The 138,361-nt window shown below is 47.9% G+C and overlaps 10 protein-coding genes and 1 long non-coding RNA gene across 20 annotated transcripts in view; 6 read left to right on the forward strand and 5 right to left on the reverse strand.

The window, feature by feature from the left end:
* Positions 1-553: 553 nt before the first annotated feature.
* LOC116791595 (galactose-3-O-sulfotransferase 2-like) lies at positions 554-3,574 on the forward strand. Its single transcript, XM_032697785.1, is given in 3 exon segments — positions 554-854; positions 857-958; positions 1,612-3,574. Coding segments are annotated over 3 exon segments (1,158 nt in total). The 5' UTR covers positions 554-656; the 3' UTR covers positions 2,470-3,574.
* Positions 3,575-5,015: 1,441 nt separating this feature from the next.
* On the reverse strand, positions 5,016-7,701 carry LOC116791596 (aquaporin-12-like). Its single transcript, XM_032697786.1, is given in 8 exon segments — positions 5,016-5,158; positions 5,161-5,286; positions 6,180-6,296; positions 6,771-6,881; positions 6,884-7,065; positions 7,067-7,192; positions 7,194-7,347; positions 7,350-7,701. Coding segments are annotated over 8 exon segments (1,023 nt in total). The 5' UTR covers positions 7,504-7,701; the 3' UTR covers positions 5,016-5,105.
* A 5,232-nt stretch (positions 7,702-12,933) lies between these two features.
* Positions 12,934-55,925, reverse strand: PAK2 (p21 (RAC1) activated kinase 2). The gene is made up of 15 exons (XM_032697803.1): positions 55,839-55,925; positions 34,669-34,879; positions 29,249-29,349; positions 28,605-28,755; positions 28,016-28,047; positions 27,543-27,650; positions 26,152-26,287; positions 25,614-25,677; positions 25,110-25,158; positions 23,331-23,443; positions 23,046-23,163; positions 21,121-21,220; positions 18,335-18,531; positions 17,503-17,640; positions 12,934-16,519 (listed from the first exon to the last, which is right to left on the reverse strand). The coding sequence occupies exons 2-15, from the start codon at positions 34,853-34,855 to the stop codon at positions 16,433-16,435; spliced, it is 1,581 nt and encodes a 526-aa protein (XP_032553694.1). The 5' UTR covers positions 34,856-34,879; positions 55,839-55,925; the 3' UTR covers positions 12,934-16,432.
* A 4,836-nt stretch (positions 55,926-60,761) lies between these two features.
* Positions 60,762-66,182, reverse strand: PIGX (phosphatidylinositol glycan anchor biosynthesis class X). The gene is made up of 6 exons (XM_032697800.1): positions 66,116-66,182; positions 65,334-65,397; positions 64,769-64,901; positions 63,766-63,979; positions 62,404-62,504; positions 60,762-61,339 (listed from the first exon to the last, which is right to left on the reverse strand). The coding sequence occupies exons 1-6, from the start codon at positions 66,168-66,170 to the stop codon at positions 61,196-61,198; spliced, it is 711 nt and encodes a 236-aa protein (XP_032553691.1). The 5' UTR covers positions 66,171-66,182; the 3' UTR covers positions 60,762-61,195.
* An 86-nt stretch (positions 66,183-66,268) lies between these two features.
* CEP19 (centrosomal protein 19) lies at positions 66,269-69,616 on the forward strand. 2 transcript variants are annotated; one of them, XM_032697802.1, is made up of 4 exons: positions 66,269-66,395; positions 68,372-68,557; positions 68,869-69,237; positions 69,274-69,469. In XM_032697802.1, the coding sequence occupies exons 2-3, from the start codon at positions 68,428-68,430 to the stop codon at positions 69,228-69,230; spliced, it is 492 nt and encodes a 163-aa protein (XP_032553693.1). In that variant the 5' UTR covers positions 66,269-66,395; positions 68,372-68,427; the 3' UTR covers positions 69,231-69,237; positions 69,274-69,469. The 2 variants fall into 2 exon arrangements, with proteins under 2 accessions (XP_032553693.1, XP_032553692.1); XM_032697801.1 differs by having other exon boundaries at positions 68,869-69,616.
* Positions 69,617-73,054: 3,438 nt separating this feature from the next.
* On the reverse strand, positions 73,055-86,129 carry NRROS (negative regulator of reactive oxygen species). 5 transcript variants are annotated; one of them, XM_032697790.1, is made up of 7 exons: positions 86,070-86,129; positions 79,816-79,901; positions 79,584-79,723; positions 78,631-78,828; positions 76,244-76,354; positions 75,659-75,782; positions 73,055-75,424 (listed from the first exon to the last, which is right to left on the reverse strand). In XM_032697790.1, the coding sequence occupies exons 6-7, from the start codon at positions 75,764-75,766 to the stop codon at positions 73,457-73,459; spliced, it is 2,076 nt and encodes a 691-aa protein (XP_032553681.1). In that variant the 5' UTR covers positions 75,767-75,782; positions 76,244-76,354; positions 78,631-78,828; positions 79,584-79,723; positions 79,816-79,901; positions 86,070-86,129; the 3' UTR covers positions 73,055-73,456. The 5 variants fall into 5 exon arrangements, with proteins under 5 accessions (XP_032553681.1, XP_032553682.1, XP_032553683.1 ...); XM_032697791.1 differs by having other exon boundaries at positions 76,244-76,357; XM_032697792.1 differs by lacking the exons at positions 76,244-76,354; positions 79,584-79,723 and having other exon boundaries at positions 78,285-78,828.
* A 64-nt stretch (positions 86,130-86,193) lies between these two features.
* FBXO45 (F-box protein 45) lies at positions 86,194-91,490 on the reverse strand. Its single transcript, XM_032697799.1, has 3 exons — positions 91,124-91,490; positions 90,449-90,805; positions 86,194-88,721 (listed from the first exon to the last, which is right to left on the reverse strand). The coding sequence occupies exons 1-3, from the start codon at positions 91,391-91,393 to the stop codon at positions 88,536-88,538; spliced, it is 813 nt and encodes a 270-aa protein (XP_032553690.1). The 5' UTR covers positions 91,394-91,490; the 3' UTR covers positions 86,194-88,535.
* A 32-nt stretch (positions 91,491-91,522) lies between these two features.
* On the forward strand, positions 91,523-96,738 carry WDR53 (WD repeat domain 53). Of its 3 annotated transcripts, none has more exons than XM_032697795.1 (3): positions 91,523-91,594; positions 92,520-93,011; positions 95,478-96,738. In XM_032697795.1, exons 2-3 carry the CDS (start codon positions 92,535-92,537, stop codon positions 96,063-96,065), a joined length of 1,065 nt encoding a protein of 354 aa, XP_032553686.1. In that variant the 5' UTR covers positions 91,523-91,594; positions 92,520-92,534; the 3' UTR covers positions 96,066-96,738. The 3 variants fall into 3 exon arrangements, with proteins under 3 accessions (XP_032553686.1, XP_032553687.1, XP_032553688.1); XM_032697796.1 differs by having other exon boundaries at positions 91,542-91,588; XM_032697797.1 differs by lacking the exon at positions 91,523-91,594 and adding an exon at positions 91,788-91,810.
* An 862-nt stretch (positions 96,739-97,600) lies between these two features.
* Positions 97,601-99,483, forward strand: LOC116791757. The gene is made up of 2 exons (XR_004358843.1): positions 97,601-97,818; positions 99,276-99,483. It is a non-coding gene; the product is annotated as an uncharacterized LOC116791757 (long non-coding RNA).
* A 2,881-nt stretch (positions 99,484-102,364) lies between these two features.
* On the forward strand, positions 102,365-110,935 carry RNF168 (ring finger protein 168). Of its 3 annotated transcripts, none has more exons than XM_032698054.1 (8): positions 102,365-102,552; positions 102,856-103,127; positions 103,504-103,847; positions 104,930-105,006; positions 106,189-106,365; positions 107,051-107,175; positions 107,469-107,556; positions 108,073-110,935. In XM_032698054.1, the coding sequence occupies exons 3-8, from the start codon at positions 103,547-103,549 to the stop codon at positions 109,138-109,140; spliced, it is 1,836 nt and encodes a 611-aa protein (XP_032553945.1). In that variant the 5' UTR covers positions 102,365-102,552; positions 102,856-103,127; positions 103,504-103,546; the 3' UTR covers positions 109,141-110,935. The 3 variants fall into 3 exon arrangements, with proteins under 3 accessions (XP_032553945.1, XP_032553947.1, XP_032553946.1); XM_032698056.1 differs by having other exon boundaries at positions 102,385-102,552; positions 108,112-110,935; XM_032698055.1 differs by having other exon boundaries at positions 102,385-102,552; positions 102,856-102,920.
* Positions 110,936-113,294: 2,359 nt separating this feature from the next.
* Positions 113,295-138,361, forward strand: part of UBXN7 (UBX domain protein 7) — a 28,208-nt gene continuing 3,141 nt past the window's right edge. Inside the window, exons 1-11 of the mRNA XM_032698070.1 lie at positions 113,295-113,397; positions 116,921-117,068; positions 119,256-119,323; positions 121,669-121,734; positions 123,832-123,944; positions 129,501-129,647; positions 130,067-130,157; positions 131,258-131,385; positions 131,782-132,175; positions 132,832-132,911; positions 136,149-138,361. The exon at positions 136,149-138,361 is cut by the window's right edge and continues 3,141 nt beyond it. Coding sequence (XP_032553961.1) covers positions 113,325-113,397; positions 116,921-117,068; positions 119,256-119,323; positions 121,669-121,734; positions 123,832-123,944; positions 129,501-129,647; positions 130,067-130,157; positions 131,258-131,385; positions 131,782-132,175; positions 132,832-132,911; positions 136,149-136,310 — 1,470 coding nt within the window. The 5' untranslated portion in view covers positions 113,295-113,324 and the 3' untranslated portion in view covers positions 136,311-138,361. The remainder of the gene's footprint in view (positions 113,398-116,920; positions 117,069-119,255; positions 119,324-121,668; positions 121,735-123,831; positions 123,945-129,500; positions 129,648-130,066; positions 130,158-131,257; positions 131,386-131,781; positions 132,176-132,831; positions 132,912-136,148) is intronic.

Genomic DNA, 138,361 nt, shown 5'->3' on the forward strand with positions numbered 1-138,361 from the left:
GCACATTCCTTCCGCTCTCTGCAGCTGAGCATCGTGTCCTTCCCTTTACAGGAACTGCCAGTGTGAGGTGGAGCGTGACCTGCAGCAGAGCACGGGCCAGGAGCTCAACTCTGGCCTCCAGACACCTGACCTGCTCTGGGAGGACAATTCCCTGCAGTGGCAAAGGAAAGCTGTGCCAGACCCCACTTCAACCGAGGATCTCCACGTCAGCTGGGAGACCTCTCTGGAAAGCAGCCCAGGCAGCCAAGAGGAGCATGGGACACGGCAGCCTGTGGAGAGCAGTAAGAGCGTGGAAGCTCATCTATTGCCCACGAGGCTGAAACCCCAACTCCCTGTCCTGAGAAAAGCAGCCAGAGAAAGTCCTTCTCCAAGCCTTCCTGGCAGGATTGCCACAGTTTGGCAGAAGCTGTCACCAGGAAGCTCATTGTCTTTGCAAACAGACTGAGCACTGAGGAGAACGGGCAAACGTCACCAGCCAGAATGACACAGGTGGAGGTACAGAACCAGTCTCAGCCTCAAGCCATGGCTTCCCCCAGCCATCAGAGGAGCAGTTCACTGACAGATCCCGTCCCAAACTCAGCTCAACCCCTGCAGGCAGAGGACTCTAACGAAACACGCCCAGAGACAGGATTTTCCCAAACTGGACAGCAGCCTCTATGGTCGAGGAGGTGACAAATGGAGGAGGTCGGCAGGCCAGAGGAGTCGCCCCTCAAGGGAAGACGTGTGAGCCCCAGACTGACATTGTTTTCCTCAAGGTGCACAAGAGCGCCAGCAGCACCGTCATGAACGTCCTCTTCCGCTTCGGCGAGACACACAACCTCACCTTCGCCTTCCCCCTCGGCGGGGGCTTCCAGCTCTTCTACCCCCCCACTTCATGGCGAGGTTCGTGCAGGGCTTCTCCCCCAAGAGCCCCCGGTTCAACATCCTCTGCCACCACATGAGATTCCTGCAGCCGGAGGTACAGGCAAAGCCACGACCACGGGGAAGGGCGAGCAGGGGAGGGAGATGGGCTCATGGGGCGCAGGGTGGGGCACCTGTAAAGCATGTAAACTCTTCAGGGATGAATCACAGGATTGCCCACGGGTACCTTTTACGTTGTTGGCATCTCCTGAGAGCTTCTGGGAGCAGGTTTGATGAATCACTCTGCTTTGACCCATGACAAGATGGGAGACAGCATCTGTAGCTGTCAGCAGCTATCATCTCCTTCTTGTCTGGTGGCCCTTGGAGACATCCTGTTCTCTGGACAGGCCATCAGGGAACCGCCAGAGGAAACATCTAAAATGCATCATTTCAGGTCAGCCATGCCCAGCATCCACCCCTCTGGATGCCACTTGATGATACACAGGTCTTGGGAAAGGCAAGGAGACGGGGTGTATCTCCATCCCAGAAAGCCCACACAGGTGTGGCAGCACATGGTGGGGAGGTGTGGTCACTGCTCCCCTCATGTGCCTCTTCTGGGGCTCTCCACAGCTCCTTGGATGAGCTGCACCTTGAAACCCTCCCCAGCACCCACCATCTCCCACCCCAGTGAGCACCTCTGCTTGCCAGGATTGCGGGCAAGCAGGTCCCTTGTCCCTGCCCCACCTTTAAACCCTCCTTTTTCCTCCACAGGTGCGGAAAGTGGTGCCCAGCTCTGCCATCTACTTCTCCATCCTGAGGAACCCCGTGCAGCTCATGGAGTCCTCCTTCACGTACTACAAGGGCGCGTCAGCCTTCTCCCGCGTGCGCAGCCTGGAGGAGTTCCTGAGCCAGCCACACCTCTACTACAACCCTGCCATGGGCGACAGCAACTATGCCAAGAACCTCATGACCTTCGATTTTGGCTTCAACCCCAATGCAGAGGTGTCTGCTGAGCGGGTGCAACTCATGGTAAAGGCCATCGAGGCGTCCTTCGACTTTGTCCTCATCTCCGAGTACTTCGACGAGTCCATGGTGCTCCTGAAGGAGATGCTGTGCTGGGACCTGGACAGCGTCGTCTCCTTCCCACTCAACACCAGGGACAGCAGTACCAAGTCCTCCCTCTCGGACAGCATCGTGGAGAAGATAAAGGAGTGGAACAGGCTGGACTGGGAAATCTACACCCACTTCAACAGGACCTTCTGGGAAAGGATCGACCGGGACATCGGCCGGGAGCGCATGGAGCAGGAGGTGAAGGCGCTCCGGGAGCGGCAGGCGGAGCTGGCGAGGACCTGCCTGCAGGGCACGGGCAGCGTGGCCCCGAAGGACATCAAGGACTCTTCCCTGCGGCCACTGCAGCACGGTGGCGCCAGGATCCTGGGCTATAACCTCAAGCAGGGCTTGGATAAGGAGACGGAGCACATGTGCCGGCGCCTCGTGACCCCGGAGCTGCAGTACAGCAGCGCTCTCTACAAGAAGCAGTTCCCCCCAGAGCCCCCTGAGACCCCCCAGCCCACTCCCTCTGGGCAAGGCAGTGCCCCACAGAACCGGCTGGAGGGCACCCAACACTGAGCCTCCCTGCCCCCTCCAGGCATCTTCTCCAGCCGCCTTGGCTGAGGACAGCGAGGCACTCGGATCCTGGGCTTGGGGGCTGCTCCTGCCCTGGAGAGGGTGGGCTGGGGGCTGCTGGCAGCTCCCAGTCACCTCTGTCTGTGCAGGACTGTGCACAAGCTCTGGGTGCTACACACTGCTGTGGAGCAGGACAGGCTGCAACGGGGGGTCCCAGGAGCTTGACATGACTTTTCCAGAGGGAACCCCCCCCTCCAGTCAGCAGCTGAAGCCTCAGCAGCAGGGAGCAGATCCAGGAAGGCAGCCCCAGTCCCCACGCCAGAGACTGCAACAACCAAGCTGTAAATCAGAGCCGTGGAGTTTGATTTACAGCTTGGGAATGAGTCGTCTGTCTGTCTTTCCAGCTGCAGCTCTCCTCCGCTCCGCCTTAACGCTACCGTGCTGGAAAAGTAGCCTCTTAATTAAAAATAACAATATCCACTACCACTCCTTAAATTCCCCTTAATTACATCAGTTTGCCCCAGTAGACAATCTGCCTGGTAGACACTTTCCCCAGCAGCCCAAGAAACAGATCCCAAATATCTGAAAACGTCTTGAAAAGAAAAAAAAAAAAGGAAAAATCCAGCAATTTTTTCCCTGGCTCTGTGGTGACGTGTTGCCTTCGGACGCTGCATTTATAGGATCAGCATCCTACCCTGGAGCTGATGCTCTGGCACCAGGGTGTCAGATGCAAGTTCCATACCCATGGGACTGGGGGACGTCTCATGAGCATCTCTGCAGCCAGAGATCTCAATCCTCCGCTCGGAGTGGCCGTAGGAACATCCTACACTCTGCCTGGGGAAAGGGACCACAAGAATGGGGTGTGGTGGGCGAGTCAGCCTTACTTTTGCACCCTGCACTTATCCACAAATCAAAAGCAGAACCAGCAAATCAGCTGGGATAAATGGAGGCCCCACCTCTGGGTTTTCAGCTGATTGCCAAACCAAAAGAGGTTCAGGAAAAATTGCGTGGGGGGGATCTGAGCATCCCAGGCTCTCCCTGGGGCAGCCACGTCGAGCCTCAAAGATTTAGGTTTACACCCAAAGGTGTCCTGTTTCCTGCTCTGTTTAACCAGGACAAAAGCCAGACTGTGCTCCCAGTGCCTTTTCCGGGGCAGTGTGAAGCATCAGGCCAGGCACGATGTGGGGGCACCATTTTGGGGGTGTTTGCTGCATGGTTTTTGGGGTGTTGTTCGTTCCATAAAGTTTAATCTCTGGGGCACATCCCCACATTGCTGTGTTGGTTCCTTCTCTCTTTCTCCTGTTGGGATGTGGTGTGGGCTCATGGCTTGCAGAGGTCTGGATCCTTTAGGGTTCTTGAGGGGCCTGCAGGTCACCCCAGAGAAAAACAACAGGGATGGACAGCCCAGGGGCAGCACAACACCCTGGGATCATCCCCAAAACCCCTCATGGGACACAGCAGAGTGCAGGAAAGAGCAGGGCTGGGTGCCAGGTACCAAACCTGCATCTGACACCCTCACTCTGGATTTCAGTTGGGTGCCCCTTCCTTATTCCCTGTTTGCACCTCAGGAAATAGGAGGAGACTGTCCCTGCTCGAGCTCCTGCCAAGCTGACCCAGGCAGGGACACAGGCAGGCAGTCGGCATCGTGTCCCCCCTGTGCTCTTCCCTGTGGAGAGAGCCCTGGGATGCAGCATCCATGGAGGGCTGTAGGGTCAGCACAGCCTGGGGGCATCCCCGTTCACCCAGCAGGTGTTTCCCATTTTCAGGGATCAGATGGGCTGATATCCCTCAGCAGAGCTCACAGGAACAACATCACTGACTCAAATGCCAACCACAACATTTATTTATTATTATTATTATTATTCCACAAACCACAATTTTATCTTTAGGAATATTTCGCATAGACAAGAAACGGAGCCCAGGGATGCACTTGCTCAACCACACTGGCTGCCTGGGTCTTTTTTTTCTCACCACAGACCCTTTGTGCACCATTTCTTGATGTTTTACAGCACCAAAACCTGGCCAAGCACACCCCAGAGGAGCAGGGTCTCCCATGGCCAGTGAATTCACTTGCCCTGGAGCATTTTTAATTCCTCTCCAAGACCTGCCAGGTTCAGCCTGTGCAACTCAACATCCTCAGTTCAAGTCTGACTCAAACCCCACCACTTTTTGACCAATGTTCATTAATAACTCGAAAGATCAAAGCCTGCTTCCTCCCCATCCTAAGTTTCTAAGGCAGTTACTAGTTTATACTTTGGTTTTATGGCTGCAAGAGACCCAGTGAGGTTATTTCAGGTGTTGCACAATGCAATAACCCAGGGTTGCTCAAGCCTGCCCATGTAATAGTCTTTCTGTGAGCTTCCTGGCAATACAAGACAATTAGCAATTTATGCAAAAGTGTTAGTTTTTTTCTCACTGAGCTAACAACGAAGGCTTGGAACATTTCGGGCTCTCCAGGGAGTCTTTCAAAGCTATTCCCAAAGGAGCTCAGGGACATCCCGCAAGGATTCCTTTGCGATGCTTTAAAACAGTCTCACCTGGTGGTAGGGACTGAACATGCAGGATGAGCAGCAAAATCTTCCATGCCTGGAAACCCTTTCCCAGGAGAGGGGCTGCCGGGGCCCCCTCTGCCCCACGGCTCAGGCACGAGGCTCGGAGTTGCTCTTCCCCCCCTTCCTCTTCCTCTTCGGTCATCACCCTCCTCGTGCACTGTCACCTTCACCTTGGGTATCTTGTATTTGCTCTTCTGGCTGTAGAGGAGGTTTTTCTGGAAGAGCCGTGGGATGTTGCCCTGGTAGAGCAGGAGGGCAGCAAACATCCCTGGAATGAGAGCACAGACCCTTCCATCCTGCACTGAGCACCTCCACCCTCCCCACGGCTCATTTCCAAACCCACGACCTTCACCGTGACCAAAAGGCAGCTCAGCACCACTGAAGCCCTCACTGAGAGCTGACAGACCTCCGCTGTATGGCTTTAACAAGAATTTAGCCAGTGTTTCCTTAATGTAACAAGCTTGTTTTGACCCAAAAGGGCCACAAACCACCCCAGTAGTCTTTTGCCACAGAATCATTCAGGTTGGCAAAGCCCTCCAAAACCATTGAATCCAACTATTCCCCTCCCACTAACCCATATCCCCAAGTGTCCCATCCACATGGTTTTTAAATCCCTCAAGAGATGGTGACTCCACCACTGCCCTGGGCAGCTGTGCCAGTGCCTGACCATACTTTCAGGAAGAAATTTTCCCTGATACCCAACCTAAACCTCCTCTGGCACAACTTGAGGCCGTTTCCTCTTGTCCTGAAACTTGTTACCTGGGAGAAGAGACCAACCCCCACCCTTCTTCACCCTCCTGTCAGGGAGTTGTCCCTACTTTCTGCACTCAAGGCAGCCCATATCCAGCTCCCTGTGATCATTCTGAAGCTGTGGACGACCCCAAACCACAGCTCAGCCTGTCATTGCTCCAAAACACCTTTGCTTTATCTCCCCCAAACTCAGGCCTCAGGGAGAGTTTTGCCCACGTCCTGTGCAGAAATTAGATTAAAAACTTGGATAGCAAAGAGATGACTCCAGAGACAAGGAAGCTGGAGGAAAATAACACTTGCCACTGCCAAGACCCAAGTTCAGCCCCTTGCAGGAATGATTTGTGTTACACCCGGCATTTCTGCCTCGCCCACTGCCCCCCATCCCAACCACTGCCCCTGGGAAGATCTCACCTGCGAGGGGCCCCAGCCAGTAAACCTGGATGTAGTCCCAGAAGCTGTTCCCTGTGCAGTGGAAGGTGGTGGCTGTGGCCAGGGCAGGGTTGAAGAAGGCCCCTGTGAATGATCCAGCTGTGTGGGAAGAGAAACATGGCCAAGGGTCTCACCTGCATCCTTTGGGACACTGACAAAGAGCTGGGCCCACAGACCGTGACCCCTCCTGCCTGCCCAGAGCATCCCTGCTGCTGCCCAGCTCCAGCACCTGCATCCCTCGGGTGGGGAAAATCCCACCCTCGACATCCTGAGCTTTGCAGGAAGTAGAAAAGCTCAGTTTGGGACGGAGGGGTTGCATTAGGGGACACTGAAGGGAAGTGATGCCAGTCCTGGGCCACTGGCTTCTCAAGTGCCAACATTCACCTGCTGCCCAAATATCCTAAACTGCCATCTTCATCCCAAAGTGATTGTTCCCCAAATTAAGCAGAAAACAAACATCTTGGCAGTTGTTACCTTGTTAATCGTTACCTCTCCAGTCCTAGAAGATGAAAAAGGGGTTGTCCCTCCCCCCAAGTTTGGTATTTTTCCAAATGACTCAGGAGTGCTGCTCACCTGTGTAGGTCAGGAAGGTGACGGTCGCTGCCAGCGCAGGGACCCGGCAGATGGGGTGACTCTGACGTGACTTGAGGAGGACGAGGTGGAACAGGAAAGAGCAGGTGCCTCCACGAGGGCAGCATGGGGCAGGGAGGTGTGGATGGAGGAGCTGCACTCTGATGAGATCAGGCTCTGGATGAAGTGGAACTGTGTCAGCTCCCAGGACCAGAAGAGCTTGGTGACAGCCCAGCCTGTCCCCGTGCCCACACCCTGGGCCAGCAGCTTGGCAGCTGTGGCTGGGAGGCTGGACTCGCAGCAGGAACTCCTGGACAGAGACTGTTGGGTTGGCAGATGCTCCATCAAAAGAGGCACCATGAACAGCGAAGAGAAGGAAGAGCAGAGTCAAGACCATGTCCAGGCCAAAGCCACCCCCCATGGGCCATCTCCATCAGCATCCTCAGCTCCAGGCAGCTCATGCACAGCTGTAACGAGCCAACAAGTTCTCTAGCAAGGCAGCCATATGCTCTGGGAGACAGGAGCCTCTTGGAAAGCCACCTGAGCACCTGGCACATGCCAACAACCAGGAAAAAAAAGCAATGGAGACATTGAGGGTGTCCATAGTGAGGGCTGCGCTGGGGGAGAGTCCGGACCAAACCCTGGGAAGGAGCAGAGGAAGCTCCCGCAGCTCCTCTTTATAAAGCTCCGTGTAAGCAAACGTGGCACAGCCTGACAGGCCTGGGAAATGCCACATGTGTGGCCTCTGCAGGGCAATGCCAGCTGCCTCCAGGAGCTGATGGAATCACAGCAGCTGGAGCAGCCAACACGTGTTTGTCCCAGGAAGGAGGTGCCAGTTTTATCCCCGCTGGGCCCCCAAGCACAGCATTCACACCTGAGAGCCCCCAGCAGTTCTCCAGAGCTGCCAGGTCTCCCAAAAGAAGCAAAAACCTTCATTTGTTTTCTGCTTGGCTCCAATCCCTGTGGCTGCCCCATCCCTGGAAGTTTCCAAGGCCAGGTTGGATGGGACTTGGAGCATCCTGGGCTAGTGGGAGGTGTCCCTGCCTATGGCAGGGGGTTGAATGAGATGAGCTTTAGGGTCCCTTCCAACCCGAACCATTCTGGGGTTCTATGATAAAACACAACCTACCACCCCATTCCCAAAGCTTGAGACATGAGGGGACCCCAACCTATCCAAGGGTTCCCATTTTTCCCAGAGAATAGTCACTCAGCCACAGTAAAGTCCATCTTCAGCCAATTTGAAAACCTGGCTTGCTCACTGCTCCCCACCCTTGTCTTAATACCCTGCTTTGGTGGAGGTGGCACTAATTACATGTGCCATTGGTCTGCAGGTGGCATTTTTGTGACAGCAACATTTCAGCTGCTCCTGCTGGTAACACAAATATTGGGGATGGGATCTTTCCCAGCTCCACCAAAACCCTCCCATGGCATCATCATTACCTGACTTTGTAAACCCATTGAAATATCTGATCTCATTTGGGCTAAACCCAAACAATTCTTCCCTGTGAGGGTGGTGAGGCCTTGGCACAGGTTGCCCAGAGAAGCTGCAGCTGCCCCATCCCTGGAAGGTCACACTGGAGGGGGCTTGGAGCAACCTGGGCTAGAGGAAGGTGTCCCTGCCCTTGGCAGGGGGGTGGAATGAGATGAGAGTTAAGGTCTCTCCCAACCCAAACCATTCTATGATTCTATGATAAACAATTCATGTGTCTCCTGGGTCACTTCCCTGCTCTGCAGCAGCAATAAGAACACCCTGATCCCACATTTTCCATCCCTACAGGCAGAACAGCATCTCCTTCATCCCCAGGGCAGGGGGTGTCCCAAACTCCTCTCAGCTCCCCGTCACACACAAAGAGCCAACGTTTCCATTAATGCCATTTTATTCCCAACCCCCACGATATTTATAAAAAATTGCCAGGAAACACAGGTTTGAAGCACACTTGAGCCAGGGATGAGGCACCTCATACAGTTCAAACTGTATGAGTGACACAGACTAAGCCATGAAAACCAGGAGCAGACGCTCCGAAGGCATTGGAGCTGCTTGGCCTCTCCCCGGACAGCCCTTGGCACATTGAAAAAAAACAGGACCTTTTGGGAGGGCATTTTGGGGCTGTTGGTGAAAGTCTCAGTTCAGCATCTCCCCCTGCAACACTCTCCCTGTCCTCATCTTCCCTCCCCCTCGTTTCTATCCCCAAGTGCCCACCCCACAGTGGTTTGGGGAAGGTCCCCTCGGATCACTGGTCACAGCACTTGCTTTGGAAACCATGGGAAGTCCGAGCAAGGAGAGGACCACGCTGCCAAAAGCCCATCACCCAAGGTCTCCCCTCCTCCCTCCCAAAACCTGCCCTGCTTCTGGTCAGCCAGCCTCACAACTTATCCCAGTGTGACCATTTTTAACCCAGTTCTCCCTCCAGGTGAGAGGCCAAGTGTGCCTCTTTCACCTCAAATGAACAAATGGCTTTGCTCGAATAACAGATGATAAAACACGCTTTAAGAGACTCATAAAATAATCATTTTGTCATGAAAATTGACCTCTGACAGTGTTAAAAGTGCTGGCCAAAGCGGCTCATCCCTGCAGAACCAATACATCACAATCCAGCTCATTTCTTTCCATCTCCTGTAACTTCTGTTTCTCAGAAGTAGAGAAACCTGCAGAGTTTTCTCTTTAGAAACAAAACTCTACAAGGACCCAGCAACACCAGCCCAAATCAAGACCCTGGAAGAGAACTGCCAGCTCACGGGAAGCAGATTGTGATACCCACGGTAAAACTGGGAAAAAAATTCCAACACCTTTTCCTTCCCCCAGGAGCTGATTTTTCCATTCTTTTCAAGTGTTTTAAGAGCTGGGCCTTAGGAAATAAATGTTCTGAGGTGTTTAAAAACTATTTGCCATCCACTATCTGCAATTATGCCCACAGCACATCCTGCAATTGTGGGACACTTAACCCAGGCTGGAGAGGGGAGCTGGAAGCTGCTGATTCCAAGGATAACTGTGGGATTAAATAACACCAGGGGCTTATTCCCTCGCTCATGTCAGTGCTGACAGCAAAATCCACACAGCTTTGCAGGGCTGCTCTTCTAGAAACAAGACTGTAAAAATTCAGATACTCCCACCAAAAAAAAACTTCTCTGTGGGTGGAACATCAGTGTCTTTTCTAAACCCAGCTTGCTTCCAAGGCTGTCAAGAACAAAAACAGCTTAAAATGCAGATATTTAAATAGGGGATTTTAGCCATGGGACAGGGAACCAAGTCGGCACTTCCACAATTAAGAAGAATAAACACCCTCCAAAAACACAGGAACTGAAGAGAGCCACCCTGGCTCCCCCCACCAAGAGGTAACAGCTACAAACCCCCCACAGTTATAAGGTTATTTTAGAGGAGTTTTGGTGGGCAGGGGGTGGATAAGAGCCCTCCAAGAGCAGCCACCTGCTCTCAGCTGCTGTGACGAGGCAGCAGGAACCACAGCAGGTTTCCTCCCAGAGAGAGGCAGGGAAAAGGGCTCCAGGAGAGCCAGGAGTTAATTGTGCTTCGTGAAAAAGGCCAGAATCCTTAGAATAAGCACTCACTGGAGGACAAAATAACAAAGATGTGGCATCCCTGGCTCTAGAAACCTTGAGGAATTCCAGGGAGACATCTGTGCTGAGGAAGGTCACCCCTTACCCAGTGTGGGCAGATGTTCCCCTTCCAGAGCATCCTGTGGAGATTCCCTGAGTCACATCAACATCTCTGCCATTGATCCACAGTTACTCCAAGCTGGATTCATTATTCACCAGCCCTTCAGGAAACACCAGAACCTGGAGTGTATGCATTGAGACATCCATGAATGGAGACATATCCGGGCCTTGGCACAGACTGTCTGCTCTTCCAAGCCCATCCTTCTCTCCACTGACTCAACACATCTCCAAAGCAGAAGTCTGGTGGCCTGTTATGTCCTCAAGAGAATGAGCAACCAGTAACTGCCCAGTGGGAAAATCCCATTAAAAAATAACTATGAAAAAGAAAAAGTCATCAGTCCTTACAGGCTGTTTCAATACTCGGGTCAATGGGTAACTGGGATTTGAAATCAAGGTTGGCTGTTGGACTTGATGAGATGTTAAAGGCCTTTTCCAACCTTAACAAATCTGTGAATGTAAGTTATGATGTGCTGCAAGATATTCCTCCTGCAGACACCAGTCGGAAAAAGCAGTATCACCATTGGGATATGGGAACAACAGCATGAGGAGCTGTATTGCCCCGCTCTGCTCCCTTGTAGGTAGAGAAGTTACAATCAGAAATTCATTGTTCTCAGTTGTTGGTATTTTCCCCTCCCTCCCCTTTTTTCTTTGAGGAAAAAAAATCTTTCCTTAGGCTGAATTCCAAGTAGTGAAAGAATCTCTTGGTAAAACCTGCTTCCTCCACACATCTGGAAAGGAACACCAAAAGTTCAGCTGAGCTCAGCACACTTTCACTTCACTTTCTCACATGACTGAGGACGGCTATTTTTATTAAAGACAATCTTGAGAGCAAAATGCAAGTTATAGAAAAAGGAAAAAATGCAGCTGTACAAACCCCTGGGAGCAGCAACTGCAGACACTGCTGTGCCCCAGGAGCCACAGGAACTGCTCTGCACCCAACCATGTTCTTCAGGCACCACTGGGAAAGTGCCAGTGAAAGGAAGATCCACAGTTTTCAGCCATCCTGTTTTTAACCAGCGTGTGGCTCAGCTTTGCAGTACACTCACTGCAACCAAAGAGCAGCCCCGAAAGGGAGAAACTGCTGACCCCAAACTGACCCTCTTCAAGAACATCGTTTTAAATACTCAACCTTGAATAAACTGATCCCCAAACATGGAGCTACACTTGAGTTTAGTCTCAGGCAGGTACTTGTAAGGGATGACCAAGTTCACACAAGATTGACAAAGATTTATCAGGGACATGCAACTCTGAGCTGCGCAAACCACCAACAGCCCAAACCCATCTCTTCAAGCAGCTCAAACACCAAAATACAGATAATACTGAGTTCCACCAAGCACCTTCTCCCTCCTCCTGTTCACTTCTTCCCCCATAAATTAAATGCCAAATCACTTTAATGCAGTGTTAGAGAAACATCAGTTTAAATGCATAAAGGGTCAACTATATATAAAGACAAAGAAGCTACAAAAACTGATGAACCTGAGGAGAACAACTGTGCAAACCAACTTTCTTGTGTCTGGGTGAAACAGCTGCTGGAGACAAGTGGTTTCTTCATTTCCCTTTGTCAGTGGTATGAGCAAAGCTTGTACAACATGCAAGAAAGGGGAAGAGCCCATTTCCCAATAACACATGGGAAACACAGGACACGGCGAGTTCTTGACATTCACAACTGAGACAGGAAACTTCATCTGGAATCAAATAAACCGGACTCAAACCTGAAGTAAATCATTAGATGTCCTCGGCTTTAGCTGGACTGGCAGGCCTAGACCCAACACCATTTTTGTAGGTTCATTGGAAAGCAAGAGTGACTCCCTGCAGCCACGGAGGCCAAGAGGTACCAAGGATGTCATCCCAAGTCCTCAGAGAGCCGTGGACACTCCACGTCCTCCTTCTGATGGTCAAACGCTGATCAGCAGAGACAGCACAAATCCAGGAGCCACATCTTCCCAGCAGGCACCAGGGCAGCTCAATGCCTGTGCTTCCCATGCTGTAATGTTTATATGCAGGATATGGATGATCTCCAGTAAAGCAGCTCGTTCGGAATTGCCACGACCGCAGTTCACTGGCCCGTCAGTCCCACCCTGGTCATGGCAAAGGGACGGTGGAAAATGTGGCTGTGACAAACCAGGCTGGCCTCTGCCTTGCTCCCTTCACAAGGAAATGAGGGATCTCTCTTCCACAGTGGGTGTAAAGGGTGTTCCAGAGCTGCTGTCCTCCCATAAGTAATCCAGAGCTTTTTGTGGGGGGCACAGCTGTTCCCTAGCACTGCATGGCAGGAGGGAGAGCTTGTGGCGACCCCAAGGCAGGTACAGACACTGATGAGTAACAACATTTTAAAAGAAACAGGCTGGTATAGCATGAAATTATATCCACTACCATTAAAGCCTAATTACAAATACATTCTGTTAATCTCAGTAAGACACATGAACTCTTTCAGCTACTCTTGTCTTCAAAGGTATAAATTCATGACAGGGAAAGGGGGGGGGGAACCCCCGAATGTTTTTTAAAAGTTTATTTCTAGCCCTGAAAGAACAGTTATTAAACAAAGTCAACAAATACAGTAGTTAATATTGCAGTAACAATTAAATAACATAATGGGATTAAATTACACAAAAGGCAACATTAACATCTGAAGACAGTTAAAAAAATAAAAAGAAAGCTTGCACCTACTTCCATTTCCATCGACAGCGTAAGGAACAGAGGGAAAAACAGACCAGAGAGATTTATTGACTCAATTCCAGCTGGAGAGACCCTTAACCGCTTCCTTGTCCCTCCCCAACCCCTCTGACAATGGGACCCATCTGCTTTAGCCAAACCCTCACACCTCCCTGCACGGAGAGCCAGGGGGGAAGCTCCAATTAGTCTCATTAGGGCAAAGTGCACATTCCCATGGTTGTTTTTAAAGACAAATCTGGTTTATTCTATGATCACAAGAAAGTCCCAGGAGTCTCACATTCCCTGCACACTGCATTCTCAGCCAACAGCTGCCCCACTGACCACATGGGACACTTCAGATGGATCATGTGCACATTTGATCCTGACTAAGGATCTCATGTGGGCACCCAGGAGAGAGGCACAGGAATGCCCACGCTGGGATGCATCTGTCCCTTCCCATCACCTCCTCAAGCTCTGGCTGGTCTCCACCTGCCCCAGTGACAAAGCAGAGCTGCCCAGCCCTGCACCAAGCCTTAAGGACTCCAACCTACTCCCACCAGGGAAAAAACCACGGCTTGCAGTTTTAACCTGGCACACACATCCAGGTGACACTGCTGGAAAAGCGATGCCCGACCCACCAAGACACTAAAGCACAGCACAAAAACCTTCTCCTGGCTCTCCTCTCCTGCCAGCTCCACCTCTGATCCCCAAGAGAAACCTCACCACACACCAACCACTGCATGGGGAGAGGGAGATGCTGACACTTCTCAGCCTCAGAGCTAAACACCTTCCCAGGTCACACACACGACTGGGGAACTTCGGGATTGGGCCGAGTTTTGTGTGCTAAAGTGGCTGAAACTTCAGAAATCATCTCCAAAATGGACTAAATTGAACGAATTTTGTAACATATATTTCAAACCATTCTCTTTCATCAATAAAAGTGAACTAATAAGTTAAAATTACTTATGATTTCTTGTTCTCTTTCTATTAAAAAAAAAAAGCTAAATTTATAGATTGTGCCATTAAAAAAAAAAAAAAAGAAAGAGGAAAGAAAAAAGCTCCCAGTTTAACTCTGGCACAAGGAATTTTACCAAGTCCATTGCCAGCAATGGACAAAGAGGGAACCATTGGTACATGTTTTTTTCCTCAGCCAAGCCTCCTCACTGCTCCATTTGACCAGGGAGCCAGATACACTCAACCTGGGGTGATCACAGTGTCCCTGGCTCCTAATAATTTTTTTTTTCCCTGGGAAATGCATCTGGATTTCCTTGGCTGGAATGAGACACCTCTTTGAATTTAAAATTTAAAGCCATATTCTTACACTCACAGTTAGAGGAATTTATCCCTGTGATGGAACAGTTAAGATAATTCACCCAACACAGATTTTAACTACCACACAGGAGCAGGACACAAGCTGAACCTGCCCAGCAAGGCACTCTGCTGGCACCACACAATCCCCAGGAGCTCCTGAGTCCCAGCAGATGCTGTGAGACCCCAGCCTTGCTCCCCTCCATCATCACCCAAACAGCCTCCACTGTCCTGGCTGGCTGCTCTCAGCTGGAAGTTGGTTTTGTCATACCTTGGCTACCAGTCCTCAAAATGTCATTATCTCTATACAGATACTGATATTCTCTGAATATGACTTCTATCCCCTGCCAGCAATGTTTGGAAAAGTGTGCAAAAAGGTTTTTATTCAGGGTCCTCTGTCCATACCCAACCATAACTCTGCCTGTCCCAGGCCCTGCCCCACTGGGAATGCAATAAAATCCCACTAAAGGCATGGTTGTTCTTTCACAGACTTATTTGGCACATTGTTACTACAGTTGGCTCTTCCTCAAACACTCGGGGAGGTTGAAATGCATAGACTGTAGCACTAGAAGGAGCCAGGGGCACAGGCTCTGCTACACTCGCCCCTGGCAGCACCCCAAGAACTCAACCGCTCTGGTTCTCACTGTCCTTCAAAAGGAGGCACTTTTTCTTGCATTGAAGGGTTCACTGCAGCCGTCCTGGCTGGCACAACGTCTTTAGTGAGAAGGATCAATGTGACACGTCCCCTCAGCACCGTCCTCCCCTCAGCTTCCACCTCAGAACAGTGCTTTGGCACCTCCAGGTGTTCATCATCTTCTGTTTGGATCATAGTTTAAAAATCCTGTATCTTCAGTGTCCTCAGATCTGGTTACTTGTTCTTCTGGTTTCGTTAGTACAAATGGAGCACATACAAAACTGGAAAAAATAGCTCTAATACTTAAACTCTGACAACTCCATAGGTTGATGCATTATTTGCTTGGGGGAAAAAATTACAACATATACAAAAATGTATTTGATACAAAAAAGGGAAATGTAAAATAAAAAAGTCAAAGGCACCAGCATAACTTCCAAAGCCCAAGTCAGAGCATAGATACATGTTTTTAAACCACCCACCGCACCAAGCACGTTAACCCTTAAGCTTCTGGCCAGCAAGTCTAACAGGGAAAAAAGAGCACACAAGGAAGACAGCTGGAATTTTTTCTTGCCCTGACTAGAACTGATCATTTGATCATAAATAAAGTATCTGACCCCAACCTACATATCCATAACCCACATCAAAAGACTTGACCGATCATTACGGTTCTACAAAGAGCCCACGTTTTTGATTAAAAAAAAGTCCACAGAGCACAGGCATAAGAAAAAGCTGAACACTTCTCTTCCCCCCCTCCTTATTCATCTTAGAAAGTGAAAAACATCTCCATGCATTACGACTCCCTAAGTAGCCAAGTTGTCAATTCTACAGTGCAGCAACAGCTCGTCCGTGAAAGAAATGAGGGGCAAGATGTACCTTCACATTCGCCACACCTGCCGTGAATCTCGTCATGGGGGAGCTTTACCAGAGGGATTTAGAAGCCAACGGATAGAGGGGAGGAAGAGGAGAGTCAAAGAGATCAGCAGGTAAAATTAGTACTGCTCTCTGAAAGCTTGAACCTGTCATTCAAGTATTGAAAGTACCCCGAGGGTACAACGAACAGGAGCTGTTACAGCGAAGTCGTTAAAAACCCTTAAAGCCCCGGGCACAGTAAGTGGCATTTCTGGGCTGTCTGGGAAAAAAAAAAAAAATCAGAATAAACACAACTAAAGGCCAGTAATTCAGTCCTCAATTCCTTCTGGACCCCAGACCGGGATCACTAGAGTCGCCACAATGTATTTTGGGTGTCTTCTGGATGAGAGTTTCTTCCCTTCTGCAGACATTTCCCACCCTCCCCCCCCACCAAAATCCCATCCCTCCCCACTGAAGTGTAACAATTTCATATATTATAAAGATTTGTAAAATACAAACAAACAAAAAGGAGGAAGGCTGTGGCAGGATGTTAGCGGTTACTCTTCATTGCTTCTTTGGCTGCCAAGATGAGTGGCGTCAAGCTGGACAGAGGTTTGGCCAGTTTCAAGAAGGGATGCTGCCAGGAAGAGAGAAACACTGGAAATCAGTGAAAGACACAGTTTAAAAGGCCAGCAAAGGGTTACTTTTCAGCAGGATTCATGTTTGTGTGGAGCTGGGCAGGAAGGATTCTTCACTTTAACTGCTAACTGTTCCATGCGTTTCTCCTGACGTTTATAGGGAAAAGGTGATCCCAAGCTGGCTGGGATCATACTGCCTCACCCAATGGGGTTTCTCCTGGAATAGCTCACCACTTTTGGAAAAGGTGAGTATTGAAGCTGCACTCACAATGAGCAAAACAGCAAAGATCTGAACAAGGGAATAATCAGAGAAAGACAAGGAGCAGCAGCTGGCTTTACTGGGAAAGCCTCCACATCATCTGGCTTCCAGGCTCAGAGCTACTCCTTGTTCTCCCCAGGAATGGCCATCAGTGATTCTATCACTCCTTCACACAGGAAAAAACCTGAAGGTGTTTAAGTCTGCGAGAAGATCTCATTTTTACAAGCCAGTTTTTCTCCAGGAGGTATTTAAAATCCACACTAAAAGGAGAAATGGTGGCACAATGGCAGGTGCACTGAGCTCCAGCTGCTCAGCTGGTAAGGCAGAACCCTGGGGGGAAAACAGCAGCTTTTCTTTTCAGGGCTTGAACACTGACTTCAGACTAGCAGATAAACAGTTCTTTTAAAGAGCTCTGAGGAGGATATTTGCAAGTGAAGACACGAAAAGCAATGCAAATGCTATCAGTGGCCAGCTCCTGAAGGGAGTTCATAAATTGCTGGATGCTTTGGCAGTGGCAGAGTGAAGGCACAGACTGTGATGGAACGACTTTAGAGTGCATTACAAATCTTTGATGACTGTTGTTCCTACCAACTGCTCTCACTACAGTTCTCAGAAGAAAACACACACACACACAAAAAGGGTGCCAGTCTGCCATGTGGTTTATCACAGGCTGACATTACTCGTGGCTTCTGCACTTCACACTGAGGAGAAGCTGAGTCTCACCTGTAGCAGTTCTTTGGCTGATCCTCTTTTCTCTACATCCATCTCCAAACATCGGTTCAAGAAATCCCGGAATATTGGGGACAGTTTCTCGGGGTTCTGGAGTTCTGGTGTGCCATTAGTTGCTATCAAATATAAAGCCTGTAGAACGAAGAGTAGTGTATAACAAAAACAAATCTTAAAAAGATGCCAAAATGTCCTGTCTAATGGCAAGCCCTTAGTTGAGAAAGGGCTCTGCTGCCTACTTCTCAAACTTATGAGATTTAAGCTGTAAAAATGCCACAATTATAGGCACCCATGACTTATTCTTGCTAGTAGCAAAATATTAAAAATCTTTTGGTAACAGATACTTATTTTAGCAAAGAAAATATCAGATTGTGACAGAGCAACACTTTTCATAACCTGATGGATTTACTTTCCCTAAACTATCACAGAATCCTGAGGTCAAAATCTTCCATTTAGAGGATTTACCTGCCTGTAACTGAAACACTGTATTTTGACCTCAAGATTCTGTGATAGTTTAGGGAACTGGTTTGGGTTGGAAGGACATTAAAGACCATCTGGTTCCACCCTCATGCCATGGGCACACCTTCCACTAGACCAGGTTGGTTCAAGCCCCATCCAGCCTGGCCTTGGACACTTCCAGGGATGGGGAGTCAGGGTAGGGATGGTTGCAAATTCAAGACAAGTGTCTTCCCTTGGAGAACTTTTCTTGCCCTGCTGAAGCTTCTTGGCTTTTTCATTTCTTTTATTGTAGACACAATTAATGACCAGTTACTGAAAATGTTTGATACGGTGAACACCCACAAGCAGTTCCAACCCCGGGGCTTCTTACCCTCAGGGGGTTTTCATTGAGGTACGGGGGTTCTCCTTCCACCATCTCAATAGCCATGATGCCCAGAGACCAGATATCCACTTTGGGGCCATATGCTTTCCGTGTGACCACCTCTGGAGCCATCCAGTACGGAGTTCCCACCATGGTGCTGCGCTTGCTCTGCTCAGGGGTGATCTGAGCACAGAAACCAAAGTCGGCTGCAGGACAACAGAAGGATGAAGAAGGTTAAACTGGTGCACCCCCAGAAATGGGTTTCCTAGAAGACTTCTCTATTGCTACACATATATTTCATTGAGAGGGGTTTAGGGGGGTTTCTTCTGCCCCCCCCCCCCCATTTTCCATATTAAATAAGCCAACGTGCAAGATAAGATACAAAACCTGAAGGTGTTTAAGCAGGGCAGAATTCTGTGGACTGAAGACAAGGTTTTTTGTCCTCTGGAAAGAAGAATTACCCTGCAGAAGAATGGTATTTTGCCCAGTCCTTCCTTCAATAATTCTAGACTGGTAGCAGCCAAAATAAGCAATCAAGCAGAACACAGGAGGCAAGTGTTCTGCACTTGGTGTGTTATACAGCCTGAACCAGAAGAAATGAATCCACAATCCATGGCTTCTGCCCTTCTAAACAGATTGTACTTGTGCAGCTACTGAGTTGAACATTTCACAGCAATCTGGCCATCTAGACAGGTACTACAGCTGACAGGGACACGGAAACAAGGCTTCAGGTAAGTGCAGTGCTACCCCACTCAGCAGGAGGAACCTGGACAAACAAACCTTTCCACAAGGTAACTACCAAAGAGAACAACCACACTCAAGAAAACGAGAAAAGTCACCTATTCCTACAGCCTTCAGGTGCAGCAGCAATGCACGTTCCATCATGTTACTCTATCCAGCTGCAGCACTCCCACTTCCCAGGCATGTAAAGCATCAATAAGAACACAGTTAAGGCAGGAGACAGATATTACCTTATCATTGACACTAAGTTAGAGAAAGAGAGAGAAAGAAGGAGAGGGAGGGAGAGAAAGAGAGAAATTTAAATTTTGAAAGTGTTATGCCAAGCAGTGCTAACAAAAGAGCCACAGTCATGGAAGTGCCAAGTTGTACCAAGAAGACAATTTCACAAAGAACTATCCCCACCCTGATAGCCAAAATGCTGCCTTAAAACCAAACCAAACCAAACAACCCCACAAAACAAAAAACCAAAACCAAACCAACCAAACAAACCCAACAAAAAAAAACCCAAAAAATCAAACCTACAGGAGTCACCAAGTTTCTCCCGCAGTTTTTGGCCTTATCAAGGTGTCACACTGGACTCACAGCACAGCCCATTTCAGTGACCACCCCAGAGAAGCAGCAGCAGTTTGTGTCTCCTGACCTCCCAGTGAGGCCTTGAGCACCACACCACCAGCACAGAGAGAAAACAGGCAGGATCCCAGTTTCCCCCAGCAGTCGTGTGTAGGTGTGTGCAGCTGTGCAGTGGTGACACTTGTCCTGTCACCAGACTCCCTCAGAGACGGGGAAGAGCTTGAAAAGAATGTGCAACTTCTTCCACCCTCCAACCCTTAACAACTGCTAGGAGCTCTATAGTCATACAGCCTCAGAAGAGCTTGTCTCAGCACTGACTACAACACCTCCCCTTCACACAGGGCATTTTTACAGGTGACTCCTGTCTTCTCCTGTGTCTCCTTCCTCCTCATCCTCCCCCAGTCTCGTGGGGTGATGCTTCTTGATTCAGGCTGCCAACCCTGTCCTTTGGCCACTCTGCTCTGCTTTGACACCTCTTTTGTGCAATTTTGATCCTTCTCCGGCTACTTCTTCTCAGCCACATCCTCTGCTGTAAGTGTTCACTTCTCTTCAGCCTCTGAATCCACAGTTTGTGCACAAACACATCACACCCTTAAAACAAATAACCCCCTCTATGCAAGCGAGCAGTGCATCCAAAGATGCTGGTAAGCAAATCATGTTGCTCGTAATCTTCCTTCACTCCATCTCATAAATAAAATGAAATTGAAAACCATCTAGAGTAAGGAATACTGTTAAGACATTTTCATGGCATTTCAAATTCCTGCCCAACTGTAAAAACACTTTTTACTTTACACCTTTTTTTACCTTAACACTTCGGTTGCTATATGTTTTACACATTCCTGCATACCAAAAATTCAAATAATGCACCACTTTCTCAACAGTCCTGACAGCTACAAGTGGTTTCGTGTCATTTTTATTTACACACACCATGTACACAAGTCCATGCATGCACAACAATTACCTGAAAAGCAAGAAGTTTCTTTTGTTGTGATTATATTAATGAAAGTGTGTTACACTTCTGGCCCAAGAAAAGGCACAGGGTAAGACTAGACTGCAATATAAATGATCAATAAAGTACAGTTTTCTCGTTGGTGGTCTTCTAATGAATGGGGCAAAGCACTAAAATCAAGCCATAACATCCTAAAAAAGCTACTGCAGTTTGCTGCAACTCTTCTCTTGCAATCATTCCCATTTTGCCTCACTCTATAGTACCAGTTACTTCATATTCACCAACGTATTCATGTGGCCACAGGTTTGCTCCAACATCCTTCCGGGCTGACACGTTCACAGCCTGAGGGCCCTCAGAATTTCAGTACCTGCTGCCTGTTACACATTTTCTAACACAGAATGAACTTCTATTCCTCACAGTCAATAAAAATCCACCTCAAATTTCCCTGCCAACTCTCCTTCTACTGATTTACACACTGAGTCAGAGATCACTGGAAAGAAGAACCAGAGCATTAAAACAATTGTCAGCTACTCACTTAGTTTAACTGATCCATCCATTCCCAAGAGCACATTGTCACTCTTAATGTCTCTGTGGATGACCTGGTTGGCATGGAGGAACTCAAGTGCTTGCAAGCACTGGATAGGAGAGAAAAAACCCATCATTCAGTACATGGAAACACGCCTGGTATATGTGAACACAAATTCAAGGCAATGTTTACACCCTCAGCCAGCTCTGAGTGCAAAAATGTAACAGGTATTATTGCAAATAACCAGCAGAGGAAGCTCTTGGGCTAAAAAATACTCTCCAGATTTCAGGAAGACAAAAATCATTTAACCACAGATTTTCTCTATCTTAACAAATGCATATATAAAACTCCTCACCACTCAAGATGCTCTCAGAAATCCCAGATGTTAATTCTGGTACATCCCACAGATTCTACAGAGGAACCATAAAGGATTAAGTGAGAGCTTTTTAGGCTGAGGTCTCACCAAGGGGAATTGGTGAGGATTCATTCCCAAGATCCACACAAGTTCTACAGTGAAATCTGTAAAAAAACTTCATTCTGAAATTCACTAATACTGGTTTTGCATTGTTTTCGGATTAAAACCTTTCCCACTAAGTTTCTGCCCAAAACCATAATGAAATTTACTTTTGTTATTTGAGAATAAAAGGCAAAAGAAAAAAGCCAGATTTTTCTTTCAATACAAGCAGAACATTTGCCATTTGCTGCTTGGCACGGATGTCCCCAGTGAGTTTTGTGTATCTCTGCTTGCTTTAGCAAATTGACACCGATTTGCAAAATATAGTGGGCAGCAGAGTTTTGATGAGGTACAATACTTCAATATTTGACTTCTTCCTCAGAAAAGTTCATTACTGTTACAAGAAAGAGTTACACTTTGGGTTCTCTGCTTCCAGCTCTGGTTCCTCAGGAAACCATTACCTGTCCATGCATGTTCCTGCACAAGTTTGCTCTCCCTGCCCTCCCTCTGGGTGAGGCACAAAAGCAGACGTCATGCTGATGGAGTCAGATGGGCTTTTTAAAAGCCTTGGTCTCTCCTGCACAGCAGATAACACAATTCTCCTTCTGCTGTAATAAATCAAGCCTGAGCTGGATGCTGGCACTGACTCAGGGCAGAAACCACTGATAAGGTGTGATATCAGCTGCTTTTAACTCTTTCATTTGAAATCTTCCAGCAGCCTTAAAATTATTCCAACTACAATCTTCTGTAGAATTATTTTCCTGAGAAATCCCTCAAGAAACCTTAACTGGCATAGAACTACAGATTTCACACACTGTGAGAATGACTAAGAGGGAAAATAGATAATCTGCATCCAGTTCATCTTTGTTTTAGTACATGTTTCTTAGAGTACTCCTGTCTCAGCAGATCCACTTTCACACTGGGAGCAAACACAGTTCCCCTTCTTCCTTCTGGAAAACACGTGGAAGCTTTCAGGCTTTTTCCTTCTCCTTTTTTTTTTCTACATTACCCATACATGAATGCTCAAGACTTTTTCTTTTGGTGCCTTTGAATGTTCTTTGTTAGTCAAAGTTTAAAAAGCCAATCCTTGCAGCTGCTAAAACTTCTCCATTGCTCCTCCCTGAACTTCAGTCCACATTATTCACATCTTTCTGTTAACACTGTCAGCAGGATGAGGCAACCCAAGTACCAAACCCAAAGACTTTATTTGCTCCATTCTCTAAGTTTCCCAAACACTCAGATCAAAATCTGCCACAGCTCTTTTGTGTTATTATAACTTGCAACCCCCTCAATTTTCTCAGTTGACCTAATTTTGTTATTTTCTGTAACTTTAGTATTGATTTCTACTCACAGTATCATTCATTCTTAACTCAATGGTTCCAACAGCAATTGTTGCAATTAGTCCTAACCTTAGCATTCCATAAAAGCTATGGGAATAGAGTGCACCTTCATCCCTCTACCCAGCAAGTCCAACACTCACCTCTCTGCAGACAGCAGCAATCTGTGCCTCGTCCATACAAGTCTCTGTGACCACATCTGTTAGGGAGCCCCCAGCCAGATACTCCATCACCACAAACAACTCATCTCCTACGAGGTAACTACAAAGAGAAAACCAAAAGCATGTCCGTGTGCCATCAAGGTGACCAAGCCTCAAGACAGACTCATTTGCTTCCAAGACCCTCAGGGACAGGAAGTCCAGGTCTGTATAAGGTATAACTTCTTGAAACCCTCAGGGGTGAAGGAATCACCAGCTGGATGCATTTACCTGTCTAAGAAGTTGACTATGTTGGGGTTCTTTAGCTCCTTCATTACCAAGATCTCGTTAATAATCAGCTCCTTCTTGGGTTGTTTCTGCAGGTTGATCTGTTTAATAGCCACCTGAACAGGGCAAAATAAAACAGCAATCACTGAAACCATTAGAAGCTTTCTCTCAATATAGTGAAAAGTCAGAAGGAATTCTGTAACAGGATTAAAGCTGTTTAGCACAGCTTGCAGCTGGCAAGTTATTTATTTATTAGCACACAACTTAAAAGAACGCGGCCTGATGAGCACACAACCTGCAGCCGTGGCCAACATCATCCTCTTGCAGCTGAAAGAATCCACAAACAGTAACTGAGGCCTGAACAGATAGAAAAGGGAGCATGCAGGAGATAAAGAGACTCGCCCAATTTCCTATCAACAGGCCTGAAGCAGCAGAGAATCTTGTGGCAACTCAGAGAGAAAGTCTGAGCCTTCCAATGCAAGGCGAGGCAATTTGCTGTTCTATATTCTGACCAGATTGGTGTTTGGGTATAAGGAATGCTGGGAGGCAGAAGAAATTCCTCTCAAAGCAATTAAATCAATGAACTGTCCCAGAAAGAAAAGGAGAGATAAAGGCCTATCTTGCCCAGGAAATAAGCTAACCAGGACAAGTATTCCAGACTTTAAAATGGAGAAGAACTGTCCCAGCTCTGTCAGCTACACTTTGTGGAGGTAGTTTGGAGGTCTACAAAACAACCTACCCATGAGACCAAAACCAAACAGAAGAACCAATGTAATCTTGTAGAAATTATCATTATTATACTGCCAGGGGCATTAAAGGAAGAGATTCTTGTCATTCTGCGGCACAGAATGATAAAATAACTAAGGGTGGAGGTGGAGCAGGTTGCTGAGGGTCTCGTGTGAGTTTGGAACGGAGACCTGAAGGAGCAGATACTCCACAACCCCTCTGGGCTCTAAAACTCACTCTGCAGCCAGTAAGAGGACATGAAGTACTGCAGAAAGTAGAGTGCAAATTGAGACACAAATTAAGAGATGATAGACAGGCTCATGTTTTATCAAGATGTGGTGCTCCACTGCAAGACTGGTAAATGTGATTACTGCTGAAAGGGCAATTACTTACCAGTGACCTAAGGAATGGTATTTAAATGGTATTTAAATACTTATTTAAAGGAAAATTAAGGAAATAATTTAAATAGAAACATTGAAAGAAAAGTAAGGAAATCTAAAGTTAAATAGAAGCAAATAAATCCTAAAATTTGAGTCACAGAAACCAGAGATGGCCACTTGATGACAAACATGCAGAGTATTGCTGATGTCACCAATTTCACTAAGTGGGTCTGGAGAAACCAGGGGGTAAAAGCAAAGAGTAGGATGTGGAGAAGACATTCTAACTACAGCAGGGAATCACAGGGGACAAGCTGTTTCCACAGAGACAGAAACAACCATCACTTTTACTGAGTTGGGACTAGAGAACGTGTGTGCAAAGCCTAAACAAAGATTTACTTCTGAAAGCACAAGACACCAAGGCCTGCAGCTCTTGAAGGATAAACCGTTTTCCAAACTCATTTCTGGAACACCTCACTCCCTCTGCTTTTCACTGGAAAGACAGAACTCTATTTTCAAGCTTTCACCATCGGATTACTATAGAACAAGGCACACACTGTTACAATTGACTATGACAAACACTCTTCTGAGAGCTGATAGCAGATATGGGAGGCACTGGAGGAAATTCTGGCCACCTCCAGAAGAATATTTTGAGAGAAAACGAACGCAGGAATCTTACCTCCTGCCCTGTTGCCACATCAATAGCTGTGAAAACTGTACCTGAAGCCCTGTGAAGAGAAAAAAAAAATGTTACAGCAACTTGCATCTCTTTGTAACAAACACACAAGCGAACAGCCAAATCACAAAATTGTTTCACCTTTCAATTCAAAATTTCCACCACTGTGTAAAGCCTTCACTGTTTATTTACTTTACAGTTTGTTGCCCAGAGAAGCTGTGGCTGTCCCTGGATCCCTGGAAGTGTCCAAGGCCAGGCTGGATGGGGCTTGGAGCAACCTGGGATAGTGGAAGGTGTCCCTGCCCATGGCAGGAGGGTGTAATGAGGGGAGCTTTAAGTTCCTTTTCAACCCAGACTATTCTGGGATTCTGTGATTCATCACTGCTGAATGCAGCCAACATTTCTGCCTGCACAGAAAGAGGTGGGTACACGACAGTATGAGACAGAGAACAGCACAGTGCTGCCAACACTGGCCCACTGGGAATAAAAGTTGGGGGGAACACTTACCCCTGCCCGATTTTTTCATATCTGGTGTATTTTTTCTTGGGATCTCCTATGCTTACAATAGTGCCTAAAAGAAAAAACAACAGAAGAGTCAATCCAATCCCACTGTCCCCCTTCAGCAGGGCTGGCCTGGCCAAGATATGTCCAAGTTCAAGGAGCAAAGCTGATGCACAAACAGCCGAAGCTGCACAGGAACATTATGCTGAAAAATTATCTTCAAGGTGGTCATGGAACAACCCCCAGCAGAAACTACTTTGTGTTATTATGGCTGTAACACACATGCAGATCACATTATCACAACTGAACTCTAAGCAAAAAAAAAAAAACGAAACATAAAAACGTGTTCTATAATATTTTTCTACTCAACAGGGCTCTGAAGATTATAAATCAGCATAACCTCTGAATACGTTTTTCTCAGCTACTGACACAAAACTAGCCAAGCATGGTATCCACACAACTCTCACACAAAAATAAGGACGAGGGCAAAAATTTAATATTCCTCTCCCAGTCCTAAAGCCTTTGTTTATCTGAAATAAATCACCTACGTAGTTTTCCATGATGTCTTCATCTGACATTTTGGTCTTCTTTTTCTGCTTATCCCCCGATTTCGTGGCACTGTCAGCACAGGAGTCACCAGCTGGGGCAGGGATGGGGTCGATTACAGAGCGGGTATAAATCTGTGAAGGAGACCACGGACCTGAGCATCGGCTTTGCAATCACTGACCTTCAGCTGAAAACAATCACAGTCCTGAAAAGATCCCTAGGCACCATTTTATAACAGGTGGGAGGCGAAATTAACCTGAGAAACACCGTGGCCCCTGGCAACAGTACTGACCTCTGAAAGGCACCTCCTGAACAGAGTGGATGCCAGGAAGTTAACCCCAGCTTCCAAGGACAGATGTTTCATGAGTTTTTTACCTGCTTATTCTTTATAACCCATGCTAGTTAACAGAGAAGTAATCACTGATTAATAGTGAGATCAATTCCTACTAAGATCTAAAGGAAAAAGACTCATGATTGCCACGAAAAGAAGCGTGAGATTCTAAAAAAATTCCCAGTTGCCCCCAATTTGAGGTTTTTTAAAAAGATTTAATTTCTTGGAGATTTATTTAATTTCCTCCTGAGCTGTTCAGACACGCACAGCTACTCCAGAAATATCCAGCTCTCATATTTTATATGTCTACATCCCAAGAGTGGGCAATTATAAAGCAGTACCAGTTGACAAATAAACACAATTCACATTTGCACTCCTGGAGGGAGAAAAAGTGGGCAACAAAGAGGCAAAATGTACAGCTACCACAGCCAAAGGAAGGAGCTGGAGTAAGTGGGATCCCTGGGATGTTATTACCAGGGTGGGTGGTTCAGGACTACACTAAAACTTAATGGACAGCTTCTGAAGCATTTAACTGTTCATGGGCTGCTGAGGGCTTTGTGAGTGAAATAAGCTTTCAAGTCTTGAATCTGAATTGGTTTGGGCCCAGGTAGTGTATTTGGTGAGGCTGTCACACTGCCACCAAATCAAATGAAGAAAATCAAACACACTACACTTGTGCCACTGGGCTGGGCCAAGTCACAGAAACTACCTATAGATTTTTAGGACTAAAAAGTCTCCTCCTCACACACTGGGTTGAAGGATAAGATTAATTGGATACCTTCAACACAAGCCAACCAAGAGATCACCAAATCTCAATGACCTCAGAGGTCTTTTTCAACCTAAATGATTCTGTGATTCCACTTACTTCAGGATTTCTGGTCCAACTGACATCCAGAAATCAGGTATTTTCTTGGCAAATTCAAAAAACAGAACTCTTCCCAAAAATCTTACAACAGCTCATTTCACAAAAAACCCCACTTTTCTAGAGAACAGATGTAGAAGTTCTGCAATACAAGGAATTCCAGAATTCTGCACTGTCAAGTTTTCCAGCTGCTCACCGATTTTGTGTGATCTGGCCGTGGAGCAATCACAGGAGGAAGAGCTTCTTCATCATCCTCATCCTCATCTGCCACAGTTGTTGATGGTTCTGAACCTTTGGCATTGGTCTACATTTTTACCAACATTAAAAAAATAAATAAATAAACAAATGTGTCTCCCCCACAGTATTACAGAATTGATTTTTTTTTCACATTAAGATAAAAGAATTCTTACTGATGTCAAAAGAAAATAACAAACCAATCAATCTATCCCTAAGTTATTACATTTTATAATGAGACTCAAATACTGTTGTTCCAGTGAAATATGCCCTGCTGACCCCAAAATTCACGTTTTTATTCCACAAAGAATATCCTCATTTTTATACTTTTAAACTTTATACAGTTTAATACTTCGAAATTCAGGATATAACAAATACAGAAGACCTGAATTAGTATGCACCTAAGGATATCCAAATAATAATAAACACACTCACCGTTGGCATTCCTGAAGGGAAACCATCTTTTTCTAAATAGGACAAACAGCAGAATACATAAAATCATCAGAAAAAAATAACACAAAGTGAACTTCATAGAGTAAAGGATGAAAGTATTACACAGCCTTATTACTAACCTACAAATAATTTGGAAGAAAAGTAGGCACAACTGTACCTGTTTGTAGGACAATCCTTCTCTCAGCCCTCCCAACTGGCTCCCAACCTGGGAGTCACAAATTATTTTGCATCTCTGATGTCACCAGCTGGTGACATCAAGCTCACAGACAACTGTGAGGAGAAAGGGATCCAGCATGAAACCAGTTCATACCAGCCTCAGAGCTCCAGCTTCAGAAACACAGCCCCTTCAAGTTCATTTTGGCTGCTATTGTGAATTATCCAGTTCTTTCTTCCACTCTCCACTTAAAACAGGAAATTAACTGGACAACGCCAGTTTCCAGTAAGTTTTAAATCCACCTTCAAGTATTTGTTCCTCACTGAATCAGCATTTGAACCTGATTTATTATTCTGAGAGGAAGACTGTGCTCCAAATACCCAACTCCAATATGTCTTGCACACACTTGGCTCTCACCTGGAGCAGAAAAACTCAGATATTTCTGTTTTGCTGTGTCTTTGGAGTCATAGAATTTCAGCACATCCAGTACTGCCTGGGGGTTCTTCTTCTGTTCTAGCTTGGTGATATTTGAGGTCTGAAGCAACCGAGCCCATTGTTCTGGCATTCCCTGAAAAAACAGGGGATTTTAAGTGTTCTAGTGTTTTAAAGATTTTTAAAGAGCAAAACAAACTTCTTCCCTCTATAAAAAGCATAACAAGCCTTAAGCACATGAGCAACATGTGCTTAATGGGGAGCCACAGGTGGCAACACAAACCATGGTGCCAACACATCAGCACCTCTTCCAGCTATATTGAGCCAGATGTGAGGAATGGGGACACAACAACACTCAGCAGAACCACTGTTACCCACTAACAAAAGTAAAGTGAAGGAGGTTTGTCAGGGAGGGCTTTCCCATGTGACACAAAGCACTGACACTGACACTGGAGAAGCACTGACAGGTCACGGCATCATAACTCTGTGTGCTGTACAAACACGCAGGAAAATTAGTTCTTCGATATAAACAGAGACTAACTTGCACTTTAACCTAAAGCATTGCCTTGGTTTCACTACAGCACCGACCACGAGTGTCTTCCAAGGCACCCCAAGGCAGGAATACTCACCGTGAACTCTCCAGTAACAGCATCAAAGCCAACGTGGATGGTATGTTCAAAATCTGACGGTGGGGAGATTTCTGGCCGCTCCTTTTCTTTCTTCTTGCTTCCTGAAAAAGACATTCAAAGATCTCGATGTCAGGAAGAAACTCTTCCCTGTGAGGGTGGTGAGGCCCTGGCACAGGTTGCCCAGAGAAGCTGTGGCTGTCCCTGGATCCCTGGAAGTGTCCAAGGCCAGGTTGGATGGGGCTTGGAGCAACCTGGGATAGTGGAAGGTGTCCCTGCCCATGGCAGGGGGTGGGACTGGGTGGTCTTTAGGTCCCTTCTGCCTCAAACCATCCTGTGATTCTAAGAATCAATGCCTTGTTCCACTCAAATAATTTATATTACAGCAGTAAGAAAATAAGTGATTAAGAGCACCAGAGTGCTCTGTTGAGCACATGAAATCTGAACTTTTTAAATGTTTACAATGCTAAAAAGGACATTTTAATATGGATTAAGAAAAGGAGTGAAGAAAACTTCAGTTCAACCTCAAGTTCACCCTAAAGACACCTAAAACTCAGTTGCCTCACTGCTTCAATTCAAGTTAATTAATGCAAAATAGGACTTCCTGTGATGAAGATAAGAGTTTATAGCCTCAGAGCAATTACCTAATTTAAATTAAAAGGGGAAAAAAAAGCATAACGAGTACCAGGAGCAGGAACAGATAATTAGAAAGACCATGCACACAATCCAACTCAGATCCAATTAAATTTATAAGATGTTTTCTAAAGCCTGGGGCTTTGGTTTTTTGTTTGTTCGTTTGTTTGTCTGGGGGGTTTTGGGAGAGGGTTGGAGGGAATTTAAATTTTTTTTATTTTTTCTGCTTAGTTTTTAAATTCACCTTAAAAATCCTGCTGTTTCAGTACAGAAAAAGCAGGTAAACCAGCACCCCCTTCAACACCCTGCAGCAAGCAGAGACGGTGCCGCTCAGAGCCAGGAATCCGCCTGAAATCCCCTCACGCTGGCGGGAAGGGAAGGACAGGACAGGCAGCGAGGACAATGCTCCCAAACGAAAAGCCATGTGGGCTGCCTCCAGCTGAACAATGCCGTGGAAAGACACGGCTGCTATAAACAGGATATCTTTAATATGGCTGCACAGGGCAGAGCCAAAAAGCAAACGGGCTGTCAGACGTTCTCATCAACAGCGTTCAGTCACGGGACAGGAGAAACTGCTGCTGTGAAAACTGAGGAAAGCACCATTTCCTCCCTGTTTCTTCCCAGTTTCTTGCAGTTGTGTGAAAGCAAGAGGGGAAAAAATATATTTTAAAAAGTTATATTCCTTAGGAAGGTTCCTGTTCAGGAGCACTTGACATGTAGGGAATGAGAGCTGGTGCTCAACCCATCCAGCATGCGCTGTGTAAATAAACCCACTCCTTCCAAAAACACATAGATCCCATCAGTAGGCAAGGCAAGGAGACTAAAAGTCATTCCTCTGCCCACAGGAACACTGGAGCAGAGCAGCACTTCAAACAAACAGCTCCTGCCAGAGGCAAGCCCGGTGAGTCATGTGCTGGCAGGACATCCTCCAGCACTGAGAACAAGGCCACGGGGAGGCCACACTGCTTCCCAGCCTCTAGCTGGGTCTGGAACAGCTCTGGATTGCAAAGGGAATCCCTTTAGTGAAGGGCAACGCTTGTCCCAAACAGCAAGTGAAAGCAGGAAGTGGTGGTCTTTTATTGACATGGGTGGGCCTGAAAGAAATAGGTCTGTAAGCAGGAAGCTACTACAGGTTGGTGGCAGCACCCCAAGAGAGACTCCAGACCTCTGAGGGTGGTGAATTTGGGTGCTGAAGGTGGCAAATCTGGGTGCTGAAGGTGGCAAATCAGCTCGGGGTAGTGGCACATGTCTGGAGCAGGTTCTGGCTTAGCCCTTCAATCCTGCAGAAACTGGTGTTTTACTATTAAATTGTTGGTCGTGGGAAAAATGCCAAGACTTTGCCCCTTGGACCTGCAGGGACAGCAGCATAGTCCCCCTGTTCCCGGGAGGGGAAGACACACAGGTCCTTTGGAAGGATTTAGTGAGCTGGAGAAACGCTGTGTGATTAAGGAGGTGCCTCAAAAATACAACTCAACCCAAATACAACTGGACTCTTCCCCAAATGAAGCCACAGGCACTCGCAGCAAAGGCATCACCCAGGGCACTTCACACGGCAAACCCACCCTCACACATCCCTCGCTTCCCACCAGCCAAATTCCATGCACAAGGCAAGAATCACAGCTGTTTCCCAACAGCTGGTGGTAGCAGGCAGCTGACTCCAGGTGAACATCTGGAGTTACTGAGCTCCAGCTGAAACCACACCGAACCTGAGCGGGCCACATGCACGACCCTGGGTGGTGCCCTCAGCACCTCCTTTAACAAGTTCTGCTCAAACATTTCTTCTTTTAGGGGACTATTGTAAAGCTTTCCAAAAACACACAGAGGTTCCCTTGACTTCAGAAGTCAAGCCAAGGAAATTCACGGTGATTAAGTACTCTAGTAAGAAGATGACTATCACTTCATTTATCCTAAACAATGGAACCGGGGGGGGGGGGGGGGGGGGGGGGGGGGGGGGGGGTGGGGTCCTGACGAGGTGATTAAATAATCCCTTCAAACCTTATGATTATTTCCACAGAACGAGCTGACTTGGGGCAGAAACTGTGTAATTAAATAATCCCTTCAAACTCTTATGATTATTTCAGCACAGAGAACGAGCTCAGACTTGGGCAGAAACTGTGTAATTGCTACATCTCATCACCTGCAGAGAGTCCCCAAAGCACATCCCCGCCTCGGCTACAGAAACCTCCCAAGAGGGAGGACCTTGCAAAATCATATGGACAGAGATTTTCAGACAAAGCCAAACAACATTCCTGGATAACAGCAAGGGCATCCCTTCATTTCTGAAAGGAGAATTTACCATTTTTTTTAGTGATTTGTTAACTTTTGCACCAGCTGGAGAAATTTTTCCCCATGGCAAAATTTCTATCCCAGGCTGACAGATTATTTTGCATCTAGTCCCAGCATATTTTTTAAATCCAAGCACGAGGCTAATATTTCTATAAGGCTTCCAGCAGCCGAGTTTCAAGAAAAAAAGGATTTAACTGAGCATTTCTGGGGAGGGTGCATCCCAGCCATGCTAATGAACAAAAAAACTACCATCTGACTATTGTGTTAGTGCCAGAAAGACACTGTCTCCACTTCTGTTCTGCTTACATTTGACAGCCAGTTTTGCAGACTTGAGGGCCAAAATCCTTTCTTTGGATGTTTACATTAGCCTTGTTGTGGGTCATCCAATAGACAAGTTTCTTTAGGTAATTCAATTTTCATTTTTCCTAACCACATTATCTTGACTAACAGGAAAATCTGCCTTTTTTTTTTTTTCTGAAGTACATATCTGAATGGATTTTGACATCTAGAAAACACCAACAGACACGATTTTTCTTAAAATGTATTTTTCTCAGCAGAAATTACTCCTTCCATTTTAATTTGCAACACTAAGTATCAGCAGATAGACACACATTCTAAGCAAGGATGCAGATAAATTTCCCTAAATTTGGTACACACCAGTATTTAGAGTGGTCTGAATAAACTTAATGGGACTCCAAAGCAATCTCAGATGAGCCAATACAATTTTAGATAATTCCTCAGCCACCTCCCCAGACATTTCAGCAACCAACAAAACCACCATCAAGATGGAAAGAGAAAACATCTGTGGAGAAGAAAAGGTGCTATGGAATGTCACAAAGCTCTCCAGCTGTACTGTGCCCACTTGTATTCACAATTTTTTACTAATTCAGAGCAAGCAAAACCTTCCTTCACATGGGGTTTATGTTCTACTTTACTATAACTCTACCTGTAAAAAGGGCTCAAATGATCTGATGAACCATCAATGCAACACGACAAGTGCCATCCCAGTTCCTAAACCATTCTTGCCTGAAGATGGGCAGGTCTGATTCCCCCACAAGATTTCCTTGCAGCACTCACCATGACAAATTCCAGGCATTTCCTCCCACAACCAACAATTTAATAGTAAAACATCAGCTTCTGCAGGATTGAAGGGCTAAGCCAGAACCTGCCAGACACGTGCCACTACCCCGAGCTGACAGCACCCAGATTGCCACCTTCAGCACCCAAATTCACCACCCTCAGAGGTCTGGAATCTCTCTTGGGGTGCTGCCACCAACCTGTAGTAATTTCTCACTTTCTGCTTACAGACTCACCTCCTTCAGGCTCACCCATGTCAGTAAAAAGACCACCACATACTCCTGCAACCCAGCCATGGGCAGCTAATTCACCAGAAATGAACTTGTGAAGTAACTATGCTGCTTCCCAAAGCTACATGGCCAAAAATCCTTCCATCCTCCCAAAGGAAAACACACCTACTGTTGAGAGAGCAGAAAGCCAGACTTTGGAATGAGAGGGAAGCCTGCCCTCCAGGTTTTATCTCCAGGGTGAGGCATGGCTGCAAAGGGACTGCTCACACAGCTGAGCGAGAGTGAAAACCAGCCCTGGGGAGAACACTCAGCCATGAGAATAAACAACCAGAGGAGCAAAACCTCCTGAAACAACCAAACCTGTGTTGGCATGACCAAACCAGCCCTGCACCCCTACAGCACACCAGCAGCAAGGCACAGGGAGACAAGAGCACAACTAGAAGGAACTAAGAGCAGCAGGGTCTTCTCCAAGAGGCACATTAATAGTGACCAGAAAAATGTTAACTAGTAGATTAATAAAATGCTTAGCAGATACAGGTCAAGCCTAAGTCCCTGAGCTGCCTCAGGCCAGGCTTAACTGCCTGTGCAGTTTTACCACCCAGATGCTAGAAGATATTTCTATCTATGCACCCTTCTGTTGTACATGCATACAGACATCCTGGAGAGACAGGATTAGACTCCAGTGCTGTATATACAGAAAAGAGGACAGAAACAACACACAACCACAGCCTAGTTTCATTATAGTAAATTTTTTCCCAGAAATAATCCTGATTACAGCAACCCAGGTTTTCCCTCACGAGTAATCAATCCTAACAGTGCATTTCCACAGGTAAAAGGATGTAATTTCTCTCCAATTTCCCACATGCACACTGCACTTTCACTGCTATTTCTTTACTATCCTTTTTCCTCCTCAAGGTGCCACATGAATGATCAGCAACATGAAATAACTTCCAAACCAGCTGGATGCTCAGTTTAAACCAGAAATCTGCATTTAAGTGACATGATCCCCAGGAATGCCAGACATCTCTTAGGGTTGTTTGGAAATGCATTTCTTCAAACTGGGCAGCAAACAGGAGAAGCAATAGGTGGTGGTTTTCCAGTCCCCTCTGCTTGGACAGGCTGGACTCAGATGTCTAAAGGACTACCAAAACTTACAAGGAGAGCAAAGGAATACCTTGGAAAAGAGAGGCATCTTACCTTTTTCATTGCTATAGAATATGGAGATGATTTTCGACCTAGGTTTTCTCTCTTCTGGGACAGAGGGCAGGGGTTTCAAGCTGTGGTTGGCGGCCAAAGGATCTTTGCCCCCTGAACTGAAGATGACACTGCTCATCCGGACAGGAGGAGCTGGTGGCTTGTCTTCCAGTTCTCCGTTGTCAGACATGGTTCTCAATAGCTAGTGAAAGCCCTGGAAGAGAAATATTTGTGTTAACATAGAGAAAGAGCACAGGAATGCAGGAATGTAGCATTTCTTCTGTTGGACAAGTGGAAGGAGGTGTGAATTCAACTTTGAGGAACACAGCAAGCACTGCACGGGCAGGCACTGACACCTCCACCAAAGGAAGCAAATCCCTTCCTCATTCCCACTTCTGGGCCACCCATTCATTTGTGCCAGCAGCAGCATTTGTGGGATGGAGCAACAAACGTTTCCAGTGATAAAACTAACCCAGACAAAATGAACAATTCCCAGATCTGGTTCCCTGCTCACACAAAGGGCACAGTAAGGGTGCAAGTACAACATCTTTTAAGGGTAGCTCTAGCCCAAAGAGTTTCATGCTCTAGTACCAAACAGCTTTAAAAGCCTTAGATGTTTTCCTTCTTGTCATTTGTCAGACAAGATCTTGGGAACAAAAGAACTGCTTATGTTAGTAAGTCACAATTTAGCACACTGTCCACATTAAGCTGCATTAAGAATCTCTCTACCCATATTACACAGCCTACATTAAAGAGCACAGGACTAAGATCCACAGGGTGCACTCCACTTCTGAATGGGGCCTTGCATTGCTTCCCCACTTGGTGCCACACTTTCTCCTTTTCTAAAAAAGCATATATAGTATCACCACAATCCTTTTTGAATCCTGAACAAAAACATGAGCGAGAACATGGACAAACAGCTGCTAAAGCTAAAACCACAGCACAATAAAACATCTACATGACACATTCCCTATTCAAAAAAACCTGCACTGGCATTTCCTCCCTCCTCATAATATTTTGGAGATTTTTCTCTGATCACCAGGAAACAGGCACCTCTCTGATACAGAGTAAATGGCACAAAGAAAGATTTACAGAAATTACCTCTCAATAACAGCTGAGTAACAAACAAGCACCAAATTCCTCTGTTCACTCAAATGACAAGCTACCTCTTTGGAACAGGAGCCAACATATTTCCTCCTCCTTCTCCTCTCACAACAGTTTGGGAAATGAATGGCCTCCTGGTGCCTACCAACTTCCCATCACGGTGCCAGGGCATGACTCAGTTGCAGCCACATGTTATCAGTGTCATTATTCAAGAGAGCCAGGACAAGACAGTGCAATCCCCTCTCAATTATTGTGCTACCCAGCGTCTCACATGGCACCTGCATCCTGCCAGCAGGGCCTGAGCAGCAGAACTAAAACACGTGGACTGTCATTCCCTGTCATTTCACAGGGTGGGTGAATGCTGACAAATCCCAACAGATGGACACAAATCAGGCCAGCAGCCTGGACTGGGGCAGCACAAGAGCACACTGGTTTATGTCGTTAAGATCCAAGGAAATTAAAATTAATTATCCCCATAAATGCCCACAAAAGCACATCATTTCTGCACAAACACCTTCAGAGGCACAAGCAGCACAACACTCTGGCAGCGCAGTAAAAACGGGCCATGTGCTGGTTGCTCCACTGACTTGGAGGCTGCTGGGGAAGAGCTCCCCGAGCTTTGCAACACCCACCTCTTCTTGGCAGCTTCGAATTCATGATTTAAATAAATCACACAGGTCTACAGACCTGCCCTGGAGCCCTTTGCTGATGATGGGGTGATAAACAGACCTGCCACACCCGAAGGAGTCTGCAGGGATGCAGTTGGGAGTCAGGCAGTGATTCCCAACACTCTTCCAAATTCACTTACTGATCCCTCTTTCAGAGGCTGCAACTTATCTACAGGACACTCTGTGTTTTCCAGTACCTGCACTGCAACGTGGAGGAAAAAAATTAAGTATCCTCCAATCCAACAGCAGGCCTGAGCAGCCTACCCACAGAGATTTTAATTCCAAATGCTTCCCTTTACAACACACTGTTTGCACCAAATACCTGACACCAATTTGAGATGTATAACCCAAATATAAGGTTATATATATATAACCTTATATATATATACACAAATATAACCTTATATATATATACACAATATATCCACCAAGTCAAACTGATTTATTCAATCAAAAATATAAAAAATGCATATTCATACATACAGATACGTATGTATATTCCAAAAAATATATATTCATATATACAGATATATACTGGAAAGTCCTATTGAAGTTGGGTTTGGAATGATGGCAGCACAGGGGACCATAATCTATGTCCTTTCTGCTAATCAAACCTCAGAAAAGAGCAGGATAGAGGGTCCATAGCTATCAAAGTGGGAACAGACAGTTAAAGAATTCCTTCTTTTGAACAAATGCAATCAGACAGCTAAAAAAATCAGTAGGCAAATAAGCATATCATATAGCTTGAATGCCAAAATGATACAAACTGTATGAAGAAAGAAACATGAGTAGCCTTTTTGTATTTTCTAAAACAAACCCAATTATTTCCTCCACCTGTGCAGATTTTTTTGAGCTGTCTGATAATAGCAAGAGCAGGATGTAAGGATAAACAACTCACCTGCATCTGAAACTGGACAAGAACAGACTTGGCCCTCCAAACCCACGGTAATTCCCCCACACGCTCCCTTAGAGAGCCCAGTCACCAAATTAACGATGCTGTAATGTGGTATTCAGGTTACAAATCAAATCAATCAATAAATAAAAATTAACTGCACTTCTGTTGACTCATTTTTAAAATAAAATCTTCACTCTAGTAAAAATTCTTCATTTTCAGTGACAGAAGCAGCTCATCACATACTCAGTATTAGAGATTCTTGATCCAAAATGAGTTATTCCTTAGCATCTTGCGTGGCCAAGAGAAGAAACTGCGAAACAACAAGCTGGAAGCAAGTATATGGAAAATCCAAATCTATTCCAGAAGAAAATCAGGCACTTCAAGAAACTGCTGTAACAGCATCTGAGCAGAACCCCCAGAGCTGCAGCTCCCATCAGCTGCTGAGTGTTCAAAGTGTTCAGAGAGATCCTTGACCCCCCTGGAAGTACAGCCCGGGAGCTCCACAGGGGGAGAACAAACCGTGGGGCTGGTGGAGCAAACTGGAGTGGCACAAAGAGCCCAGGCATCAGCTCCCCACCTGAGGGACTGGCTCCTTCCAGCTCATTAAATCCGTGGTTTAGGAAAACCTCAGCTTTGAGGAAAAACTTCAACTGTGATTTATTTGCTAACACAAAGTAGTGAAATTTCTGAGCGGCTGCTTCAAAGATCATTGTTTAAAATAAAGTGCTAAATTCACACCTAGTTTGCACAAAGGCCCATTTCAATGCAGGGCAGCTTCGAATTCATGATTTAAATAAATCACACAGCTCCACTCACACCGAGCGCTCCAGGAAGCAGAATTCCAACCCTTCAGTTACCATCAGAGGTGGGGGGGAAAAAAAAAAATCGTTTTGTCCAGGTTCAAACCCAAACAGCTCTTTTTCTTCTGCACTCAGCTGAAGAAAAGAGCAGTTCCCCTCTCCTCTATCCTTACCCTGGCTTCATCATGCAAGGGAAATTTCCACGGCGTCAGGAAGTACTTCGGAAATTGCTACGGAGGTTTGGCATTATGGGCAATGACTGGAGGGGGGATTTTAGAAATGGGGGAAAAAAAAATAAAAATAAAAAGAAGCATGCAAATACACTCTGAAGCTCCGTTTCTGCTCTCTCAGTCCCCCAAAGAGGAGAAGGAGCCTGTCCAGATCACAGCAGCCAGACGTAATCACTCCTGCACCACCACCCACGTGTGCTTGTCCTGCTGATTCATGCCTTGTGCAGGGAACTGCAAGGATATGGGGAATTTTTTTTTCCCCCGTGCCTGCCAGCAGTCTGTAACCCAGCAAAGGAGATGTCAGGTTCATATTTCTCTGACAGAATCAGACAACACAATTAATGGTGGGGTTTTTTAGGCTTGGCTGAAAGACATTTACTAAAATAGTTAACCTGAGTTTGAGAAACCTCACAAAAGTATGTTAAAGGTAATATGTGGAAGAGGGATTCACTTTCATCTTTGCCAGTGAAGGAAATACCAGTAACAATGATGTATTCAAGCACATCAGCAATTCCCCCACAGTCACTATTTGCACTACACTTAATACAAGAACTAGAAAGCAATGGATTGAACCACAGAGACGAGCTGTGAAGCTGCAAATAATACTTAACTACAGCCTTCAGACAGATTCAGTACCACCACAGGACACACTGCAAACCACTACATATTCAAAAAAAAGACATAAAAAGAGCTAAAAGCTTTTTTCCCCACAATTCTGCTGCTTAACCCACAAAACACATCTGCAGGTGGCAGTGCTGGTGACCACAGGGCCCTCTGACTCTCAGTCCTCATGCCCAGTATATGACACTCCTCCCAACTGCTGTCCCCTCCTTTTGACAAAGGTTTCCTGCCCTGCACTGAGGCAGTAAAAATGAAAGTACCCTCTCCATCCTCAGCAGCCTCAGACACCTTCTCAGTACCCACTGCAGCAGCTGAAGGGCAAATTTGCTCTTCTCCTCCACTGCAGAGTGTCCAGACAGGGTCTGTGCTGTCTAAATCACTCACTACCAGTGTTGGAGACCTGAAGTCAAGCTCCTCACAACTGCAACTCCTCTCTTGATGAATCATGGAGGTTGGGAAAGATCTCTCTGATCACCAGGTCCAACAGTTAACTCAGCACCATTAACCTTCCCACCTTTGCCCGGTGAGGGTGAGGCAGGACACACACAGAGAGCAACTCCTGTAGCTTAACCCACCCTCCTGTTCCTCCCAGCCCCTGCAGAGACTGATCTGCACGTGTTGAGTTTCATTTTTACAGTCTACACCCTGCTGCTCACTACCTTTCTTCCTTTTGGGGATGAAAAGGGCCCGACAACCCACGGCATACCCAGGTCACAGGACAGACAGCAGTTCCTGTCACTGCCACTGGTGGGAAAACACCCAGAAACAACCCTGACAGTGAGTAAAAGCTGGAAAGTAAAGTGAGAATTGGGCAGCGTTTTCAGAAAGCCGGCGGACACCCACTGCTGCAGCACATTAGTCTGAATGCTCTGGCTTTGACTTGCTTTTCTGTTGTTTCTCCCACCCAGGTTCCCCCTTGTGTGAGTGTAAAGCTGGGCTGCCTCCTGAAGAACTTCCTAAGCCTGGCTCTTGTGCTGGCCTGGCTTCCCTGGGCTCCCCCTGGATGGGGATGGAGCCTCACACGCACTCCCACCCCAGCCAAAGCCCCATGCTGCTATTTAGCTCCTCTGGCTTCTAGAAAGGGATAAACATTTTTCTCCTCAAACTTGTTTTTCAGAATGACTGAAAGGAAATAAAATTAAACTGAAGACGATCATTTTCCTCTCTGCTGCAGTGCACACTCACACTTTCCCTGGAGCACTTGTATTTGAGCAGATTTAAGTCTTAAATCTGTGTTCTGGTCACATATAGCAGCCTTGCAAAGCCCCAGGCAGGGGTGGGTAGATGGTACCTTGTGTCAAATCAAACAGCTGCTGTAGAAAGTTCTCACATTGTGATAACCTGAATTTGTCTTCTTAAGATGTTCAAATTAATGTGTTTGAGGAGTCTAGGCTGCACCTGTGATTTCACTGCCTGGGATGCGATGCAAAACTAAACTGGACTACTGCTTGGAAAAAGAAACCAAAACAGATCACATCAAGCTCAGAGCTGTTTGATAACATGCACATTAAATTCCTCTTCCTGGCACACAATACTGTGCTTTACACCGCCACTGATCTCTGAGGGCCAGAACTAAATCAGTGAAATAAATCAAATAAATCTGTGACAGGAAAATCACAGCGCTGCAAACTGAACTCAAGTTCTATTTACTACAAGTAAAAATTACTCAGCTCATTTACTATCAGCAGCACAACACAGAAGGAGCAGCAAAAACATCAAATTTAAGGTCATTTTGCACGGCTGACCAAAAAGGAGAAGTAATGGATTTCAGGCTAACAATGTGTTAAGAAACAAAACCACTTGTTTCTTGAAATCCTAATTCTTGATGTGCCTCTACAGCTGCAGGACCTTTTTGGGACAACACCTGAACTGCAGAACACTTGGGCCATGGACACAGCTTGAAGGCAACACAGCAGAACTGCTTGTGGTCTGACAGAAGGAATGGAAGAAGAAATGAGAGCAGCTCAAAAGTGAAGGAAGGGCTGACAGTGGCTGCATGTCCCTGCCCCTGCTCCGGCAGCGAGTTCCCCCCCCAGCATCCCCACGGCGGTGGCTGTCACCCCTTCCTGTAGGGCCTTACAGGGTGCCACTGGCAACACTTGTCACAGCATCCGGGACAGCCACGTCCAGAGCACAGGAAAAGAGCAAAGGAGATGCCTGGAAAGAAATCTCCAAAGCAGATGTCAAGTGAAAAAGGGCACAGAGTAACTAAAAACAATACAAGTGCCAGCGCGTGATGCTCCAATGGAAGACTGGTGTGACAAGACAGATTTAAGACAGTCACATCTCACTCTTGGCTTCATATTATAAAAATCCTCGTTGAAAACATCTGGAGACTCACTCCCACTGCCCCCAGGCCTCCAGCAGTTTCGGTACTTTGGTTATACACAGCCTCCCCACACCACCACCTCTTTATACCTGAGAACCACCTTCCAGGAGGAGATGAGACTTGACGCTTCATTATTCTGGAAGAGAGGTACAGTTTTTAAGTGGAGATTGGAGGGCTGCTCATTTCATCAGATATTCCATTTTCTTAGATCAAACAGATTTTGCAGTCCAAAAGCAGAATGAAGAGTCTCCACGGGTATGTCTTCTTTTCTCCCCACCCCCCTCCTTTTTTTTTTTTAAAGGCTCCTGTGAGCAATAGATTTCCTGTGATTAGCTCACTTAGTGCTGATTATAGCTCACTTCCTCCCAGGGATTAGCAGAAAGCAGCTTTCTGACAAGTTTTTATTCAGATGGTGCTACCTAGCCACAGCTTCCTGCCCCATCACTAACAGCCTCTTAGTTCAGCAGATCAACAGCTTGAAATTATTTCACTGCTGCAGAAAAAAGAAAAAATCACAAATCCAGCACATCTCAGACTCGTCTTCTCCATGAAAAACAAAACAAGTCTTTTAGGATGTTTATCTTTCCAACTTGAAGCACTTGGATCCACGAGACTTATTTAATCAGATCCAAAAAGGAGTTTTTTGGAACAGAATGAGACTACCTTCAGAGCCTGAAAATACTTATCATTTCGACTCAGAAAATGGTGCCAAAAAAAAAAAAAAAACCAACCCCGGCAGTGGCAGACAAAGAATTACTTTCTTGCAGACTTGGCAAATGCAGTGGCAGATCTTCTGCCTGCCAAGAGAGGACTCGTGCAAAAGCACGGACCAGAGGTAACCGTGAGAGCGGCCAGGAAGAGCCAGCGGGATCATCCTTCCACCTACAGTTCTTAAAAACACCTGTGGGTGCTCCAGCACATCCCACCTCTGCAAAGACAGGCACCAACCTCCACACGGCGTGCTGGAACACGCCCTTCCAGCTTCAGGGGGTCTCGGAGAAAAAGGGTTTGGTCAGTGCCAAACCTGTGAAAATCAAGTTATTTTATTTAGCTTTTTTTTTTTTTTTTAATGGGGAGGGGAGAGGAAACTACGCTAACCTAAGACGCTCCAAAGAAGCTCAGATCTCCCTAATTTAGAAGCACAAAAGGAACTCGCCCTTCAAATGATGCAGTTGGGATAACAGCTAAAAAAAAAAAAAAAAACCCAAATAAAAAATATCTGAGCCCAACATACCTTTCACTAAGATCGACAAAGGGACAAACAGTAACCAAACCAACCACCATGAAGTTTATAAACAGGTCAGGACCTTCTTATCTTCCCTTTACTGCTACATGTGGCAGAGGAAACACATAATACTGTGACTCTAATGAGAGTAAAGGAGAAACTCAGCCTCATTTAGCAAGATCAGATTGGATGACACACAGAACATGCTCAGCTAAATTCTTTCCAATTTGTCTTTTTCCAACCCCTTAATTTCCTTATGATTTTTGCCCAGTCATAGAAATAGAAGGGAAAAAAATCAGCACAAATAAATGCTGTTTAATTGTCAAGTGATAAAGAGATTATGGGGGAAAAAAAGAAGATAAAAATCACAGTCGAGCAGAAGAAATAAAAAAAGCAGAAAGGAAACTATCTTTAGTGCAGAAGAAGGACAGCCTCTCCCAACTGTAATAGATGTGCTTCCCATGGACCAAGTTACACAAGACAAATATCCTGTTCAGGGGATATTTCAAGTGTTACTAAGGCTTCAAACCCACTGCCAAGTCCATTACAACCTGAAGCACTATTGACTCCTTAAGGCACTGAGCAGATGTGCAGAATCCTGCACTGAAAACAAGCAATCAGGCTGCAAAAATAACGTTTTTGAAACTAAAAGAGATCCCAGTTTTCTGAGGAAGACTGTGAATGAAACATATCAACAGGGAAAATCTGAGTAGGCCCAGACTAGAGACAAGATGTGCAAGAGTCCTGGTAAAAGCCCATTAGTGCATAGAAAATTTAAGCAAATTCACAATACTTGGCTTCACTGAACACTGGGGCCACCTGTGAGTCTTGTGATTCATCTTCATCCATCCCTTTAAACCTGCAGGGAGATCAACACCCACCTGAGCCCTCATTTCTGCTTCATAACATAAACATGGCTCTACTGAGTTGAGGTGGCATTTTACACCTCTTTTACCACCAGGAACCTCTTCTCTGCTCTATCACCTCTGAAATAGCTCAAACACCACAGGCCACAATACCAGACGGGCCCCAGAAGTCACTTCCCACTGCCTTTGTGTCCATTTCCCCTAAGTTTGGCAGGAAAATTCACTTGGCAAGGCAGCTGATGACAGGAGTGCACAGAAATGAGCCAGAGGGATGGGCTGATGGACATGGATGCCCATTCCCACCTTGCTCTGAGGCAGCCCTTGCAGGCCCACATAGGTCTACAGAGTGTGGTGGAGGAGGAATTAAACCAAGAGGGATCCATGGGATCCATTCCCACTCTCTGCTGCAGGGCTGGGGAGTTGCCGCCTACCAGCTGAACTCAGTTCCATTTTACACAGCCCACAGCCAGAGTTTTCCTTCAAGGAACCACTGTGCTAAGATGCATAATGATAACACAAGGTGTTTGAACCAGCCTGTTCAGTGCTCAACGAGGAAATTATCCCTGCTCTGCCTCCTGAAAACCCTGAGTCAACTAAAGGCAGACAAGGCAGCCGGCGGCGGGCACAGCACATGCAAATCCAGGGTTCAAGGTGTTTGTGCTTACTCATATTTCACCACCTAGCAGGCACTTTTCAGCCTTTATTTTCACGAGCTGAGGTTTTCTAAAGATTAAAGGAGAATGGGGAAAAGGGCAAGCAGGGAAAGTTTACAAGAAAATAATAGGAAAAAAATAAGTCTGCATCTCATTGCTGAGATTCTCTCTTAATTAAAGCTGACATTTACAGGCAGGGAGGGACCACACATTCCAGAGCAAAAGTTATTTGAAAAAAGGCTGCCCTGCAGGAGGTACCTGTACAACTTGATGCACTTCTGTATTAACAACATCATTCACAGCTGTTTAACCTGGAGATTCACCACCCAACAGAGCAGTGACACAGCTCTAAAAGCATCATCAGGCTGCTGGTGGTGTGCAGAAGGATCATTAGTATCCCTATCAAGGAAAGAAACCTTTTTTAACCTTTTTTATTAACTTCTGGAAATCCTACTGTGCAATGGTAAAACATGGTTGTGGCTTCCCCCCCTCCTTTCTAATCCAGGTTAGGAGTAACTGGAAAGAGAAGAGGTCACAAAGTATGTATGAGGATGGCAAAACCAGGAAGAATCCAAGGTTAAGGGATCTATCACTCCCTCATCACGCTGGTAGAGCTATCAGCTGTGGGAAAAAAGGAATAATAAGGGAAAAGACAAAGGGAAAAGATGAAATGTCTCCCTCCAAAAGAGCTCTTTTTTCACAAGGCACTCAGAATAGAGCTCTTTGTTTCTCTCTAGTGGCTGCCCAAGGCTTGCTTCAACTGCAGTTAGTGCAGCTTGGCAAAACAGCCCTGGGGGCCAAACCCTCAACTCTTATTACATTGCCAGCCTGCCACAAAACGAAATGCCACAGTGGGAAATTCTGCCTCTTCCAAGTCAGTTTTCCCAGACACACTAGCACACTGCTGCCACCCGGACATCACGGCCACTTGGAAGGGTTTGCCAAAACCCCTGCGTGACCCAAGCTCAAGAATCGTCCATCTTCATACCCACACTGGACATAAATTCAGCCAGAAAGAGCAAAGGCTGCAAGAAATCAAATGCAGGACCTGTAAATACCAAAAGCACTTGGGCATGGCAACAGGTCTTTTGAAAACAACCCCCCCCCACAAGATGGCTTGGGTGGACATGGCTTCATGTCCCCATTCTAGCAGCACCACACAGAAACCACAGATCATTCCTCCTGGGAGAGTTACATTCCATTTGTGCCTTGACAGACTACACTGACTTCTTCAAACACTCAAGACTCCTACAAGAGAAGAGCTCCCTGCAGCATCCCACTTCTGCACTGCTGATAGCTGGGAAAGTTGTCCATGGAAGTGACCATAAAGTTCATCTAGTTCCACCCCTTGCCATGGGCAGGGACACCTTCCACTAGCCCAGGTTGCTCCAAGCCCCGTCCAACCTGGCCTTGAACACTTCCAGGGTGGGGCAGCCACAGCTTCTCTGGGCAACCTATGCCAGAGCCTTCCCACCCTCACAGGGAGGAATATCTTCCTAACATTTCATCTAAATATCTCCTCTCCTAGTTTAAAACCATTCCTCCTTGTCCTCTCACTATTTGCCCATGTAAAAAGTTGCTCTCCCTCTTTTTATAAACCCCCTTTAGGCACTGGAAGGGGCTCCAAGGTCTCCCTGGAGGCTTTTCTTCTCCAGGCTGTACACCCCCAGCTCTCCCAGCCTGGCTCCAGAGCTGAGGGTCTCCAGCCCTTGGAGCATCTCCATGGCCTCCTCTGGACTTTCACATGTTTCTTCTGCTGAGGACTCCAGAGCGGGATGCAATGTTCCCAGTGGGGTCTTTTCATTACTTAATGAGAAAGCAACACACTCAGGAGGGGTTACCCCAATGTTTCACTACCAACAGCAGCTCAGTTCTGTGGGCTGAAATCAGATCTTTAGTAAAACACTCCCAAGAGCTCAGCAATAAAACCTCACACTTCAGCCACAGCGCTGGCACAAGGGCTTCAAGACTGTCACATTCAGAGGGAACTCCATTACACAGCTGAGGTTTCAAGTTTTACAGGTTCTGTACACACAGACAAGTGACTATTTTATTTTTTCCTGGCATATTTAACTCTGTTAGGAGGGGTGGAGCACCCAGATGGGCACACAACCAATTCTGCAGCCACTGCACAGCACCACAGGCAGTCCCTTCCCCACTATTTCAAGGTACAATAAACAGAACAAAAAAGCACACCTGCAGCTGCCACAGCTCAAATCAGCCCAAATACTCCCCTACAGTTCTGGACATTAGACCTGCATTCACCAACAGAAAACCAAAAAACTGTAATACTACTTTCCTTTAAAAAAAGAAGGGAAAGTGAGCAAGGGAAAGGGTCTCTGTAAATCACTTGCCCCTGTTCACACTCCAGTGCTCCTGCTGGGACACTGCACTGGTTTTCCTTGTGTGCTGTTACAGATTTTCTACTTTAAAATTACTTGCACACATACAAGCAACATACTCATGTACAGCCTAATGCAGCAGTTCCCTGAAATTTGGGCAAATGTTCTTGTATGTCTTTCAGGGAGCCAGAGCACTCATTTGAATGCTGGAAATGACAATTTGCATTCAAAACACTGGCTGCCAGAATAAGTTTTTAACCTAATTTTCTAATTTTAGGAGTTTTTTTAAAGTTATTCCTAGTGAAACCACTTCTCACTCAAACAGCTTTTTATCTAAAATACTGTTAAAACAAACCCAAAGCAACCAGAAACGGAGGACAGGCTACAAATCAAATTACATTAAGCAGCCAAAAAAGCACAGAACTGTATCGTAATTCAAAAAATATAAATAATTTTTATGCTGATGTGGAAATTATTTTTTTGCCAAGCCTACAGGAGAACTACAGGAACCAGTAAGTAGGGAAAAAATAAATATGAAAAGCCCCAACCTCTTCTGTGTTAGTACTACCCCATGTGCTTCTTACTATTCATAAATCAAATGTATGATAAAAATACCCAAAATATGTAAAGTGCAATGACTTAAACACCATCTGTGAGTGATTAAATTCATCAAATTTTCAATGTGATTTCATATATCCCACCAACATTGACACACTTTGAGGGAGTTTATACAGGATGCTGCAGTACCAGGGCCACAAAAAATTGATTTTACAGCTCAAGAATGAAATACTTTTTAAAACATAAAAATACAGAATGAAGAACACCGTTACCAACTGAATAGACAAAAGGCCTGTGAAAATTACAGCCCCACAGGACAACCAGCACCCTGGGAAGCTGAAGAGCTTCCAAAGGAAGCTGTCAAGTTAAAATAATATTGAAACAGTTGACAAAACATAATATCAAACCTATAAAGCTGCAAAAGACTTTAAAAAACCCCTACTTATTGTTGTACAAATTCTGAGTTTAACAAAGAAGCATATGTAACTGTGCCTGTTCAATACACAATGAGTGACATTCCTATGGGCAGAACAGTAAGATTTCAGTGATATCTTAACAGAGTAAGAATAAAGCTTCAGAAAACACAGAAAATGCCTGAATCATGTTTTAGGCATTTTACACATGAAAAGGATGCAGTTCTCAGACCTAGTTCTACCTTATTATCTTGCCTCAATAACAGTTGTGCAATCATAAAGCAGCTGAAGATGTTTGTGAGGATGAGACTGAACTCACACAAAACAGACTTCAAAGACCAACATCTTACCTCCCAAAAAACACAAACTCACCCATGACATGGAGGATTCCATCCATGAGGTCCTCACACACACATCCCACCCCAATAAAAAAGTAAAGCTACTTATTTCAGTAGAAATAAGAGAGATCCCACTTATCTGAGGGGTCTAATTCCAGTGCAAGGGATGCAATAAATAATTACGAAAAACATCAGACATTGCTCTTGCTGTGCCATCAACACAAGAACTGCAGACAAATCACAGCACTGCCTTCATGTTCAGCACCAGCTGAGCCCTCGTCACAGGAGGGTGAAGGATGTATCAGGCAGGGAACACCAATAACCTATTCTTTCATCCAGAGGTTCAGGAGACAGCAGACCGAGCAAGTCCTGGGCTGCCTCCCAGCTCCAAAAAGCCATTTAAGAGTCCTCACACTAAAGCTGACATTTATCAAGAAGAGATGACACACATTGACAGCCTGACCCAGCACAACACTTCTATGCTTTCCCAATCCTCCTCTTTTTAATTCACAATACCACTGGCTGCTACCAGCAAGGGTGAACATACAAACGAGGACAGAAAACATTATTGTTGCAACAAATGAGCATGGAAGACTTACAGATTCTGTGATTACAAAAACTCAGCTCTTTTAATTAAAAAAAAAAAATAAAATCCTCCTCTCATGAAATTTATTTTAGCCATGGAAGAAGCTAACCTTAACATCACACCTCCAGAAGTGGTCAGCTTTCCAAGAGTTTGTCATCTAAGGGAAAATTTTCTCAGGTCCTTCCAATTGTTAAGAAAACAGGAAGCGAATTTCAGTAAGCCATTTCCATAGAGCAAAACAGAGATAAAAATCTCTGTTAAACCTGGCAACAGAGAGAGCCCACAGAATATCAGTTTGAGCAGCCACTTGCCACCAGCCTGTCCCCACACTGCTCACTGGGGAATGGCCCGTTGTCCACTGCACATCAGCCAGGTTGCCCAGAGACACTGTGGCTGCCCAATCCCTGGAAGTGTCCAAGGTCAGGTTGGACAAGGCTTGGAGCAACCTGGGAGAGAGGAAGGTGTCCCTGCCCATGGCAGGGGGTGGCACTGGATGAGCTTTAAGGTCCCTTCCAACCCAAACCATTCCATGGTTCTGTGACCAGGTGCGTGCGAGCGCAGAGCCAGCGAGTAACAAACCAAAAAGAAAGCACTGATGATACCCACACCTTGTTTAGGAAATGGACAATAAAGACAATAAAGAGGAATACTGACAAGTTATTTGACAAAACCTTTCAGGGTCAGGCAGAGAAAGTGGCTTCAGCAGCACAGGAAACACAGTCACTCTGTTAACCAGAGCGATGTGGAACAAAAACCACATCTAGTTCCAATCTTGACCAAGGTCCCTGAAACAAAGAGACTTCTCCAGTTCAGATGCAGTTTTAAATTTAGAAAGCTGCCTCCCTCACTTTGGTCCATGGGCTTTGGAAGTGCTGAGGAAGTAAATTACAACCACCACCAAGGTCTTGCCAAGTAAGACCTGGGAGAAAAGTTCTGCCAAAGACTCACTGCCAAAGATTCTCCATCCCATGGTAAGGAAGATCTCCAAGGAGCCATGCTAAAAGTATTACAAGATAAAATTCAATGCCAACCACGTGTCTGACAAGTATATCTTAGCAGCAATGAGAGAACAGGGGGGAAAAAAAAATCATTTAAATTCTCACAGTGTTAATAAAAAATTTGTTTTTTCTGGGCAAAAAAAGTCATCACCACCACAAATTAAACCAAATTAAAAATCACTTCATCTGGGTATTTTCACTTATCCTTCATTCTTTCCATTTATTCCCCAACCCTTCTAATTTTTTTTTTAAAGACACTAAAACTTTATTACCTGAGATGCTCCAAGCTCTAGTCAGATTGCTGTGGATTTATAGATTTACCAGGTGCCTTAACTTCTTCCACAGTAAAACTCCATCCAGGTTTACTAAGCCTGAGTACATTTCCTTGTGCTGCAAAAAGACTTTCCAGCGTGCACACAACAAGCCAAGGAGAATGAGAACTACACCTCTCAAAGTCAAATATTTTACAATGGAATAATTATTAATAAGTAAGAAAATAAAAGACATCACAACCACATGCTGAAACACATTGCCCTGCTTGTGAAGAAACCATCCAAACCAGTTGTACTGAACCATCTTGAATTTTTATTTTGCATTTCCAGCAACCACCTGGAAAAATAATCCTCAGTGAAAAATCTCAACACAGATTCACTCTAAAAAAAAAAAATATATATATATAAAAATGTATATAAAATAGGTCCAGAAGGGCTGGAAAGGAAAAGTGGTAGTCACGAAAGAAGTGAGTTCCCAGCACTGCCAACACATACTTTGGGAACTGCAAAACAGCCTCATCCCAAAAATCAAGAGGTACTTGCCTGAATTTCCTGGCTGCAGCAGTCAGGACCTTCTTTACCACAAAGAATTATTTCCTAAGCTTGGACACTGGTATCAAAGAGCCTTAGCATGTTGGCATCAAATTAAAATTAACCGTCCTTGTTGCTAAATAGCTTTGAAAATCCCGGATCTCACTTGTCTCCTTGTTCCACTCAGGGGTGAGAGCAGAAAATATTTCACACTTGGTGATAATGCCCCAGCTCTGACAAATCAAAGACTTCACATCATTTATTTTTGTAAGAGTGACAGCTGGCATTTCACACATTGGAAATAAAAGGCTTTTCCAAAGTAAAAAAATCATTTCACAGCATTAGAAACCTATTTGCTGTGCCACAGAAAATGACGGCAGCATTTTGTGAGGAGATCCTGTTCAGTTTTGTGTTTGATCAGAAGTCACATTCCATGAAAAAGGCAGAAGGAGCAGAAAGCCAGACAGAGAACTCTCCGGCTTTTCCAGACCATGAGTGTCAGATCACTCAGCAAAATTCCCAAGCCAAGTTTAACATCAGGAATTCCCTTTCCAGCAGTTTAGTTCCTGACACGGATCCCCACACGCAGGGATGTCACAGATTGGGGCTGGCAGGAACCCAAAACCCCTGGTCTGGGGCCAGGGGAGAGCCAGACCCTCTCCCTGTGCCCCTGCACCCCAAACTGGGGCTGGTGCCCTTTGCCCAGGTGGCAAAACAATCATCCACCCTGTGGTCAGTATTTCTGTCTAAATTAGGGCCAGCAGGTGGATTTAACGTCTGGGTAAAATCCCAAGCACTCAGCTGATTTAACACCAGTATAAAACAGCAAGTTTACCTTTTCAGTGATGTTTCTGAATTTTAAAAGTTGCTCACTTCCAAACATTCACATAACTTATTAAACAGCTATTTTTTTTTACACCCTAAAGCAGATCATTCATGAGCTGAAGTGCACTTTCGATTCAGCCCCTTCCAGTGAGCTACTTACACAAGAATCTGCCCAGCCAGCTCCTGCCTGAAGCCCAAATCCCCAGGTCCCTTTAAAACAGGATGGCCTTTTGCTGTAGACAGGCTTAGGGGAAAGGTTTTCATTCCTCCAGGTTCTCACTTTACTGGAGACCTTTCCAAGGTAAAATGGGTTAAATATTCAAAGGTGATTTTAAACAGCATCTTCCAGGGACAGCTTTTCCTTGCTCTGTCCAGGAGATACCTCTGCTAGTTAAAGCAGTTCTAAAACGACTGTAAATGAAAAACAAATGCAACAAAGAGTAGAAAGTATCACATTAGTTTCTAAAATGAACCCCATGCCATCAGATAACTCTAATTTCACTCATTAAAGGAGTTATGGGAAAGGCTTCATGTGCTGACAGTTTAACTCCTGTGGGTACACACCGAGTCAAACATCCACCACCTAAAAAGGAAGGAGAAAACTTTAGAAAAAAAAAAAAAAAGCAGAAGTTGAATTGAAAGGACTTTTTAATGTATTTCCATTCCTGAGTACACCTGCCAGCTGCCCTCATTGCTTCACATGATGTTAAATCCTTTCTTAACACTGAACACCATTTAAATCACACTCTCTGCAGCCTCAACACACTGGCTCCTTCCTACAGCTGCTTGTGTTTTAAATGAAACTATAGAATTAGAAATAATTAAACCTGCCTTGTCAAAAGAACTCCTTTAAAGACAAATTTTGCTAATTGCCAGAGAGAAGAGCCCTGACCAAAGATCCAAAAATCACTGAACTTCGGGCATTGCCAGAGCTACACCAACACAGAGTTCAGACCCTTTGGGAAACAACCACCTATCCATTATACAAAGCCCCTAATATTTTCTAGGAGCCTTAAAAATACTGTATTTCCTAGTAAGGTGGGCTCATTCGAACAGTTCTAAGCACCAGTACATTCATTAGCAGCTGAAGACTTTTAAAAGCCTTTCAAAATTTACAAACAGAAATCAGACACATCAATTTGAGAATTTCAAAATCCACTTGCTTTGCCTGAAGGAAAAGAGCTGCCTCACTAATTCCTGAAGCTTTTCAGTGTACTACAACCTTTAGAAAGCACGAGGAATTCCTTTTGTGAATTCACAGTGTGTCCCATCAAAATTTATCTCAACAGAAAAACTGAAACTCTTCTCAATTTTAAGGCACTTTCCTAACACATCCCTGCCTGCCAGGTGAGACATTTTCAAAGCCTGGTTAATCCCCATTCCCAGCTGAGAAAATAAAAAGAAACTGAGAAAACAGAAAGAGTGATCCACTTACAAAAACTGGCAAGTGAGAGAATAAAAACCAAAACCAGCATTTCCAGCTCTCAGTGACAGACAGTGATCACTCTATCAGTCAAAATACAAACACTGAAGTGTGTATTTTCACATTAAAGGAAATAATTTTGCCAGCTTTAGGTAAAACTATGGTCTGAGCTCTCAAAAACCTTGAGCACTGAAGTAAGGCTCGAGCATTTTAACGCTGCTCCTCACATCCCTGGCAGGTCACTAGGAGATCTCTTCTTCTCACCTGAAAACATCTACTACCTCTTACCACCTGTATTTAAATGCAAATAAGAGCTTTCCAAAGTCTTATCAAGCTCGAGACACAGTAATTCCAAACAGGAAAGCCCAAGAGTCCTTAGGCCTTCGGGGAACACCGCAGTGTTTCCTTGCTAAAATGAAACTGCCCTCAAAACCCTGCCCTGCCCAAGGGTTCCTTGTCCTTTGCCCCCAGGTGAGAGTCCTGGACTCCTTCCCTCTCCCCCACCTCCTCCTGAAGGCTGGCAGGAGATGGAGCCTCCTCCACGGTGCTTCCCTGGTCAGACTGACCTTGCCAGGAGGCAGAATCAATCCAGCTCTGCATCCAGTGGACTTTATCGTTCCCAAGAGCCAACCTGGCAGCCCAGCCTGGCACCCAAGGGATTGGTTATCTCTGGAAGTGCTGCCCTTGGGAGGGCGAGTGGGAGCCTCGGCGCTGGCACCTGACGAGGTTCAGTCCCTGGCACTGCCATGGCAGGGACAAAAACCCCTCCAGGAGGACACTGTGCCCTACAAAGAGCCCTCAGAGCCTGGGGCCAGACAATCACATTTGATAAGGATTTAGGTGCCTGCTTGGAAAACTGAAAATGGAGCTCGGTGCAGCCTTCCTGAATCAATCCCAGCCCAAAAGAGAGCCCTCACTTTGACAGGGCAGAGCAGGGTGATCGCAGCAACCACCTTCCCAGGGAAAGAAGGGAAAGCTCCACAACCACCTTGTTTGGCCTTTTCCCAACTGCCAGCAGCAATATGTCCATCAGGATGTTAATCCCTGCAGCCTGGCTGCTGAAGTCCTCTCCTTCCCCTCGCTCTCCCCACCACCAGCCCTCTGCCACCATCTCCTCGTGGATGCTTTGGAGACTCAGCTCCATTCCAAAGCCCTGTCCCAGGACTGGGATTTCTGCTGGTGCCATCCCTGGGCCCTCCAGAGCAGTGCCTTTAACTCGGGGTTGTTTGCAGAACAAAGAGCTGCTTCTCTGTTGTGCCGGCCACGTCAGAAAACGTGTGTGTTGTGAGGAACCAGAAAATACTGGCACAGACCTCCTAACGCAGGAAACAGATAAAAGGGGAAAAAACCCAAACAAAACCAACCCAAGACAGATGTAAGAGCTCTGAAACTGAATTATCTTATTAATAACACACAGACCTAGACTGGAGTCCCTATGGCTTTTTCTTATCACAAGAGCAAAATCTGCAGCACCAATCAATACCCTCAATTCCAAAGTTATTTTGAAACCAAAGGTGCTTGAATAATTCTCCCTTTTAAACACAACCAAAATGCTGACAAACAACACAGGTACACATGGGATTTTAAAAGGATATTATTTTAAAATAACCCCAAGACTGGAGTTGCCATACACAGTCCCAGCATCCACCCACCCACTCCAGCATCCAGCCCAGAGAGGGAGCACCAGCAGGTGCCTCCAAGAGGAAACTCCCCCAGTTGGCCAAAGGTCCAAGTTGTATCTCAGTACAAATTTCATCCTAGTAAATCAACCTCTGACGAGCTGCTGCACAGCAGAGCACAGGCCCTGGATGCAGTGCACAAGCTGCATGGTGTTAAAAAGTGCTAAGTACCCAGACAGAGCCATTATTCCACAGCTAAGAGCCTGATACTTTTAACAACCGTGTCTGTGCAAAGATGAGCCAAATTCCACACACAACGTAGATAACACAGAAGATTCAAGTCACTCTTCTCCAAGCATTTCTGTTCTGGTCCCAAGAACTGCAATATCCACCCAGTGAACTTTGGAGTGAGGCTTTTCCTGCCTCTAGAACATTACCCAGTACACTTTGTTTGAAGTGCTCCTATTAGCTCAAAGATTCCACTCAAAAACTCATAACACTTTTGCATTTTTATAATTCTACTTTGCTTCCACTTTATTTCAGTCTGTAATAATGAACCAGTTCTCTGGTGTAACATATTTTTTAACCTGCCTCCACAATATCCCTATGAGTTTAATTACCTTCATCTCCAAAATGAAGAAACTGAAGCACTGAGTAGCAAGTCCCTGTTTTTTCAGGGAGATGCCACTCCAGGACTCACAGTTGTGAGGACACTCCAGCTGCAAAGCAAATCCCAGACTTTCTCTAAAGCAGGCCCTATTTTTCAGGTATAAAACCCACCAAGAAGCAGGCAGAAACCCAAAGAAAGACAGAAATAAGATGATAAAAAACTCACAGTATACCATGTTTGAATCGCCCCTAATATAGCTATTACTGTAGGGCCTCCAAAATAATGACAGTATTATATATCCAGACACTGGCCATAAGGCAGCACGTGAACTGGTTTACTTTGGCTACAGCAAAGCACAGCACAGCTCCTCGAAAGCAGCTGACGAACCCTCTGCTCCCAAATCAGCCTTTAGGCAGTTGCCACATGGACCAGGCTAAATCCAACTTTACCCTCCCTGCTCCCCATTACCACTAACCTACTAAAAGCAGGTGGAGATGGGATATTGGAAAGAAATTCTTCCCTGTGAGGGTGGGAAGTCCCTGGCACAGGTTGCCCAGAGAAGCTGTGGCTGCCCCATCCCTGGAAGTGTCCAAGGCCAGGTTGGACGGGGCTTGGAGCAACCTGGGCTAGTGGAAGGTGTCCCTGCCCCTGGCAGGGGGTGGGACGGGATGATCCCTAAGGTCCCTTCCAACCCAAACCATCCTGGGATTCTGTGATTCTAAACCACCCTGCGGGGCTTTGACGGGATAAATACAAACAGCGGCGACAGAAACAAGACAGAAAACAGCGGAAGGAGAAAACCCCGGCGGGCTCGGGGACCAGGAGCAGGGATTGCCCGGGATGGGGAGCGGGAGCTCGGGGCGGCCCGCGGGCACTGACAGCGGCCGCGCACGGCCCGGTGCCGGGATCTCCGCAGTAATTTACCCCGGCAGCTGCGACAGCCCCGCTCCCCGCCGGGATGGAGAAGCTCTCCCGTCTCCCCAGGGCCCCGCGCCCGGGGCCGCGCTGGGGGGCGGGGGCCGCCGGGCCCGCAGGAAGCGGGGCCGGGCCGCGGATCCGCACAGCCGGGGCGGGCGGGGGCGGCGGGGCCGGGCCCGGCGGGGCGGGGGGCGAGGGCGGCGAGAGGAAGGGAGGAAGGGAGGAAGGGAGGGACGGAGGAGCAGGGAGGGAGCGGGGACAGGGCCGCGCCCCGAGCGATCCCCGCCGCGGGCCCGGCTCGGCCGCACAAAGGGCAGGGGGCGCGGCCGGCAGGTGTGAGCGCACTCACCGGGTGGGCCGGCGCCGCCACCTCGGCGGACGGACGGACGGACGGGCTGGACGGGGCTGAGCGCGGCGGCGGGACCGGGACCCGGCGGGGCGGCGGCGGCGGGGCCGGAGGGGAAGCGGAACCGCCGCGCGTGGCCACAGCCCGCGGGGGCGGGCAGGGGCGGGGCACCGCCGGCAGGGCACCGCCTGCCGGAAGCCGGAAGTGGGCTCGCCGCGTGGCATAATGGGAGTTGTAGTCCCCCTCGCTAATGGAAAAATGTGTTTTATGTCTGTAAATAATATATATTATTTATATATATATATATATGTTTATCTATATAATATTATATTTATCTGGGCAAAGCGAGAGAAAAATAAAAATGTCTAACAGCCCTAAAAGAATAAACCTGTTATATATATATATATGCACACACATATATATGTTATACATATATGGGGTGTATATATATATAATGTTACATATATAAAGTATATATATCAATGTATATAGATTTTATATTGTTAGATATTATATATTTTATATATACATTATATATATAATCTATATTAAATGTTAAATATAATATGCATATAATAAATGTTATGTATATAACATTTCTATATAACATTTATGCATCTTTATATAGAATACATAGATTATATATATTATATAATATATAATATTTATTATATATCGTAGATTTTTATTTATTATATTTACATAGATTTTAATGTTATATATATAACATATTTTTCCTAGGGGCTTTGCCCCCTGCAGCTGGATATTGCCCACAGCCAGAAGAGAATAAAAGAGCCCAACAGCCTACAAAAAGAATAAAGGTTATATATATAAAAATCGTTATAAATCTATATCAATAGATATAAATTTTACACATATGAAATTTATTATATATATTTTATATTTAACATTTTTATAGGTAACATACTATATAATGTACATTTTACATCATATATAATATAATACATAGTATATATTATATAGAGAACATCTATATAAACATATATGTTATGTATATGTAAATATATAGAATTTGTATATAGGTATATAATTTATATACTTTATATATAATATATATAAATATATATTTATATGTATAATTTATAACAAATTATTTACATATATAACACATTTATTCTTTTTCTAGGCTGTTGGACTCTTTTATTCTCCTCTGGCTGTGGGCAATATCCAGCTGCAGGGTCAAAGCCAGCAGCCCTAAAGAAACCAGCATCGGACCACTCCTGAACTGGCTCTTCTTCACCCCTCACTTCTGTCTTGGGGTGTTTAAATTACAGTTTATTTCCTCAGTGCTTGATTTTGTGAGGAAAACAAGTTTGGCTGAGCACAGGGGCTTCGTGCTGTGTTTGGGCATGTGCTCAAGGTCTGTCCCTGGTCATGGAGTAAAGCCCACTCTGCCACCAAGGTGCCTCACGCAATCATGGAATGGTTTGGGTTGGAACGGACCTTAAATGCCATCTCATTCCACCCCCTGCCATGGGCAGGGACACCTCCCACTAGCCCAAGTTGCTCCAAGCCCCATCCAGCCTGGCCTTGGACACTTCCAGGGATGGGGCAGCCACAGCTTCTCTGGGCAACCTGTGCCTGTTCCTCCTCTGTGCTGTGCTTGCTCCTCCTGTTGCCCTGGAAGGGTCTCATTTTGTATCCCCAGCTGATCACAAACTAACCTTTCTCCCACCAACTTCTCAGGTCCCTCTCACAGCCCACCTGGCTCAGGGTTCAGTGGCAGCAGCAGGACACAGAGAAGCTCTCTGCGGTGTCTCTTCCCACCATCAGCAACCCAAGCCCCCACTCAGATGTGCAGCTTCCAAGAAATCCAGTGGTAACACAGCTGAGAAAGCAATGGATGGGCCCTAAATTCCTGTGAGCCATTTAATCTTCCACATGACTTCCCCAAGCTGCCCTGCAGCCTGGACTTCACCTCCTCTGTCAGTCCTGGTTTGAAGCAAGGTCTGGTTTTCCTCTCAGAAGGAGCAGGATACACACCAGGCAGCTTCTCCTCGCATGGGTCTTGGGGGAAAGATCCACAAACACCTCAAACCTCCACACAGGTCTGGGCACATCAGGCTCCCCAGCCTGTGCTCCCAGCCAACACGTGCTGGCTGTCTGCTCCCTCACTCTGAACTACTGCAGAGCTGGTGGTCACAGCACACTTGTCCCCACAGACCTGCCGTATTTCAGCCCATTTTCCAGGAGCATATTCCAAAGTGACCCCAGTGTTGGCTCCGAGCCTTCCCCCTGCGGGCACGGCCGTCATCTTTGCTCCTCTTTCCGTATACTTACTTTCCCTTTCTGACTCAGCTCCATATGTGATCCTCCCAGGATCAATTAGCTTTTGCTAATTCACCTCTGCATCATCTCTGGAGAAACCACAGTGGGTTTGTGACTTCACCCTTCCCTCAGCTCTGCTTCCCATCCCCAGGAGGCACCTCACTCTCTGTGCTGCCTTAGCCTGGTACCCCCCAATCCCTCTCAGCTCCTGCTTCCTCTGCAGAATCCTGACCCCTCTCCCGTCCTTCTGCCTCCCTCCCCAGGCACAGCTTTTTTAACAAACTAGGAGGGTTTTTTCTTGGTTGTTTGTTTGGGTTTTTTTGTTACACCCATTAATTTGTGTTCAGAAAGTCTTAACTCCCAACATGGCCTCTAACACTCCATCCCCTTTTCTTTCACCGCTCTGATTCGGTCTTTAGACACATTAATGATGGAAGCATTTGTGTCCAACCATTGTATTGGTGTTTTCTTGCCAGGAACACCTCACTTTTGTCTCCAAAACTGCCAGAATTTTTGCACAGGCATTACAGATCATCTTCTGATGTCTTGGTGATCCACGTGGGGCTGGCAGCTGCATCCTCCTGCAATGGCACACCTGGGCACACCTGCTAAATTCTGTGCTGGCTTAACAGTAGCAGTTCCTGCTCTGAGAGGGAGTCTAACTGGCAAATTCCTTTGTACTTAACACTACTATGGTTATTAGATTGATTTACACCTTTTAAAGAAAAACCTACCTTCTATACTTATTAGGCAAATGCTATGGATTTAAAACCAGCAAATATTTGCTGTAACAAAAAGCATTCCTTGAGAAGCTCTGCCATTCCTCTCGTATTTTACATTAATCAGAATCTATTACTCAAGTGCAGCTGAAAAGCTGATTGATGGGAATCTTGACATGTATTTTACTTACATGTATTTTTGCCCCTTGCAATATTTTTTCTCATTTGTTCAAAAGATGAGAGAGTAGGTTTAGATTGAATGTTAGAAGGAAGTTCTTCCCTGTGAGGGTGGGGAGGCCCTGCCACAGGTTGCCCAGAGAAGCTGTGGCTGCCCCATCCCTGGAAGTGTCCAAGGCCAGGCTGGACGGGGCTTGGAGCAACCTGGGACAGTGGAAGGTGTCCCTGCCCCTGGCAGGGGGTGGGACTGGATGAGCTTTAAGGTCCCTTCCAACCCAAACCATTTTGTGATTCTGTGATTCCCATTTCCTTCCCCCAGGGTCTGATATCAGGCAGCTTGATCTAGCTGAGGGATTCAACCTGTGATTTTCAAGTGGTACTATTTGGTGTTTTTTTTAAAAAAAAAAGTGAGTTTTCAGATTGCCCTGCCACTGAACTGGCAGTCTGGGATGTTGCCATTCCAAGGGTCAGACTGCAATACAGAATTACCTATGTAAGACAGAGAGAGCCCAGGGACAAATTCAACTCTGGGAATTAAGAATCCCACTCGGAGACAAGCGCTACAATGCTGGTCCCAGCACTGATGGGGTTAAACAGCCCAAATCTCCCTTTGATTTTTGCCTTTTCACATCTCCCCCCAGCAGATGCAGAGCTGACCCCTCTGAGGTAGTGGATGAAGTCCTGGCACAGCCACCGAGGGCAAACAAGAGCCCAGTGTCCAAGCAGTTGCCAACCAGTCGTGGGCGAAGTCACAAGACGAGCTCTCTGTAGAATTCCAGGAGAAAGATGCCCAAGGGATCCTGAGGCTACAGTTGGACAGCGATGAAAGGCCAATTCTGCTGCTGGGAAGCCTCAGCCACACACTGAGCCCACAAAAGGAGTTTTCATTCACGCCCCTCACACACGCACTCCCCCAAATCACCTGCTTTTCCTGACGTACTCGCAGTTCACAGGGAATAAAATCCTCCACGTGGGAGTCACTGTGGGCCCACGGTGCCACCTAGTGACAAACAGAGACAGCACCCGAGCGCCTCCGCCGCTCCAGAGCCACTCAGCTTTTCCATTGGGTAATTTCCTCTCCATTTCCTCGTATTTATCAACTGTCCTGGCGACTGAATTCAAGTCTTCTAAATATTTGCTTCTAGTCACTATCTTTTCACTGGCTCTCCTCTTCCAAGGGGCTCTTTCCGCTCATGAAATAGGGTGATGTTTCTTTCAAACTTTCTAAACTTCAACTCTGATCAACTGTTCAGCCTGGAGAAAAGCAGGCTGGGTGGGGGGCTTCTCTATCTCCACAATTCCCTGACAGCAGGGTGGAGCCAGGTGGGGGTCTGGCTCTGCTCCCAGGGAACAAGGATGAGAGGAAGCAGCCTCACGTTGCACCAGGGGAGGTTCAGGTTGGATATTGGGAAAGATTCTTCATGGAAGGGCTTGTCCAGCCCTGGCACAGCTGCCCAGGGCAGTGGTGGAGTCCCCATCCCTGGAGAGATTTAAAAGCCATGTGGATGTGGCACTTGGGGACGTGGGTTAGTGGTGGCCTTGGCAGTGCTGGGGAATGCTTGGACTTGATGGTCTTAGAGGAGTTTTCCAACCTAAATGATTCCATGATTCTAATTTGACCAAAAGCAGCCAATTCCTCCCAGTTATCAGAATGGGAGAGACTATTTCAGCCTTCTCCTGTCCCAGGTATACACAGAATGTCTCTTCACAAATTCATACATAACCCATCTGCACAACAAGCTTAAAATTCAGACACTTCAATGACTCCATAATGTTTTCCATACCCTTAATAACCAATCCCTGAGTCAAGAAGTACAAACAGCTCTACAAGAGGTAAAGCCTGGACACAGGCTCTGGGCCAGAAGGAGGGAATAGGAGCCCCAAACTCCACTGCTGACTGTTGTCCCATTACCTACAGCAGTGTTTTCAGATTTCTGAGATTTTTTCCTACCCTCTATCTGCTTTGGCTACGGACAACACATCCAAACTGTCTTCTGGGCTGTGGAAGGTGTTTCCAAGCATTAAGGCAAAGGAACTCTAACTCATTATGGGACCCTCGCACCCCCTAAGATACAAACAGCAGTAGAACAGGATCCATCTAGGAATCTGATGTAATATCCAGTCAGTTTTGCTGGATGGGGGTCAGTCATTCCGTGTTCCCCCCCTCTGAGCAGGTCACAGGGAGAAGTGTCCATGCCTGCAGGTGGCAGCGAGGATGAGGCTGGCACAGAGCAGGGTGGTGAGCAGGGTCAGGGCACACACCAGGTAACTGTGTTCCCTGAGCCCCACGGGAACCTCCAGCATCGATTCCTGCCGTGCCTGCAAGGAAAAACAAATGGATTGTACTCATTTAACAAACGGTTCCTTTTTGCCTGCAACTGAGAGGATGAGTAACCAGACCCTGATTTAACCAGCCCTTGGCTGAGGCTTCTTCTGGGATTTGAAATCAAAACCAAGATGGGACATGCCCTTTTTAATTCTCAGCAAACACAGTGGCAGCCACTGCTGCACTGCAAAGCTCAGTAAATGGACCTGCTGCCACTTGTATCCCTGTATCTCTGCTCCTACACCCCTGGGGATGTGTAGGGAATACCACATGGAGGAGAGCAGCTCTCACAGTGAAGTCAGATCAATGAGAAGACAGATTTCCCCAGGGTAAACAACTATTTGGTTTTTTGTGGATGCAAGAAGCTCCTAAGTGTTTTTGGACAAGAGCTGCAGATATCCCAGGCATCTCCAAGCATCTTAAATATAAGAAGGCACGTGTGTTACAACAACAAGGGATTTTTTATTATATAAATCAAGTCTTATTTCTGAATTTCTATGCTACTGTAACCCTTCTGAGCATCAAAGGCAGTTGTTGAACACACTAAAGATCCAATTTCCCTTGGTTTTGAACACAGAATAAGAAATTTCACCTTTCCTAAATACTTACTCAATCAGATACCAACAAACAAACAGAAGTGGCCTTTTTTTTAGGATGCTATTCCTCAAATCTTTGCAGTTTTACCCCTCCTTTAGTTATATCATCAAGTAGTTTTTCACTCTGCTATTCCTCCGAAGCACCAACATTGTAAAGACTTTTCTTAATTTGACCAGAGCCAATTATATCCTAGAATTCCAACTAAACTAGTAAGGAAAAAAAAAAGTAGATGAGAAGAGCAGCCATCCCAAAGGGCCAGAAGAGCACAGAGTGACTGCAAGCACAGCAGAAGGGCAGGATGACCCCCACCAAAAGCCACTCAGAAAGGAAGAAAGGAGCCTCACAAAGGGGGAACCACCCAACTAGTCTTCTACTGATTAATTCCTGTGCTATGGAAGTTGCTAATCACACCAAAAAAAGAAGCAGGAAATGTTAAAAAGAACCAGAAAGGAGAACTCACAGGTCTGTGTGTTGTGCTGTGCCACTGACAGGGACTGACGTTCTCGGCCAAGCAGGGAGCTCCCACTTCAGCAGGCTCCCAACACTCTGCTGCCAGCTGACCTAGGGAAGGCACCAGTGCATCAGCAGGAGCCAGGGGGGATGAAGCAATCTGGCCTGCAAGACTCTGCCAAATAAGGGATCTTTCCCCCACAACAGCTTGACAGAATCAACTCCCTGGAAGGCAAGCGGTGAAACAGCACTGACAGAAACGTGCCAGCTCCCCTGCACGGCTGGGCAGTCCTTCCTGTGAACTCTGCAACAATTCCCTTCCTGATACAGCAGGTAACCAAGAAAGAATCTCACTTGTGTGGCATCTTGGCCCTTCTGTCCTTAACAGGGCAAAGAATTCCTGGTTAGCCTATAGATCCCTCAACTTTACCCATACTTAGAATTTTCCCCAAAGTAAGTAAGTCATTCTTCCATTTCTCCTTCTTGGCCTTCTGTCTGCACATGCAAGAACTCCCTTCCAATACTTTACACATTTTCATAGTAATAATAAATGTTTTCCTGTTTGTAAGGAGTAAATGTGGCAGAAAAACAGGAAGATTTCAGACCCCTTTTTTAAAAGAAAAGGCAGTCTTGCCTGCCCCTACATTTACCCCAGAAAATCACTGCTCAAATGATGCACAAGTGAAGATAAAGGAGTTGAAAACCATTGGTGTGTTTGATTTGGCACCTGGCAGGAATGATTTTGTGAAGGGACATGAGATTTGCAGCAAAACCATAAGATTTCATTGTTCATATAACTTGAAATATTCATTGTCAGTGGTATCAGGTTCTTGTTTCATCCGAGTTTGAGACTCTGACCATTCTAAGCTTCAGGCACAGTTTCCTACATTCCCCCTTTACACAGAGGGAATGCAGGAACAAAGTGTTAGAAACCATCAGAATACTTTGATTCCTCTAAATAGGCGACAGTGGATATTAAATACACCCTGCACAGCTTCAGCTGCCAAGGGAAACACTGGGAGCATGGTCGGAGCAGGAGGCCTTTGGCAAGCCAGGGCCTGCCGGGATCACGACAAACACACGGATCATGACAACTGCCAACACTTCCAGCTGGAAGAACCCAGGCAGCACAGGGGTACAATGGCAGCAGCATAACACCAAGAGGTGTGCTGACAATCCATCTGCCTTTGGCCAGGCAGCAGCACCCAGCGAGGAAGACAACGTGGTCTTTATCAGGGCCACACCCTCCCCTCGCGCTCACACAAGTACCAGGAGCTCCGTGTCCAGTAAAAAAATACAGAGCCAGATTCCAAGCTCTGGATTACCCATGGTTATTCCCCTCTCCCCAGAAAAACATCATGGAGAATCTCACTGTGGCAGCAGCAGAGCAGCACTTCTGGGCTCTCCAGAACGACCAGGGCTTGCTGGCTCCCCTCGGCGGGCCGGTGGTACCGCGCGTGCACGGGCACGGCAGCGCGGAAACAGCGGGAACACCGCGGGTCCGCTTCCAGGTACAGCACGAGGACAAGAGCTGTGGCCAAGTACTCGGGAGCCTCCACATCAGTGACATCAGGAATTAGCACCGCCTGCGAGTGGGAAAGATACAGGTGTGGCTGCGATCGGAACTGACACCGGGGGGAAAACAATTTCCCTCATTTCATTTTCTAGCACTGGGCTTGATTACGTGGTCAGGATGATCAAGCTGGAAATTCTGGCCTTAAGCTGCTCCAAAATACCTTTCTAAGTCCCTCTCCAATGAGTGATTCCTACATGTGAAAAGCTTAGTGTCACTGTGCCTGCAGCCAAACCTGGGAGGCATCAGCTCAACGAGGTGAGTAAGCAAGGCCGGACCTGCACCTCAGGCACCCCAAAGGCAGGAGGTGCCCACAGCCTTTGCATCCATGTTTTAACCAAATTCAGCACCTAAGGAAATTTAAGCCACAGCCTTTGCACATCTCTATATCCAAAATGTGAAGCAAAGACTGGAAAGTAACACAGAAAGCCGGGATGAAAACAAAGCTGGGAAGCTACTCCATCCAAACACACAGCACACTGCTTACAGCTCCCCACCACCTTTCTGGGGGTTACCCTTCCCCCTTCTCAACCCGAGTGCTTTTCCCACAGCTGCTCACCTGGGGGCTAAGCAGAGGAGCAGCAGCTCCACCAGACAGTATGGGAATATCAGCAGCACACGACACAAAACTGATGCTGATCAAACCAGAGATACAGTGAGATGTCACAAAGATGATTCTGTGTGGCATCTCCTTCCAGGGATTAAACCCCTTGGTGCAACAAGCCAGATAATGAGCAGAGATTACAACTCCCTGAGTCCTTATCCAGGTCACTGCCAGATCTCCTGGCATTGGGGCCGTTACCTTGGTTAAATTTTGCTGCTGCAGCGTCGCCAGCTCGTAGGAATCCACATAGATTCCCGGTGGAAGACGAGTTCTAGCTGCCACTGCACATCCCCCTGCATCCTCCCCAAGCTCCACCTTCACCAGCAGGTCCCTTCAAGCAAGAACAGAAGCAAAACATTTATACCTGCCCTTCAAAAGTCGGCACAAAACCCCTGAGAGACATCTCCCAGATGCACAGAGAAGAGATGCAGCTCTCACACTGTGCAATTCATCCAGAACACAGTTCCCTGCCAAGCCGTGCTCTCCTTCACCCCAACTCCACATCCATGGCCAAAATGAAGTTTCACTTCTTTGTTAACTTCTCAATTACCAACAGTCTCCACAGAGATCTTAGAAAGGGAACTCCAGTGAGGAGTGTTCTCCTCCACTAGAGCTTGTTAATCATTTGATCATGTTAATCCATTCCTGAGACATGCTCACGGATCAAGAAGTTGATACAACTGTGCCTGAAAAGAGGAGAAGCTTCTTCTCACGTAAAATCAGCCCTGATGTTGTACTGATGGAGGGCTGGGAGAGCACTCACCTGTGAAACCCCTCTTTGAGGAGCTCCTGTGTGACTGTGGTGTCCCGACAGGCTGCCTGCACATCTGAGGTGACACAGAGACAACAGTGTTACTGTAACTGCTGTTACAGTGTGCACAGAACAGCACAGACATCACAGCACAGTGATCACAGCACTCAGAGAGATCACAGCACACACAGAGACCACAGCACAGTGATCACAACACACACAGTGATCACACGGGCTGGCGACTTTAACTAGTGAAGCCATACAATCCGTGAATATCTCATCTGCAAAACCTCTCACAGGAGAATTCGACTGTGATCAACAGCAGAAGAGGTTTCTTGGGTCACTGACTGAGATGTGCTTCCCAAATCATGGAGTGGTTTGGGTTGGAAGGGACCTTAAAGACCACCTCGTTCCACCCCATGCCATGGGCAGGGACACCTTCCACTAATCCAAGTTGCTCCAAGCCCTGTCCAACCAGGCCTTGGACACTTCCAGGGATGGGGCAGCCACAGCTCCTCTGGGGAACCTGTGCCAGGGACTTCCCACCCTCAAAGGGAACAATTCGTTCCCAATATCCCATCTAACCCTGCCCTCTGGCAGTGGGAAGCCAATGCCCCTTGTCCTGTCCCTTCAGGCCCTTGCCCGCAGTCCCTCTCCAGCTCTCCTGGAGCGCCTTCAGGCACTGGAAGGGGCTCTAAGGTCTCCCCGGAGCCGCCTCCTGTCCGTGCTGAGCACGCCCAGCTCTCGCGGCCTGTCCCAGCGCAGAGGCCGTTCCCGTTGCCGCGGGCACTCACGGAGGGCGCAGAGCAGCGCTCCCAGCCCGGCGCCGACCCGCCGCCCGCCCGCCATGGCGCCCGCTCCGGGGGCTGCCCGCGGCGCCGCCTGACAGCGCGGGGCCAGCCCGCGCCTCGCTCCGCCGCGCCGTGTCCCGCAGGCGTTGATGCGGACAGCCCGGAGGGGGCCTTCGGAGCAGGGGGCCTTTGGCTCCAGGGCCGCCGTAGCCATGGCAACCGGGCGGGGGAGGAGGAGAAGGAGGAAGCAGCGCCTTCGTGCTCGGCCCTGCGGCCGCCCGAGGTGAGGGGAGGGGCGAGAGTACGAGGGAGACGTGGGGCTCCTGGGGCGGGTCCAGCGGAGGGTACGGAGATGCTGAAGGGACTGGAGCATCTCATGGAGCACGAAAGGCTGAGGGAGCTGGGGCTGTTCAGCCTCCAGAGGAGACACTGAGAGGGGCCCTCAACCGTGTCTGTCAGGAAGGGGCAGGGGATAGACCCGGCTCTGCTCGAGGCTGCCCAGCAGTGGGTGTCCAGCCCAGAAACCGATGCCCAGGAAGTTCCACCTGGACATGAGGAAGAACTTCCCTGTGCAGTGACCGAGCCCTGAACAGAGACCAGAGAGGGTGTGGAGTGTCCTCACTGGAGATATTCCAGACCCCTCTGGACACAGTCCTGTGCTGTGTGCTCTGGGATGGCCCTGCTGGAGCAGGGAGGTGGGACCAGGTGAGCCCCTGTGTTCCCTTCCCGGATCCATCTGGGATCTGCGAGGGGCGGGAGGGCCCGGCCCTACCCCCCCCTCCCCGGGCCGCTCCTGCGGCAGAAAAACGGCTTTTTAACGGCAAAAGCGGCGCCGCTGCTGCGCCGGCGTCGGCAGTGCCATAAAACACACCCGCGGATCCAAAGAGCAGCTGCTCGCGTTTATGTTGCTCGTCTTCACAGAATCCCAAAATGGTTTGGGTTGGGTGGGACATTAGAGCTCATCTCGTTCCACCCCCTGCCATGGGCAGAGACACCTTTCACTGTTCCAGGTTGCTCCAAGCCCCGTCCTGCCTGGCCTTGGACACTTCCAGGGTGGTTAATCTCCACTATTAAGGACTTTACTGCAAATTTGAACTTTCCTATGTGGCTTTTAACAAAGGAGGAAGACTTTTCAACTCTACTTCAAAGCAGTTTTTGAAGAGTAATGTAATTTTTCTCAATTTGGAGACGTACATTGATTTTTTTGGGGCTATAATTTGTTACTTTGGCTCTCTGTAGGGCAGTCTGAGCTCACCTTCACATTTGGCATATTTTCACTTATTTAAAACCAAAATAAAAGTAACACACGTACTCAGTGCTGTGAACTGAGCTGGGAAACAAGATCTGCAACAGACTTGGATCTTTAAATCTGCTCTAATTTAATTCCATAATTCATTAATTTTCACCCAGAAAGGGGGTGGAGCCAAGGGCAGAGCTGATGCTGAGAAGTTCCCAAGAGCATTTGGGGACAAATGTGATAAGGCAGAAAAGAGAAGTTGTTGCTGCCAGTCAGGCTGATGTTCCTCCTCTCCTGCTACAAGACCAAATGCTTCAGAGAAAAGTCAAAAGGATAATTAGGGACCAACTTCATAACCTCCTCTGTGTAGTAGCTGACTGAGGCACTGGTACCTGAGAGTTCAGCAGTCCTTACTTTAAAATGAGACATCTCCACTCTTTAAAATTAATTCATATTTTCATTGTTAACTAATAAGGAGTTTTGTTGGTTTTGGTTTTCATTTCTGACTGTTCTTTCTCCTTGTCCCATCTGTCACAGGCTACAGATCTGGTGCTGTAGCAAGATCACTCTGAAGCTTCAGAAAGCAAACACTGACTGGGTGCTTCTACTCTTAAAATCTTAAAAAAGGGGCAGCCACAGCATTAGATATATCAACACTGTGGATGCAAGGCTGTCACTCACCATATGAAATCAGGAGTGTGATATCCCCAGGCTTGTGACAAACAGAGACAAATAAGGGAATTCCTCCCTGTGAGGGTGGGGTGGTCCTGGCACAGGTTGCCCAGAGGAGCTGTGGCTGCCTCATCCCTGGATGTGTCCAAGGCCAGGGCTTGGAGCAACCTGGGCTAGTGGAAGGTGTCCCTGTCCATGGCATGGGGTGGAACTGGATGGTCTTTAAGGTCCCTTCCAACCCAAACCATCCTGGGATTCTGGGATTTTGCTGAACATGTCACTCTACTCCTGACAAAAAGACCAGCGCTGAATGACACTCACACTTTGTTTCCTTTTTCCCTGTTTCCCAGTGAGGTTCACCATTGCTGAGGATGCTGATGAGGCCACTCCCAGCACCAGGACCGGGATGACTTTCACTCCACAGAAGTGTGGGGTCTGCTTCCAGCCCCCATCCATCGTCCTCATCTACAGAGACCACAGCCAGGATAAGACCCGCCGGCGCATCATGCCCATCAGGAATTTCTCCAGGTTCTCAGGTGAGGTGCATTCGTTCACCTGTAGCGTTCCCCAGGTCCCCTCCAGACACAGAGAGAGGAACTCACTGGTAACAGTACCGTTAGTAACCACTGAGTAGCCTCTTACCGGCATGCAGGGCGTGCAGACAGGGGTGTTTTGGGGTGATGACACTGCCTCCCTGAGGAGCCCAAGGCTCCATCTCAACCTGAGCAGTGCCTCTCTAAGTCTGGAGGGTTTGGAGAGGCACCCTTGGGAGGCACTGGGAGAAGATCTGTCTCTGGGAAGAGCTTTGCTTGCAGCTGTAAGTCCTCGTGGTGGTTTTTGTCTCCAGACTGCAGCATGGCTGCCGAGCAGCTGAAGAACAACCCTCGGCACAAGCCCTACCTGGAAGGGGTCTCGCTGCGGCAGCTCCAGAAGCTCTACAGGTTGCTGAGAGGTCATCTGGGAGGAGAGAGCCTGGCTGAGAGCTTGGAAAAGTTTCAGCAGGAAGAGACCATTGACCCAGAGGAGGATATGAACAAACTAGATGACAAGGAACTAGCCAAGAGGAAGAGCATCATGGATGAGCTCTTTGAAAAGAACAGGAAGAAGAAGGATGACCCCGATTTCATCTATGACGTTGAGGTGGAGTTCCCACAGGATGAGCAGCTGGAGTCCTGTGGCTGGGACCTGGAGTCAGATGAAGAAATCTGATTCCAGACAGAGGTGTCTTGGATGGGCAGCTCAGGCACAAACCTCACTGTCCCAGCAGAGAGGATGATGTCGGTGCCACACAGAACTGATGCACATTGGCTACGGAGAATCCGAGGGACCACCGCAGTCCCAGGGTTAAGGGAGCTTTGTTTAAGAAGCCAGTCTTGATGAAATGAAAACTTGGCAGCTGAAATTGTTGGGTGGTTTTAGTCTTTTCCTACATAAAAGAATTTATTTAATCTTTCAATTTTTTTTACATTTCAGTCAGCTTTGGCTGAAAATGAAGTGTTAAATATTCATGTCCTGAAAGCACTGTTAAAGCTGTATTGCACAAGTAGAGTGTTTCTTATTGCCTGCTGGGAAGTTAAATATATATCATTCTTCCTGGATAAATCAACAGTGCATTGAGGATATTACTCTCACATTTCCTGAGAAATGCTTAAATCTCCAGTTTTAGCTTACACAAATATAAATCCTTATATTTAAGAAAAGGAATATCTAGAAAATTAATTAGTCTTGAAAGCACTTTTGAAAACACAGTGATTTCAAATTGCTGCAATGGGGTGGTTGGTTCCTTACACTGCTGGATGATGCTTTCTTATAAGTGCTCAATTCTGGGAGAATGTGCTTAAAGTATCCAAAAAAATAGAGTGGTAGAAACTCAAAGGCTGGGCTTTAGAGTAAAACAAAACCTTTAGTCATCCCACTGAAGCTTTTATTCCCACTGTCTACCTCAGCTGGTCTGTACCAGCCAAATCCTTCTCTCCTGCAACAACTGGAGGACTAAGTTTAGGATTTTTTAGGAAATTGCACAACTCCAAAAGCTTCCCGGGTTTCAGCTTTCCAAACCCAGGCAGCTGTGAGGGCTGTGGGTGGGATGGGCCTTCATCCTGAGCTGCTGCCTGAGGTAACTCAGAGGAGTTGTAAATGGCCTCCCAGACTAGTTCCTGCCTTCCTTCTTGCAACCACAAACTAAATAAAACATGTTAAATTTATCAGCAAGATGTCTTGTGGCAGCACAGGCGCTGGGGCTGGAGGAGCTCTCCTCCCACACACCGAAACGATGGAGTCACTGCTGGGGAAATCTGGAACGGGTCTCAGTGAAACCACAGTGCTGTGTCACCACTGCAGAGCAGGAGGGAGCTCACACTTGGCCACGGGGGTCTTCAGTTAGAAACGGAAGCTGGCGCCTCACTTGCCAAAATTAAAGAAATCTAAAGCCTGACTCAGCTCTCCCAGGACCGGAAAGGGTGTGTGGGGCTCTGGCACAGGCCTTGCTTCAAAGACTGCAACAGAACAGCAGAGAAAGATCTCCCACCTGGGCAGGAGGGAGCCATGGGGACTCCTCCTGCACACCCATCCTGTACCCAGTGTTGTCCTGGCTGGGCTGGGAGGATGTGGCTGCACCCCCTCCCTGGGCATGGCCCTTCTCACAGTGGGGGCTCAATGAGGCCTAACCAGTGCCCAGTTGAGGGGGTAATCACCTCCCTGGACCGTGAGGTTCCTGCTGGCCTGTCCCCCCAGCCCACACCAGTCCTTCAGGATGGAGCCCTGCTGGTCTTCCCAGTTTGGGCTCATCTGTGAACTTGGCACAAAGGTGCTCCACAGCCTTCTTTAGGTCATGGACAAAGATGAAATGGGGCAGATCCCAAACCAGACCCTGTTTTCTCACCAGCCTCCTACTAACCACTACCTTGCGTGCTTCATCTTCCAGCTGATCCTTATCTGCCTGGCTGCCCATCCATCCAGACTGTGACATCCACACTTGGATGAAGAATGTTGTGGGACAGTGTCCAAAGCCTTGCTGAAGCTGAGGAAAATGGCACCCACCACTTTCCCCTTGCCTACAGATCCACCCATTTCATCCTGAGAGGAAAGGAGGTCAGGCAGGCACAAGTTACCCTCATCAATCCACACTCACTGCTCCCAGCCACCCTCTTCTAGAGGTGTGTTCCAAACAAAGGATACTCTGTGGTTTTCCCAACATGAAGGTGACTGCCCAGTTGCTCCCTGGGATGTCCTTTTGGCCATTACTGAAGATGGGTGGGACACTTGGGTTCTCCAGTCATGGAAGGGCCTTCCCTATCGCCATGACCTTACAAAGATGGTGAGAGCAGCTTTGTAAAGACGTCCACCACTCTGAAAGTGGAATCTCCTCCTGTTGCCCTGACATCCCATGCACATCCCAGCTCCAGGTGAGCCTCAGCTTTCCAGGCACGTGATGGGGGAGTGTGGATTATCCCGCCCATCAGCTCAATAGAACCAAGAACCCCCGCTCTTTATTCGTGCCCTGGGCAGTGCCAGGTGCCTGGGTTCCTCCCTGCATGTGTTCCCACAGCTGCACCCCACATCCCCCTTCCAGAAGGAGATGCAGCGTTGGCTGGGGTGGGGGGGAAGCGAGCCCATCCACAACCCAAGGTTGGCCGTGGCACCCACAGCAGGGGAAAACACCCCCAGGGACTGGGGCACCTGCTCAGCCTGCCAGCAGGGAGACGCTGGAATGCTGCCAGGAGACAGCACAGGGATGTATTTTTAGGTCATTGCTGTCCCCCAGGGGTGCAGCTTATGGGCAAAAGAAGGGCTGAAAGAGGCTGAGGGACTCCCCAGCTGGGGCCTAGTTTGGTTTTGGCTAGTTCAGTCTAAAACAGTGCCAGAAAGCGGCCATTTCTGAGCCGAGTCTGACAGTGGGGTTCCAGAGCCTTGGCCACGCTTGGGCCCATTGGAGCTGCCAGCGTGTCCAGCAGGGTCCAAGCTGTGCCACTTCCCAGCAGGCTCACCCAACCCCTGTCCCACACCTCTGCCGGGGAGGGGGCTGCCCTGCTCCTGCTGCCTGCACCACCCCTGGCATCTTCCCGGCCCCATGCCAGCCTGGGCATCTCCCTCCACCACCTCCCAGGACAACTCCAGTGGGCTTGAGCCCCCAGCACACCCCACGTTGCCCTGCAGAACCCACCCACATAAGGACATGCCCCCGGCATGCCCACAACGGCACTGCTGCTTTCCCACTCCTCCTGTTCCCAATTAAACGTTTCACTGGAAAATCCCAGCAGTGCCAGGGAATAAAGCCGCTCCAGTTCTCAGAAGGGCTTTTGAGTTAGCACAAGCCACCATCACTTCTCCTTCCACCACAGCGACTCTCCGAGGAACAGAGCAGCACTTCCCCAGGTAGCGCTGCCCCTCCAGGAGGGACGGTGTGAGCTTGTGAGCTGCAACCGGAGCTGGGTGGAGGAAACCCCCCACACCCACCGGAGCAGGGCTTCCACAATGAGGGGGAGGGCTTTCTCTTACTTCCTTTGCATGTTTAATCCAGCACTGCTGGCAGAAAATTAGTCCATGATAAAACACCAGCAGGATATAATTTACTCTCCTGCCTTTCAATCAATATTTCACATCGTTTCGCTCGGGCTGTTTTTAATGGACTTTCTAACCAGGACTGTGGCTTACCAAGGAAACAAACCCCCAAAGTGTGTCTTTCAGTCCTGCCGACAACGCCCATCTTATCAGCGCACGCACAGGGTGCACGGCCCGGGCTGCCTGCGGGTTTGCAGTGCCCGCAAGAGCACTGTGGGAGGCTGAGGCTAGGGAGACCCTTCTCTGCAGTGCCCAGGTGATGTCTGCTCCAGCCTGGGGCACCTCGTGGAGGCCGTCTGCAGACCTGGAGGATGTTTTGAGGTGGGAATAAATAAAAAGAACTGCCTGAAGAGGGGGGGAGGGGAAACAGCACTGGGGAAAACAGTCACAGAATCACAGACTGGTTTAGGTTGGAAGGGACCTTAAAAAATCATCTGGTTCCACCTCCCTGCCATGGGCAGGGACACCTTCCACTATCCCAGGTTGCTCCAAGCCCCATCCAACCTGGCCTTGGACACTTCCAGGGATATGGCATCCACAGCTTCTCTGGGCAACCTGTCCCTTCAGCCAAGAGGTGTTTGATGTCGTGTCTGCTCAGCTCTTGTCCACACCAGCTGAAGGTTTCTGCTGAAGACATGTCCCTTGAGGATTCCCAGGCTCCATCACCAGACACCGCCCTGAACCCTTTGGGTACCGTTAGGGCTCACCCAGCACCCCGTGTCCTCCATCCATCAAGTCTCCATCTCACCCACCTCGGAGAGGTTATCAACTGTAATCCTGTAAGTGGCCAACCTCCCACTCGTTCCCTGTCCTGAGCCCTTCCTCCTCCTCCTCCTCCTCCTCCTCCTTCTCTTCTTCTTCCTCCTCCTCAGCCATCAGTAAGGGCTGGAAACCCCACACCGGTTTTTCAGCAGCTTCAGCAGCTTCTCCTTGAGCATGAGGAAGACGACAGCGAAGGCCACCAGGAGCGTCAGGCAGGTGGGCAGAGCCAGCACGAGGTAGAGCAGCGCCAGGTCGGCCGTCTGCCAGCGGCAGCTCCGCAGGACGGGCCCGGGCAGCGCGCCGGGGCTCAGCGCGTGGGAGCCGTGGCTGCAGGTCACCTCCCGCCCGTCGGGGACGCGCAGCCCCTCCACCCGCTGCAGGGCGTCCCACCAGCCCAGCGTGCAGCAGTTGTAGGGGTTTCGGCTGAGGTAGAGCTCCCGCAGGCTCCTCCCCAGCGGCGTCCGCGCTGTGTCCGGCGGCAGCGCCGGGAGGCAGTTGTCCCGCAGGTCCAGGCTGTGCAGCTCCAGGGCGCCCAGTGAGGCGGGGAAGGCGGTCAAGGAATTCCCCGAAAGGTCCAAGCGTACGAGGCTGTTCAGGGTGGAGAAGTCCACGGCGCTGGAGGAGAGGCTGGTGTTCCTCAGAGACAGCACCTGCAGCGTCAGGGCAAGGTCCTGCAGCCACCCCAGGCCCCCGGTCAGTGCCTGGCAGTTGTCAGAGAGGTCCAGGTGGATCAGTGACGTTCCCTGGAAGGGGCGGCCGCCCAGCCCCCGCAGACCACAGCCGGCCAAGGAGAGATGGGTCAAGGTCTCCACGCCCCTGATGTCTACACAGGGGGGACTCTCCGCCTCACCTGCAACGTCTGGCTGGGGACAGAGGTCAACCTGGTTGTGGCTGAGGTCCACAGTAGTGATCTTCCTGGTGCGGGTGAAAACCCCGGGAGGAAGCGCCCGCAGCCTGTTGGCACTGATGTTGAAGAGCTGCAGGTTGGGCAGGACATCCCCGACACCCACCTCTGTCCCCAGCTCCACCAGCCGGTTCTGGCTGAGGTCCAGCTCAGTCAGCATGGCTAAGGGGCCCTCCTCCAACAGGTGAAACGCCTCCAGGCAGTTCTGGTTGAGCTTCAGGTGGGTCAGTGAGGGCATCTGGGCCAGGAAGCCCTCCGGCAGGCCCCAGACCTGGTTCTGGCTCATGTCCAGCAGGCGCAGGGAGGAGAGGTTGCTGTAGCAGAGCTCATCCCAGAGCCTGACCGTTGTGATGTTGGTGGAGTTGCCATCAATGATCAGGAACTGCACGGTGACGTTGGCCAGGGACGTGCCGTTGGGGAGGCGCTGGTAGAAGCTCATCCTGTTGTCCTGCAGCAGCAGGGAGTGGAGCTTGTTCTGCCGGGGCAGCACGGGGAAGAACAGCAGGCGGTTGTGGGACAGGTCCAGCACCTCCAGCTCAAAGAGGTCATCGCTTTCCAGAGCCAGAAACCACTCGATGACGTTGTTGCTGACGTTGAGCACCCTGAGCTGGGTGAGGCCGAACCCCACCAGACACGGGAGGTAGTTGTAAGCTATGTTGAGCCTCTGCAGACTCTGCAGCCCTTCAAAAGCTTCGTCAATCTCAAAGATGTAGTTCTTCTCCAGGTTCAGCTCCAGTAGCTGTGTCAGGTTTGTAAAGATAGATGGGTCCAGTCTCATGATGACATTCCTGGCCACAGACAGGGACTCTAGGGAAGATAGATTCCAGACTAGAACCGACACCATGTCCTCAGTGAGGCGGTTTCCAGCCAGATCCAGTGTCCTCAAGGCTTGCAGAGCAGAAAGAGCAGCTGCTGTCAGCGAGTAGTTGGTGAAGAGGAGGTTGTCTGACAAGGAGAGCTCCTGGAGGCCTTGACTGCTGTGGAAGGTGCCGGGCTCGATGAGCTCCAGCCGGTTCCTGGTCAAACTGAGATGGCAGAGCTGGGTATATGGAAGCAGAGAGGCATTTCCCAGGACCTGGATAGTGTTGTCATCGAGCAACAGCTCCTCGGTATCACCTCGAAGGTTTCCTGGGATGGAGCTCAGCCATCTCCCAGTGCAGTCCATGGTGCTCTGCACCTAAAGCAAGAGGATGATCTGTAACACCACTCTGAGAGGCAGGAGATGAGGAGGGAGAAGTTTGGGGAGCAGAATGAGTATGGAGGAGGTGGCTCTGTGTTTAGAACCTTGGCACCCCAGTCCCCTCCAAGCCAGTAGCTGGGATAGGGAAGGTCTGGAGACGCTGAGGCGCCTGGGCTTTGCCAGGCAGGACCAAGCATTCAGAGGGGTGAGGGTTCACAGGAGAGGACTTACGAGCTCACAGCCACCCGGAGATGGTGCCCAGGCTGCAACTGCCCCGCTTCCCTGTCCCACTGCTAGGAGGACCAGAAGCAGGGAGAGACCAGGGAGCGGGGCCTCCATCTCAGCGGCGGCACTCCTGTGGAGATGGAAACAGAGCGAGGAGGTCAGAAGCTGCAGACCGCTCACCCCAAAAGGTGCAGGTGACCTGGGCCACCACGAGCTGCCTGTGGAGAAGGGACAGAGGGCCTCAGCACCAAGCCCACCCACCCCAGCAGGAGCCCTCATGGGGCTCCCCCAGTTTGAGCCTGGAGGGCAGGAGAAGAGCAGGGACAGGGAGGTGGCAGCTCGGTCCGTGCATGGGGCAGCACATGTGGGAAAGGCACCGTCAGAGCTGCACAGCTGCTCGTGAATGCCACTGAACTGCATCCCTCGAGCAGAGGAGTCCCCCTGGCAGGGCTTTTGTCCCCTCTCTTGGCACCAAATGCTCCCCCAGGGGACACTGACCCAGTCCCCCCTGAACCCCCCCAGCGCCCGTCCCTGCCGAGGGCCCTCCCGGGGAATTGGAAGCTCTCCAGCAGCTCCTGTCCCATTACTGACTTGGTGGGACTGGAGCTGATGACATTTGCATCTGGGGAAAAGCTGAAACTCAGGCAAATGAGCAGCGAGGGCTCAGCAAGGCCTCGGCACACAGCACTTTCAGAACTGCCACTGCTTGAAGGAGAAATGGGGGGTTATCTTGGGCAGCCCTGCAGCTGGAGCCTCACAGCACAGAGGGAGCAGGGGCATGTCCTGGGCTGTCTCCTTCCTCGGGACAGCCAAAAGTACAGAGCTGGTGCCTTATCAAAGCAGCATTTATTAATCAGGGGGATGCAGAGGAAGCCCCCCTTCCCCGAGCTGCAGCTGACACACAGCACCTTTTGCCCTCCCAAGCCCTTGGTCTCCAGCAGCCCCTCATACCCAGCAGGGAGCAGGAGAGGGACCTTGCTGAGTCCTCACTGCACCCAAAAACCAGCAGCTTTGGCTCTGGCTCCTGAACTCCTCTGGAGAAGCTCCCACTTGCCTTCACCCAGCCCAGCCTTTCTTGGCCTCTCTGAACACCAGGAGCACCTCCATGCTCCCGCTCCTCCCTGGAGCTGCAGGGATGGCACCTGCCCATCCAGGAGAGCAGGCAGCAGCCCTGGCAGGAAACCCCCGCCCGCAGCCCCACACCAGAGCCCACATCCAAGAGCTCTGGGAGCACCCAGGGTGCTCCCCACACCTCACACCAGCCCCATCACCGGCCCACGCAGCCACAGCTCTTCAAGCGTGGGCACCAGTGACACACAGCCACTACAGATCCGCAGACTGGCACCAAGGGCTCCCCAAAAACCCCCGTTGGGGTTTTCCCCCAGGTTTGGGGGGCAGGTACTCACCACGTGGGGCGGCGCGCAGGGTTTGGCACAGCCCATCCTGTGGCCAGTGGCCCCTGGGCTGCGCTCGGGGGGCTCTCAGGGCCGGGGGCAGGGGTGACCCACTGGGTGTGCGACCCACCCGCCCTCCTGCTGAGCACCAATATAGCCTTTGCGGAAGGAGCGACGGAAACTGCAGTCACATGGAGGCAGAGAGCGCGGCCGAGCTCCTCGCTTACTGATCTCAGCACTTACAGCCGGGGTCACGCACTCACACTCAGCTCCCTGGCAAGGAGGAACCTTGGGGGCCGGGCAGGGAACCAGGGGGTGCCAGGGGGAACCAGCTCCTGCCTGTCCTGCTGCTCCCAGGGACAAGCCTTGCACTGGGACTCCTCTCCACAGCTCCAGCAGCAGAACCCTTGCTCGGGTTTTGGGCTGCAGAGATCTTGACTGAAGGGAGGTCCGTGGAGCCACGGCACCCGTCCTGCAGCGTGGAGAAATGCCACCACCCTGCATGGCACCTATTCCCATTGTGCCCCTCCAGCTTCTGCTTGCCTCCAGTGCCCAGCACAGGGACTTTAACAGGAGCCGAGGGATGTGCATCCCATGGGGGGAAAAGGGGCTTTTATTTCCTGTTGCATCCCAAGCCAAGGTTGGACATGTCCCACTTTGGGACACCCATGCCCAGCCCCTCACACTGTGTAGGTGAGATTTGGGATTCCCCACCCCCAGTCCTTTGGGTCTCCTGGGGCTGCTCAGGATTTCTGCAAACCCGGCACCAAGGGCACGGGTCAGACCCATCTGGATACAGCGACTCCTGAGTGCTGATCCCTGTGGGAAACTCAGCAGAACTGGCTTTTCCCACAGCTGCCAAGAAACAAAGATCCATATTTCCAAGGCAATATGAGCAGCGAGGTCCCCTTACTCCTCATCCCCATCTACTCCTGCTCTCTATCTCCCCATCCCGTGACTCCCTTCTCCCAAGGTCTCCACGCATCCCCAAGGCCCCAAATCCAGCCACTGAGGAGGAAAACAGTTTGCATTGATCTAACTAGCTGGGGAAGGATTCAGAACTATGGAGAAGGGATCCAGCCCTGCAGCAGGACCCTGTCTAGTGGGATCAGCAGGTTCTGCTCTGCAGTGTCCATGCTCCACGTGCCATGTGCTCCATGGCACCAATGGGAGCTGGGAGATGAACTGCGGCACACTAAGACCTTCCCAAGGGACATCTCAGCTGGGATCCCCCCCACCTGCCAGACCACGTGGCCCCCAAACTCCTGCAGCCAACACCAATGACCAGGGAGATAATTTTTTTGCCCTCCTCCTAAATTTAATTTCTTCTCTGGGAGAAAGCTGAGCTGTCCCATGCCACTCGTGAAAAAGCCCTGTGGTTTCGTTTCCTCCATTTTCAAGGAAGTTTGACATACAAAAATCAAGAAGGAGAAGAGAGAAGTGAACAGGAGTGGCAGAAACTGCAGCAGGGCACAATTCCCATGGCATTGCTCAAGGGCACACAAAGGGCTGAGACTGGCCAACGGTTATAAACTGCTGATCCCAAACCGTGCCACAAGCCCAGCCCTCACCCAAACCCCTCACCTGGTGCTTGGAGGTGCAGAAGCTGGCAGAGAGTCACCTGGAGCTGTAAAACTTGAGCATCCTCAGCCCTGACCATATTCCACTCACTGGATCTGGAGGCTCCTGGGAGACCTTCTGGTGAGATTCCTCCTTGTAGTGCCACCAAACACGGTGATGCCTCGAGGGTCAAACCAGCTTCCTCCTGCAGCCCAGCAGGAACTGGGAGAGAAAACAACTTGTTTCATGCCCTGCTCCACCCCCAGCCCGTCCCCAGAGCCAGGGCAGCGTAACCCCCTCTCCCTGGCAGCGAGGGCACCGTGGGGTGGGAGAGTCCCTGCAGCACCCACCCAGGTTTCACCCACCCCGCTGCTCCCAAAAGCAGCCCCAGGCCAGGGCTCTGTGCTGGGGCAGTTTGGCAGCAGGGCTGCACTTCACACTTTCCCCACATCCTGCAGCCGGCTGGTTCTGAAAACGTCCCAGAGCTGCTGCTCGGTCCCCTCCTTTTCCTCCCCAGCAGCATCACACCCCTCACCCCCACCCCCCAGCCCTCACACTGGATGTGTGGTTTATGGGGGTTTAATTTATTTTTTAATATCAGCATGGTAAAGGGACAGGGACTGAGCTGCCAGGACCTGCTGCTCCATCCAGCTCTTCAGGAAGCTCCAATCCAGCCCAATGGCACAGGTGGATTAAATTGAAGGAAATTCAGCTGCTTGGAGCTGTGTCTACAAGAGCAGCTGCAATTCCTGCAGCTGTAGGGGAGGACTGGGAATCCCCACATGGTTTTACACCCAGTGAACTTCCTCCGTTCCTCCCACGTCCTCTTCCTCCAAACCATCTTTTTCCCTTAACAACCCTCAAATTGTCAAGCACAAACCAAGAGAAAAGCTGTGACAAGAGGGCAGGCTCCCAGTTACTCCTGGAATGCTGCACGGGAGAAACTGCAACAGGAAACAGCAGCCCCACTGCTGCACCTATGTTTTCCTGCAGGAAACGTGATTTATTCCAGAGTGGAAGCACCAGGAGAAGGGTCACTCGGTAGCAGGACCACAGCCTTGGTGAGTGGGGGAAAAGTGAAACAGAAATGTTTCTCCATGGGCTTCCCTGATTCCCACTGGAATGGAGAAGTGGAGAGAATTAAACAAGCGGCTCTGCAAGGGAGGATGGTGCAAAGCATCATTAATTTAATTCATTTCATTTAATCACCTGCTCTGGACAAAACAAGGGAAGCTCCAGGTCTGCTGTATCCCAGGAGCTGCCAGTAGCAGTAGTTGCCTCTAATTTAAGATGAACTGTGAACATAAAAAAGAAAACGGATCATTTGTTACACGGGCAAAAGGAAAAAGCTAAAATGGTCAGCTCGATGCCTGAACACTTTAAACTACAGCTCTGGAATTTCATCTGGCTGAATTTCTCCACAGGAATCCACCCAGTTTATCCCCAGGGAATAGCTAAGGATGTGTCCCATCCCAGGATGGCACAGACACATCGATGTACAGGAGCAGGGGCTCCCCCAGCCCAGTGCCACAGTGGGATGGGAGCTCTGCAGGAAGCACAGCTCCCCTGGGTGTAGTTCCTGCAAGGGGAAACCAAGGGCCAAAACTCAGCAATTTACAATCAGCTGCAAAATCTTCTTCCCCCCTCAGCTGTAGCCAAACCACCTCCCTGCTGCTTTACCTGGCCACGCTTGGGTGTCCAAGGAAAGGCGTGTGCCGGCACTGACATCAGTCACTAAAGCTCCAGGCTCTGGTTTTGCAGTGACTCCTGTGCCTGGGACCCCCCAGAGCCCCAGCACCTTCCTCTAGGCTGACTCCCCCACCCCACTGCTGTTCCCCTTCCAGCAGCTGCCCACACTCCTGGCTCTCTCCTGCTCTGCAGTTACACATTTAGCCACAGCCTAGCCCAGCTTTGCTCCCCCATTTTATAGAATCCCAGGATGGTTTGGGTTGGAAGGGACCTTTAAAGCCCATCCAGTTCCACCCTCTGCTATGGGCAGGGACACCTTCTACTATCCCAGGTTGCTCCAAGCTCTGTCCAACCTGGCCTTGGACACTTCCAGGGATGTGGCATCCACAGCTTCTCTGGTCAACCTGTGCCAGGGCCTCTCCACCCTCACAGAGAAGACTTTCTTCCCTGTATTTCCAGCTGTCAGGAATCTCCTAGCTCTTGCCAGGTTTTCTGATGGGAAGAGGGGTTCAAAGAAGACTTCTTTGAACCCAGAATTAGTTCTGGGTTGTTCTGAGCAGAGTACTGGGCTTGCTCACTCACCTTTGCAGCCACATGCTGGCTGCTGACATCTGAAGAACTGGGGCTGTGGGAACTCAGGGAGGAGGGGGGAGGCAATAACACCCCCCAGGACTGACAACGTGCAGTGAGCCCACAGGTGAGTCCCAGCACAAACAATTGGGAAAATGAGGCCTTTGGGCTTGGATGACATTTGATCAGGACTTAAACACCACAGCAGGACTTTCATAGAGGCTCCCACCTTTGATCCTTCAGTCTCTAAAAGGTTCCTCTGTGGGACTCAGAAGAGAGGCAGGAACAGGTCTTAGTGGAAGGCAAACCCATGTTCCTGGGGGCACAGGGCCGTGTGGGAAGGGAAGAGGGGAACTGGTCGGTGGCTCAGCCACAGCCCTTTCCCGGATCCCCGTGCCGGGGTGAGGCTGCACCCTGGTTCCCTTCCCACAGGCAGGTCCAGCCCAGGCAGCTCCATCTCCGTGGTCACTGCTCTTCCTCCTCAGCCTGTAAATGAGGAGGAAGTGGGACAGGGAGGGGAGAGCCACAGCAGGATCTCGTTTCCCCCGCTCGCCTGCACGCGTGGCCAGCACACCCCTGCCCTGCCCCGGCCAGGCCTGGGGGCTGCACAGGATCCAGCACCACGATGCCAAGGGAAATCTCCTCCTTGGAGAGTGGGACAGCATCTGGATCATACAGAGCAGAACATGCAGTGGGATGCATTGGATACTGAAATAGTGCAACCTCATGTTTCTGCAGCAACTGGAAGCCAAGAGCATCCACTCCCTTGTGTTCCGAGACATTCCAGAGACACTCAGGAACTCATCTGCAGGAGAAGCAAGTGCCTAAAGCTGGACAAGGCCACTGACCTTATGCCCAGAGGAGCTGTGGCTGCCCCATCCCTGGAAGTGTCCAAGGCCAGGTGGGACAGGCCTTGGAGCAACCTGGGATAGTGGAAGGTGTCTCTCCACATCACAGGGAGGTGGGACTGGATGGGCTTTAAGGTCCCTTCTAACCTAAACCTTTCTGTGATTTTCCTCCTACGTGCCCTCAAGAGCTGCAAACAGCCCCACAACCAGGTTGCTTCCATCTAGTTTGGTCTTAGATTGCAGCTATGCCCAAAAGTGTTGCCCAAGTTTTTCTCAGAGGATTGCCAAATGTGGATAAACTGACTTTATTTTTGCACTCTACAATAAAATAAACCATTGGAAGCAGTAAAACCCCTTGACCCATCTACTCCAGCACATTCACCGAAGTTTTTAACCGTAGAGTCGTGGAATGGTTTGGGTTGGGAGGGACCTTAAAGCTCATCTCACTCCATCCCCCTGCCATGGGCAAGGACACCTTCCACTATCCCAGGTTGCTCCAAGCCCTGTCCAACCTGGCCTTGGACAATTCCAGGGATGGGGCAGCCACAGCTTCTCTGGGCAACCTGTGGCAGGGCCTCACCACCCTCACAGGGAAGAATTTCTTCCCAATAACCAATCTAAACCTCCTCTCTCTCAGTTTTTAGCCTAAAACTCTCAGGACTAGAGGCTGTAAGTCACCATAAGGAGAAGGTTTGGACAAGTCACTGCTATGACATCATTCAGCAATGCAAATTGTGGCAAGAAAAACTACTCCCATCTGCAGCCCCATATAGTCCCTTCCTGCTGCTGTTCTGCTTCTAAGAGAAGTGAGTAATTCTGTTGAGAATGCAAAGGGAAGTGAAACTCTCTCAGCTCCTTGCAGAGCTGAGCGTATCCCGCCCGGCTTTCCCCTCTGGCCGGGAGGGCCAACGTCCCTGCAACACAGCCTGATCTCACAAGCAGCTCTTCTGGAAGCAAATTCACACTCCAACCTTTTCCCAGGTTTTCAGCTGTGGAGTTCAGCATCCCTCTTTTCCAGCTTGCTTGGGGGACGAGTGACAAAGAAAAGTCTGTCTGTGGGGCCAGGGGATTGGAGCACCCTGTTGCATGCAGGACATACCCTTAGTCTTGCACAGAGCAGAAAAACTGACAGGACAGAAGTTGCTGTGGGTTTTTTAAACAATCTCCAACACAAAAATGGCATCACTGCTGTACCCAAAACACAATCCCTGCAGCTGTACCTGAGAGAGACTCAAAGCACTTTCACCTCTCTGTTTGGAGACCTGGATTCACACAGGAGTGCAGGAGGGGGAAGTTCAGTCGGACACTTTGATCAATACACAGATCCTCCCCTCCTGCCCTCTGCTTTCCTGCCGGGAAGAGCAGCTCATGCTGCCAGTAAACATGAGCCACATCCCAGCTGGACATGTAAAACCACCTGGTTTCCATCTTGCACACTCTCCTGAGTCCCACTAATGTTCCAGCTCTGCTCCAGTTCTGCTCCTGTCAGTTATTTTTCCAGGAATAGATAAAATCATATGCTGAAACTGAGATAAAAATCTCTTGGCTGCTTCCAAAGCAGGATCCCACCCTCCAGCTCTGCTCTTGCACAAATTCTCATGGAAGGGCTCAGGTGCCCACTGTCAGATGTCACCTGAGCACAGAAAAAACAAACAAAAAGCCAACAAAAAAAAACCCCAAAGGTGATTTGGAAGTGGCAGAGGCTGAGCAGCCTGGTCTAGTGGGAGGTGTCCCTGCCCCATGGCAGGGAGTGGAACTGGATGAGCTTTAACCCAGCCCTCCCAACCCAAACCAGTGTGTGACTCTATGAAAAGCTTTAACCACTGCAGTATTTGGAATGTGATACAAAAAGCACTTTGGCCAACATCCACTTCCTCACTAGCAGGTTTGTCCAGCACTTTATAAAGTCACAGATTGGAGCTGGCAGAGTTTACTCTCTCAAATTGCTGTTTAAAAGTGATGGGATGCTCAGGATTAAAAAGACAAAATAAGTCAGGCAGACATGAAGCCACTCCAGGTAGCTCACACCACACCTGCCAGTGCAGGCATGGAGGGAAAATCCATTTAATTCCTGACCTGGTAAAATTGCAGAAGGACAAACAACACTCATAACGTACAACCAGTTTTATTTTTTAAATCCCTTTTCAGTGATTCTGATTTTTCTTTCAGCTGCAATGACATTTTTTTAAATAAGTTTTTGCTGATATCACTATTTCCTGATCATAAATGCCTGAGAGGAAGAAAAGCAAGTCTGGGAAAGAGTGGAACTTGAATAGCAACAGTGACATTTTTTTTGAGCCTCTCAAATCCCTGTCAATCCTTTAAGGTGATTTCAGAGCCTTGTCTCAGTCTGCTGTCACTAAAAGTCATTTTCTGAAATGCAAATATTTGCTGAGCCTAATTTCAGGACCCAGAGTTCAAACAAAGGAGTGAATTTAAAAAAAAAATCCATGTCCAACATCCACTTCCATTGAGGGTTTTTAGTTTTGGTCTTTGAGGAGGACAGGAAGCAAATGCTAAGGGAGAAGGTTCCATATTAAACATTTAGTTTGCACAACACTTAAGAAGCTCCACAAGGTTCCCACAGTGCTGTAGCTTTGCCCTCTCATGGGGAGGTGGCAGAGTTCCTTCAGAAGTCACACACCATCATCCAGCAGGAGACAAAAAACTGCTTAAGGGATGAATTAAGAGGTTCAGCAGCGCTGCAGGAAAATATTTCTGTGTTCACTCACTGCTTTGTTCATTTTTGTTTCAAATGCATCATACTGTGCTGCGAGGTGGGCCTCTGTCACTTAGAGAATCAAACACAGCCACTGCCAACCCCTTAAAAACCTGGTTTGTAAATTTAGAGAGGACCTTAGTGCAGGTTTCAATAATGCTGCTTTCTGGCTGCAGATTTCGTTGTATATAAATGAAAAAAAAAAACAAAACCCAAACCACATATATCTAAGAGCTATTTATAACATGTAAAGATTTAGGACTGAAACATCAGCATGGAAATACACAGGCTCAGGAATGACTGAGGGCTGGTCGTATCTCAAATACTTGGAGAAAATCAGTTTTGCACGATCAGACTATGATCAGGCTGAGCCTTATTTTAACTCATCACTGCTGTCATCATCCCAGGGAAAATGGAAAAGGAGAAAAAAAAAATAGAGGCAGGAGAAAAAAAAAAATAGAGGCAGCCATCTGGAAACACACCCGTGTGCTCAGGGAGTTTAGAAATGTAGATCACAGATAAGCAGGGAGGAAAGTTGGATTTCTCACTGTCAGATTCCGAGGCAGGCAGGGAAGAGCACAGCTGCATCCGAGGAGCAGAGGCTCAGCCCACACCACCAGGTCCATCTGCTCCTGCCTGGGTTTGTCACCTGAAACAGGGGGCACAGAAACGACTGGGGTTTGCTGGGGGAAGGCACTCGGGGCTCTCAGAAATGCACTCACTGCTGCGTTTTCAAGTGGGGAAAAACCCCACCCTTTTCCAGGAGATACCCCTACCAGGGTGAGTTTCCTGCTCCATCCTGATTTATCAGTTCAGCCATCAGCACCTGAGGAGTCACACAAGTGGCTCTGGGCCAGCACGAGCTGCCACCAAGGCCCAGAACAGCCTCTGCCCCCAAATTAGTGGCCACACCAAGCTCCTCACCTCCTCAGAGAGGTGTGATGGGGGCAGATGACCAACTGCTCAGCTCCCAACACATTTCACAGCACACTAAAATCACAAGGAATTCTGGGTTCTATTCAAATGATAGACAAAATGCTTGCTTATCCCAAAATCCTGGTGTCCTGCAGGATTCCAAAGCCAAGACCTGTGAATTTGACTGATTTCTGTTTGGGGGCTGTGAGCAGTTGATATTCTCCCTGACCAAAGTAGTTAATCCCTTGTCAGGGTTAGAAAAATACCTCAAACAGGTGCTCAGCTGACCCTGAAGTACCTCAGGCTAAAAAAAAGCAAATCCACCTTCTTGGCAAGCATCAAACCCCTCTGCTCCTGAAGGAGCTCACAGGGATGTCGGCCAAAATTTACTGCTTAAAAACAGATTCTTGATGCAGAAAGTTTGGGAAGTGCCTCAGAGCTCACAACACAGTCCCCTGCTTCTTCCTAAAATCACCTACTTCTTCCTAAAAGCACCATGAAATATTGAACTGGGAAAGCTGAGGAAACAGTGGGAAGCTGATGTGGGAAGGAGGCCCCTAAATACAGCAGAGTGGCTGCAGCAGTGACCACACCACCCCAATCCAGAGGCCTCCAGCAGTCAGGAATGCCTTTTCCCCCAGTGCTGAGCTGTTTCAGAGGATGCAGTTTCCCAAGCACAGCTCTCAGACCACTGAGTTTCCAATCCCTCGTTAACCACTCACCAGACTCCAACAGCAAATCACAGTCCCAGCGCCTCCGTCCTCCTGGTGCACCAAACTGCAGCTCCCTTCTTCCCATCTGGGGGATTCCACAGGTGCCATTCCAACAATCCACACCGACACATCCTTCTGAATGGTAGCAGAGTTTATTTTAATATTTTGTACAGCCAGCATTGGTCTCCAGGAATAAGTTATAATCTTACATAAGTGAGTCCACCCAAACCCACCCTTAAGGAATGTTCGACTTTCAGCATTTCTGATTTAGAGGGAAATTATTTAGAGGGAAATTATTTGGAGGGTAAGACGCAGTCTGAAGAATGGAAATCAATCCGAATTGGTGATTAAAACTCCTCGGAAGTTCTCAGGGTTTCCTTGCCTCTAACTGGATCATGGACAAGCACAGAGGTCGCGTCTTTCAGGACTGCACTGAGAATACATTCATCCCGGGGACTGTTTATTTTCCCAAATTGGACAGGGTTTTGTTTCCTTTATCCCCAACTCCACACCCCACAGTTCTGCTCTGCAGATACAGACTCGACAGTCCTGTACAATCAATGCTTTGTAACAGATTTGTCCTGGAGGCACTGGGATGCCCATCCCACAGCCTTTACTCAGCTGCTCTCACCACCACCTAAAACACCTCCATCGCTCAGGGCCCGTCCTGGCTGAGGCAGGAGGAGGACAGACCTCAACAGTGCCTTCCAGCAATGAACACACAAAACAAATAAATACTTTAAAATCCTTTAAATGGTAATGACTCACACAGTTCCAGTGCAGAACCTGGTGATCTACCAGGCAAAAAGCACTCCAAGGGCAAAGCCTCACTCACCTCCTTGCACTGCTCTCCTTGAGGAACTGGGGGGGATGAGCAACAGGCTAAGGGGAACTCCTCCCTCTACCATGCTCAGAGAGTTGCCAGTGTCTGACATTAAGCAATTGGCATTCTCCAGTGCAAGAAAAGCAAAAAAAAGAGGTTGTATAAACATTTCCTTCTCCTTCTCCCTCTCTGAAAAGCAGCTCTGAAACAGCTCAGGCAGCTCTGGGAAACGCCAGCCAGCACGAAACCAGTCATGACCCAGCCATGGGACTCACAGCTTTACTGCCCCACGAGAGAGCCCTTCTGGGGCTCCCTACAGACCTTCCAGCCTCAGAGCAAAGTGGTTTCACCAGGGAGCCCCTCCTCACTACACCTGGAAGTCTCCTGGCCTGCACATACCAGCACACGGACTCACCTGAGGGTCTGTACCTGGCTTTGAGAAAACCGGTGCAAGTGAAGAGCCCAAACACTGAACATGATCCAGAATCCCCATCAAAGGGCTGGTGAGAGTTTTACTCCTCCTGGGCAGGTGAATATTCGGGTACTGGGGGGATTTTATTTAATTAAAGAAAGGTTCAGCCAAGCCTTAAGGTCTTATAAAGCCATTTAAGCCAAAAACAAGGTCTGGATGCAGAAAGTGAATGCTCCTTCCTCGTTACCTTGAAACACTTTGCAGCAGTGATTAGAAAATGTAAGAATGCTTTTAAAAGTTGGTGGTTTTGATGTGGAAAGGAAGGCAAGCTCAGTGCTGTGCCGAGCCTTCCTTTCCCAAGGGGAGTGCAAGTCTGGTGAAAGGAAACGTGTTGTGTTTCTTACAGAGGACAAGCCTGTCACAGAAGCCATGGAAACTGTCACAGGAAACGACTCAAAGTAGCACCATACTCCACAAGAGCATCCCAAAACACATTAGGATACAACAGAAGGGCACTGACATGAACGCTGGACACCTGCCCCAGGTGTGTGTTCTGATGTCACCGAGTGGGGTGATTTTTTTTCCCTTTAAGAAATTATGTTCCAGTTAGAATAAAGGCAAACCCTTTCTTTTAACTGTTCTTTTCAACGTGTTCTGTATATACAACCCTTAAAATACACTTAAAAATAGCTGCCCACGTGTTGTGTCGTTACACTGGAGAAGGGCAGTTACACAGACCCTGCCTCTCAGTACATTAAAAATTGGGAACACCCCCAGCAGCCCCGCTCTGCTCCGGCCCCCACGCTGGCCCCGAGGAGGGAAGGAAGGAAGGAACAAGCAGTTTGGAAATGGGAGTCTCTCACAAAACACACCACTTACAAATCTCGGAGTAATTTCCTCAAGCAGTTTTGTCTCAAGTCCTTTCTGAAATGTCTGAGGTCACACTGCCATCTTAGCAATGAAATCTGTTGCAACATGCATGTGTCAGCTTCCCACTCAACCAACTGCAGCCCTGAGGATTTTTCTGGCCTGGTAGAAATAGGAAATGTAACACAATTCCTGATGTATGGCTGGTCCTCTGTTTCCAAACCCAGTGTGGTTCCCTCGATGGTTCTTGGACACACACCCACGCTTTTTTGTTGTTGTTTTTTTTTCCTCTAATACACGTTTCCCTCTAACCAACATGCAGATTTCTCCTCCCAATCATCCACATCTTGACGTCCCAACGAAACAATCCACATCATCCATCCAGAGGTTTTCCCAGGTAGACCAAAGTCACTTCTGTGTTACCATACACAGCAGACACTGCTGGATACAGGCAAACTTTTGGCAGTCCTCTGAAGGCAACTCCCAGGAACTCATAGCCCCTCTCAAACGCTAACGTTTTGTCTTCCATGTCCAGGATAACTCGGATCCTTTCGCCTATCTGGAAACAGGGACAGGAGAAGTGGAATAAAAATAACACACAGAAAGAGTCAGCATGTTCAGATGGAGATAAAAATAATGCAAAGTGCAACACAGCAGAGAATTTTAAAGCAAGGCTTTCCTGCTTCTCATGCTTGATTGCTTTAACGATGGGAATTTCCCAATTTCACTCAAATTCACCATGATCCCCAGTGCCTTTGAAGCAGGACAGCCTGTACCCACCACCTGTTTATGATAATAAACATGACCCTTCTCATACAAACCTGTGAGAGCACAGAGTGAGCACAGAGTGCCTGGTGCTCTGGGAACCTTGCCATGGCCTCCAAGATCCCTGAACTCTGTGTTCACCTGCTGCTATTGCTGAGCAGGTTCTCCTTTGTGAGGAGCAATTTTAAAGACAATGCATTTTTTAAGAAAGGCAAGTGCCACCTACAAAAAAATCCCAGAATAGACAGATATGCAGGTGCTGTGGCTGACAGAGGTGTTTCCTCACCAAGGCTGAGGGAAATTCCACTATAAAAGGTAAAATAACCATGAAAAACCGAGAGTATATACACACACACACACACACACACACACGAGTGAAACCAACACGGATCTCAGCAGGAGACTCTGATCCAGGCAGGCACAGAGCTCCCTGGGTTATTTCAGACATCAATACAAGTCCCAGAGGGCAGCCACAAGCACAGCAGGCGCCACGCAAACTCCTGACTCTTCTCCAACCAGCCCCAGTGCTGGGGATTTCTTCCAGCCAACAGATTTTTCTTCCAACCAACACTGACACACTTTTGTCTTCCCTTTAAATATGTTTTCTATGAACAGATCACTGCACATAGAAAACAAAATAAACACAATAAACACAAAATACGCCAAAGGATTGCTGATTTTAATTTTCACATGAAATTTAGGAATATCAGATGCAAGTTGCTACACAGATCTTCACTCACAAGTGAAACATAAGCCAGTGCAAAGCCACAGCACTGGGGGCTGGACTAGATGATATTTAGAGTCCTTTCCAACCCAAACCACTCCACGATTTCGTGATTATGAGATGGAAATGACAATGCCTCCAGTTTAAGCTGTAACACGAGCAAACCCAGCAGTCAAAACGCAGCTGGGTGAGCAGGCAGAACGACAAAGACAAACACTTCTCTAAGGACAAAAAGGTGGGATAGCATTTGCTCTTTAATACCCTGAAGTTATCTGAACATCACGTCCCAGCCAAGGGATGTCACCCACGGGAAGGCAGCCAGCCAGCAAACGCAGCACTCAGCACTGCTGCAGGAAGACTCTTACCTAAGCACTAACCTCAGCTCACCCTGCCAGACAACAACAAAGGGGGAAAACAGCTCAGACACTCACCTTGCTGTGGGGCAAGTCACTGCTTCACGAGGCTACAACAGTCTTTTCAGCTTTTACTCCAAAAAGCAACACGGTGTCTAAGCAGACACGCACGGCACATGCTTCACACTCAGTGTTTGAGATTAAAGCGTGGAAACAACCCAGGGTCAGGTGCACTGAACACCAGACAGGTGTAGCCTGCGGAAGCAGTAAACCAAGGGGGAAAGGGCTCACAAGGCAAAATCATCTGCCTCCTGCAGGGGAGGCACAGAGACCCTTAAGTGGGCATTTAGAAGCAATTCAGCAGCCAGCCAGGACACCCGAGGAACAGCCAGGACAGGGGGGGGACAGCCAGCACCCACCAGACCCACTCCAAGCCCCCCTCACCTGGTACTTGGGCGCGTTATTGCACTGGGGGAAGCTGCCGTTCACCTCCCCGTTATGCAGCAAGTTATTGTCCACCAGGTTCCAGCCCCAACTCTGGTCGTCGCTGCCCAGCAGGGCCACGTAGCCCTGGCACTGCATGGCCGCGCGCTTGGTGGCGATGCCGATGACGGCCACGGTGCCCAGCGGGCCCTCCCACCACACCTCCCAGGCGTGCCGGCCCTCGCTGAAGCCGATCTTGGTGCGCGCCCCGTCCGTGCTCTGCGCGATGGGGTTGCGGTGCAGCGTGAAGCCGTTTTTCTTGATGTAGACGTTCCTCGAGCAGTCGTTGGTGCTGAAGGCGTGGTGGAAGGCACGGACCTGGCGGGGAAGAAAAGGAGGGTGGTGGGGGAGATGGACGGGACTTGGAGCAGCCTGGTCTAGTGGAAGGTGTCCCTCCTGCCCGTGGCAAGGGCCGGGAACGAGATGAGCTTTCAACCCAAACGAGATGGGCTTTCAACCCTTCCAAGCCAAACCACTCTGTGCCTCTACGACATAAAACCCTGCAGTGTTTTCCAGCCCCCCCTTGGTTTCCAATGGCGAGTGGGCCGAGGGGCTGTGGGGGTGTCCCCAGGCGCCCGGGGAGTCGCTGGGCGGCTCTGGGGGGGTGTCCCCGCGGGGCGAGGGTCCCGGCCTCACCTTGCCCTTGTAGGTGGGCACGTTGCAGAGGATGTCGGTGCGCAGGGCCTCCTCGGCCAGGCAGCGGGCGGCCAGGCTGCGCCACACCTCGCTGTTCTCGTCGCCGTGCAGGACGCGGTGCCACAGCTTGCAGACCAGCGCGCAGCTCCGCAGCTCCCGCAGCTCCAGGTACGAGAACACGAGCTCCAGCACCCGCCCCGGCAGCCGCCAGCCCGGCCCTCCCCACGCCGCCGCCCCGGGGCCGGGGCCGGGCCCGGGCCCCGCCGCCATCGCCCCCCGTCCCCCCGCGCTCCCCTCGCCCGCCCGGTGTCGGCGGGGCCGGGGCCGCCGAGGCCTCACGGCGCCGCCATCTCGGCCGCGGGCACCGCCCCGCGCGTGCGCGGCGGGCGCGGGGCGGCCGCGAGGGGCGGGGGCGGCGACGGCGCGGAGGGAGCGGGGCTGAGGGAGCCGAGCGAGCCGAGCGGGGCTGAGGTGAGACCCGCACCCCACGGAACCCCCGGGGACGGGCCCGGCGGCGCGGGGGCGGCCCCAGGACCGGGCCTGCCGGGGCGGGGAGCTCGGGGCGGTCGGGACCAGCTGCCGCGGGCGCCGAGGGTTGTGAGGGAGCGGCTCACGGGCGGGCGGGCGGGCAGCCGCGGATCTGCCCCCCCACGCGGCCCGCGGGAGAGGAAGGTGCCTGCCCGCTCTGTAGGTGTTACTTAATCGCCGAGATTGAAGTTTTACTGGTGCATTGAATGGGTGCTGGCTGCTCTTTAGACGTGTCCCGGCAAAAATCACGTGGGAAGCATAACATGGTAAAAAATACCCCAAACGAAAATAAGCCGTTTATTGCCCAGTAATGCGATAAACCCGCGGACGGCAGCGAAGCGGCTTCTGGGCTGTCACACGAGCCCCACGTTGCCTGTGCCCTGCCCTGCCATTAACTCTCCTTTCCCCACAGTGTCGCAGCCCCTCCAACGCTTATTATGCTTTTGTGCCACTCTTTTTTTTTCTTTTTTCCTCCCTCACTAATTTTCTGCTGATGTCCCGTAAGCAGTGCTGTGGCACAGGCTGTGAGCAGTCACGCCAGGGAAGGGTGAGCTTGGCGAGCTCCATGGGCGTGCTCTGAGACCCAGTTAAACGTGTTGCAACCCTTGCAACTAACCTGCCTTAAACTGGTAATGCTGCTTTTAAAAGGATCGTAGAATCATTGTGTCCTTTAGGTTGGAGAAGACCTGCCAGCACCTGGTGTTGCTGCTGTTTGAGCCAAAGCTCCACGTGGGTACTGAGCTATGCCTGCTTTACCTGGACGCTGAAGTGTCAAGTACTTTGCAGGACGATCCTGTTTCTTGATAAGTTTTTGCTGTAATGTGACCAACAACCAGCTCAATTCAGGGTTTTTTTTTGTTTGTTTCAGAGGTGTCCCCAAAGCATGGCAGTCAGATGGAGTGGTGGACATTCCTCCTCTGTCCTGTGCCTGACTGTGAGCGCAGAGGGGCTGGTGGTGTCCGGCGCGGAGCGCGGGGAGCTGGCGCTGTGGGATGGAGGAGGCTCTCCAGCGGGACAGCTCCGGCTCCCGGGGGGGGAGGACGTGACCTCCGTGGTGTTCTCTGCCCGCCAACCCAGCACCCTGTACACCTCCCACGGAGAAACCATCAGCGTGCTGGATGTCCGGGCCCTCCAGGAGCCCCTGGAGCGCTTCCACGTGAACGAGGAGGAGATCAACTGCCTCTCAGTGAACGACACTGACAGCTTCCTGGCCGCGGCAGATGACTCGGGGGCCATAAAGGTTGTGGACTTGGAAAGCAAGAAAGCCATACGGTCCCTGAGACACTCCAACATCTGCTCCTCTGTCGCCTTCCGACCTCAGCGGCCTCAAAGCCTGGTTTCCTGTGGACTGGACATGCAGGTGATTTGCATACACGTAGAGGGTTATTAGTGAAGTGAAACAGTAACAACCCACCTGTCCTAGTGAGGCACCCACAGACTTTCACCAAAAGTGGAGGTGTCCGGCCTGCAGTCACTGGGAAGCTCCATCACTATTCAAAAGTAGTTTTGGCCCAAAAACCAAGTGTCAAGTCTGTTTGTGCCATTTTCTACTCAGCAGTTTCTCTCCCTGTTTTTATCTTCCTCAATATTTACAATCCAAAAGTGAGGGGGGTGGGAGGAAATCACAATACAGTGCAAAGCTCCTTTACTACAACGTCTTTCCAAGTGGAGCATATCACTGTAAGGACAAGTCATTTTTACAACTCATCCTTTGTTCTGATTGATCTCTTGGAAGCATGAAACGTTCTTTGCCTTTTACACTTCTCTGTCCTCCTCAAGAGGAAACTTTGTCCTTTGCCTTCTGAGAAGAACCATGCTGGGAGTTAAGTTCAGAGCCTGCCACCCAGAACAGACGTTTTTCAGTAATTTCTTTCCAGTGGTTGAGATCTGACCACATTCCTGGTTTAGCCCGAGATGGAAACTGTCACTTCTCAAAGGTTTCTGTGGTTCCAGCGTGTCAGGGTGAAGTTTGTTTGACAGCACTGAACAGTTTCACTCTGTGTTCTTGAAACCAAAGCACATCTCAAACCCATTAGAGCAAATACATGCTGGTAGTTAGGATAAATGGTAATTTTCCACATTAAATTCCTGATGATAGATGTGGTCTGAGAGGAGTAAATTCTCGGTGCCTTAGCTGGCTTAACTCAGGACCCTAAAATGCAGATTCACAAGCCTGGAAGCTTTTTATCAGAATTGTAAGCATTTATATACCACTAGGTGCAAGTGAGCTGGTTATTTTTGTTGTGACTTCTTAGTATTAGTTTCTTTTATTGTAGCTCAGCAAGCTGGGTTTTAGGCGAAAGTCAATATCCCAAAAGAGCTGGAATTCATTAGTGTGTTTTTATATAGTGAAAAGAGCATTTTCCTGCATCGAGGCTGCCTTTAAGATGCATCATTTCCCAAAGGGGAGCTGAGCTGCAGAGCTCTGGAATGCTGTGCTGCAGCATCTCTTTGGACACGTTACGAGCTCTACGAGCATCAAAACATGTTCTGGATTCACATGTCAAACCCTCGGGGAAGCTGTGGCTGGTAAGAACTGAAATTTAGGTTGCTGCAGTTCTTTCAGGAGTTCCAAGGAAGCAGGGAAAACGCCACGAGGACAGAAAATACTTGGTCTGCAGGAAACCTGTCAGCAGTTGATGGATTTATCAGGCTGTTGCAGTGCTGTCCGTGATGGAAAAAGGAGTATTTTCCGTAAGCATCACCCAGCCTCTCTGATTTACAAATCACAGTTGTTGTGGAAAGTTTTCCCTTTCATCCATAGCAAAGTAGTTTTAATGCAGCAGCAAGAGCAGTCACTGAAACAGGAAGGTGACAGGAAATGATGTGTTGCAGATGTTTTAGCGTGACTTGGATTCCAGAAACGCAGAGCCAGGGTGACAGCTCCTTTGTGGCCCAAATTTAAAGACTTCTGGTGATTACTGCTGGTGATTACTACTGGTGATTGACTACTGAAGGAATATTTTTATCAACAACAAATTAAAGCTTAGCTTTATGAAGCAAACAGCACACCAGTGCTGCATTAGACTGAGTTGTGCTTCTGGCTCTGTTGGCCTTGAAAATGCTTATTGTCAATTCATATCCCATGAAAGTCTTGAGAGAATTATTTTTAATTGGCTCAGTATAAATCTGTAGTGCTTGAGGTGCTGTATGAGAGACCCGGGATTCGTGTGAAGGCACAGTTATCACTTCAGGGGGGGCTTGGGGGTGGGGTGGCATTTGAAAAGCAAGACTAAAAGCACAACCTCCCCCCATCTCTTCAGGAAAAGCACACCCTACTCGATAGCACAAACCAGATCTACTCACTGGATATAAAAAGAAATACAAATACGCCTGTTTAAAAATGAGAGCCTAAACTGCTGTTTGCATTTTGCTGTCCCATTTTTCAGACACATTTATGGAGATGATTATTTTAGGGCAAGTGTGTAGCAGAGACAAAAATCCAGAATGATGCTGATCTCTATTCACTGCGAGCGTTTCCATGTCCCTCCTTCTCAATAATTGATGTGCAGTACGTCAGGATTGCTATTGCTGAGATGAATGCAGAGGCTTTTAGAGCAGTGTTTGCATCCCCTTCGTGGTCTAAAGGTCTGAGTCACTGACTGCAGAGTATGGTGGTGGGGGTTTGGAGACCAGGCTGGAAAGATTTGTCATATTTATCAGGGCATCTTCAGCCCCTCCTCACCGCACACCCTACACCTCTTGCACTCATGCACAGCCTTTGCTCTGCTAGAACAAGAAGTGTGGTGGTTTATTTTTACTGTTAAAAATCTGATTTTGTGTGAAATGGACAAATCATTGATTCGTCCTGGGTTTTTTTCCACAGGTCATGCTGTGGAACCTGCAGAAAGCTCGCCCCTTGTGGACCACAAACCTGCAGGAGTGTGGCCTGGAGGACGACAGCCCACAGTCGGCCGGGCAGTTCTTCAACCCGCCGCTCGCACATTCCCTGTCCGTCGCCTCCTGCGGAAACGTCTTTGGCTGCGGAGCTCAGGACGGTAAAGTCAGAATATTCCGAGTCACTGGTGTCAAGTTTGAACGTGAGCTGGAGTTCCAGGGTCACAGCTTGGGAGTGTCCCAGGTCCTCTTTATGCCAGAGGCGTACTGGTTGTTGTCTGGAGGAAACGACGGGAAAGTCCTGCTCTGGGATGTCGGCAGCGAGGTTGGGAAGCAGCAGAAAAGTCCAGCAAAATCTCTGCAGAGGAGGAAGGCCCAAGCACCTGCTTCCAGCAGGAAAAATGGGAAGCTCAACAAAGTGTCCTCAAGTGAACAGGCTGGAGTTGTGCCAAAGCTCACCATCGAGCACGGAGAGAAGGTGAACTGGCTCTCGTGCGCAGAGATCAAAGGCTCCAGGAGGGTGTTGGTCGCTGACCAGAGCAGCTCTGTGTCGGTGTATCCCTTGCCAGAACTGTAAATACCCAGGTGTTTACAGACACTTGGGGGGGCAGAACCACTTCTCAGAGCCAGTTACATCCACTGACAGTGACCTGGCCAGTGAACCCCCATGTCCCTTGGAAGGGGAAGGGATTTGCTGTGCACTCGTGGTGTCCCTGGCCTCGCGCTGGTTCTCTGTGGCTCTCGTGTTCACAGCTGCCATCTCCTGCAGGGTTGGCAGTTTGCTGCTTGAATTAAGTGAAACGGGTCTTTATATTCAGGGGGGTATCAGTCCATGACTAAGCTGATGTAATTAAGGCTGGAAGAGGAAATCAGCACTGAGGGGACACCCCAATGCTGAGTGAGGGTGCTGAGTAGTGACAGGGCTGTCACTGGCTGTGCTCTGTGGGGTTTGCACTGTTGCAGTGCTCCGTGTGACTCTCCCCATGAAGCTGTGGCCCAGTTGGCTTAAACCAGCTGTAGTGGAATCTATTTTCCATCATTCTGTCAGCATCTGCATGTAAGACTAGAGAAGCATCAATTAATGAGTAATAAAATGAGTTTCCCTGTTGCTGCCAATTGGTTTTGCTCACTCTGCAGTAAAGGAGGGAGCAGGGGAACTGTTAACACCTGTTTGATGGCTCAGCTGTCAGTTGTTTATCCCAGGGAAAAAGAACTATTACACTTAAATAAATGCCTTCTCTCTCTCTGTTCCCTTGTGCTTAGACTGCTTAGACTCACTCTAATATTGCCAAACTCACACAAAATTGTGTCAAAAAGTGTATTATACCCCTGTCACAGGGGGAATATGAAGGGCCAAAGGCATGGCTTCTCCTTACCTAAATACTTCGTCTTCCCAAGGCTTTGGAAACACAATGAGCAGAACTTGGCTTGCTAGAAACACCTCTTCATTTGCAAATTGAATGTAGGAAGAGCTAAGTGGGAATGCTGCAGCTCTTGACATGTTCAGTTCATGCTGGATTTCCCACGGAATGGGCAAATAATTTAAAAAAGAGGGTTTTTTCTCCCCAGCCTGTCCTTTACCTGTCACAGAACTGAATTCCTGGTGCTGGCTGAGGACCTGCTGCACTGATGGGGAGTTTGTGCTGCCTTTTTCACCAGCTGGGCTGTTACCACACCCATATTACTATTATGGAAAAATTTCCAGGTCTTTTTCTTGCATACCTGATAATTATTAGCTGGCAGTTCTGGCTCTCCATCCTTTACAGAAGAGATTCCAGCTGTCTTGGTTTAGCTCAAAGCAGCTCCCTGCAAACAAACACAACTCATTCTCATCCAAATCTGATTTTACCATCATATCATTTTTAATTAAAGAAACCAAAGGCAATCTGTTTGTGCAGCCTTCCCCAGCAGGAGACTTTGGCCCAGGACATGAGCTGGTGGGCACCACAGCAAAGTGAAGCCAAAACACAGCACAAAATTAAAAACAGAACAGTGTAATTTCCTCCTCGTGTGTCACCTCTGAATTAGTTTATGTATGCAGACACGTGGTCAGTGGGGCAGAGGAAGGGGTTCAGGTGCATGGTTCGATGTGTGATATATCCATGAGCATGTGCTGGTGCATCCATGACCTATATTTGGATATAAGGGCTATAAAAAGCCTTGGAACAAACAACCTCCTGCAGGACCCGGCTCCCCTGTCCCTGCTGTTGCTGCCGGCTTCAGGAGAGAGGAGCAAGCCCACTCCAGCTTTTATTTCTCCTCTTGGTGTTCTCCAGGAAGATGGCTAAAGGCAGCATCTCCCTCCGCTCCCTGAATGAGACGCTGAACAGGTCTGAGCAGCACTGGAAGGGACTGGGAGGGCTGGGGCAGGAGACCAGGCAACCCGTGAGCATGGCAAACCCGTGAGCATGGCAAACCCGTGAGCATGGCAAACCCGTGAGCATGGCAAAGCTGTGAGCATGGCAAAGCTGTGAGCATGGCAAACCCATGAGCATGGCAAAGCTGTGAGCATGGCAAACCCGTGAGCATGGCAAACCTGTGAGCATGGCAAAGCTGTGAGCATGGCAAAGCTGTGAGCATGGCAAACCCGTGAGCATGGCAAAGCTGTGAGCATGGCAAAGCTGTGCTTCCCTGGAAACATCCGTGGGGAACGGGGTGTACACACACAGCGTGTGTATATGGGGAGGGAGCAGTTCATGAGCAGTCTGACTTCTCCTTCACTCACTGGGGAGGGAAGAGGGACGCAGCCACCAGCTCCATGGTGGTGGTCAGTTCCGTGGCTGCCATCCTGGCTGTTTGCTGCAGGATTTGGGCAGTGGCTCCACCAGCCAAGGCCTGCAGCTGGATGAGGTGTTGCCAGGTGATTTATAACCCACAGGAAGTTCAGGTTGGCTGTTGTTAACGGGAGATTTGGGATGAATTACCAAATTTTGGAAAATGCCTGAGGGTCTGGAGGATTCAAAGATCAGGAGTAAATGGTTATCATTAGCAAAAAAACCCCAACAAACCAAACAAGAATGGACCTTTCTTGTAAGTTTAAAGAAAGCAAATCAGTGTTGCTGCAGGATCAGGACATAGGTGACGCTGATTCACCCTCCACTGCCAAAGCCTGCCCTCAGCAGAGGAATGTGACCAACAGGTTCACTGGCTTCCTGTAAAACAATCCAGCCCCAGCTGCCCCTGCTGGCACCGCTCCCTGTGCTCGGCTCAGCTGCCAGGGGACAGTGGCTCAGATCAGATACAGACCATGAGCACAGATCTTCAGGAGAAAAGAGTCAAAAACGGGTCTGGAATTCTCAGCAGTTAGAGACAGGCAGGATACTCTTCCCTCCCAGTGGATTTTCACCTCTGGGCTTTCATATTACTATGAAGGTGGTGAGGCCCTGGCACAGGTTGCCCAGAGAAGCTGTGGCTGGCCCATCCCTGGAAGTGTCCAAGGCCAGGCTGGACAGGGCTTGGAGCAACCTGGGATAGTGGAAGGTGTCCCTGCCCATGTCAGGGGGTGGAATGGAATGATCTTTAATGTCCTTTCCAGCCCAAACCATTCTGTGATTCTATGAGGTGTTGGCCTTTACAGTATCGAGACATTTTTAAGCCAACTCAGCTGTCACACATACAATGTGATTTACCTGCAGTAAAAACGATCACCATCAAGAGTATCACAGCCAATGGGATGCAGTACTTCTGTTTAGGAAACGAACGATTAGGTGTTGACAGACTGACAGCTGACAGACTTGGAAAGAAACTGCTCCTCTCCTCGAGATACTAACAGGGTTCCCTCCCTCAGCTTTTATGACTCCAAACAGTGGTGACCACAAAAATAGATACTAGAGACCTGACCCAAGGGAGAAGCACTGGAACTACTCCTGAAAGAAAAAAGTGACAATTACATCTGTGGTAAACTTCTTGAAGAAGTGTCTGAGTGAGTGAGTGAACAGGGAGAACTTGGAGGCTGCACTGGCCTGGAAAATAAAACCCACGTGACAGCTCTAAAATGTCATTTTCTGTAAATGCCTGAATAGCAGAACTAAGGTTACCCATACAACCACACTTTCAGAGAAGTGGGAATGCTGGTGCTTTTACTGCATACCTTCCAAGTATGTTCTGTGTGCTAACGAGAGAGAGGGGAATTTTAAATAGCTTTCTGGTAAAGAATGGGGATGTGGTTTGTGTGTACACTAGCCAGAGTCAGAGGTCACTGACTCAGTGGTAACTTCACTCACACTAAAGGAAAAGTGTTCAGAGGTCATGATTGAAATGAAAGCAGGAGGTTTAATCTGTCCTTCCTCGTTTTGTTCTAAACTTGGATCAAGAGGCAGCAGCACTGAGTGTATGAGAATTCACTAAAAGCTGTAGGAGATGGGCCCTACCGTGGTGTAACTGAACTGATGTTTTTAGACCCCAAATTAGCAAATGCTGAAATGTTTGTTACGGGTGCTTAAAGATACATAAGATTAATTTACAGACGGGCAATATACCCCCCAAAAAAGTGCTGGAGAGACAAAAATGGTCAACTGGTAAAGCAGTGGACTAAAAGGCTGCTGAGAAACAAACTACCCCACTGACAGTAGCATGAGTGATGAGATCTTCGATAACTTTATTTGTAGAGGAGAAGGGCCGAGAATGGGCCACGAGGAAGCTTATTTACCATGATAAAAAGCTGCAAAACAGGGAGCAATTCACCGGCCGAGTATCTCCCCCAGGACACTGATTTTCTGACACCCCACCCCCTCTAAAACTCATTCACACCTCAGTTTATCCACTTGCTCTCTCCGTGCTGAGGGACTCGATCCCGTTATGACACATCGACCCTTCCAATTCTTCTCAACTCTGCATTTGTACATCGCACAAACTCAATTTTCCGATTAAAGGTCGGGTTTAGTCCCCAGATTCTTGCTGAGGCAAGAGGAGTCCTGCCGCAGGAAGATGAGCTTTCTCGGGGGTGCAGAGGAAGTCTCGTAGCCTCAGGAAACAACAGCAAATCGTTAGATGAGGATGTGCTCAAGTGGCCAGACAATGAATTAAGGTCTGGGGTACTTAGTAAAATGTGCCACGGTTGATGTCTTTTTATTTTTTCGTCGCTCAGGTCAACTGCAGACAGAATCCAAAGTACGCCTTGGAGAAGGAGGTGGCAGGAGAAGAGGCAGGCAGGGAGAGGTGGGAGCTACTGTTAGGGAAAAAATGGCATTCTTGGTCCTTCTCTTATAACAACTGGCTTTAAAATACCTTGGAGTACTTGTGAAAGAATGGAAAACTATGGGTAAATTATCTAATCTGCTGTTCATACAGTATAAAGTTAACTTCTGTTTGTTCGGAGGGTTTTGTTTTGTTTGGGTTTTTTATTTTTTAACATCACCACCTGAAAGCTGCTGTGTATTTTTGTACAAAAAAAGCCAAAGATACGCATAATAGTGCCACAACAAACAAGGCAAAAGACCTGAATACAGTGTTTAACACAAGTAGGTCACAATTCAGAACTCCATTCCCTGAACATTGGAACAATACAATAATAGTAACAGAAGCAGTAGGGCAAACTGGGGGTGGAGAAAGAGAAGCTAAAGGAAAAAAATTAGCAATGGTGCAGTTTCTGTTTAGCTAACATAGTCTGAAGTTCTGCCAGTAAAACAGAAAGAAAAATCGCAAAAAATTCTCTAAGAATTAGCTGGTGCTCTACTAATAAACCACACATTGCTTATACACAGTAGTGAGACAGTTGTTCAGTATTTAGGAAGGAACTTTGAAGGATTTATATCTTGATAGCTTTGAGATCCTCGGGACTCTCAAGAACATGCCTTGTGCCAATCAGATAACAGAGGAAAACTATCTTTCCAAAAACCACCTGGGGGGACAGAAGCCCAGCACAGCCTGTCTCTCCAGCAAAGAAATGGGCTCAAAGCATAAATACTTGCATTGCCTTGTAGTTTCTCCCTAAATACAGCAAATTCTCTTAAACTGGGTAGTTTTCTTCAGCAAAAGTGGAATGGAATAGCTCAAAACTCAAAACCTCTTCTTTGGTCTTATAATTTACGATTTTAAGTAAGGAAAAATACAACAGATACCAAGTAATGAAAAGGAGTTAATAAATAAAAGCTATGAAGCAGTTTTTATCACAGAGCTGTTCTGTGGAAGAACAGTCCTATAAAAGGGAGAAGCAGAACAGGACGAGCTGATGGGAGAAGAGAAACACTGCGGGTGGGTTTTTTATTATTTGCATCATTCTTACTCTGAGGAGAAATAAGAAGGCATCAAATAAAAATGATTCAAAACATCACGATACTACAAATAAAAGCATAAATCACCTCAAAACGTGTTAGAGGAAAAAAAAAAAACACCTGTGCCACTAAAAATGCAAATGGTCGAGACCTGCAAATACACGTCCACACTGGTTTTGCAGCTGTTTTTTTTAGAGGTTGTAAGACCTCCACACCAGGAAAGGGCCAAAAAGACATGGGGCGTGAAGAAAAAAAAAACACAACAAAACGTGATTTTTAGTGGCGTATGCTCTCGCAGCCTGGGGTCTGGAGCTGTTCACAGCGCAGTGCCGCGGCAGAAAGCCCCAAATCCTCCTGAAATTCCCTCACGCCCGTCTCGCACCCCTCAGGGTGGAAGGCAGGCTGCATTCCCTGGAGGCTCGGTTCGCGGCTCTGGACCGCAGCCTGCGGGGGCTGCAGCTGCGCTTCGACCTGCAGGCGGAGGTGCTGGAGCGGGACCTGCGGCGGGACGTGCCCTGGGCTCCCGAGGGCAGGTGAGCGCGCCCAGGGACGGCCCAGCCCCCGAGGGCAACCACGGCTCCTCCCGGCAGCAGGGAAGGATCGCTTCCCAATGTCCTGCCTCACCCCGCCCTCCGGCAGCGGGCAGCCGTTAACCCTTACTTGTATCGCCACAGGGAATCCCACCTCTGCACTCAGAACCCGCGGGCTCCACCTCCCAGCAGGCCCGGCGGCGGAGGAGGGGAAGAAGGAGGAGGAGAAGGAGGAGCCGGCTCCCTCAGCAGGACGGCGGGAAGGGCTCCGTGAGGGGCGGGGCGCGGCCGCCATTGCGGGGCCTGTCGCGGAGCCGCAGCGGTGGGTGCCGAGCGCTCGCTGGGAGCCCTGAGGGGCCGGGGCTGAGCGGGGCCGGGGCGCGGGGGGGGAGAGCCTTTATCTCTGAGCACCCGCGCCCCCGGGGGTTATTTTTCTAATCAATAAAAAACAGCGGTGGTAGTAAAACCCGCCTTGAAGCGTGTTTGTCGCCATGGCGAGTTCTGTGTGGGGAATCGCAGCCTTTCTCTCAAGGACCTCCTGTGGCTGTCTGTTTAAGAAGCTTGTAACTTATAAATCGGTGTTTTTATTCTTTCTGCTGCATGTGTCTTATTTTCTCTCCCACAGAGGCCAAGTGGAAAAATCCCTGTGAGGAGCCAGATGATCCCCATTGTTTCAAGTCATACAAGAAGGCGCTGAAGTCCTAATTCTTCATTTATCGTAGGAAAAAAGTATTTTTGCTTTTTGGTCTCAGCTTGTGCAAGCAAATGAACGAGAAAGAAGCTGCTCTGCCCTGATGATGTATTTCACCTTCAGAATGTGCTGGAAGCAAGTCTGTGCCAAAAGCAGCTTTTGAAGGACACAGATGTACTGAAAAATTGAGCAAATGGAAGGTTAAGGTAACTGGGATAACATATCCAGCATAGCTTGTCATAGCATAGCATAGATAGAGAGTGCTGGGAGAGAAGTGGAGTAATAGAAGTGGCTGGAAGAACTCTCACCTTCTTTCCCCCTCTCGCCTCACCACTGGCTTGCCATCCCCAAAGCACCTGTTACAGCTCACAGGACGCTGCAGTAGGAAAACCTGGTACAGTTTTTCCATGAGTTTTGGAAAGATTTGAATCTTCACCTAGAATCTGTCTAGAATCCTGAGCAAAAGCAGCCACTTAGACAGGCTTTCTAAATCCACTAACGTTTTCTTAAGGTTGTTGTAAAACATTTTCTGTTTTATGTTACTTCCCATAAGGAACCTGAAACGTTTGACTTTGCTTTCAGGTCCTGATGTTGTCCTAGTCTTGTTCGTCTACCTCGAGTCAGTATGTCAACGAAATCCAAGGCCCCACTTTCCTTGTCTGACTGCCTCTGCCAAATTTGCATGGAGATCTTCGTGGAGCCCGTCACGCTGCCGTGCAGCCATACCCTCTGTAATTCCTGCTTCCAGCTGACAGTGGAAAAGGCCAGTCTTTGTTGCCCTTTTTGTCGGCGTCGAGTCTCTTCTTGGGCACGGTACAATGCCCGCAGAAATACTCTTGTTAACTGGGAGCTCTGGGAGAAGATTCAGAAGAATTACCCGGAGGAGTGCGAGAGGAGGATTAACGGACTGGATTTGGACGAGGAAAGTAAGTGAAAATGTCACTTGTCCTGGGATGCCTTTGCTTTGCCACCGTAGTTACTGTGGGTGGACTTTGGATGTTGGGAAATGAAGAGCTGTGGGTAGGCAGGTGTGTTACTGCTGGGCAAGGCAGAGGCAGAGCTCTCCTGGGAAAGGGGCAGGGAAGAGTTGGGCAGTACCTCTTTCATTTGTAGTACAGAGAGTAAAAATGATATTGTCAGGTCATGGCAGTGGGTATTTGTTCATGCCTTTGGCACAAAGTGCTAGTGTGTAGCTGCCTGGCCTTGCAAAAGCAGCAGTTTTTATTGCTTATTTTCAGCTGTAGCATCTGCAGGCAGTGTTTGGGTGTGTGGGGGTGTTTCTTTATCACTGTCAAGTAAGTGAAGTGGTTAGAAGTTTTTTAAGTCTATTAGTTTGGTTAGAGATTCCAGGGGTTTGCTCAATGCAAGAGTGTCTGAGCCTGAAATTGTAGTGTCAGAGAGAAGGAAGTGAAATCTGACTGACTTTTTGGAGAAGCATTTTGGGGTTTATTACGTTGCAAGCTCCCTCGGGGGAGACTTGCTGGTAGGTTGGCTCTATGGCACCTTGTTCCACGTGCAGTGTTATGAGGTCTTTTTAATCACAACGAGTGAAAAACACGTGTTATGGTCAGTGTACCAACACAGAATAAATCATGGAGTGGGTTGGGTTGGGAGGAACCTTAAAGCTCATCTCATTCCACCCCCTGCCACGAGCAGGGACACCTTCCAGTATCCCAGGTTGCTCCAAGCCCTGTCCAACCTGGCCTTGAACACTTCCAGGGATGGGGCAGCCACAGCTCCTCTGGACAACCTATTCCATCATATTTACTTTGTATACAGTGCTTGGAAATGACAGCCTGTTCCTGCCACTCTGTGACACTGTGCTTTTCTACTGTGTGAATTTTATTACTTTGTAACACAAAGTGCTTTTATTTTTTTTTTTATCTCAGCACTTGATTTCAGTCAAATCATTCCCGTGACAGGGTGTGGAAGTCATCTGTTGTTAAAATAGTTGCTGACTGTCATGATCTTGCTTTGTTCCTTACTTTGTTTTTTTCCTACCCATTAGTCTGTGTCCCCAAACCACAGCACCAGCTGAGCAAGCCTGGGGAGCTGAGGCAGGAATATGAAGCAGAGATTAGCAAGGTAAGTCTAAAAAATACATTTAAAAGTAAAAATACTTTGGATCCAGTTACTTGAATTGCTCCCAGTTATATGAATTGTTCCCACAAACAGCTGTTATGGTATTTAGTGATAAAGATACTTTAAAGCACATTGCAACTGCAAGAACATACTGGTCACTCCTGAAGGATGGATTAAATTTATGGAAGAAGAGAGATTTCCTTGTGTTTGACACGAGGTGACATTTCTCAAGTTTTCTTGATCTGTACCTCCTACCTCACCTCTCAGTCAATGCACTTAAAAGTAGCAAATGTATAAATTTAGAATTGTTTGGGCTTTGGTTTAATGCTTGCCTTACAGACCACAATTGGATGAATACAGCGTTTTCTTTCTTCTTGTTCTGTTACCTCCAGTCATTTGAAAATCGGAAGAAAATATTTTTAAGAAGTTTCAGTTTTGCCTGTTTAAGGATCCCTCTTCCAATTCAGACACACTAGTATTAAGATTTATAGTTGGAAAATATGCAAGAATGCTCCTTTCCCTGACAGCCCCTTGCTGGTGGTTACAGGAGCAGGGGGAGTGTGTGAAGCAGAGGACTGGAGGTAATTTCCAAATTCCCTTACCCAGTAAAGAAAGATTTATTCAGTCTTGAAGTACTTTGCTGTCCTCGTGGAGTTGTTGGTAACTGATCTCTCAGTGGGTATCTGCTGTAAGGAAGGCAGATGCAAAATTCTTGGGCTGCTGCTTTGGGTTTTGTGCATTTCAGGAGAGCAGGACTCTTCTAGAAGAGAGCTGTGCTGTCACTGGGGTGTGTGATGATATAATGACATAAGCAAGTTGGGCAAACGCTGTGGAATAGCTGCCATCCAGCCTTAGAAAGAATCTTAATCCCAGTTCCTCTGTAGATCCATGTATTGGAGATCTTAGTTTTTGTGTGAAAAGGTGAGGAATGGAGTTTAACCTTGCAGGTGAGCAAGACTAGTGGTGTAATCTGGCAGAAACCAAAAGGCTGTGGTCAAACCCAAGGCTCTGCACTCGGCATCAGGGTGATTCACTCCTTTGGAGACTCGTGTGCAGTTAAATGCTGGTTCTAGTTTTTGTGAACAGCGGGTGGTTCGCATTTAAGGAGCGTCAGCTCAGAGGTTCTGGTGCAGAGTGTGGTCCTGCAGCTGTAACCGGGTGGGTTTTCAAACACGTCTGTTGTAGGTGGAGGCCGAGAGGCGAGCGCACGAACAGGAGGAGAACAAGGCGAGCGAGGAATTCATCCAGCGGCTGCTGGCAGAGGAGGAGGAGGAGAACAGGTTGGCAGAGCAGAGGCGGAGGGAGATGGAGAAACAGCTGAAGCAAGACGAAGAGCTGGCCTGGCAGCTCAGTAACAGCCTGGTGAGTTAGGGTCAAGGGGGGACAGCAGAAAACAGTGATACAGTGCCAGCAACTTCTCAGAGATAAAGCTAAAATTTGGAATAATTTGAATTTATTTTAGTTGTAGTTGGAAGCTGTTGTCAGCCCCCAGTACTTCAGAGCCTTGGTTGACCATTAATTTTTGAAAAACCAGCGGGAGGGTCAAATACCCCAAACATTTCTGCCTGTGTAATACACACTTGAAATCCAGCATCCAGCACATGTGCTGCATGTTTTCATTGTGAAACATTTTAAAACATTGGTTTTTCTCCTGAAAACTTCCTTTTCCCCATGATTTTAAAAAACCTTCTTTGGAACAAAATAATGTCTGTAACGTGTACTGGAAAAAAGGAACACACAGCGAAAATTTATCTTTTGGGGGTATTTTTGTTTTATTAATTCGTTTTGTTTAGTTGGAGTTTTTCTACCCAGTGAGGAAAGCTGTGCACTTATTTGAGCAAATCCTCCTGTCCCTCAGTACTGGATCCAGGAAAGTGTATGGAACGTGTAGCTTTTCTTATTCCATAACTGTCTGTTACTTACAGTTCTGGACTTCTTTGGGCAAAAATAACTAATTGTGCAGCAAAACCAAAGTAGTTCTCTGGGGGTTTCTCTGGTCTGTGTTGTGTTTTGTTTTATATAACACTGTTTTTACTTGCCATGGAAGAATGAGGATTCCGAGGGACACGTGCTCAGCAGCCCGTCACCAGCACACAGCCTCTCGCCTCAAACATCCCCAGCACACTTGTGCAAGGCAAAGAACAAACCAAGCAACACTGGAGACATTCAGAAGTAAGGGGTTCAAGTGTTTCTTGAACTGAATTATTGATCTGTTTCTTCGTATAGTGTCCCTCTGCTCCATTTGCTTCCTTGGAATCCTGCAGGGCAACTTCCCTGGATAATGGGGGACAAATGTGTGAAGTGTTGAAGGTTACAACATCTCCTCATATGAGAAGAAGGGAAACACTTGCCCTTCTTGTTGTTTTGGTTTGTCAGAACGAACCTGAAGATCTTGATTAATGCAAAGGGCTGACAATTCAAGGAAAAGATGTTTAAAAGGGTGTACTTTTGTTTTTTCCTTTAAGGTACCTATCTCCGAAGCATCATGGTACGTCGGGACCAGCATCATTCTGTAGTACCACAGGAAGAAGCAGGAGCAGCTCTGGCTCAGTGGTAACTGGAATCATTTTGTTATGAATCTCAGTGTTGGTAATTACGGGATATTTTCCCTTTGCCTGTAGCATTCCATCCTCTATCCCCCTTGCCCGTCAGTGCTGGGCAGGTTATCTCACCCTTTTTAAGCTACCCTCAGTATCCACAATTCCCAGTTCTGGAGCTTACTGGAGGGGGGTGCACCCTGATTTACATCTTTCCATGTCTGTCTGTCTGTCTGATCCTTCCTGGTAGGCCTCAAAAGAACTTGAGCAGGCCTGAGTGGTTGGTTTGAGTCACTGATAAGAGGAAAACGCTGCAGTTGTGGTTTCAGTCCTTTAAGCTGGGCTTCTGGAGTTGTTCTAAATATTTTCATGATTATTAAACAATTAGGTGTTTTTTAAAAAGAGAAGTATCCAAGTTGCTCTCCCAGAGCAGTTTGGGGCAGTGCAGTTATGAGAAGTGAGACTGGCATTTATTCACACCCGTGGGCTTTTAATAAATTTACTTTCTTGGTGGTCTCTCCCTGTTCTTCAGGAGACCAAGAGCAATGAAGGCAGCTGTTCTGCATTGCAGGATGAGCAAGAAAAAATGCCGACCCTGTCTCCACAGCTGACCAGCGTAAATAAAGATTCTGATGCTAAGGATTCGTTTTTGGAATCATGCATGAACTATTTCAGTGCCTCAGCTTCAGGTGAAACCACTACCGTCAGCCAGGAAAAAACACCAGGACCAAATTGTTTAGGAGATGGAGTTCTAGGTGCACTTCATGAAGCCACAGAAGGGGAAGGGTCTGGAACAGCTCTTTGTAGATCCAAAGGAAAAGATGATGAAATTGAGACAAACAGTGGCAGTTTAACACGTGTAGAAAGCATAAACATTGAAAACTCTCCTCAGACTTGTACCTCTGTTCAGTCAGGGATGAATTCCATGATGTGTGACAGGCAGAGTGCAGGATGTGGCCTGGGGAAGGTGGCTGCACACTCAGATGAAAAGGAACCAGAGGGGCTGCAGAACACTACGGAGACTCCCAAAAGGAAGCTGCTGGAGGCCCCAGCTGATGCCGTGACTGACTCAGGCGTGCTTGACAAGAGGAGAAGAACCTGTTCAGAAAGTGTGGAAGACGAAGGGGTGCAGATTAATGACTTCAGCTTGCAAACACAAAGAGCCTTTGAGCAGGAGTTCTATGAAAGGCGTAGGCAGGAGGAGCAGGACAGGCTCCTGGCTCTGCAGCTACAAAAGGAGCTGGACAAGGAGGAAAGGACACTCAACCGGCAGAAGGGTTCTCCAGACGAGTATCTGCTTCGCACCAAACCACCCCAGTCTCTGAAAGACTCTGCTGCTAAAAAGGGAAGTTCCAAGGTGGCCAAAGACTCAAAGGGATCAAAAAAACAGGCTGAAACCAATCACTACAAGGCTCGGAAAGGTTCCTGCAATGAAAACTGGCAGTCGCCTACCAAGGTGCGGGTGAAGTCCCCCGGCATCAAGGAGGGAAAGGTTTTGAATTGTGTGGTCAATACCAGTGACAAAAACGATATTTGCTCGCTGCCTAAGAACAAGCAAAAGACGATCCTGCAGATGTTTAAAAGCCCTGTGGCAGAGTAGATCAGCAGAGCCACGGACACGTGGCAGACTGGGAATGGGGAACGTGGGGATGTTCTCCTGTGTTAGGCAGAGCTGCCTTGAGCAGTTCCGAGCTGTTGGTTTGGAGGGGAATCGCTTTGGGCAGCGGTGTTGTGAGTTCTGAGTTTTAGCAGTGTGCGCCCCCAGACTTGAACATTTCTTGATTGCTCTTTTCCTGAATGTTATTTTCTAGCACTTGCAGCACTTCTTGCAGGACTCGCAGCATTTCTCATTTGCTAGTGCTTGGGTTCCATGTAGTTTGGAATGTGAATACCAGTAGTGTTCAAAAACAAGGATACTTTAAAATGAGAATCCAGAGTCTTTTACGGAAAGGATGCACATTCCACGGAGGAAGCAAGCAAAGAACGAGTCTGTATTCCCAGCTGGCTGCCAGCTGCAAGGCTCAACCCTCAGCACAACCACTGCTCTGTAAATTGAAGCATGTCACTGAAATTTTGGCTGTTTCTGGAATTGCAGCCCCTTTGCACAAGTGGAACCAGACAGCCACTCTTTCCCTCTCATATGCTACCCCCTCCCTTGGATAAAGAGGGAAGAAACAGGTCATTCTTCCACTGCCAAAGCCAAGGATCTTTCAGGGATGCCAAGGCTATGGGCTTGTATTCACCTCTATTCAGAGAGGTCCCTCCTGTAGATCCCCCTTTCCTTATTGTTAAGAACAACATACTTTTGTTTTCTTACTGCTAATGTTCTGCAACTTTATTCTTCTGTAATAGTGTTACCTGTATTTGGTGCCGTTTAATTTTCATACTTAAACTGGTTTGAGTCTGATTAAAACCACATAATATTAAAAAAAAAAAAACAGTCCAGAAGCCAGTTATGATGGAGAAAGTTAAACCAAAAGGGGAAAAGCAACTGAAAACTGGAGTCAGTAATGATGTAACTGCAATTAAAGATTCATGTAACTGCCCTGCCTGGCTGTAACTGTTCCCCTCCATTATTAGAGGCACTACCAAATACTGTTCCCATTGGGTTTAAAACTGAAAGAACTTAAAATAAATTGTAATTTAGACCTGGGGGTACTGAGGCATGTAGGAATTTGAGGCTGGTGAAGAGTTGACCAGGTCCTACTCCACAGAGGAAGTTCTCTTGCCAGTTGTTTTATGTGTTGTTTTATGAAGCCATATTTTGGCTTTTCTTTGCTTCTTTGGAGCTGCTTTTGCACTGTTCATGTTTAAAATGGAGCCAAGCACCATCTGTAAGTGCTGAAGGGTGTTAGTCACCAAAGTCAGCAATTGTTTGAGATTTGTCCATTTTTTTGAACCCCACTGATGACTTTAATTCCGTTTTGGGAAACTTGTAACAAAATACTTCAAATCAGTATCTTCTGATGGTTTAATTTTCAAGAAAGCCCAAATTTTATGGAAAGCATGACCGGCACACCGAGCCTAAAATCTGACTTGTTGGGTTTTTTGTTTCCCTCTGCCTGTATGTCTCTATCAGTGGTGGGCTTCTCATAAATAAATGGTCTGTTCTGAGATGTTTTTTGAGAAAGTTACAAAAGATGACCTGCTGCAAATCCTTCGCTTTTCCTCCTGCTGCCTCAGCCATTGTGCTGGAAGCCTTCCTTCAATAAGGATCTGGTTCTCTTTAATCCTTACCTGAGATGAGGTTGTTTTCTGTCAACAGAAACAAATATATCCCTTCATTAATTCAAGTGTTCTTTTAAGGCAGAGCTGGTGGCTGTTTCCATGCTGGTGACCCTCGGCCTTTCCAGTCAGGATAAGCCTGTAAAAAATAAACTCCCATTTTCAAAGCAGATGAGGAGAAAGAGCTTATTGGCTGCCCAAACCTTAAGTTTATGCCCAAGTAGCAGCTTGGGCACTTGGGGACTCCCCACAATTTAATTCCACACATTAAAGGGGTAGGAGAAGCATTAGGGGTGGAGAAGGGTGAGGGAGAAGGGAGAATTTCCCTTTCTGGCAGCACTGGCTTGAAGCCACATCCCAATACGTGGATTGCTGCATTTCACACCAGCCCCATTCCCTTTTCCTCCACAAGCTGTTCCATGGATTCTTTCTTTTCCCTTTTAATGTGTGATTATGCCTCTTCCATATAAGACTTGTGACATGCACTGAACTAATCCCAGTAAGAAGTTCAGCAAGGAGGGTGCTCCCACAGACTCCCTCACCAGCAACAGCAAATCCTGCTGCTCTGACTCCTTTGGAAATCAGTAAAAAAATTACACAATTTGCCATTTCAAAGGTCTAAACAGCTCACAAGTGGGTTTTGTTGTGTGTATATACTGGAGGGTGGTGTTAAAGGATTTGAGGGATATTTGTGTTTTTCCAGCTCGCTGAATTTTGTCTTCAATGTCAGAATGGGCTCTTACATAAGACTTGTTATTTTTGTAAGCAGAATGGAAAAAAGCAAGGGGGCTACAAACTGATTGTTGGATAAACCCCATCCTTAACTGCGAAATGTCCAAAACCTGTCACCTACAGCAGCAGCCCCATCTGAGGTGGGGGACTGCCAGCCCTTGGGTCCCCCCCAATGATCCCATTCCTCACCACACACACGGCACAGTAAATCCTCACCAGGCACAGTTCAGCCTGTCCTTTTAGATCTTTATTGTGAGAGGGTGGAATGTGGCCACTGCTGCGTGGATTTTGGTTGTACCAACAGCTGGGTTTTGTCCCTGTGATCCAGGAGCTCTGAAGCAGGTGACATGAGCTTTGTTTTACTGGTGTTTGTGAAGCAGGAGTCTGTGTTTGGGATGTCTGGGCTGGTGTAACAGTTCACTGCTGCCCGGAAGGGTGAGTTCACCTGCCTTCAGCTCTGGTGATTCACGTGTCCTGTTTGTGAACCAACTTCAGCTCACCCAACTGCCAGGAAAAACAAAACAAGCGCCAAAAAACCAGATACTTAACAGGCTTGGTCGCTTGCTTGAGGGGATGGGAGGCAGAGAGGGCATAAGAGAGGGAGCAGATGTACCTGTTTTCATGGCAGTGAGGTATTAGATTACTAGAATTATAAGGAAACCTCAGCTTTCTGTGGTGTTCACTGTAGCTGACAAGTGTTACTGGCTGGGTGCTCAGCAGCACTCCAGCCTGCTGGCAGCAAGCCAGACACGTTCCTGCCGTGCCGGGAAACTGCTGAAAAGAGTAAAACCCTCCTTTTCTGCCACTTCTGCAGGCGGCCTTGGGCATCAGAAACACCCGGCACAGTGGGTGGGGACAAACCCAGGGGTTTGAGTTTTAGAGGTTTCTTGTTGCCAATTTGCGGTAACACCTCTTGTCCTTCTGCTGGGCCCCCCAAGCAGAGCCTGGTCCAACCCCTGCCCCTCCCTGCAGACACCGACACACACGGATGAGGGCCCCTCCCAGGGGCTCCTGGAGGCTGAAGAGCCCCAGCTCCCTCAGCCTTTCCTGCTCCCAGACGTGCTCCAGTCCCTTCGGCATCTCTGCAGCCCCCACTGGACCTGCTCCAGGAGCTCCATGTCCGTCCTGTGCCAAGGAGCCCAGAGCTGGATTCCAGATGTGCCTCACAGCGCTGGGCAGAGGGGCAGGATTCCCTCCCTGACCTGCTGCCAGTGCTCTTCCTGATGTCCCCCAGATCCCATCGGCCTCTTGGCCCCCAGGACACACTGCTGGCTCAGGGACAGCCTGTCGTCCCCCAGGGCCCCCAGGCTCTTCACTGCAGCGCTGCTCTCCAGCAGGTCCCCCCAGCCTGTACCGGTGCTCGGGGCTATTCCCGGTGTCTCCCCCCTCGCAGCACCTGGACTCGCTCCACACGCGGCCTCGAGGCCTGCGTGGGGTAAGCCCTTTGTGACGGGGTAAATCAGCGTCGGACTCCCCGGCCTCGCGTGCTGAGGGTGCCGCTCCGGCACGTGCCTGTCGCGTCCCGCCGTTGGAAGCGGCGGGCCGGGAATGCCGTGGAGGATCCCTCGGGAAAGCCGCGGAGGCGGCGCCGGAACTGGGAGGGGGGGGCGGGCGGCGTTGCCACGGCAACTCCCGCCTCCCGCGCGGCCGGGGGGCGGTGCTCGTCACCACGGCAACCTCGGCCACGCCCCCTCCGCCCCTCCCGCCTTCCTCCCGGGGCGGCGCGGGCCAGGGAGCGAAGGTGCGCGCGGGCGGGCGGGCCCCGCGCATGCGCAGCGCGCGCCGGCCGGCGGCGCGTGTGTTGTGTTGCGGCGGCGGCGGCGCAAGATGGCGGCGTCCGGGGGCTCGGCGGGCGCCGCGGCGCTGAGGGCGCTGGTGCAGCAGTTCACCGCCATCACCGGTGGGTGCGGGCTGAGGGGCGCGCCCGGGCTGCCGAGGGCGGGTCCCGCGCGGCCCCCCCCGCCGGCGGGCCGCGGGGCGGGAGGCGCGGGCCGAGGCGGAGCGGTTCCGGGCGCCCTGCCCCGCGGCCCCCGGGCCTGTCCGCGGGCGCGCCCCGGGGCCCGCCCGCCGCGGCGGAGCTGCCCCGGGCCCCCCCGGCTCCGTGCGTGGCAGGGAGTTCCCCTCCCTCTCAGCGGCGGCTTGGGGGTTCCTCCCGGTTATCCCGGTGCGTGTCCCGCTCCCTCCGCGCTCGTCCCGCCCTCCCTCCCGGCTCCGCTTCGCCCCGGGAGCCCCGTCCCGCTCTTGCGGGGAACGGCGGGAGCGCAGCCCCAAGTCCGCGTATGAAAATACGTAATTATCGTGCGGTCCTGGCGACTTGCGGAGGGTTGAGCTTGGTCGCGGAGGTGGCAGGTCGCTCTTACGTGGAAGTTTGCGTCAGGTGACAGCCCCTGACAGCGCCGGTCTGTGGACTCGGAGCGCTTGACCCACTTTGTGCTTAATCTGCTTCGCTGTGGTTCCCCCTCACTGATGGCTTTGCGTGTCAGATGGTGCAGGGGTGTTTAGTAGGATGTATCAACTAAACAGCCAGAGAGAAGTGAAACTGCTTTTAGTTGGGTTGCTCGAACCAGCTCCGTTTCAGGTTTGCATCCGTGTCCCTGGGCTTGGATGCACTCAAACCCTGAACAGGGATGTGAACACCGCGTGTGAACAGGGAAATCATTGATCTCTCACCTATCCCTGAAGAATCCTTTCAGAGTAAACTCCCGTGAACAAAAAGAACTCACATCAAACGTATTTTCAGTGTGCTGTGTGCCTACGTGTGAGATATTTGCTAAAAACAACCAGAACAGGCAGAGCTGTGCTGGTTTGCTCTTCCTGACGGCTTTTTGTGCTTCTGCGTTTTATGTTAAATGTAGGAACACCCCTCTTTATGTTTTCTGAGATAAAAAAAAGAACCTGCTGGGCTTTGCCCATCCACTGTTCAAGTGGAGTTTCGAAGCTTTGTTTTTTCTATTTTAATAGAATTTAAGGTTATATGCAGAAGTGTGTTGTCGTGGAGCTTGTCTGGCCGATGTTGGTGTGGTGTGACGGGTGCTCCAAGTTCACACCTCAGTGGTTTGTGTTAGCAGCTTCCAGCTTGGAGCTGTGTGTGTATGGAATCACTCCTGTCCATGGGGAAGAGACTGAGGGAGTGCTCTACAGTGCTGGATAGTAAGGGATGAGGAGAAATAGTCCTTGATGCTTTTCTTTTATCTGATGGCAGACTCGTGTTTCTTTAGCGCTCTCGTCCAGGAGAGTACTGCTAAGAGGATATGGCTCCTGCATGTCTTTCCCAAAGAAATTATGGGATATCTGTGAAATTTACTTTGAAACTTAACAAATATTTACCATTTTCTGTTTGCCAGCACAAGAACTGAAAGCTTTCATGTGATGGCTCTTTGCTCAGGAGTGATGAGGAATCAGTGCAAGCACTTTCTGTGTCGGTGGCTCTTTAAATAGCAGGGGGTTGATTTATCATTTTTATTCTAGTTCTTGCAAATGAATGGCTTTACATGACTGTAGAGTGAGGTGTGGGGTGGTGTGTGTGTGTCCCAGACTCACAGGTGTGGTTTCATTGCTACAGTTGACATTGAAATGAGCTGAAAATGCCAAAGAACAGTTTGTGGGAAGGACCTGAACTTCATGTCATTTTTTGGGATGTCACTAGTTTTTATTTTGCACTTTCTTCACCTTGATTAAGGTCTTACAGTACAGCTGCCTGCCATCCTGACACGCTTGTCACGGCAGGTCGAGTGTTTAGGAAATCAGTTCCCTCAGTCAGTTTGGCTTTCTCTCTGGTTTGATGTGCAGGTTATTTAGAACTGGTTGCTCTCAGTTCAGTTTCAAAGGGTATTCTCTGTTTGAGCTGGAGCTTCTTGTGCCTTTCCCAGAAAATCTTGAGAAACATCCGGACTGATGTTATCTGTGAGCCTGGTTTTGGGCAAAGCATTTTGTTCATTTTGGTGAACTTAGGAAGAATTGCTGCAGATCCCAAAGCTGCTCCCAGACTGGTTTAGCTGCATTTTACTGCTGTTCCTCTCTACCAGCCTTTCCATAGGAAAATAAGCTCTTTGGCAGCTCACCACCTGTGGAGAAGGTGCTGTACTCAGTTAGACACTAAAAAGGGTTGGGTGCAGGAGAGCTTCCTTTGCTGAGGGAGCTTCTGCTGATGGGATGGTTTCGGAGGAGAAGCTGGGAGGACTCTTTCCTCTGGGGAGGAAGGAGTCACAAGTGATTTTAGAAATTGCTCTTTCATCTTTGGCAGCAAGATTTAAACTGGGATTAACTGCTCTTTAAGAGGTGTTCAAAGACATGTTGGACAGGGCTTGGAGCAACCTGGTCTAGTGGAAGGTGTCCCTGTCCATGGCATGGGGTGGGACTGGGTGGTCTTTAAGGTCCCTTTCAAACCAAATCATCCTGTGATTCTATGATTTTAATGAATGTTATTCATTATACAAAGAACTCTCTAGACAAGTGCTACTTTCTCCCCCTTGGCTGTTTTTTTTCCTTCTTATCTGAACTGAACTTCTGCTGGTTTGTTTTTGCCTTTCAGCACAATCAGTTAATCAGGGAGCCTTTTCTTCCAGCTCTAAATATCTGTTACAAGTGAGTAAAAAAACTTTTTAGCAGCTGACTTAGTATTCTCCCTGTTAAAATGTTAAATCAGGTTTTCATTTTTCTTTGTGTATGCCTACTTGTGTTTGGAAAATTCACAGAATCATGGAATGGTTTGGGTTGGAAGGGACAATAAAGCTTATCCAGTTCCACCCCCTGCCATGGGCAGGGACAGCTTCCACTAGCCCAGGTTGCTCCAAGTCCTGTCCAACCTGGCCTTGGACACTTCCAGGGCTGGGGCAGCCACAGCTTCTCTGGGCAACCTGTGGCAGGGCCTCACCACCCCAACAGGGAAGAATTTCTTCCCAGCATCCCATCTAACCCTACCCTCAGTGGGAAGCCATTCCCCCTTGTTCTGTCCCTCCAGGCCCTTGTCCAAAATCCCTCCAATTGTCTTGGAACCCCTTCAGCCCTGGAAAGGGCTCTAAGGTCTCCTGGATCCTTCTCTTCTCTGAGCTATACACCCTCAGCTCTCCCAGCCTGGCTCCAGAGCAGAGGGGCTCCAGCCCTTGGACCGTCTCCAAGGCCTCCTCTGAACTCCAACAGATCCACATACCAGGAACAATTATACCAGGAAAAGGTCTGACCTCTAGAAAACCCCTCAGATGGCTTCCACTAGATCTTCTGTTGCCATCAGGAAGAAGTCTGGCTGTCCTCCATGCAGGCTTTCCCTTCCCCCTGAGAAATGTATGTCTGTCTCATTCCATAGCTGTACTTCAGGGATAAATGGCAGCTGATGAACTGCTCTTCCTAATTATTAACGCTTCGAGAGAGGAAGCCGTTCTGGGCGCCTCCAATCAAAACGCTTTCGTTTTCCTTTGGCGTTCCAGGTGCCAGCGAGAGCGTGGGGAAGCACATGCTGGAGGCCTGCAACAATAACCTGGAGATGGCTGTCACCATGTTCCTGGACGGCGGAGGGATCGCCGAGGAGCCCAGCACCAGCTCCGCGGGGGTGTCGGCCGCGCGCCCGCACACCGAGTACGTACCTGGGGAACGTCTGTCCTAAAAATGTCACAGTGTCAGGCACAGCAAACGGGGCAGCTGTCACTCCTAACCTGCCCCCAGCTCCCTGCAGCACCTGCTGCTTTGGTCCCCGTTAAATTGATTGCTCCAACGCTGTTCTGGGGAAATGAAGTTGCTACGTAACTTGGTTTGTGGACCAGCGGAAATTAGCCTCTTGTGTTGCACTTCAGATGTCTTCTGTAGCTTACACATGCTGTTTTTTACAAACAGAGCACAAGACATTATAGTGAGGATCCAGTAATAAGAGATTCTCGCTTTTAAATTGCTCCAGAAATTTTACTTTGCAATGATTTAGTCCCATTTTATGGCATTCTGGAATTGTTGAGGTTGGAAAAGACCTTTAAAATCATCAAGTCCAACTGTCAACCCAGCAACTCCACCGTGCTCACCGCTAAACCATGTCCTCAAGAGCCACAATTACATGTTTTTTGAACACTTCCAGCAGTGGTGACTCCACCACTTCCCTGGGCAGCCTGTGCCAGTGCTTGACAACCCTTTCAGTGAAGACATTTTCCCTAATATCCAATCTAAACCTCCCCTGGCACAACTTGAGGCTGTTTTGTCTCATTGTGTCGCTTGTTACCTGTTTTTTTTGTTTGTTTGTTTTTGTTTGCTTTTGTGTTTGGTTTTTGTTTGTTTGGAGGTGTTTTATCCCTGTCTTGCACTGGAAAGGCCAGACCATGTCCACCAGTGTGCAGAGGAATCAGCAGCTACAACATCTCTATCAGTGTCTTGCACATCAGATGCCTGTAAAGGGAAGAGTTTTTGCACTTGACCATGGCAGAAAGGCTTTTGGTGCTACCTGTTGATGAGTCTCTTTGGGACAAATGGAATGTTTTCGGTGGAAATGAGTTGGTATAAATCACATTCATTAAATATTGTAAATTAAACCTGGCCAGGCTTTTGTCTTTATGAAAATCGTCCACTTTGGGAAAAAGACAGAGGAAAATCCTTCCCCCTCATACTTCTGAAGCACATGTATAAATTTAAACAATTGTTGTGGCACTGACTTTTATAGCTCATGTCAGGTGCCTTCCTGCTTTAACCTTTGACAGGTAATGGAAGGTAAAACTCTGCATTTATAGGTGTTAGCGTTCTTATTTCTTTGGCACACTAGTGACTTAAGGTTGAAGTTTTTCTTGGAATACTTTCTTTTTTATACTTGACACCCTCCAGGTGCTGGTCAGCTTAATGTTCCTCCTAGGAAGAGGGAACAGTAAATATGCAAATGGAGAGTAACTAGCTGCACACAGCAAAGATGTGGAGGTTAACAGCAAGGTTACTGTGTCCTGCTGACATTCTGAGTTACTTTTTGAAACCTGCACAGCCAAGAACCATCAAGTGCACACTTTACACCTTGGAAGAGTCCAAGGAAAGGGGGAGTTCATAGGCAGGATGTAGCAATGGATGAACCCATGTTGTCCTCCAAGGGCCAGCTAACTACACTGATTAAATGGTGTTTCAGAGCCCTTGTGATTCCCTTTCTTATCCTAATTGCAGTTTCAGATTATCTGTAAATCTCTGGAAGCATAACTGAGCTGTTGATATGTGAGGGAGCCCAGTTATGTAAGCCAAGAATTGCTTGAAATGGGGGGAAATGGGCATTTTGACCATCTTGTTTTCCTTCCTCTGGATAAGAGGGAGCTCTGGGTTTTAAGTGAAAGCAAAAGGTCTTCCAACAGAAGAAAGCTGATAATAAGGAAGATAATAGTTTTTGCTCTCTATGTAGATAATCAGAGAAGGAGGATGGCAAATGGGGTAATTAACAGCTTTTGCTAAGTTTTAAGAAACTTTTCCAAGTTCTGACAAAGTTATTAAAGAAGAAAAAGCGTTTAAGTAGTGGATTGACAAAGCCTGGGATCGAGTCACTCAGGGGTCTGTGTAATCTTCTATCAAAGGTCATCTGTGCCAGAACTTGATGCAGTGGGTACCCAGTCCTGCAGCAGTGCCATGAGGGGAATAGATGCTCTCTCGAGGTCCCTTTTAACCCCAAATCTCTTCACTCTGTGCAATGGTACAGCAGCATCCTTAGCTGGTTCAAGTTGCAGGAGCTTTTGGAGCACAGTGAAATGTGGTTTATACATTCCTTTGAAATATTACCATCTCTCTGATCTTTTTTTTTTTTTTTTTCTCCTTTGATAGGGATGAAGTACGAGCTCCAATTCCTCAAAAGCAGGAAATTTTAGTAGAGCCTGAGCCCTTGTTTGGAGGTAGGCTTGTGTTGTTATTTTGCTTCTGTTTTCTTTACATTGAGATGAGCTAAGTGACAAAAGAAAACCAGAACTTGCTAAATATGAAGAAGTGACACCAGTGATATTGAAAACCTCACACATGAGAGGTGCTGCGTTCCCAGAGGTACTAATTTTTCTAACTCCTGTTTCATGAGACCTGGTGAGGCAACAGCCAATTAACTTAATTAAGTACACATCTGCATTCTGGGGGTTCAGAACCGTGGGATACTGCTGTGGAAGTGTTCAAGGTGCTGGGATGAGACATTGAGCCTTGGCTCAGTCTTTGTTAAAATGAAGTGAAAATGAAGAGGACAAATGCATGCTTCCTAGGGAGATGAGAGATCAAAAGGAAGGGGTGACCTGTATGATTTTTACCCATAGCTTTCTCCATTTCTCATTTAGGAATTTAATTTGCTCTTTAAGCTGCACCATGCAGCTACTTTTCTTGTCTCTGTCCTTCCCATGTTGACCAGGCCATTTCTGGGCTGACTTTTGCCATGTCAAGTGGATTGAGAACCTTACCCTTTTTATCAAGGAAGGCCATGCAAGTGCTCGTCACTGAAGTGGTCTCACACCCATGGGAAATGCTCTTTTTATTTTGTTTAGTTCCTGTCTTAGAAAGGAGAAGGAGACCAAGCTTCAGGTTTACCTGGGAACTGGATTTCTCTTGAACCTTTGTTTCAACATCAGAGGTCTTTAGCCAGGATGCACAAGCTGGGAGGTGGTTCCAGAGGAAGGTGACCTGCTGAGGCCTCTCTGAAGACAGACAAGCTCTGTACTTGTTCCTGTGGCCTGACAGAGTTTTTGACAAAGATGTGTAGGCTCCTGTGGGTTCAGGAATCTAAGTGGTGCAGGATTATGGTTGGTCAGGTTCTACCCACCTGTCACACACTGATCTCAGTCACAGTCACTGACCACCAGCTGAGGGGACCTGGATCAGTGATGCCCTCCTGGCCCTTCTGATGCACCAGTGCCACCCACTTATGTTTCAAACATGAAGCAGCCTGAAAAAGTAGCTGAACCTGGAGAGATGCTTCATTTGTCTTCTCAGCTCTAACCTCAAAGCAGGGGAGGTGCTGCTTACTGTTTTTAGCAGCATCACGTTGAGAGGTGGTGGTGTGAGCTCAGCTGTTCCTCCAGTTGAAGAGGTGATCCTGTGTATTTGTGCTCTGCCAGATACACGGATCCCATCTTGCAGTGCAGAGGATAGCCAGGGAAGCAGCTACCTGGGCTGCTGAAAACCTGTTCACCTGTGCTGCCAGCCTGGGGCTGAGCCTGCAGGGACCTGCTGCTTTTGCTGAAGTGGTCCTTCAGTTGCTGTTCTCAGCTGAGTTGAAGTTGCTGTGAGGTTGGCTTTGGTGGGCTGTGCTTGTCCCTAAGCACTCGGGGTGAAGATGTTACTCACTGGAGTTGAGATGTTATTCACAAGCATGTTCCTTATTCAGGCTTTTTCTGTGATAGTCTGTATCAACATGCTTCCACTGGGTATAGATTGTATTTGTCTTTAATTTGTTTGTTGTTTATTATGTCTTGTAGCAGTTGGACTTTGAAAGTTCTGTATTAAAATTGTTCTGTATTAAAATTGTTCTGCTTTGAGTTGATAGTAAAGCACATAAAGAGCTGCAACAAGTCCCAGCGAGCGGTTCTGTTTTCATTCTGAGTGCAATGGTTGTGCTGGACCTTAGGACTTCAGTGGGACTTGGGGGTGTTATTTCTGACATCTGCCTGGGCTGCTGTCTCTGTCCAGCTGCAGATAATCAGTTCTGAAGGTTTTCTTGCAAGCAGTGACACTGGATCTAATGGAAAAATGTGGCTGTTGCCAGTCCAGCCAAGAAGTTGGGACAGGGTCAGAATGAGAGTTTAGAAAAGAATAGAACTGCATTGTGGAAAAAAAAACAAATGTGTTTCCTTACAAAGAAAATATTCTCTCGTGGGGTTTAATCTTTTAAAGATTTTCGTCCACTTGAAGGCCTTTGGTAAAATCTTGACTGGATTTGTGACATGGTGATGCTGTGACAGTGCTACCACTACGTGCTGATGGGCCTTGGTGAGCCCATCAGAAGGGGACGACTTTAAACATCTGTGTATTGTTGACACATGTGCTGTTTCTGAGGTGGGGTTTGCTGGAGGCAGGACGTGTTGGAAAACGGGATTCACAAACCACCTGTTCCCATCCTCCTCTGTCCCTTCCGCTTCTTCCACATCATCCCTGCTGTGGGTTCCTGTTCTGTTTTCTCACACACGTGATGGAAAGTACTAATATGTGTTTGTTTTGATAAGACACTTCTGACATGACTCTTGAATTTTGTTTATTTTTTTTTAAGCCCCTAAAAGACGCAGACCCGCGCGCTCCATATTCGATGGCTTCCGGGATTTTCAGACAGAAACCAGTAAGTGTCTATAGAGCAGTAAGCCTGACGTTCTGTTTTATTACTTTTAATTCAAATAAGATTGAAAAATTGTTTCCCTTGTAGGCTAGGACAGCTTTCAGTTGTTGGATGGTTTTTAAATTGCCTATGGTATAGAAGTTTTTTTGAATAATATTATTAGATTTAGAGAATCATTATTGTTATGGTATATTCTGTCTGTTTTCATATGGCAAATACTTTCTTGCTAGCTCTGAAAAAACCTCTTTTTGTGTTGTAGAGGGAGTAGGAAAGGGGGAAGAATCTCTAACACCCAAGTAGAATATTTCTTGGCTAGGCAGTGGTCATTCTGGCACTTGAATTACATTTGAGTAGCCCTGAGGCTTCTTCCTTGGCCACACACGAGGTTCTCATGACTCGAATTGCTGTTTGCCCCTGTCTGTTCATACACAGGATTTCCAAATGCCAAAGCACTGGCTGTTGTTTAATCCATTAAGTTTCACAGAATATCATAGTGACAGCACGACACCAGATATTTCACAGCTGAGTTATGGCTGTTGTGCAGTTCTTGTTGCTGATGTTGCTGGAGTATTCCAGAGGTGTAACCATAGAATCATTAAGGTTGGAAAAGCCCTCCAAGACCATCGAGTCCAAACATTCTCCCAGCACTGCCAAGACCACCTACTAACCCATGTCCCCAAGCACCACATCCACATGGCTTTTAAATCCCTCCAGGGATGGGGACTGCACCCCTGCCCTGGGCGGCTGTGCCAGGGCTGGACAAGCCCTTTCTGTGAAGAAAGTTTCCCAAATATCCAATCTCACCCTCCCCTGATACAGCCTGGGGCTCTTTCCTCTTGTCCTGTCCCTTGTTCCTGGGCTCCCACACAAGTGGGACCATGTTCCCACACAAGTGTGGGCTGCCAAACTGAAAATAAGTGTTGATAATTACTTTGTTTCCTCTGATAGGTTTGGTGAGAGATTTGCAGTAATAATGAACTCCATTAACTACAAAAATCACTGGCAGTTGTGTAAATGAAAATGCACCATTTACAGAATCACAATTTTTATTCTTACCATATTCCAGTCTGGTCTAGTGGTAGGTGTCCCCACCCTTGGCAGGGTTTGGAACTGGATGAGCTTTAAGGTCCCTTCCAACCCAAACCATTCTGGGATTCTACTCTAAGACATTAAAGATGCACAATATGTAATTCATTGTGAGGGTTTATGGTGAAACGTTGTCATGCTTTTTGGTAAAACTTTATAGATGAACATCCCTGTCTGTCTGTCTCTGGAAAAGCAGCCCTGGCCATGAAAGTCCAGTTTATTTCCTGTCTCCTAGGCCTGTTCCACAGGGATGCTTTGTTCCCTGTGTGTCTGCTCAGACATGGTTTGTACACTTTGGCCCACTGACATCTCCTTCCACACTGGAAGATTTTTGGTCCTGGGATAGTTATTGCCCATTTCAGATGACTTGGTTCCATAAAATACATTGTGTATCTGCTGTGTACATGTGTATCTTTACTGTACATGATCATGTCTGTGTAGGAAATATGTTCTGTGTTATTTTGGGTGGAACTGATGCAGTTAAAAGACACATTAAAAGTGTGGTACTTGGGATAAACCAGGCTGAAAACCTGTTCACAGTGGTACCTAGAGCTGATTGTGGGAAGATTTGATATTAAATATAAACATCCAAAGAGATTTCCCCATATAAACTAAATCTGTTTGGATTTTCTTTTCTCTGGGATTGCCCCACAGTCAAGTAATGGAAACACTACAGTAGAAATATTACAGTGCTACAATCTAGCTCAGTTTCCCCTTTTAAAGCATCACTGGGGACAAGTCATGGCTTCTTTTGACTTATTTGTTTTCAAATACTGGTATATGACCCCCCCTCTGCTGATACTCAGGTTTATTAAGATGTTTTTTTAAAAGCTAAAGTGAGAGAAAGCCGAGACAAGTGGGATTCTGCCCTTACATACCAGCTGATCTTGTTTGGTGGGGTCTAACCCTGCGCCTAGCGCTGAAGTTTTGTGTTTGAGGGTTCAGCCAACCATAAATCCACCCTGTGAGTATCTTTTGTCTAACCCAGCCTCCTTTCCTCTCGGGGCGGTGCAGTTCGGCAGGAGCAGGAGCTCCGGAACGGAGGGGCCGTGGACAAGAAGCTCACGACGCTGGCAGATCTCTTCAGGCCTCCCATTGACCTGATGCACAAGGGCAGCTTTGAAACGGTGAGGGCTGAAAGGGGGGGGTGCAGCTCCTCTGTGGTGGCTGTGTCAGGCTGCTGGCACGGGGGGATCCGTGGCTGGAGGGTCAGGAGGTTGCAAAGGACTGTGCAGTGATAAATAATTTGGTGAACTGCGTATGGGAACGTTGGTGACAGTGAAGAACTTCACCAGTGGTGGTATCACCTCGGAAGGGTCATCAAGTCCAGCAGGAGTTGATGATGACCATGTAGAGCCCACTGTTTATGTTTCAGTATCAGTGTGGCAAATCACACTTGGTGAAGGACTTTGGTGAGCAAGGGATCAGAATTTCCATCAGAATGGAAAAATTGAATCCCTTGGAGTATCTCCGTAGGGCACGATACAGAAAAAGCTGGAGGAGGACTGCTTTGGATAGGTGAGGAAGGACTTCACAAGGGGCAGGGTAGTTTGCAGCACAGCCCTGCTGAGAAGCTCAGGTGGAGTTAACACAACTGAGTGGTTTTTGATACCTGAGCTACTAAAAGTATTTAAGGGTGACTTTGCCATGAAACCACAACTTTATCTTCAGTAGAGGCCCTGCTCATGTATAAAATGGGTGTCTTTTGCATCTGGTAGTGATGGGGAAAGTATCCCAGAGCTACAGGGGACTCAACTTTCAATAATTTCAGGTGTCACCTTTCTTGTCTGTGTAGGCATGTGTGGATCTCATCCTAAGTTGTTATGATATGGATCAGCAACTTAACTAATGGTTAGAGAATATGCAGATTGGTATATATTTTCATTTTTTGAGCCCATAATTTCCAGATATCCTTCAGAAGTTGCAGTTACTACTGAACTTCCTCCTGGTCATCTTTGAATAGCTGAGATTGATGATGGTAATGATTATTATTATAATATTATTTAATGAGAATGCAAAGTAATGATCAAATGGTGCAGTACAGATGTTGGAGAACTCACTGCAGGAGCTGAACAAAAATATTATTTACCTTGTTTTCATATGTGCCTCTGCTGCTGTGCACAAATACTAGAGCACTGCTGGAGAACTTTTGATGAAACACTATGTGCCTTTGTTGAGTCTCCAGCTCTCATCCTGTTACCCTGATCTCTTTTTGTGCTTCCCAAATCACCAGGGATCAGTTGCCTTGTCACTAATTCCCCTGTTCTGAGGTGCCTTCCATCTATTTAATCTTATAACAAAATTCCAGGTGTGAAAGGATGCTGGCAGAGAACAGCAGTGTCTGCCTTGGGAAGGAGTTTGGAAGCAGAGGAGCAGCCTGAAGCACTTGGTGCTCAGATGTCCCTGTGATCTGTGGTTCAGGGTTTACTTCAAATGAAAGTGTGTCAGGTCTTCCAGCTGGTGATACCTCCTGGGCCTGGGGTTCAGAGCTGCTGCTGAAGCCAGCAAACACATGATTAAAGGCAGCAGTAATGGGAATTCACATGGAAACAACCAGTGCTGCTCCAGGAGAGTCAGGGAGTGCCCTCTGAGCTCCTTGTGGAATTTGAGATGTGGGCTAGTCCTTCCTCAGGTCTTGCTGAAAACACATCAAGACTTTAGCAACGTTAATTGTGGCATCTATCACAGTCAAAAGTAGTTTCAGAGAGTGAAACAACTGATTGATGGATTTGTTTGCCCTAAAGTCTCTGCATTCTGATTCACTCTTGAAACTTAAAGAAAAAGGAAGGGTGGGCTGGGAGTGGGGGAGGGGGTTGTATATACTCACCTTGTTCTGTGCAGGAGCTCCTCTCTAAAGACATGTACACTTTCTGGTGTGTGTTCTTGTACAGTTCCTTGTCCCATGGGATACCCTTCATTTCACTCTGATGCTCCTCAGCTTCATTGCAATAAAACTCTTTGTCTTCTCAATGTGTCGACCACTTGCATTTTACCTTTTTGGACTGCAGACTGTTCTGCTGCTTCAGCCTGGGGCAGTGTGGGGCCTCAGTGACCAGAGTCTCTCAAAATTCATCTCTAGCAAGCTGCTCTTGGCTTCTCCCTTCTCTGTACTCTGAGAGAAACATATATAAAACAAAGGATAAATCAGAGATGCTCATCACGTTCCAGAGTGCCAAAAAACTAAATACTGTCATTTTGATGCTCTTGTAGTTCAGTTTTAATCTAAGTGGGGTTTCCTTACCATGGTTGGTGTGTGGTGTGTTCCAGCCTGTGGAGGGCTGTGCAGGAATGCTCAGCCAGGCTTGAGCCATGTGCATTTATCATGGAATCATTTAGGATTTAGGACTTCATTCAAACTTGGCAAGAGTGGTGGCATCTGGTCTTATTAATGCTTTCACATACCTTTGTTGCTCATGGTGTGTTGCTCCTCTTCGGGTTTTTGTTGTCAGTAAGGTCCAAAAAGTTGCCATTTCATTTTCATTTTTTCAGTAATACAAGCTTTGGGAGTAGGTGAGATTAACTTCTACTGAAGAAAAAAATTCAAGTGTTGAATGACATTGGGGTTTTTTTTAACTTGCTGTATGTGAAGATACCTTATGCTTCACATGCAGAACAACTTATGATCACAGTACTTGTAAAGTGTGTGATTAACTAAACTAAACAGAGTTCTTTCCTTAATGTGGAATCTGCTGACCCGAGCACAATAAACAAATTGCACCCCAGAAATGCTTGGTAGAAAACAGTGGTTTAGTTCTCATCTCAGGCTGCTTTCAAGAATTGCAGGTGTTCTCCCTTCGTGCATGTGATGTGAGAGATGATTTAATCTGGGGGGTACACACTGAATTGCCTTAGTTTACCTTTCTTGTTGAGGGAGGAGGTGGTTCTGGTGTGTGCAGTTCTGTGTTTAACACTCATTAGGGATTCACTGAAGTGACTGGATGTCACGGTGCAGAACTTTGAGTCTGTCTGTGTGATTTTTTTGCCCATTTTACAAGTTAAGCCTTTTCTAGCTGCTCCCTGCTTTACAGCTGAGACTGATTATTTTTTTTGTTTTAATTGTTACTACTTAACAAACAGCAATAATTTGGAAGCTGATCTGGGCACCGTGTTCTAGTGGTGCATAAGGTGCTTCTGTCCTGGTTTGGGTCAGCATGGCCTGCAGGTACAGCTGTGGCACAGGAGTGGCTGCTTGGAGAAAGGATCTGTGCCCTGCCCCAGGCAGGAGGTGTAAGTGTGGCACAAACAGGAGATTTCTTGTTGGATGATCTCCTGCTCTGACTCTCTGTCACCTGTTATCTTCCACCCTGAATCACGCAGATGTCCAGAGGGTCACAAGATGCTTGGCTCCACTTCCTTCTTCCTGCTGACTTGAAGGAGGATTGCATTTCCACAAAGCTGAGCCACCCCAACATTTTTAAACCATATATGTTCAGAGAGGTCAAATGAGAAGAAAACTTGTTATTTTTACTAGTGCAAGAGCCAGAGGTTGTGCAGTGAGATCCAGCACTGGGTGTAAACCAAGACTTGTTTCACAGATTGTCTGACCAGTTTGCTGCTCTAAGTTGTAGTGATGAAAAATGTGGCTGGGAAAGGGTAAAGGCAGACTTAGGACAGACTGGAGTGGTTTGGTTTGGTTTTTGCATCTGAGTTCCACTGGCTCTGCTCTCAGAGTGGCTGTTCTGTAGTGCCCTGTCTGTGGGCTCTCTGAGTGCCTGGTGCTGGCCTTTGTCCATCGAAGGGGGAGGAGAATGGGGGCAGTTGGGGATGGAAACAGTGGATCTAAATCCATCAGGCAGCTTTTGGGATACACAAGGCAGCTCTTGAGCCTTCCCTTGTTCTTTTGTCACTTACCAAATGACCCACCTATATAATCTCCAAACCCTCAGCATTTCTTCCCCCCACACTCTTGTCCTTCCACCCCCTCTGAAGAGTCCCAGGAGCAGTGTAAGAGCAGAGCTGTGGGTGTGAGATAGCAGCAGTTTAACTGTGTCCTTTTAAATGGTAAATCTGAAGCCTGTTTTTGGAAGAAAGTTCAAAGTAGTTTCAAATGCTCTACCTGCTCTACAGGTGAAAACTCATCTTTGCAAATGTTCTGTGTGGAATTTCCTGCTTCCATCCTTCAAAGGACTTTAGCTGGACAGAGGAGAGGTAGAGCAAGAGGTTTTCATTAATATTGAAAAGTATACAAAGTGCAGAAGAGCGAGATGCACTTTCCAGCTTTCTAATTATATATTTTTGAGTTTGTTCTTTTAATCCAATAGAGATTAGATTAGGACACAGGACTAAGGCAATCCAATTGACTCAAGTAACATAAGGATTTTTGTTCCCTGTATATTTGGGCACTACCTCTAGGCCTTGTCTTAAACTGATTTCCTAGATTAAATTCTCAAAACCCACAGTTAACTCAAAGCAAGTCTTAAATAAAAGCATGATGACTGTATTTAAGACCCTTACCAGCTACTTAAATGTCACCTGCCCCATTTTTCTCACCTGGTGACCTGGTGGATTCTGGCAGTGTGATATTAGTGGTAAGTAGTCAGTGGGAGGCCCCTTTTGAGAACAGGACTGTTCCGTGCTTCTACATTAATTTTTTTTCCTTTGAGTGAAACAGAAGCTGTCTCTGCAGGGCACTTGGCCACGCAGATGGATTTTGTTGGCTGAGATTCTTGCCTTGGTGAAGCTGAGTGTGTGGGGTTCACATGTCTGTCTGTCACGCAGTGGACAGGCTGACTGTTCCAAGCTACACTGGCTAAAATTCATTTCAAAAGTAAAAACTTTGGTTTGGGGAACACAGTAGTGCCCAAACCAGCAAAATCTTGCATAACATCCTGATTCCTCTGAATTTTTTTTCTTTTGAATTCCTTGACAGCACATTACCAGCAGGATGGTGAACATAACTTAAAAATATATATTTTTGAAAGCGAAGGGACTTCCTATGCCAGTTCCAGTCTTTCCAGGTGGTAAGAGCATTCCTGCTGTTGATCTAGCCCTCTTTTTTTCAACAGGTATGACAGTTCAGCGATCAGAATTACATTCTTGATCAAACTCCTACCATTAACTTGCAACCAGGCAATCAGACAGTGCCAGCTTTGTGACTCAAACCAGTAAGATTTCTTCCTGCGCCTTCTTGTCTTCCTCCCCACTTGCAGTCTGGAAAAGGAGCATCAAAAAAGGATGCCTAATTGGGCAGTTGGACAGTCATAGAGTAACTCAAAACTGGGAGAGGAAAAAGAAAACAGCAAAGTGGTCCTGTTGAATTAACGAAAGTCCTCTGTCAATTATGCAACCTATTTAACTAGATGATCCACGGGTTTATCTTTAGACTGAGCAGGTCTTTGTTGTCAGACCAGTGTGACTGACTACACTTTTTCCTGGATAAATACTTTATTCAGCATCGCCATGTGTGTCCCCCCTCTGAGTTGCTTTTCCCACCCTGTGCTTGGCTTGTTGAAAATCCAGCAGCTCTGTTCATCGATGTGATTCTGTAATTCAGCCAGGCTCATTTAAAGCAGATCCTTCAGCCCTGCCTTCTGTCTTGTGGATGCCTTTTCACTAGCTCTGTCCATCTTCCTCACTGGGAAGGGTTTTGGTGGAAGGTCTGGCAGTTTTAGAAGCCATCTCTGATCGTTGGTGGTGTCTGGCTCTTCAGTCTGATCTCACAAAGCTTTCCTCTCTGCTTCCAGGCCAAGGAGTGTGGTCAGATGCAGAACAAGTGGCTCATGATAAACATTCAGAACGTGCAAGACTTTGCCTGCCAGTGTCTCAACCGCGATGTCTGGAGCAACGAGGCCGTGAAGAACATCATCCGGGACCACTTCATTTTTTGGCAGGTGAGGAATGGAGTGGGGCTGGATGTGCGAGTGACTTGGGGCCTTGGTAGATGGAACAGTAAAAAAAAAATAAATAAAAAGGGCTTATTTGAATGCAATGGCATAATGGAATTCTCTTGAACTTGCAGAGAAGATGTGTGTCATGGAGCATGTGTAGTTTATGGACGTAGATGTCATTCAGGGATATGCATTTGAATGCAAAAACTGCCTTTCACTTGTGCCATCGAGGTGTTGCCACATAGCATCTAATACATGGAGAGGTGGAGGCACATTTTCAGCTTGTCATGGTTACTGAGAACTGTTTGTACCTTTTGTAGTTTATGCTGTAAAACAAGAGAAAAAACTTGGTGCATTTTCCAGGCACAGTTTGCTTGTGTTCCCTCTCCAGCCACTGACTTGCCCGACGGGGTGTTTTGCAGGTGTACCATGACAGCGAGGAAGGACAGCGGTACATCCAGTTCTATAAATTAGCAGACTTCCCTTATGTCTCTATCCTGGATCCCAGGACAGGTAAGGCACGTGACAGTTGGTTACCTGGAGTTATTGTCCCCTGGGGAGGACTGGCAGTTGTAGGCTGGAATACCTTCCACTGCAGCTGGTGTTACATTCGGCTGAAGAATCTCTGCGAGACCTTGTTGTTGCTGAAGCAGTGACACAGTTCTGGAGGAACTAAGGGAATAAAACACCCCAAACTTGCAGAAATCTCGTGTATTTGAAGCTTAGCAAGTACTTTGCTTAGGAGGTGAAAATAGTTCCACCTGGTGGCAAAACTCTGAATTTAATTCTTTTTTTTAACTCTCCTTTTAAAAGCTTCTTGAAATCGTATGATGAATAAACCACAACATCTGTAAGCACTACATGAGTCGGCTTCCTGCTCCTTCCACACTATTTTTGTGAGGCTCAGTGGTGACTTTTTAAAATGCATCTTAATTCTGAAATACTGTTTTGGCTTCAGGTTTGTTGTTTGGGGGGTTTTTTGTTTGTTTGTTTGCAGTTTTTACCTGAACAGTCAAACTTCTGCCTCTCCTCCAGTTCTTTAAAAAGTGTTACTTTTTCTTTTGTATCCCAGCACCTTCTTTTATCATCATATAATGCAGCTGTCAGGTCATATCATGCTTGTCTGGTCTCCTAAGGACTGAAGTAATAATGTCTGTGATCAAAGCTGAGATTTCTTCATGTTTGATTTTAAACCAGCCAAAAATATATATATTTTTTTATTGTTGCAACTGAAGTTAGGATTCTCTTCTTAGCACTTTACTTCTGGGAACAGATGCTGTTTGCCAAGGGTTGGAATCAATTTAAGCAAGAATGTAGAAGCACTTCTTCATAAACCAAGTGGTATGGTGTTTATTCATTTTGAAGACAAATTCACCATTCTCTGCTCATGTTCCCATAGATATAAAGAAAAGAAGGAAATAAACTGAGTCTGTATTTATGTCTGTCCCTTTTCAAGGGAGTGGAAGGAGGAAGCTCCATAATTATCAGGTGGTAGCCTGTGGGAAGCTGCAGTTCCACAAATACGGACTCTTGCAGCAGTGAGTTGGTGTGTTTGACCACTGAACTGCAATTTTTTGCTGAAATGATGTTTCATGATGCCTTTTGTTCCGTAGGCCAGAAGCTCGTGGAGTGGCACCAGCTGGATGTGACTTCTTTCCTGGACCAAGTGACTGGGTTCCTGAGTGAGCATGGCCAGCTGGACGGGCATTCCACCAGCCCTCCCCAGAAATGCTCTCGCTCAGTGAGTATGAGGCCCTTTGGCAGGACTGGAGGCACCTGAAAGAGCACTCTGGCCTGTCTTTATCCAACTCCACCGATTTCCCAGACAGACTCACAGAGTCAGTGCAAGGGCATGCAAAAATACAGGGAATGCCTTCTCCCAGGATCGCCGGTTTGTTGTGCAGTGTGTGCTTTCAGCATTTGGTTTGGATTTAACAGCATGTGTGAGAGGAAAATGGATTACTCCATGCAGAACTCCAAGGAGAAGCCATTAACTAATAATAGCATGACTAGCTTTCCCTGCTGTTTGTTCCTGACAGGTTCAGTAGCTTCCCTTTGGAAGACTGATGCCCTTTTGATTTTCAGTGCATATTTAAAAGCGGTCCTGATGTATTTGTGTCGTGCCTGCATTCCACAGGAGAGTCTCATCGATGCCAGTGAGGACAGCCAGCTGGAAGCTGCCATCAGAGCCTCCCTGCAGGAGACACATTTTGATTCCTCGCAGGCCAAGCAGGAGAGTCGGTCGGATGAGGAGTCGGAGTCAGAGCTTTTTTCTGGAAGCGAGGAGTTTATTTCAGTTTGCGGCTCTGAGGAGGAGGAGGAATCGGAGATTCCTGCCAAGCTGAGGAAGTCTCCACACAAGGACTTGGGGTATAAAAAAGAGGAGAGCCGGAGGCCTCAGCCTGAGGCCCCTGCAAGGACTGAGCCTGGGACGACATCCAACCACAGAGTTGTGCCCTGCATCGATGCGGGGACGCCGGAGGAGTCACCGGACAAGCCTGAGAGTACGTTTCGGGGCCTAGATGTGAATGGTAAGTTAAAGCTTTTTATCATGACCTGGCTTTTGCTGTGTGTTTTTGTTTTTTTTTCTCTGACACTGTTTATACTCTGGCAGGCATGGTTTCATCCCTGGTTTTAAAAAGCTGAATCTCTTCTGATTTACTGACTTCTTGCCACCAGACAGTGATCCCCCGTGGCAGCAGCACCACTTTGGCTCAGCCTGCAGAGTCCTGTTAGTCATAGTGTCACAGAACCTCCTGAGCTGGGAGGGACCCATAAGGATCATCAGGTCCAACTCCAGGCCCTGCACAGGACACCCCGACAATCCCACCCTGTCCCTGAGAGTGTTGTCCAAACACTCCTTGGGCTCTGGCAGGGTTGGTGCTGTGACCAAGTCCCTGAGCTCAGGTTTCTTAGTTTGAGACCTTGCCCAGGAGTAAAGCACACACCGGTGTAGTGCAGGTGCAGTGTGCTCTGGGCACACTGACTGGTTCCAGTCACCACTGTTTTGGAAGAGTCCTGAGTTTGATGTGTATATTTTAAGTACCTGTGGCAGAAATACATCTTTATAGACTGGAACCCTGTGTTTGTCTGCAGTCCCTAACCCTGCTGTGCTGTCGTGCCTAAAATCTATGCAAGGACTCAACTCAAGTCCTGTTGTTAACTTGCAGTAACTTCCTTTGTGTAGGACCAAAGGCACAGCTGATGCTGAGGTATCCAGATGGAAAGAGGGAACAAGTTTCACTGCCCGAACAAGCTAAACTTCTGGTGAGTGGAGTTAATGGGAATCCTTGTTTGAGTACAGGAGGGCTGAACCTGCAGAATTATTGTACCTCTGGCACTGCTGAAATCAGATCTAGTGGAAGAGGTCTATCCAGGGAGTGCTTGCACTGTCCTTCTGTTGTGTTCCATGTCACTCCTCTCTGATCAGCAGACCCTGCTCACTCTGTGTGTTACCATTGCTGCTTGGGTTCCCAGTACACTCCAGTGTCTTTCTTAATCCCCAAACTGCTCATTTCCATTCTGTGGTGGCTCTAAGTGGCTTCTGCATTAATGATTAATTACCATAAAACGCCCTCAGCTCACTCATTTGTGGGACTTTGTTTCTAAATGGAAAATTTTTGTCCATAAAAGCAAAAGCAAAACTCTTCATTCTCATTCTCCATCACTCCCATCATACTTCCACCCTCCCTTCTGGGCATGGATGACACGGCAGACTTTGGAGGAAGTTCTCCCCAAACAAATTCATTACAATATTAATTTCAGTTTCACAGTGAATTCACAGTTTCAGCTGTGCTTTGGCCTCACTTCCCGTGGAGAAGTCGATGTGGGTGACATTTCCATCCAGATTTTGTGGGTGCTCTCAGCAGTGTGCAGAGAGGTCACCGTGTTCCTGTTAGTCATGAGCTCTCAGGGCATGGTGGCCAGTTAAGCTCATTTTTGTGTAATCAACCTAATAGTCTTAGGGAAGGCAAAAGGACACCTCTTCAGAAGGATTTTGTGCAGATTTGGGAGAGAAGTGTCCTGTCTCATACAGAAAATGAGGCTGTCACCTAGTCTGCAGCACTTCAGGAATGTACAGTGTCCTAAGCTCATGCTCTTAACCCTCCTGCTTGAAAATAAATGGGGGAAAAAAAAGCTTAACTGCTTTTTGAAAGCAGCCTGCTAAGTAAATTTGTGTGTGTCATTAAACATGTAGCACTTTTGAACACTTAAGGGATTTATTTAGGCAGTACATAGGTGTGATACTGAGATATCCCCTGATAATCCTGCCTTCTGGTTTGACTCCTTTTATGGACTGTGGAAGTTAAAGGAAATTTATCTCAGCATGTGATTTCCTTTCTGCCCTACAGTCAGCAGAGGAATTGAGCTGAGTCAAGGTTTGTGGGTAAAGATATCTTTTGATTGCAGAGCTGAGCAGGCAGCTTGTGTGCTCACCTCATATGATCTTCTAAAGCCGTTTCAGTCAGATCAAGATTTGAGTCTCAGGTGTTTCTTTGTGAGCATCATTTCCATGATGATTTTTTCCATTTTAAAGCTGGCCAGAACTAGAAAAAGAAATTGTTTAAGGAGACAGTTGCACTTGAGGAGTTTTAACTGATGATACCCACCAGTACTGGCTGGTTTTAAAAGTGTTTTATTTTTAATCAGTGTGTTGTTATCAATCAAGTGTGGCTTCTTTACATGCTCTTGTTTCCAGGAGATGCTCATGCTTCCAGTATTACCATAATCCCATTTCCCTATTTTTTACAGAAGCACTTGTTCATTATGTACAAATTAAGTTGACTTTACTCTGTTCAGCAGCTCAGCTCCCCTGAGTACCTTTTGTTTGCCAAGTGTTTCAGGTGTGCAGGAAAGACTGGCTTGTAAAGGGGACAAGGAGGGATATGGGCAGGAAACTTGACTGAATATTTAAATCCAGTGGTTTGTAAAGGAATTTTGATCATCCTCGTTGCCTGAGAAGGAAGTCAGCCCACTTCCCTGCATTCCCCATCAGACACAGGCATTGTAATCTGCAAAGTCAGTTGGAGACCAGTCCTGGTAAAGGAGGAGGTGGGGGAACAGTCTCCTCCTGCCAAAGGCTTGTGTGTGGATTTTGAGGAATTTGGAGGAAACCTCCATGCAGGTCCTTCCCTGTCTGTCCTGCACTCATCAAACCTTGGAAAAGTCCAGGTTGAGCAGAATCCCTGGAGATCACCTACTCTAACCCCCTGTTGAAAGCGGGGCTGTAGATGAGCTTGTCCAGGGCCCTCTCAAGCTGAGTCCAGAATAATTCCAGCACGGGACATGGCACTATTTCCCTGGGAAGTTTACTCCAAAGTTTAATTTCTCTCATGATAAAGAATTCCTTTTTAATATCCAGATGAAATTGCCCCTGGGGCAGCTTGTGTGTGTTGTCTCTCCTCACCGTGCATCTTTGGGAAAGAAATGCCTCTGTCATTGTTATATTGGAACACTGTGATGATAATCCCACCAAAATCATACCAGTGACATCCTGGATCTCTAGGCAAGCAGCAAGCTTCCAGGAGTGGGTTAGGTCAGAGGTTGGGTCCTTCAGGAGCCCCTTCCATCATAAAATCACAGAATGGTTTGGGTTGGAAGGGACCTTAAAGCTCATCCATGGGCAGGAACACCTTCCATTAGACCAGGTTGTTCCAAGCCCTGTCCAACCTGGCCTTGGACACTTCCAGAGATCAGGAGTCCAAAACCTCTCTGGGTAACCTGTTCCAGAAGAGTGCTGCAGGCTGCTGGAATTTACTGGCATAAGTTATCCACCAAAACTGTGTAACAGTAGTGTTGAAACTCCCCCTATTTTTTCACACTTTCTATTTTATTGCATACAAGACATTTGTCTTTTTTCCCCCTCTCTTAAAAAAGCTTCAGCTTTTCATTCTGCCTGTGTCTTGCTCTGTTGCAGTATCCTCTTTTCTTCTGCCCATCTCCACTTCTCTATTCCTAATTTATGCTCTTGGGAAATTTCCCTCATCACAGCAAGGACATGAGCTCTTCCTGGTGCCTCTGCTTGTTGGATTGTGAGGCTGATGTCCCTTCATCCCAATGCCCTCTGTATCCTGTCCCAATTGCCACTCTAGGCAGAGAAGTCAGTGAGTTGAAAGGAGCTTTAAAAGCACAAATCAAACAACCCCAAACCCTCCTGCTTTTTGAAGGCAAGAAAAAAAAAATGAGTAAAAGTACTGCATTTATTTTGGTCAGTGCTACCTCACAAAAAATGCCTCTTTGGTAGCATTTAGGTTTAGGATAAGGATTAATATCTGATAAACAAGTGAGGGGGCTTTTATTTGGGTGCATTTAAGGCTTTTTTTTTTCAGATTTTATTTCAGTTTTTTCCCAAATTTTTTCCACTTTTCCAACTTTTTATTTTATTTGCAAATTTTAATTTTTTATTTCTTGCATTAATGTCCTATTATGTATAGTCTATCTGATGTGTATTAGGTTCCTCTTTTGAATTCTGTGACACTCTTTTGCCTTTCTCTCTCTCTCCAGGCCCTTGTGAAACACGTCCAGTCCAAAGGATACCCCAACGAACGCTTTGAGCTGCTCACCAACTTCCCCCGGAGGAAACTCTCCCACCTGGACTATGAGATCACGTTACAGGAGGCAGGCCTGTGTCCTCAAGAGACTGTCTTTGTGCAGGAAAGGAATTAGCACTGTGGCCTGAGTTCTCCCAGCCTTCCTCCCCTCTTCCCTTTGCCTGGAACACCGACTTGTTAAATATGCAGTTAAGGGTCATAGGATTGCAGTGCTGGAATCAGACAGGCAGCTGACTGGCCCTTCCCTCTCTTCCTCTCTCTTCCTCCCTTCTCCTCTCTCTTCCTCCCTTCTCCTGCTCTACTGACCAAATGAGAGTGCTCAGAGTTTTATTTTCTTTCTCAGCTGCAGAGAGTGTTGGGCAGAACATCTTCCCTCTGCTCCCCTGGGATAAAGTAAAACGGTGATCGGTGTGTCCGGCGTGCTGAAGCTTGGAGTGGCCATAATACACAAACCCTTCTCGCTGCTATTCTTAAATCTGTTTTGTTTAATTTATTTTTGAAGAGAGTGTGTGATAAGGCACTGAGTCATCTCTCTAAGGAGAGAGCGTAATCTTCAGGACAGTCTTTCCTTTGTTTGGATTCCCTACATGAAAGGTGTCCATTAACCTTCCAGCCTTCTCAAGGGTTCACTTACCCAACACTTTGGTTTTGGGAAGGAGTTGGGTTGAGCTGTGGTAAAGGACTCTGCCCCCATCTAATTTAAAAGCTTCTAGGTTGACTTCATGTTTTCCTCCTGCTTTAAACTGCCAGTGGACATAGTAAAAAAACCAGCCAGCCCCCCCAAAAAAGCCAACTGTGCTCTATTTGGGATTGACTGCTTGGCCCAGAGGGAAAGCTGTGTGTCCACTGCTGGAGCAGAACTGACTCCTTTGTGGGAGTGGGTGGGTTTTCCAGGTTCTCTTCCCAACATCCTCAAAGTGTCTTCTTACTTGCTCTCAGGATTTTGCAAATGATTACGGAAGGTGATACTGTGGAGATCTTGGATTCTGAAAACACCTGCCACAGACTTGACAGTTAGTTGGCTTTTTTTTCCTTGGCACAGTGTCTTGGTTGGTTTTCCCAGGAGTGACTGGCACGAATTAATGCTTCAGAAAAAGCTTCCCAGCCTGGTGGCTTGAACTCTCTGTGATGATTTTTAATCTGTTGCCATGTTCATCTACTGTTCACTTACCTCTAGGGCTGGGGGCCTGCATGGGAAAGCTGCTCCTTTGTTTAGGCTTTCCTTTCAGCTCTGGAGGTTGGCACCAGAAGTCAGTGCCCTGTTTTTCCTCCAGTGTCTTCTGTAGACGTGGAGCTGTTGATCAGTTGGTGTTTCAGCAGGTGTTACAGTGGGACAGGAGTTAACCAGCACAGCCATCAGGGTGGTTGGTGAATTTGCTTATTTACAACTGAAAACTTGGTTTGACATGCCCTTCCTCAGTGAGGAGAAAGGCAGCTGGGACCTGCCATAACTGCTGACTTCTTCTGCCACTGTCAGATGACTGTACATGTTAAAGACTTCAGTAGTCAGAAATTTACCATGTTCAAATTTTTCAAGATATTTTGCCTTTAGTTTCATACTAGCCTGGATACTTAGGAGCCTTTAAATGTGAGGAATCACAGAAAATGTCTTGTGTTCCCCAGGAGAATTTGAGCTCACGGCTGTCTTCTGCTCATAATTGGGTTTGACATGTAATCATGCAGTTGTATAAATTGATTTCCCTTCTGCATGAACACGGGCTGCATTCTACTGCAGGATGTAGTGTCAGGAAAGCAAATCTGACCAGAGTTTCCTGATCAGTATCACCAGATGACATTTTGGTTTGCAAGGACACCCTGTCATGGAAGCAGCTCCCAGCGTGGGACAGTGAGGTGCCAGGGCAGCAGAGAGGGGGGTTGTGTTTGGCCTGTGAAGCAGCAGTGGCACCTCTGGACTGAAGGATCCTTTAGTTTCTGGGATATCCAGATACATAACTTGTGTTTCCATGTAGATCTAGTGCTTCCTGAAGCAGCTGTGTAGTTGGAATAATTCGCTGTTTGCTGCCCCTCCATGGTCAGCCCCAGGCAGGTGAAGGCAGGCTGCCAACAGGAGGCAGAACCCAACAGGTGTAGAGTGACAGCCCCTCGTGTCCCTTGGGCAGTGGGAGCACAGGGACCTTCCCTGCTCTCCTGCCCATGCACCCTTGG

Source organism: Chiroxiphia lanceolata, chromosome 10 (genome assembly GCF_009829145.1).
Source record: "Chiroxiphia lanceolata isolate bChiLan1 chromosome 10, bChiLan1.pri, whole genome shotgun sequence".
Taxonomy (NCBI): Eukaryota; Metazoa; Chordata; class Aves; order Passeriformes; family Pipridae; genus Chiroxiphia; species Chiroxiphia lanceolata.

Excerpts from the sequence above, each read along its gene's own strand:
- WDR53 (XM_032697795.1), top strand. The coding sequence starts at position 92,535 with ATGGCAGTCAGATGGAGTGGTGGACATTCCTCCTCTGTCCTGTGCCTG. Across the intron at positions 93,012-95,477 it reads CCTGTGGACTGGACATGCAG|GTCATGCTGTGGAACCTGCA; the intron begins GTGATTTGCATA and ends TTTTTTCCACAG.
- CEP19 (XM_032697801.1), top strand. The coding sequence starts at position 68,428 with ATGACTTTCACTCCACAGAAGTGTGGGGTCTGCTTCCAGCCCCCATCC. Across the intron at positions 68,558-68,868 it reads GAATTTCTCCAGGTTCTCAG|ACTGCAGCATGGCTGCCGAG; the intron begins GTGAGGTGCATT and ends TTTTGTCTCCAG.
- FBXO45 (XM_032697799.1), bottom strand. The coding sequence starts at position 91,393 with ATGGCGGCGGGGCCCGGGCCCGGCCCCGGCCCCGGGGCGGCGGCGTGG. Across the intron at positions 90,806-91,123 it reads TGCCCACCTACAAGGGCAAG|GTCCGTGCCTTCCACCACGC; the intron begins GTGAGGCCGGGA and ends CTTCCCCGCCAG. Across the intron at positions 88,722-90,448 it reads ATAACGCGCCCAAGTACCAG|ATAGGCGAAAGGATCCGAGT; the intron begins GTGAGGGGGGCT and ends CCCTGTTTCCAG.
- PAK2 (XM_032697803.1), bottom strand. The coding sequence starts at position 34,855 with ATGTCTGACAACGGAGAACTGGAAGACAAGCCACCAGCTCCTCCTGTC. Across the intron at positions 25,678-26,151 it reads CATCATGGAAAACTACGTAG|GCACTATTGTAAGCATAGGA; the intron begins GTGATTTATTTC and ends TTTTTCTTTTAG. Across the intron at positions 25,159-25,613 it reads TATGAAAAAATCGGGCAGGG|GGCTTCAGGTACAGTTTTCA; the intron begins GTAAGTGTTCCC and ends TTCTCTTCACAG.
- NRROS (XM_032697792.1), bottom strand. The coding sequence starts at position 75,766 with ATGGAGGCCCCGCTCCCTGGTCTCTCCCTGCTTCTGGTCCTCCTAGCA. Across the intron at positions 75,425-75,658 it reads CTCCGGGTGGCTGTGAGCTC|GTGCAGAGCACCATGGACTG; the intron begins GTAAGTCCTCTC and ends CTCTTGCTTTAG.
- PIGX (XM_032697800.1), bottom strand. The coding sequence starts at position 66,170 with ATGGCGGGCGGGCGGCGGGTCGGCGCCGGGCTGGGAGCGCTGCTCTGC. Across the intron at positions 62,505-63,765 it reads GCTGCTCTGCTGCTGCCACA|GTCAGCTGGCAGCAGAGTGT; the intron begins GTGAGATTCTCC and ends TGCCTTCCCTAG. Across the intron at positions 61,340-62,403 it reads ACAGCACAACACACAGACCT|GCACGGCAGGAATCGATGCT; the intron begins GTGAGTTCTCCT and ends TTTTCCTTGCAG.
- RNF168 (XM_032698054.1), top strand. The coding sequence starts at position 103,547 with ATGTCAACGAAATCCAAGGCCCCACTTTCCTTGTCTGACTGCCTCTGC. Across the intron at positions 106,366-107,050 it reads GGCAGCTCAGTAACAGCCTG|AATGAGGATTCCGAGGGACA; the intron begins GTGAGTTAGGGT and ends TTGCCATGGAAG. Across the intron at positions 107,557-108,072 it reads GGAGCAGCTCTGGCTCAGTG|GAGACCAAGAGCAATGAAGG; the intron begins GTAACTGGAATC and ends CCTGTTCTTCAG.